Raw genomic sequence first — 144,179 nt, 5'->3', positions numbered from 1 at the left:
CTAGTGCAAACTGTGTTCCTCCTCTTCTTACTTTAAAAGCCAAAAAAATAAAATGGAAAAACTGCCAACCACTATGTCTCCGCAAAGCAGATAACATTTAAAAACTCGATCCTATTCCACAGCATTAAAAAAGTAAAGGACAGATTATAGGGCAGCGGTAATATGTTTTATATATTTCTCATGCTTCAGGTGGCACATACTTAAGAGTCCCCAATGAGATGGGAAATAGGGAGAAAGCACACTTTGCATACAAAAGGAGCTTTAGCACAAACCAACCTGGCTTCACAACACACATAAGAACTGGAGCATGATGCTGATATTTCTCTGACTAGCACTCCAAAGAAATCCTTGCCTCAGGGCATCAGAAAGCAACAGCTAGCATCACTCCACAAGCAGAGCAAAAAAAGCTGCACAGCGGTCAGGAGTGCTGAATTATTTCCTGCGATGCAAACTTATCCTCAGCTGTTTGTTTATATCCACCTAGATTAGCAACAAGGGCTGGCTTCTTCTCAGTGATGAGATCCTCACAGTTTAACAACCAGTTCAGTGATCGTGCGATTTGCGAATGCATGCGCAGTTTGAAGAAATCTTCATTTCTGGGTTCCTTCAGAGGAATAACATAGCTGATTTGCGCAGCAATCTGCTTTCCACGCAAATCAACTCAGAAAATAAAAGTAGGAAAATAGCGCGGGCGGGCAGGTGAGCGCATCTGATTGTTGGGGTAAACCGGTTCGCTCCCAGCTGATCGTCAGAACTACCAGTTTGCCTGAACTGGTCTGAACTGGTAGAATCCCACCCCTGCTTCTTCTGTGATCACATGATTCACAGACATTGTCTGGTGGCATTTTCAGGGATTTGTTGGCAGTTTTTAACACCATTAAAATTTGCTGCAGTGTATGCTCGTCCCCTCTCTTTCTGCACCTGGAATTTTCATATTGCTGTAGCTTAGCTCTAGGATTATCACAATATGTGTGTGTGTGTGTGTGTGTGTTTGTGTGTGTGTTGTATTTGTGCTGATAAATAAAGGGAGACTAGTATAGATCAATTTCAAGCTATTTAGCTCTCATCAGCTAGCCATACCCTTACTGGGATTTGAACCTGGGCTGTATTACATATTAGGCAGGAGTCTTAGCCGCTAAGCCACAGGCTCTCCTTATCAGCTGAGCCAGGGAAATAGGTATGTATTTGTGGGAAATAGGTATGTATTTGTGGGCATACCCTCCGGGGAGAGGGGGCGGTCTAGAAATTTAATAAATTAATTAAATTAAATTAAATACATACATACATACATACATACATACATACATACATACATACATACATACATACACCATTTAGCTCCCACCCCTTTTGTTTGATTCTTTATTTGTTTATAAGATTAAATCTTAGCAGACACTAGTCAACTTACAAAATTCACAAAAAATAACCCGATCAATCCTGTAATTAATTAAAATAGTAAAGGCCTAACTGTAATTCCCTGAGTTAGGTACTAAAATTAATAAGCTAAGATTTGTTTGCTATGTCATTACTGGTTATAATAATTAATCTCCAAAATAGCTGATGCAGATGGTAAACAGTGTTATCATTTTCATTTTTTAAAAAAAGGTTTGAAACTGAGAGAAGATTCAGGCTCTCTTTCCAATAGCTTTTCATTATCTCATCAAAATGAAATCATCATTGCTGTATATTAGCATTACATATTAAAACAATTAATTCTATTACAATAGTTTACATCTGTGTTTTTCAAACTTAGCAACTTGAAGAAGTGTGGACTTCAACACCCAGGTTCTTTGTCACCCTAGCCAGTTGGCTCACAGATTGCTTTGCTGTGCTCTTACAGATTACTTAAAAAATTAATTGATTTCTGATGTCTGACCGCAAAGAAAGAAGCAAGTTCTAACTGCAGTTAGCAGAGAATTGGCAAATTAATTTAACATTTTTACTATGAAGATTTTTGCCCTTAGTTGGTGGCGAAAAGAGCACATAGGAAGAAGGTAAACTTTTATTAATAAAATAGGTAACAAATAAGGATACACAGAACATCCCTCATAGGCTGTAAGGAATAAATCTGACAGATTAAGTGTATGGATATCAGCTGTTTGAGCCCCAGGATTTATCTGGAGCAAGATGTTGCTGTTGCTGTTGCTGTCTACACTTAGGCAGCTAATGACCTCTGTTGGAAGGAGATCAACTGAGTTCCCAGAGTTAAGAGACCAATGGCAGAATTCTCTGGGTGGTTCTACTCCACTCTGGGGGAGGAGTGTCCCTAATTCTTTCACCATGTGTAGCTCCACAAGCATCACTCACATGCAATAAGAAATGAACTCAACTGAACGTGGGTTAGATCCACTATTAATGCCCACTTTGTCACGGTAAGTGCAGCGAAGCACCACTGCTTCTCTGCCCTTATTGCATCTGCCTGCATGGGGTGATCTGAGCCCTCCTGGGTAAGAAGGCTTAAAGAACCTCTTACAAGGATATGCAGAGGAATGTGCACAAGATGTAAAGGTAAAGTATATAAAGGTAAAGTCAGGTAAAATAACTTGGATTCAGGTCCCACTCTCAGCCTCTATTGTATGGAGTATAACAGGGTTTGATGTTTCTCTCCTTTTTAACACCTATATGAGGCTGCCGGCTGAACTCATCCACCACTATGGGGTGAAGTGTAATCAGTATGCTGATTATACCCAAGATTGGACTACTGAGTCCTCTCTAATGGAGCCACCCTTAAAAAGTATCTGGAAGCTTCAACTGATACAGGATGCACTCCTAGAACAGCACATGTTACACCTCAGCTTCACAAACTCCACTGTGTGCTAATTTGCTTCTTGGTCTAACACAAAGTGCTGGTTTTAGCCTTTAAAGTCCTTCATGTCATGGGGCTGAGTTATTTGAAGGATCACGTCTCCCTGGTTACACAGCCTGTCCCACTGTATCTCAGAGAGTAGTCATGTTGCAAGTACCATTGGCTAGACACCTTCATTTGGTGAGACCTAGGAGACATTCCTTCTCTACCATGGAACCCATCTTCTGGAAAATTATTTCCTCCAAAATTAGATTAGCTTCATCCTCCCTGATATTCTGTAAAGTTCTAACAAGAGATTTGCTCAGCTGCATCCGTTGTTGAGCTAGTCTTTATTTATCCTTGTGGTTTTTATCTTTTGCTTTTGTATTTATTAATAAGGTACTTTATATTGTACCTTTTGTTTTGTTTATTCTTTTTATTTCACCACTTTGAGTCACTTTCAGTGAGATGGATGACTATAAAAATTTGATAAATAAATAAATAAATAAATAACAGAAAAGGGACTGCATCACTTGTGGTTGGTCCTCTTGTTTTTTTTTCTGCATATACAGTAATATATGATATATATATTTGTTTTCGTAGATTTTCACGGGTGTAGGAATGCTGGTTTTGTTGTAAAAGCCCACGCTTGAAGATGGCAAGTGAGATCTTGCCGAAACGTTGCAAAGACAATCTCAACCTTACACAGGAAAAGACCCTGGTATGCCTAAATATGGGAGGAAGGTCACTACTCCCTCTTTCTGTCCTTCGGCTTCATCACAGAAGACCATGCAGGCAGAAAACGATATTCTTATTTTTAATGTTGCCTTTTATATTTGTGTTGTATTTGTACTGATAAATAAATATATCTCAAGGCTCCTGCCTGAGATATATAACAGCACAGGTTCAAATCCCAGTAAGGGTATGGCTAGCTGATGAGAGCTAATTAGCTCGAAATAGATCTATACTAGTCTCCCTTTATTTATTTATCAGTACAAATACAACATATATATATATATATATATATATATATATATATATATATATATATATATATATATATATATATATATATATATATATATATATATATATATATACACATACATACATACATACAGTAGCTAGAAGAGAATAAATTTACTTTTCTTGAACGTCTTGGCTAATTGTATTTTAATTTAATTTAATTTAATTTTATATATATATATATATATATATATGTAATTTGTTTTCGTAGATTTTCACGGGTGTAGGTATGCTGGTTTTGTTGTATTCGGGTCTTTTCCCTTGTAAGGTTGAGATTGTCTTTGCAACGTTTCGGCAGGATCACACCTGCCATCTTCAAGCTGTGGGCTTAAAATGGGAACGGAGCTGCCGTCTTTTGATAAATAAATAAATAACAGAAAAGGGACTGCAGCTCCGTTCCCATTTTAAGCCCACAGCTTGAAGATGGCAGGTGTGATCCTGCCGAAACGTTGCAAAGACAATCTCAACCTTACACGGGAAAAGACCCGCTAGAAGAGAATAAATGTACTTTTCTTGAACGTCTTGGCTAATTGTATTTTAATTTCTACTGACATCCACTAAATTCATGGAAGACAACATACATGAGTGTATTTAACAAGATTGACAGGTTTCCCTGCAGCTACTTCTGCCTTCACCTATTCAAACCTAAAATTTCTGATGCTAACAGATTAAAGGCTAACATCTCTCTCTCTCTCTCTCTCTCTCTCTCTCTCTCTCTCTCTCTCTCTCTCCCTCCCTCCCTCCCTCCCTCCCTCTCTCTCTCTCTCTCTCTCTCTCTCTCTCTCCAACTTAAAAGTAACCACCATCAGGGAGGGAGGAACTGGCCTCTATAGTTTGGCAGAATATAAATGACTCTTTCTGAAAAGATTTTATACATTTATGTAGCAAGCATATATAGTCTGCTTCTTTTTATTCCTCCGGTTAATAACCTAAGCTGGAAAACTGAAGAAAGATTCAGGAAAAGTGCAGGATGGAATTCTGGGAGTTGGTCTGTTAGATATTAGCATATATCGTGGCAAGTCTCCCCTCTGGTCCGCTGCTACAGCGGGAAACAGGTATCGTTCTGATTGGTCGAGGGGCGTACCCGATCCCTATAAAAGGGGAACCCTTCGACCACAGAGCAAGCTGGATCACTACTACTATTAATAAAGAGCTGATAAGTCACATCGTGTCCGCAGTCTGTCCTCTCGCTGCCCAGATCTAACATTGGCGACGAAGGTGGGATCGAGAGGCAGATAGGACGAAGAACGCTACCTCCAGAATCTCCGGATTTGATCCAGCCCAGGAATTCGGCAGAAATTCTGGCAGCCATCTCAGATCACCGCAGCGCGGCAAATTCAAACAGAGAAGATGGCGATGCATGCTCCCCCCGCTCCTTTCGACCCAGCAAACGACGAATGGGAAGCCTTCATGATTCGTTTCGAGTGTTTCCTCAAAGCGAACGAATACACGGGGATCACCGACGCGAGGAAGAAAAACATCTTCCTCGGCTACTGCGGAAAGGAAGTCTTCAATACGGCCAGAGACCTCACCGCGCCTACTCCAATACAGGCAGTATCGTGGACGGCGTTGCAACAGGCCCTGCAAACTCATTACGCGCCAAAACTTTCCCGCCATGTCTGCCGCAAGGAATTCAACACGAGGAACCAGAAGGCGGGAGAATCCATAAATCAATATGTTGCAGCCCTACAAAAAGCAGCAACTCACTGCGAGTTCAGGGATCTGGACGAGCACATCTTAGCGCAGCTCATCTGTGGGTTAAGAGACATTTCACTACAAAAGAAGCTGTTGGCAAACCCAAATTTAACCCTACAGATAGCGCTAAACGAAGCAAGAGCGTCAGAGTCAGCGGAGAAATCATCGGTGACCATACAACGAGGGGCCAACGTAAACCAGCCAGCACCAAGACAAACCAGAGTACACTACGAGGACACAAGCTCCGACTACGAGAATCCCGAGTTCGAGGACAGTCACATGATGCAGAGCAGTCACTTGAGGCCTGGGGGGAGACCCGGATCCCGTTTGCCACCCTGCGCAAGTTGCGGAGGGAATCACCCCAGGTCTACGTGTAGGTTCAGGAACGTTGTTTGTTCGCACTGCAACAAACTTGGGCACATCGCACGAGTGTGCCGGAGCGGAGTCCCTGCCTCATGGCAGCCACCCATGTACCGCCAACAGAAGCCCAACCCAGGGGCTTGGCGAAATCAGAAAGGGCGCCCAGAGAGAAATCCACAAGTGTATACCCAGAGAGAAAATTCCCAAAGAGCTGAGCGAGCGTATCCCCAGAGAGATTACTCACAAGGAGCTGAGCGAGCGTATCCCCAGAGAGAATACACACAAAGAGCTGAAAGAGCGTTCTATCAAGACGCTCAACGAGAGTATTTTCAGGATGTAGACGGTGAGATAGAGTTGACCCAGAGAGAGGAGTTGCGAACGTATCTCACCACAATACATCAGGTCCGCCCTAAGCGGCCAAAAAGGCTGAGAGTCACAGTCCTCTTGGAGGGCTCACCTTGCGAGCTAGAAGTTGACACAGGATCGACCCTGACGATTATTTCATGGGCATCCATGAAACAGGCTATCCCTAGCCTCAGAAAGAGCCAACTACGCGCTCCAGACGTCCTGCTACGAGACTACCAGGGGAACCAAGTCCCTATCGTGGGCCAAGGCACATTCCAAATCCGTTTCAAGGACATCGAAGCCCAGCTGCCCGTGACCATCGCCAGCGCGCCATTACAGAACCTTCTGGGGCTTGATTGGTTTGAAGCCCTGGGGTTAGAAGTCACCGGAATCAACGCCGTGAGAAACAGCAGCGCTGAACAGATTTTTAAGGAGTTCGAGGATGTGTTCAGCCCCGGTCTTGGTAAGTATGTGGGTAAACCAATATCATTCAATTTAGACCCCAAAGTGGCGCCAATCCGACTTAAACCGAGACGAGTGCCTTTTGCACTCCGCCCAAAAATAGATAAGGAAATAGATAAGTTAGTGGAGCAAGGAATCCTTGAGCCGGTGGATCACGCGCGCTGGGAAACACCCATCGTGACCCCAGTCAAACCAGACGGATCAGTCCGCATCTGCGCGGACTATAAATGCACAATTAATGTCACGCTACAACAGAGCGCATATCCTGTGCCTGTAGTACAGCACTTATTGCACTCTTTGGGGCCAGGAAAGGTATTTGCTAAATTAGACATGGCACAAGCTTACCAGCAACTGCCAGTGGATAGCGCCACAGCGGATGCCCAAACTATAGTGACGCATAGAGGAGCATTCAAATGCAACCGGTTACAATTCGGCGTGAGCATTGCCCCAGGATTGTTCCAGAGCGTCATGGAACGACTTTTGCAAGGGATACCGGGAGTCGTCCCCTATTTTGACGACATCTTGGTGTCCGCTGCAAATGAGGAGCAATTAAATAAAAGAGTCAGAACTGTTTTGGCCAGAATCAGAGAAAAGGGTCTCCGCCTAAAAAAGGAAAAATGCCAAATTAACGTGCCTAGCGTAGAATTCCTGGGTTATAGAATCGATGGTCAGGGAATACACCCCACTTCAAAGAAAATTAAGGCGATCCAGGACGCCCCCACACCACGAAATCAGACCGAGTTGCAGGCCTTCCTCGGACTACTTAACTTCTACAGCGTTTTTCTGAGGCAGAAGGCGACCGTTGCTGAGCCACTACACCGTCTACTCCAGAGGAATGCACCATGGAAATGGGGATGATCCGAAGCTGCAGCTTTCGCCGGGGTAAAGCGCCTGCTCACCACTGACTCACTGCTTGTCCAATACAGCCAGACCCTACCGCTGGTATTGACCTGCGACGCATCACCCTTCGGAGTTGGAGCAGTCCTCAGCCACAGGATGCCCGACGGAAAAGAAGCGCCCATCGCCTTCTACTCCAGGACTCTTTCATCGGCCGAAAGGAATTACAGCCAAATGGACAGGGAAGCGCTGGCTGCTGTAGCTGGAGTAAAACGTTTCCACGAATACCTCTACGGCCGCGATTTTGAACTAATTACAGATCACAAACTGTTGTTGGGACTTTTGGCGGGAAACCGCCCCACTCCGGTCTCCCTTTCTCCACGCATGACCAGGTGGACTGTTTTCCTGGCTGCGTACTCATACAAATTGATTCATCGACCGGGCTCCACTCTCGGACACGCAGACGCACTCAGCCGTTGCCCATTACCTGACATTCTGCCAGACCCCACTCCAGAAGTACCGGTATTGCTCATTGACTGTTTGGACTCTGGACCGGTTTCTTCATACGACGTTGCAAGGTTCTCCTCTGAAGACAATTTAATAAAGCAAGTTCAAACTTGGGTTTGGAGGGGGTGGCCGAAGGGAAACGTGGGCCCGGAATTCAAAGTGTTTTGGTCAAAACGGGACGAACTCTCAGTGTTGCAAGGTTGTTTATTGTGGGGGGATCGAGTTGTTATTCCGTATGCGTTACGTAGGAATGTATTAGATGCTTTACATGTGGGTTATCCCGGGATTGTTAGGATGAAGGCGTTAGCAAGAAGTTACGTTTGGTGGCCAAACATGGACAAAGAAATAGAGGAGTGGGTGGCCACTTGCGACCCATGCCAGGAATCGAGACCAGCACCCCCGGAAGCGCCCGCCACAGAATGGGAGAAACCTAAAGCACCCTGGTCGCGAATACACATCGACTTCGCAGGGCCATTCCAAGGTCAGACTTTCCTTATAGTTGTGGATGCATACTCAAAATGGCTAGAAGTAGTCCTAATGACTTCAACCACGGCAGAGGCAGTCATTAAGGTTCTACAGCGACTTTTCGCCACCCATGGCCTGCCCGACCTCCTGGTCTCCGATAACGGGCCCCAGTTCACGGCCATGCAATTTGAGACATATCTAGCAGGTCAGGGAATTCGGCACGCCCTCGTCGCGCCATTCCATCCGGCATCAAATGGACAGGCGGAGAGAATGGTACGATTCGCAAAAGAGGCCCTCGCTAGGATGGGTCCAGGTGATTGGCAAACACGCATTGATCATTACCTTTTAATTCAGCATATCACCCCAAGTGCAACGACGGGTAGGAGCCCCGCTGAACTACTCATGGGCCGCCGTCTACGGTCTCACCTGGACCGTCTTCACCCAAATTACTCTGCCACAGCTCCCCCAGACTCCACAAGCAAAATTCGGTCTTTTAGCATAGGGGATTCAGTATACGCCCACAACTATGCAGGGGGAACATTGTGGATGCCGGCAAAGGTCATTGGCATCACGGGTCCACGATCGTATCTGCTGGAACTGGAAGATGGGCGGAACTGGAAAAGGCACATCGATCAACTTCGGGGTCGCCTAGCGCACTCAGACCTTCGAAACGAAGACGAGATTTTCCTGCCTACAGAAAGTCAGCCACGCGAGAGCCCCATCATAGAAAACTACGACACCTGCGAACCAAGCTCGGAACAAGAAAGCACGCACGAAGCAGAGCAACCCCCAGGCAACGCAACCGAGCAGACTCCGGAACGCCCTAGCAACGAGGGTACGACACCTCCCGAACGTGGAACGGGAAAAGCATCCGATCCGGAAACCATTTCTGACCAACCAGAACCACGACGTTCCTCCCGAGTAAGGCAACCCCCAACATACCTAAAAGACTATGTTACCTACCGCAACGTTCCGTCTAGGAGGGGAGGGGTGTTAGATATTAGCATATATCGTGGCAAGTCTCCCCTCTGGTCCGCTGCTACAGCGGGAAACAGGTATCGTTCTGATTGGTCGAGGGGCGTACCCGATCCCTATAAAAGGGGAACCCTTCGACCACAGAGCAAGCTGGATCACTACTACTATTAATAAAGAGCTGATAAGTCACATCGTGTCCGCAGTCTGTCCTCTCGCTGCCCAGATCTAACATGGTCCACATCTCTTAGGGTTCCAAGCCAGAAAAATACTGGTTTACATCCTGTCTCTCAGGATACAAATTCTACCATTTGTGAGCAATATCAAAAGTCAAAATACAGAAAAGGAGAAAGGGTTATATCTGTTTTGTGATCAGCCTCTAGAGTACCATCATAGTTCCTCTCTGGCTTGTACTAACTGTCAACAGTGATTTGATAGTAATATGTTTATTTAAAATTAGCATATAACTTCAGAGTAGTGTGTTTCCAGATCTCGAAGAAGGCCCCAAAACACAGTGGAGATGAAGGTACAATTGTAAGTTGTTGTACTCGCTAGTCTCTGTCTTCTAGTGGTTAGTAGCAAATATAACATTTTATGAAAAAAAGCTGTAACCCTTCCTCAAGTGGAGTGGTCTTGAGACCTCTAGTGTTTTGACTGAGACAACATTATCAACTATAAACTCTCTAGTTTGAGAGTATAAAAAAAGAAAAATAGGAAGGTGTATCTCTTTAGCATCTGAAAATAGGATTACCCTATCATTTACTGAGATAAGGGCTCTCACCAAGTTGTGCTGAGGCGGGGAATCCTCATTTAGTGACTGCCTCGTGCAGTTATCATAGAGATGGAAAAATAATTTTGAAACCAATCCTCGCATTTCCAACCTTTGCAGCAGAGGTGGTATTCAGCAGGTTCTGACTAGTTTTGGAGAACCTGTAATGGAAATTTTGAGTAGTTCGGAGAACCGGTAAATACCACCTCTGACTGGCCCTGCCCCATCTATTCTTTGCCTCCCGAGTCCCAGCTGATCGGAAGGGAATGGGGATTTTGCAGTACCCCTCCCCTGGAGTGGGGAGGGAATGAAGATTTTACAGTACCCTCCCCCTGGAATGGGATGGGAATGGAGATTTTACAGTATCCTTCCCCTGCCATGTACACCAAAGCCCTGCCACACCCACCAAGCCATGACCATAGAACCGGTAGTAAAAAAATTTGAATCCCACCACTGCTTTGCAGGTCCTTAAAGGAAAAACAAGCTGAAATAAGACTACAAGAACAGCTGCGGTTACACTTAATGAACACTTCACTTAATAACCAAGTTACTGCTCCCAATTGTGGTCACTAATTGAGGATTACCTGTAAAATAAAGAGCTGGATATATGAAGAATTGCAGGTCCAGATAGAACTTTCAGTTAGAGGGAAAGACCTGGTCTCAAATAATGGGAAAATCCAAAGAGTTGAAGTGTGTGATGTGACCAGGAGAATCACATTAATTAAATTAATAATAAGATGGAGGTAACTCATGATACCCCAAATTGTTCCACTCAAAAATGCTGCTTAATGTAGTATTAAAAGCCTACTGCCTTCTGCAAAGATTTAGCTGTCCTGATAAGCCCTACGCAAAGTGTTTTGATGAAAAAGCAGCACTGTTACTGAACTATTTTTCATGGAAGACTCTGGAAACTACAGAACAACTACAGAAGGTAGTCATCATCATCATCATCATCAGTTCCTGTGCAGAGCATATTGGGCAGCAAGTGTTTTCTAGCAGTTTCAATCATTCCCAGCATCGTCCTAAGGGACATTAATAATCTTAAGATCTTTCTTAAGTGTTTGGCACCAGGTTTTCTGAGGTTGGTCTTGTTTTCTCTTTCCATCAGGAAGTATCCAATGTAGTGCAATTTTTGGATGCCAGTCTTAAGGCATATGTAAGATATGGTCAACAAGCTGCATTCAACATTCATTTGCAATTCCCAAAGGGTGTTCTAAATATGATCTTTGTAGCATCTTTTTTTATTAGTGCTACTATTAGATAGGTATAATTAGATCCATAGAACTATCAATAGATTGTGAATAGATCCATTTCAATGTTACAAGCCCATCCTTAAATAACTCCTGAGCAATACTAAATAAATCACAGGAAGTGTATTTGTTTAGCTCACAGACTTTCTTTTGGCTTATAGAAATTCTTTATATTTGCTGGCCAATGAAATATCTATCAGTTAGTTATTTAGAGTGAACTTCATATCCCATTAAGGGATGTTGTTGTTTGTTGTTAAAATCTGACTCAGAGGGATGTGATTAACAAGCAAACTGGATTGAAAGTGAGACATCTTTTGTTAGTTCAGCATACAAATGGATTCAGGAAACAATCCTTATTAGAGTGTATCCTTAAAATACAAATGTAGAACTAGCTATGTATGTATTTATCTATCAAATTTAGATACGGCCCATCTCACTCTCGCCCATATACTGTAACTTGATATTGTAATTTTAATCAGATAGAAGAATTAATGTACTCAAAACTGGCAATGCCTCAATTAGCAACTCTAACCAATGAAGCTTATTGTTTAGCGAACACAAATTCTAAAGGAATTTAATTAGGTAAGAAATTATATCATTAACAGAAAGAGCAGTTGACATTTGAAATATCTTTTTGTTTTTGTTTGTGTCAGGAGGTTGTCTAAATCTGTAACTGACCAGAAAACCCATTGATGCAAAATGCGGCACTTTAATTATGAGTTCCATATTATTGCTGAACTCCTTAAACTAGCATAATAGTTTCTTCACAGCTGTGTCTGACCCTAGATCATGGATAGGACAACTAACATGACAGCCAGAGAGATTATTTTTCTTGAAGAGCAGCTGGTGAAAATGACTTATGGTGGAAGTCAGAGAAAAGAGTCCAGCTGAAGGGAGAGCAAAGAAGGTAAGTGGAGACCAATTCTAATGGTGTTGGTCTTTACCTACGGTACTTCAATTACCCTCCTTCCTCCTCATTTCATTCATTCAGAATAGAGCTGGAAGGGACCTTGGAGATCTTCTAGTCCAACCCCCTGCTTAAGCAGCAGACCCTATACCTGGGATGGTGAACCTATGGCATGCGTGCCACAGGTGGCACGCGGAGCCGTTTGTCAGGGCACGCAAAGCCTTGCCTTGTCAGCTAGCCAGTGGCATGCGCGCGCTGGCCAGATGACTTCAGCCTTTTTAAAGACATTTTTCGCCCTCCCCAGGCTCCAGAGGCTTTATAGAAGCCTGGGGAGGGCAAAAAGAGCCCCCCACCCCATAGGCCCTCTGGAGGCTTCCGGAGCGCGAAAAACCAGACCTATGGGCAAACCGGAAGTTCGGGAACGGACTTCCGGTTTGCTCATAGGGTCGGTTTAAGCCCTCAGGAGGCTTCAGGGACCTTCATGAGGCTTCCCTGAAGCCTCTGGAGGACTAAAAATCACCCTACGAGCAAACCGGAAGGCCTCCGAAGGGCCTCCTGGGGGGACGGGGAAGGCTGTTTTCATCCTCCCCAGGCTCCTATAAAGCCTCTGGAGCCTGGGGAGGGTGAAAAAAGCATGGAAAAATGGGGGGAGCAACTCTCATGCGGACATGTGCACTGGGGGGGTCACGCATTGCATTATGGGTGCGGCACGCCCACACACGAGCCAAAAAGGTTTCGCCATCTCTGCCCTATACCATTTCAGACAAATGGTTGTCCAGTCTCTTCTTAAAAACCTCCAGGGCTGGAGCACCCACAACTTATAGTGGCAAGCTGTTCCACTGCTTAATTATCCTCACTGTTAGGAACTTTCTCCTTAATTCCAGTTTTTCTCTCTCCTTGATTGGTTTCCCGTTTCTCTCTCTTCAGGGATCCTTCCCACAGAACAACTGCATTGCAAAAGCTCTGTGGGTACCTGAGTGTTTATGTATTGGAAAAAGGAGACATTCTAGATGAATAAATTTATGCGTTGATTCTGCCACCCACCCCTTTATCAGCATTTCTTTGTTCGATTTCATTAGGTTTTTCATGTATGAAAGGAGTGGAACATTTGTAATGGTTTTTATGAACATTATCCAGATGTGTCATTTTACAGGGAAAAATTGTTATCCTTCTGTAACTTCAGTCTGTCAGCAAAATCCTTCCTCCTCACACGCACCCCAAAAATGTCTCCTAAAGCAAGCATAGACAACCTTCAAATTACAGTAGCAACTTCGACAACCTTCAAATTACATTATCAACTTTTGACAGTAAAAATGCTCAAATTTTCACAGGATATTTTCTTGTTTTTCTGATGCAGAACTCTAAAACAAGTCCCAGATAGCTTTAACATCCTTTTAAAAGGACAAATACAAAGAAAAAAATAAACACCTCCTCCAAACTGTGCAAAATTAGAAAGAGGCCATCCTCTTTCCCACCCCTGAAGAAAACTTTTAGCATTGTCTCTAGCCTCCACCTTAACTTCATTAGATTTTCTGGCTTTTTCTAATTTCAAGTAAATATCCAAAATTCTTCCTTGCTATTTCAGCAAATAAAAATTGACTAAAAGATATGCTTTCATAGAGAAATAGATTTGCAGTCGAGCTTTTTGCTTTTGCAAAGTCAAGAAATCTTTCATCTAATACAACCCAGAACTATCAAGTTTCACCAAGAGATTTATGGAATTCTCATTAACTGAGATTTCCTGTAGGAATCCTGCTAGGATTACCTGTGCTTACCAGTAAATCACTTGCTCCATTTGGTAGATTGAATTCAAAGAATAAAGATCCTCCCAAGAGATAAAATTTTATCACAGTGTTTTATCATCAGGTATAGGTCTGAATAATAAATAGAATTTCTCTGTGAGTGAGATGAGCAGTCTCTAAATTTGACAAATAAATACACTTAATGCAGTCCATCAATCATAAATGACAGGCCTTAAAACAAAAAATAAACACCTCTGGTTTCTGAGATCTGTCTGTGATTGCAGAAATGGTTGAAATTGTATCAAAGAACTATCCTAACTCAGGTCTAGTCCTATACCATTAAATTTTGCAATTAGTCAGACCCTTCCTCAAGTTCTTACCAAATGCCTTGGTGAGGCCACACTTGGAATACTGCATTCAGTTTTTGTCGCCACAATGTAAAAAAGATATGCAGACTCTAGAAAGAGTGCAGAGAAGAGCAACAATGATGATGAGAGGACTGGAGGAGGAGCTTCCGGAGGGAATGGCGGCTGGTCTGTGAGCCCCGCATGATTGCGGAGGGGCCTCCCTGCTGGGAGGGGTGCTGCCGACCCTCGGTTCCACTCTGAGGGTCGGGAATTTGTCAACGACCACCCCGGCTCTGTCCTGGCTTTGGACTGGCCAGGCAGGGTGGTCGGCTGGTCGGCTGGTCGGGCGGAGAAGCGCGTGGAGATGTGGAGGCGTGCTAGCCAAGGCGCTGGCCGAGGAGCAGGTGAACCGCCGCGTTCTATGGAGTGGAGTGGAGCGAAATGAAGCGGCTAGTGGAGGGCGGAGCTGAGCGAAGCAGACCGGAGCAGAGCAGACCGGAGTGGCAAGCTTGAAGGAGGAAGGAACAATGTCGGAGGTGAGGATAACCCTGACAACCCACGCAGCTCAGGCGGCGAGGGTTTGGCGATGGCGGTGGTGGGGGAGGCAGTCGGAGACGCCGAGCGCCACACCCTCCGGTCGCCATGACCCCGGTCTTGCAGAGGAGTCGCAAGAAGAAGAACGAAGCCCGGGGCGCCAGAGAGCGCTGCCAACTGCAGGAGGCTTGGGAAGCCTCAGGGAGCCAAGGCGGCCTCGGATTTGAGAACAACAGCACCCGGGAGGATGAGCTCCTGGGTTGTCGAGGAGGCAGATGGCCATTCTCCTCTGGGACTGGACATGGAGGAGAGACACCGGGGAGATTGGTAGACATCTGCTGAAGGTTTGACTTTTTCCCTTCTATCCCTGTTGACAATTGCCTCCCTTGCTAAAACTTCGAATTCCATCAATTTTTTACTACCCTGACTATGGCTTTGCCCTTAACATCCTGCTTTAATCTGCTCCAATACCATCTTGAGATCCTCCTTAGATAAATCTGGCTAGTCGGCTAGCCCACCAACTTACCCTTCCCATCTCATGACAAACTATGATTCCATCTACAGCACTTGAAATAATCTTGCCCCTGTGATAATTGTATGACAATTGTATGAATTTCACGCACACGAGATCTGACCTACTGCTACTGCGAGAGTCCCCCCTCTCGCAGGTATGGCCTCCAGCCCTTTCAAGGGGCCACCTTGAGGACGGGTTTATTAACCCAGAGAGGTGGAGGAAGCGCAAACTAAGGGGCTTTTTAATTAATCGTTTTTTAATAATTTTAAGGGGTTCCAGGGTTAGGGGGGTGTGGATCAGGTCAGGAGTGATGGTAGAGCCAGGCGAATAGGTGTGGTCGAGAGAGGAGGGAGCGGAGTGGGGGAGGAGAGGGAAGATAGCATTCCAATACAGGGCTCCTTGATACCAACGGTCGTAGGGAGGGGTAGATGCGAGGACAGATTAAGAACTCGTAGTCGGTTGGGAGACCGTGGCTATTGGTCATACCCGGTCGCTTGTACCAACCCCCGCATGCTAGGTGGTCAGGATCTACAGACCCAGGGCCTGAGGCTGTTGTTATGCAATGCGAGGTCCGTTGTCAACAAGGCCCCTCTCATCAATGATTTGATCTTGGAGGGGGAGCCAGACCTCGCAGGAATAACAGAGACCTGGTTGGGCCACGAGGGAGGTCTACCCCTCGTGGAAATGTGCCCACCCGGTTATCGAGCATTCCACCAGCCACAGGCCAGGGAAGGGGCGGTGGGGTAGTGGTGATTATCCGGGAAGACTTAGAGCCGAGAGAGTTCACTGTGCCGCAGACACCCGGGTGTGAGTCCCTTGTCGTGAGATGGGGCCCAGGGAGACAGTTGGGCCTGCTGATAGTATACCTGGCTCCCCGCTATACATCAGCAGCCCTGCCTGAACTCCTCGATCTGATCGCATCGGTGGCGGTTGAGACCCCCAAACTTTTAGTGATGGGGGACTTCAACCTGCCGTCGATGGGAGAAGCGTCTGAGGTGGTTCGGGAGTTCATGGCTTCCATGACAGCCATGGACCTGACTCAATTAATTCAGGGCCCCACGCACGAGGGAGGCCACACGCTGGACCTCGTTTTTGTCTCTGGCCAGTGGATGAGTGATCTGGGAATATGGGATTTAGCTATCACTCCCCTGTCATGGTCAGATCACTCACTTCTCCGACTTGACTTCCCTGGTGCTACCCCCCGCTGCGGGGAGGCGGAACCGGAAGGCATTAGATGGTTCCGCCCCAGGCGCCTGATGGAACCGGATAAGTTCCAGATGGAGCTTGGGCCACCTCCTGTAGACCTGACCCGCCCCCGGATAGAGGACCTGGTAGCCGCATGGAATAGTGCGACTGCCGGGGCCCTAGACCGGGTGGCGCCTTTGCGGCCTCTCCTGCGGCAACGAACCACCCTGGCCCCTTGGTTTACCGAGGAGCTAAGGGTGATGAAACGCCACAACAGATGCCTAGAGAGTCGTTGGAGATCCTCCCGCTCCGAACTTGACCGAGCACAGGTACGAACCTACTTAAGGTCATACCTTGTGGCATTAAGAGTGGCCAAACGTTGACATTGTGCCGCTCTTATTGCGTCCACAGATAACCGCCCTGCCGCCCTGTTCCGGGTGACCCGCTCCCTTCTATCACAGAGGCCGCGGGAAGCCCCTCTACAGGGCAGGGCAGAGGAATTTGGGAAATATCTGCAGGATAAAATCGCTCAAATCAGGAGGGAATGGGTCCCTTTCAGTGGGCTAGGGGAGACGCCCGAGGCGAGTCTTGAGAGACCACTCTGGGAGGAGTTTGACTCGGTTGCCATCGAGGATTTGGACGGGTTACGTGGGCGTCTGCAACCTACCACATGTTTATTGGACCCGTGTCCCTCCTGGCTTGTACTGGCATCCTGGGAGGTTACACGCGACTGGCTCCTGGGACTAGTGAATGATTCGTTGGGCGAGGGGTCTCTTCCGGCCGCCTTGAAAGAGGCGGTTGTGAGACCCTTACTCAAGAAGCCTTCCCTGGAGGTACCATTTTGCGGTGGTTCGGCTCCTACCTCTCCGACCGGAGGCAATGTGTGTTGACAGGGGGACAGAGGTCGACCCCGAGGCCACTCACTTGTGGAGTGCCACAGGGGTCGGTCCTCTCGCCTCTCCTGTTCAACACATATGTGAAGCCGCTGGGTGAGATCATCCGTGGTTTTGGGGTTGAGTATCACCTCTACGCTGATGATACTCAGCTGTATATTTCAACCCCAAACCACCCCAACGAGGCTGTCGAAGTGATGTCCCGGTGCTTGGAAGCCGTCAGGGTCTGGATGGGGAACAACAGACTTAAACTCAACCCCTCCAAGACCGAGTGGCTGTGGCTACCGGCACCTCGGTTCAGCCAGCTGATTCCATCGCTGGCCATAGGGGGCGAACAATTGCCCCCTGTGGAACGGGCGCGCAAATTTGGGCGTCCTCCTTGATGCCCGGCTGTCAATGGATGACCATGTGGCAGCCGTGGCGAGGGGGGCGTTCCACCAGGTTCGCCTGGTGCGCCAATTGCGCCCCCTACTGGACCGGGATGCCCTACGCACGGTCACTCATGCGCTGGTGACGTCCCGCCTGGATTACTGCAACGCTCTCTACATGGGGCTGCCCTTGGGACGCGCCCGGAGACTGCAGTTAGTTCAGAACGCAGCCGCGCGGGCTGTGATGGGGAGTACGAGGTACTCCCACGTAACACCTCTCCTGCGCGAGCTGCACTGGCTACCTGTGGTTTTTCGGGTGCGTTTCAAGGTGCTGATTACCATCTTTAAAGCGCTCCATGGCACGGGACCTAGTTACTTGCGGGATCGCATCCTCCCACATACATCCCTGTGGCCAATTCGCTCACACAGGGAGGGACTTCTCCTGGTGCCGTCCACTAGGCAATGCCAACGGGCGACACCAAGGAGTAGGGCCTTCTCTGTGATGGGCCCAACCCTCTGGAATGACCTCCCCCCCGACATTAGAACCACCTCTGACCTCCGCTCCTTCCGGCAAAAATTGAAGACTCACCTGTTCCGATTAGCAGGCCTGGCATAATTACAACTGTCCCTCCTGGCAAATGTATTATTATCTGGTTATCTTAGGGGTTTTTTAATTTGTTGTGTCTGTTTTAGGGATTTAAAACTTATATTTATATTAGCTTTGTACAGTTCTTTTAATTGCATTTTAACCTCCTCCAAACTGTACATATTTAACTTTTTTATTGTATTTTGTGATATTCTCTATGGACTGTACACCGCCCCGAGTCCCTTCTGGGAGAGGGGGCGGTCTAGAAGCACCAAATATAAATAAAAAATAAATAAGGGCCAGAGATAGGGGCTGTTCCTCTATCCTGGTCCTATTAGATCTCTCAGCGGCTTTTGATACCATCGACCATGGTATCCTTTTGCACCGGCTGGAGGGCCTGGGGGTTAGGGGCACCGTTTTACGGTGGTTCGGCTCCTACCTCTCCGGCCGGACGCAACGTGTGTTGGCAGGGGAGCAGAGGTTGACCCTGAGCCCCCTCACTTGTGGGGTGCCACAGGGGTCGGTCCTCTCGCCTCTCCTGTTCAACACATATTTGAAGCCGCTGGGCGAGATCATTCATGGTTTTGGGGTGGGATATCATCTGTACGCTGATGATACCCAGCTGTACATTTCCACCCCGAACCACCCCAACGAGGCCGTCGAAATGATGTCCCGGTGTTTGGAAGCCGTACGGGTCTGGATGGGTGACAACAGACTCAAACTCAACCCCTCCAAGACGGAGTGGCTGTGGCTTCCGGCCCCCCGGTTCAACCAGTTGCTTCCATCTCTGGCCATCGGGGGCGAGCAACTGGCCCCCATGGAGCGGGCGCGCAATTTGGGCGTCCTCCTGGATGCCCGGCTGTCCATGGATGACCATGTAACAGCCATGGCAAGGGGGAGGTTCCACCAGGTCCGCCTGGTGCACCAATTGCACCCCCTATTGGACTGGGATGCCTTACGCACAGTCACCCATGCGCTGGTGATGTCTCGCCTAGACTACTGCAATGCTCTCTACATGGGGCTTCCCTTGAGATGCACTCGAAGACTACAGTTGGTCCAGAATGCGGCCGCATGGGTGATTATGGGGAGTACTAGATACTCCCATGTAACACCTCTCCTGCGCGAGCTGCATTGGCTTCCTGTGGTCTATCGGGTGCGTTTCAAGGTTTTGATTACCATCTTCAAAGCGCTCCATGGCACAGGACCTAGCTACCTGCAGGATCGCATCCTGCCCCATACATCCCTACGACCAATCCGCTCGCACAGAGAGGGACTTCTCCAGGTGCCGTCCACTAAACAGTGTCAGAGGGCGACACCCAGGAGTAGGGCCTTCTCTGTGATGGGCCCAGCCCTTTGGAATGACCTCCCCCTTGACATTAGGATTACCTCCGATCTCCGCTCCTTCCGTTCAAAACTCAAGACCCACCTTTTTCAATTATCCGGCCTGGCTCAACCATAGTTCCATCTTATTCCTCCTGACAGTCTTTTTAAATCCGTAATTTTAAACTGGGGTATTTTAATTGCTAATTTTATTATTATTATTTTATGTATTTAATGATTGTTACCTCCTTCGTGTATGTGTATGTGTATATATATATATATATATATATATATATATATATATATATATATATATATATATATATATATATATATATATATATATATATATATATATATATATATATATATATATATATATATATATATATATATATATATATATATATATATATATATGCTTTTTTATTGTACGCCGCCCCGAGTCCCTTGTGGAGAGGGAGCGGCTAACAAATCAAATAAATTGAATTGAATTGAAATTGAAAACATATGAAGAACGGTTGCAGGAACTGGGTATGTCTAGTTTAATGAAAAGAAGGACTAGGGGAGACATGATAGCAGTGTTCCAATATTTCCGGGGTTGCCACAAAGAAGAGGGAGTCAAACTAGGAGTCAAACTATTCTCCAAAGCAATTGAGGGTAGAACAAGAGGCAACGGGTGGAAACTAATCAAGGAGCGAAGCAATTTAGAACTGAGGAGAAATTTCCTGACAGTTAGAACAATTAATCAATGGAACAGCTTGCCTCCAGAAGTTGTGAATGCTCCAATACTGGAAGTTTTAAAGAAGATGTTGGTTAACCATTTGTCTAAAGTGGTATAGGGTTTCCTGCCTAAGCAGGGGGTTGTACTAGAAGACCTTCAAGCTCCCTTCCAACGCTGTTATTCTCTTCTATTCTTTCTATGATGACTCATCAGGATAGGAGGGGGATTCATGGAAGAGATGAATAAAGGATGCCAGGAGTATATAATTCTCAGCAGGGCCATCCAAGTCAGGAAGGTCATCTCAGCTGATCAGATAAAACAAGTCCTGGAAGTGCCTGATCACTGTAGTCACAATAGTAAAGGCATCATTTCATACTGTGCGGGAGAAGACAATGATACTTCCCTCCAGTATTTTACTACATAAATCTCATGGATGGAAAATATACAATAGCATTGGAAGACAGGCCCTTCAACTCGGGTGCACTCAACATGCTACTGAGGAAGAAGCGTTTTTCACCTGATTTAATTTAACAATAAAAGTACTGTATAAATTATAAAGAGAGGGAAATGATAGTAAGAGCAAAAAGAGAAAAGAAATATATAACTATTTTTAGTTGTAGGTATTTGAGTCCACAGTGATACTTAGAAGTTTGTGATACTTAGAACCCTTCTGAATATTCAATATCTCTACATAAATATGGGATTTAAAATGCTATCTGTCGTCCCCACCTGTTACATATTGAGGAAAATTATCCAAAGCTAAAATAAGTGAACAAGTAAAATGGCTTTGATTCATTTGTTTAACTGGATTCTCGATATTTAGTTTTAGGACTTGTGAGGAGGGTTTAGAACACCATTCTATATAAGTCTACTGAGGAGTAAATTTCGATCAGTTCTTAGGACTTACTCCAATGCACACACCTTAGTTCTGGAACCTTATAGCACAGCACAAAGCTTGGGAGTTGTGCTAAAGAATAACATTAACAGAGCTTCTGAATATATCTAATATGCCTAAAATAAATACAACCCCCTGCATGTTTTATGTTAATGGATATAATTCCCAGAACCAAAACAATAGTGGGGGTGATTTTGGGGGCCACACTAAAACCCTGATTTTATCTTCAAGGTTAGTTGTAATGACTATAGAGTACATTTGCTATCAGAAGCAGGCTACTGCTGGAGAACAATTGCTAGGAACACAAGGAAACACATGTGGTTGTATTCCTGTGCCACTTGTGGGCAACCTAAAGACATTTTGCTGGCCACCATGAAAAGAGAATGTAGAACATGTCTGATCCAATATGGATGTTCTTACATTCCTATAAAATATTTTCATTTATGTTTAGAAACATATTGTAATATTTTTTTTCAATGACAAAGTATGAGTCTTTTGCAACAGGCAATATAATTCATATTTGTTCCTGAAATGTGGCAACGGGAGTGCAAATCTCTCAGTAGCCATACAGATATTTCAGTGGCCATTAGCTAACTTGCCTGATGTTTTCAAGGAACCTAGCATTCCTTGAAAAAGAAATCATATTTATGAAGTCAGAAGTTCAAAATTAAGTTTAATAAGTGTATAGTCCAGTTTTAAGCCTGCATATCCTTCAAAAGCAGTTTGGAAGAAATACTTCAAAATGAAGAACATCACAAGAAGTGTATTTCTTTAAAGTGGTAATATTACATACTGACAGACAGTATGGTAGGTTCCACCAAGGTCCTCTGATCCGGCAGGAAAATACTGAATGGTGATTGGCTAAGACATTTGACAGCACCCTATAAAAGGAAATGCTGCCAAACAGAAGGCTGCTGGATTGTACATAGTTGTGACTAATAAAGAGCTGTGTTACTGTTAGCCTGAGTCTGTCTCATCCATTCACCCGATCTAACAGGTAATGTGAAAAAATGCCTTTTTAAAGACCTACTAAGCCAGGGGTGTCCAAACTTGGGAACTTTAAGACTTGTGGACTTCAACTCCCAGAATTCCCCAGCCAGCTATGCTGGCTGGGGAATTCTGGGAGTTGAAGTCCACAAGTCTTAAAGTTCCCAAGTTTGGACACCCCTGTACTAAGCAAACACTCTCACCACTTCCAAATAATTTTCAAAACTGTGCACAGTCCTACCCAGCATATTAATCTCAAGACAAAATCTATGTTCTCATGGTCAGACCACTCATCCCTCCGGCTGGACTTCCCTGGCGCTATCCCCCACCGCGAGGAGGCGGAACCAGACTCTATAAACTGGTACCGCCCCAGGCACCTGATGGAATCTGATAGATTCCTGACGGAGCTTGGGCCAATACCTGTAGCCTTGTCCCGCTCCCGTTCCGAGGACCTAGTGACTGCCTGGAATAGGGCGACGACTGGGGCCTTGGACCGGGTTGCGCCGTTGCGACCTCTCCTGCGGCATCGACCCACCCGGGCTCCTTGGTTCACTGAGGAGCTCAGGGTGATGAAGCGCCACAGGAGACGTCTAGAGAGCAGGTGGAGATCCTCGCGCTCCGAATCTGACCGAACACAGGTAAGAGCCTATTTGCGGACTTACCTTGTGGCAATAAGAGCGGCCAAACGTAGACATTGTGCTGCTCTTATTGCGTCCGCGGATAACCGCCCTGCCGCCCTGTTTAGGGTGACTCGCTCCCTCTTATCGCAGGGGGCGCGGGAGACACCCTTACAGGGTAGAGCAGAGGAGTTTGGGGAATATCTTCAGGACAAAATCGATCAGATCCGGAGCGGGTGGACCTCCGTCAGTGGACCAGACGAGCCGCCAACAGCTAGTCTTGAGGGACCATTCTGGGAGGAGTTTGACTCTGTTGCCCCCGAGGATTTGGACAGGCTGCGTGGACGGCTGCGACCCACCACTTGTTTAACGGACCCGTGCCCCTCCTGGCTGGTACTGGCAGCCTGGGAGGTGACACGAGGCTGGCTCCTGGGCCTGGTGAGCGCCTCACTGAGTGAGGGATACTTACCAACCGCCTTGAAAGAGGCGGTGGTGAGACCCTTGCTCAAGAGGCCTGCGCTCGACCCAATGGAGCTAGCTAACTATCGTCCAGTCTCCAACCTCCCCTTTCTGGCGAAGGTTGTCGAGAATGTGGTGGCGCAGCAGCTCCCGCGACACCTAGACGAATCCGACTATCTAGACCCACGCCAGTCCGGCTTCCGACCCGGGCACAGCACTGAGACAGCCTTGGTCGCGTTGGTCGATGATCTCTGGAGGGCCAGAGATAGGGGTTGCTCCTCTATCCTGGTCCTATTAGACCTCTCGGCGGCTTTTGATACCATCGACCATGGTATCCTATTGCGCCGGTTGGAGGGGATGGGAGTCGGAGGCACCGTTTTGCGGTGGTTCGGCTCCTACCTCTCCGACCGGAAGCAATTTGTGTTGACAGGGGGGCAGAGATCGTCCCTGAGGCCACTCACTTGTGGGGTGCCACAGGGGTCGGTCCTCTCGCCTCTCCTGTTCAACGCATATGTGAAGCCGCTGGGTGAGATCATCCGTGGTTTTGGGGTTGAGTACCATCTTTACGCTGATGATACTCAGCTGTATATTTCAACCCCAAACCACCCCAACGAGGCTGTCGAAGTGATGTCCCGGTGTTTGGAAGCCGTCGGGGTCTGGATGGGGGACAACAGACTTAAACTCAACCCCTCCAAGACCGAGTGGCTGTGGTTACCGGCGCCTCGGTTCAGCCAGCTGACTCCATCGCTGGCCATAGGGGGCGAACAATTGTCCCCTGTGGAGCGGGCGCGCAATTTGGGCGTCCTCCTTGATGCCCGGCTGTCAATGGAGGACCATGTGGCAGCCGTGGCAAGGGGGGCGTTCCACCAGGTTCGTCTGGTGCGCCAATTGCGCCCCCTACTGGACCGGAGTGCCCTGCGCACGGTCACTCATGCGCTGGTGACGTCTCGCCTGGACTACTGCAATGCTCTCTACATGGGGCTTCCCTTGGGACGCGTCCGGAGACTGCAGCTAGTTCAGAACGCAGCCGCGCGGGTTATTATGGGAAGTACACGTTACTCCCACGTAACACCTCTCCTGCGCGAGCTGCACTGGCTACCTGTGGCCTTTCGGGTGCGTTTCAAGGTATTGATCACCATCTTTAAAGCGCTCCATGGCAGTGGACCTAGTTACCTGCAGGATCGCATCCTACCACACACGTCCCTGCGACCTATCCGCTCACACAGAGAGGGGCTCCTCCTGGTGCCGTCTGCTAGTCAATGCCAGCGGGCGACACCTAGGAGTAGATCCTTCTCTGTGATGGGCCCAACCCTCTGGAATGACCTCCCCCCTGACATTCGAACTACCACCGACCTCCGTTCCTTCCGGCAAAAGTTAAAGACTCACCTATTTCAATCAGCTGGCCTGGCACTTTCTTAGTTCTACCTCCCGGGGATTTATTCATTTTAATTGGGTTTGGGGTTTTAAAAAGTTTTTAATACACTATATACTATATTTAATATTTATTATTCTATGTACAGTCTTGCAACCTCCTCCACCTACGTATTTAATTATTTAACTGTTTTGTATGTATTTTATAACGTATTTTAGTGACTGTACACCGCCCCGAGTCCCTTTCGGGAGAGGGGGCGGTCTATAAATATGAATAATAAATAAAAATAAATAAAATATTGCATTAAATCATGATATTGTGTTTATTAAGTTTTGTCACCGTATAACTTGTAACTGAGACACCACTGCTTGTATGTGCCGTTATGGAAGAAGCTGCTAAGAATTCCATCATGAGACATTAATTGTTTTGTTTTTATAATAAACACTTAATAATAAACAAATATAATTATGCTTTCACGTAGCAGCAATGAAACTATCCCAAATGTTACGTTATGAATTTTCAGTATCGACATAATCCTACATCATGGCTATACAGTAAGGGAGGATTTAGTCTCAAAATCCAAGCCAAGGTATTTTGCAAAAAATATCGCACCAGGTCGTCTGCAGAGAATGTTTTTGAACAATTTATTATTCAGAATGCGTTAGTGCTCATTTAATTATTCATTTTGTTTATTTATAGTGGAGCTATTACAGATAATATGGTGAAAATCCCCAGCAACCTCAAACACCAGATGTTAGTTTTCTATCTGTAGTCCCATAAGGCAAATCTAAGCACCAACAAGAGAACTTTAAAATAAGCCCAATTACTTTTGTGCTAGCATGTTAATTTGCCTAAAAGAAAATCAAGCAAAGAAGTAACAAGCCTGTAATCATTGCTCCTTCCTTCCTTCTTTCTTTCCCTCCTTCCTTCCTTTGCACATAAAAACACAGGAAAGGGTCTTATGCTAAGCAAAATGTTGGCCTCATAACTACCAATAGAAGGTGTCCATTTGATGCACTCCATATATTTTGGTGTCTTAACACTCATTGGCCTCTACCAGTAGTCTAATAGCAATGGCAGTTATCCAAAATATTGGAGGATTTCAAGTGGCTTACTACTAGTTTAGTAATAATTCACCAAAACGACTGGCAGAAATATTCCCCAGGGTTACCTGGGATTAGAGGGACTTCTTTTTTCTATACCTTATTAAATCTTATGAGAGACTTTGAACAGAAATCTTGAATGAATCTCTGAAATTCAGTTATAGATTTATTTTATTGAAGAGAAGAACGAGTCTGTCAGGGCAGCCTCCATCAGTAACAAAGAAAGAAACCACTCAACTCCATTTTTCAGAATTAAGAGTACTTTTACTGGTTATGAGTAGATAGCAGCTAGCAAAGCAAGATCTGAGGCAAAAGCGTGTGTAATCATAGATATCAATATGTGACCCAACTCCCTCCCCCTGGTAACCCCATCCCACAGTCCACTCCGCACACCTCACAGGTGTCTTGTGGGTTGCATCTTCAAAAACATCATCAGGTTGGTATGCCGGACAGTTGGCCTTGGCGGCAATTCCACTATCTGCAGCATGCGCAGTAGATGGTGAGAAAAACACTCCCTTCTTCATTCACTCCTGTGCCGAAAACTTCCCGTCCCAAATACCATGTCATCCCCCCTCCTCATTTCAATGGCAGCCGAAAGCAAGCAGCAAAGCAGGGGCTGACATCCGGCCCTCCGTAAGGAAACGAAGTCATCCCTGGAAGAAAAAAATGTAGAGAAAAAAACAGGAACAAGACAGTTTAGACATATATAAGTCAACATGAGTTAGGGTTTATCGGGATAGGTAGAGTATAATTTCCGCAAAGGTCTAGGAGCCCTAACATGGGATTTATCAACCCATTCAGCTTGGGAGGGGGGAAAATCTTTCCAGGAGACCAGATATTGAATCTGATTCCTATGTTTCCTGGAGTCCAAAATCTCTTTTATCTCAAAATGCTGCTCTCCCTCAATGAGAAGAGGGGCAGGAGATGGAGGTAGGGGTGTCCAGACAGAGGAAGTGTGCACTGGTTTCAAAAGGTTAACATGAAACACAGGGTAACGGTTGAGATACTTCGGTAGTTCCAACCGTACAGAAACAGGATTAATTACCTTCACAATAGGAAACAGACCAACATATATAGGCCCCAATTTCTTTGACTTCTGGGTGGTTTGGAGAAACTTGGTAGACAGAAACACTTGATCCCCAATCTTGTACTCTCTTTCCTTCACCCTCTTTTTGTCAGCTTGTTTCTTGTGTGCCCGATGAGCAGCTTCCAATGTTTTGTGGGCTATGGGACAGACTTGTTGGAGCTGGTCACTCCACTCGGAGGGACAAAACTTGTGGTCTTTCACGGGGTAATTCTGGAATGGGCACAAAGTCCTGTCCCAATACAATTCTAAAAGGGGTGAAACCGGTGCTGCTTTGCACAGAGTTGTTGTATGCTACTTCAGCATGTGGTAACAGTTCAGCCCAATTCTCCTGCTGATAATTGATGAAACACCGGAGGTACTGTTCCAAACAGAATTGGTCCTTTCACAAGCCTCATTAGTCTGAGGATGGTGGGCGGAGCTTAACCCCTGGGCGGAGCCAATCAACTTCAAAAACTCCTTCCAAAAGAGGGAGGTGAACTGGACCCCTCTATCTGAAATTATGCGTTCCGGCACCCCATGCAACCGGTATACATGTGTAATAAACAATTTAGCTAACGACTTAGCTGAAGGGATCTTGGGACAAGGCACCAAATAAACTTGTTTAGAAAACAGGTCTGTGACGACCCAAATCACGGTATTTCCTTGACTCTCTGGTAATTCAACACTGAAATCCATTGACATTTCCTTCCACGGGGATTCAGGATGGGCCACACCTTGAAGTAGGCCCTGGGGCTTTCCTGGTGGCCGCTTAGCAGCACATATGTCTTTTTTCAAAGAAGGCCACCAAAATGGTCTTTTAACAAGATGCAGAGTTTTCACAAACCCAAAATGGCTTGCCATACGGGAATCATGAGCTCGTTGTAGCACAAAAGACTTCATGCTTGCAGGAACATACAATTTAGTGTCTATCCAAGCCAGTCCATCTTTCATGATGCATTCATTTGAATGTTCCTTAAACCAGTCATCGGACTCAAGGCCTTCCTTGAGTTTGCAGATGAGGTCTGTTGTGACCTCCAAATTAGAGTTGCTTTGGCTTCTGGTAACCATTGGGGCAGCAAGACTCTTTGCTGGGATGACTGGATGAACCACGCTTAGCTTCAAATTGTTGTATTGTGGGAGTCTGGATAATGCATCAGCCATGAAGTTCTTCCCTCCAGGGATGTACTTTAGGGTGAAATTGAACCGGTTGACATGTTGCGCCCAACGCATTTGTTTAGGATTCAGCTTTCGAGGGGTCTTTAATGCCTCCAGATTTTTGTGATCAGTCCACACCTCAAAAGGGTATTTAGTCCCCTCAAGGAAATGTCGCCAGGTCATCAAAGCCCACCTGACAGCAAAAGCTTCTTTTTCCCATATAGCCCATAGTCTCTCCGTCTCTTGTCAGTTTTTGGAAGGTATAAGCGCAAGGCTGCAGGTTCCCATCAGTGTTCATTTGAAGTAACACTGCCCCCATCGCTACATCACTAGCGTCAGCTTGAATGACAAATGGTGCATCCATGTCCGGGTGTTTCAAAACGGGTTCAGCTGCAAAGAGTCGCTTCAGTTTTTCGAATGCGGCTTGACATTCCATAGTCCATTTTAATGGATTCCCCGATTTGGGCTTGGCTCCCCTTTAGACTTTAGGAGATTTGTAATTGGTAGTGCAATGCTGGCGAACGAGGGAATAAATTGACGATAAAAATTCACAAAAAACTTTGTAATTGTTTGTGGGTACAGGAGGGTGCCCATTCGGTGACGGCCTGGACTTTTGCTGGGTCCATTTCAATACCATTGTGGGAGATGCGATAACCAAGGTAGTCAATTTTTTCCTGATGAAATTCACATTTAGACAATTTGGCATAAAACTCAGCGGCACGGAGTTTTTTGAGAACTGACCGCACCAATGTCATGTGTTCTTCACGTGTTTCAGTGTAAATAAGGATGTCATCAAGATAGACCATCACGCCCTTGTATAGGTGGTCATGCAAAACTTCATTTATTGCATGAAAACCGCTGGTGCCCCCTGTAGGCCAAAAGGGAGTACTCGGAATTGAAAACAACCAAGTGGGCAATTGAAAGCAGTTTTCCATTTATCTCCCTTTTTAATCCTGACTCTGTAATAGGCCTCCCTTAGGTCCAATTTTGTGAAAATCTTCCTTTTACCCAATTGGGCCAACATATCCTTCATCAGAGGGAGGGGGTAAACATTTTGTACAGACACTGCATTTAGGTTCTTATAATTCATACAGAGATGAAAGGAGCCATCTTTCTTTTCTCTAAATAACACTGGAGCAGCCACTCAGGGTCTAGCAGGTTCAATAAACCCCCTTTGTAAATTTTTGTCAATAAACTTCCGTAATTCATCTCATGTCACGGGGGGTCATTGAGTAGATTTGGGTTTTGGGAAGTTTTACCCCCAGGAGGATATCAATACTGCAGTCTGTTGCATGGTGACAGGGTAATATCAGAGGACTTTTCACTGAAAATATCGTTTAGGTCCCAATATTCTTTTGGGATTTTCTCCTCCCACTCAATTTTTTCTTGCCCTGTACCTGCTAGGTTAGATTTAGCGTTAACAGGCTTTGGAGCCCCCCTTCTCCCTTAGGGGGTGTAGCGGATCGGATGCGCAATCACCCTTTTCTCCAATTGATGTGTGGGTTCCATTTCCGTAACCAGGGTAAACCTAGTATGAGAGGCTGATCCATTCCTGGCATGACAATAAAACTTATAATCTCTTGGTGAGTTCCCATCCACATGTCTATGGCAGAAAATGGCAGTGTTCCTAATATGTGGTTTCATGTTAAGAGTCAGTAACAAGCAGCACATAGACTTTTCATATATTCCTACAGGGTAAGCTTACCATTCTTATCCATTTAGAAAATATTTTCATAGATATGGTATTTAGGCATACTAAATAAGCCATATTAAGCAACTCAGAATTAGAAATATGGCAGAAATAAATAAAGATCTTATGATTTTTTAAATAAAACATTTACTGCATGATAACATTATTTATATAATAAAATATAATTTCTAGACACACATATCACAGTAGTAAGATGATAAACATAAAAAGCTTCCGAAGGATTCTGAAGTAGCATGTGATTCCTTTTCTTTTCAGCAAATTGGTGGGTTTTTCTCATGAAAAAAGAAATCAGTATGACAGCCAAATCTCTCCATATTGTCCCTCAAGTTATTTGCTACATTTTCATCCAATTGCAAGTAATGGGTAGCTTGAAAAAGCCTCTGATTATCTCTTCACGAGCAAAATACTATGAAGTTCAGCTTCTCCCTTTTTAGTCACTGTTTTAAAATGGTATATTTTTCCTAAATGCCACAACAAGATGTCTGAAACTAAGATTTTGAGTTTCCTTCCTTCTTCCCACCAATAAAATACCTAGTACCTAAAAAAATGTATAAATACTATATGACTAGATATACCGGTATTAAGTAATACAATTACATCAATTTTGTACATATTTTAACTGTAAGCATATATTATTTACATTAATTGACAATTTGTACTGGTGTATAATTTACACATGCTTAAAGTTAAATCAAGTGATTATACCTCATTACCTCATTCTTTTTATTAATCCAGACAACAAAAATAGACAATTTTACCAGTTTGTATTCCGTTCCAATATAAATAACATTTCTCAGAATCTCTTTGGCCATTGCCTTATTGGTGAGGTGTCTAATATTGTCACCCTCGTAACCAACTGCTTATGCTAGCAACTTTTAGCATATTAAAATCATTCCTTGAAAATCATTCCTGGGTTTTTATGAAACCTAAGCCAACAATTAATAGATCATCTAAAATACATCTCACTAATATTTTCTACCATTATTTTCTCATAGAACCTTAAAAACAATTTTCACTTAAATGTTTATTATATATATAAAATTAACCACTATTTTATCAAATTCTTTTAGTCAAATAGATTGGCTGTTGATACTATTTCATACTATAGTACTATTTTAAGGCAAAAATAAGTTGATAAAAATTGTTCTTTATTTTTTTTTATTGAAAAAGTTTTACACAAACAATTTCCCCCCTTTTTGCCCCCCCACCATATAATGTAAGTCACATACAAATACTGTACCCCCTCCCCTCCCCCATCTTAAAAAAATTTCTTTCAAATATTGTACCTAAACATATATAAATCCTAATATAGGTTTCTCTTAAAGTAGCAATATTTCATTAATCCCATCTTCTAGATTAGTTATGCATATATATTTCCCCACCCTCCACTCTAACCCTCCCCCACCTCCCAATCAAACCCACCCCCCTGACTTCCGCTATACACCACTCTAACAATGATAAAAATTGTTCTTTAAACGTCTGAATTATAAGGGAGCATACATGTACCTAGTGGAAAGCCAGTTTGGTATAGTGGCTAAGGCACCCGGCTAGGAAATACCATGTTTCCCCAAAAGTAAGACAAGGTCTAATTTTCTTTTGATCCTTGAAATAAGCACTTGGGTTTATTTTTGGGGAGGTCTTATTATTTTTGAGGTACAGGAGGTGGTGAGCTTGGTCACCTCATGGTTGCTGCTGTGTTGCGGGTCGCTGGGCCTGCTGCTTTTTTGCAGCAGCAGCCATTAGTGTGACAGAAGGGGCATGGTGGCTAGGGTTGTAGGAATGGCCGTTAGGTAAGGGTGTATGTGGTGTGTGGGGCATGTTCCCCCTCCCTTTCCCTCCCTCCGGCCTCGCCTCATCTCATGTTGTTTGTGTGGCAGACAACCAGAGAAAATGAAGGAGACCAGCTGTGCATGTGTTTAAATATTTTGGGGAGGGCTTATTTTCAGGGGAGGACTTATTTTAGTTCATGCAAAACCCCGATTGGGCTTATTATCCAGGGAGGTCTTATTTTAGGGGAAACAGGGTAGGAGACTATGAGTTCAATTCCCCACCTTAGATGTGAAACCAGCTAGATGACTTTGGGCCAGTTATTCTCTTTCAGCCTCAGGAAGAAGCCAATGGCAAACAATTCCAAAATTTTGTCAAGAAAACTTGACATTCTGGGAGTTGAAGTTCACAGATCGTAAAAGGACTATAGTTCCCCGCCCCTGCACTAATCTATGAGGTCCCCAAGAGTCCAGAAAACAACAAAATTCCTTTTTTCCAGTTGTATTTTTAAGACTTCACTGAAATCAACATAAATGAATTTCCCATTTTTGTTGATATGTTTGTAATGTTGGTTGTGTTCTTTAAATAATGTGTAAACTTTATCTAATAAATCTTATTTATGGGACACTTTCAAATAATTTCTTAAAATATTACTAATTAGCAACATGTCTGTGTTAAATAATAATTGCAATTTGCATCCATTTGTTATTTCCTGTGCTCAGTGGAAAAATAAAGTTTCCAACCTTTCACATTCACGCTCTTAAAACATGAGCATTTATGAAGACTCTGGATAACATTCCACACATCTAGAAGGCTGCCCCAGACTGGAGAAAGCTGGTCTGTGTTATAAAATTTTATACACATTGTTTTATTTGTTAAACAAATTTCAATGGCTGTTCTCACAGACATGGCTACTATAGATAACGTACAACATTAAAGGTTCACAATATAACTCCCCCACCAAGTTAATCCTGTGAACTAATTTCATTATTAGCTGTTTAGGATACTATTTATTTCCATGGTTGCTCCTTGCCACATTCTTTCCTGACTTCCTTCTGATATAATTCATTGTGGAGGGATTTTCCATTGTAAAAAGACCAGAGTGAAAAATGCAGGAATGGCAAAACCTAGTTTTCAATCAAGCTTATAGTAAGGATAGAGTAACAGTTTCATGTTTTCTCTTTCTTCTATGAAATGTAAATAATAATTCACTTAAATCCATATTTAGTAATAAGTATGACAACGGTTAACAATTGTAGGAATTTTACAATTAAAATTCTGCCCAAGTAGCAAAAGTAAGAATGCATTAAAACATGATATCCTTACAGAATGATATGGAAATAAAGGCAGACAAAAATAAGGATTTGTACAACTTTTCAACTTACAAGAAATTGGGGTGTCGTCCCCCCTGAAATTAGTGGAAGTAGCACCCAGAGGCATCAGCGTAGTATAGACACAAGAGCAACAGGGTATTTTCAATCTTGCAGGTGAAGCTACACTGTTTCCATCTATTCTAAGTCCCAGGTGAGCAGCAGGAATGACTCCTGGCATCTTTCAACCTTGGAAATGTTTAAACACTATTTCTGGCATCCTTCAGGTATCCTTCCCATCAGGGGAAGCACTAGGAAACTGGTATCTGCTCTCAAGCACAGCAAAATCCTTGTGCAGTTGTTAAATCAGTTGTCAGTCAGCAAGCAGCATGTGATCCAGAGGCATCAGACACAATCAGCACTATCATGCAGATGATGGCTTTGGAGTCATCTCATGGCGATATGAGCCACAAATAAATAAATAAATAAATAAATAAATAAATAAATAAATAAATAAATAAATAAATAAATAAATAAATGACTAGCTGAATTTTGAAACTTCCTCCACATAGTTTCCTTGATGATTATCTTCTGACGCATTACCTTCAGCAGAAGTAGTAAGAAGTGAGAATTACAGGTCCTGACATCACTGATCTTCACATCCCCTCAGACATTTGGTTCGGTCCAGGTAGAGAGTGTACTAATCTCCCTATCACTATCACTTCCCAAGATGCGGGACCCTGGCAGTTAAACTGCTAATTCATGCTGAGTCAAACAGGGTGTGCAGGCTCTGAAGTTACATGCACTCATATGACATATCTACATGCAGCATGAAGTCATCTATCCAACAGCAGTCCATATAGCCAGGAAGAGGGAACCAGCCTTCCATTGCCCAGTTGCCTGCTTGCTTGAGAAATAAGCTACTGCTGGAGAGGGTATGTGTGAATTCATGTGCAGAGACTGATTTTGGGTGGGAAGATTAATATGTGACCTTCAAAAGGAAAGCAAGTGCTGGAAGGAACATTAAATATGTTTCTGCTGATGCAGTTCTACCGTGCCTATATTCACACAAATGATGCAAATACAAAAAAGTTCTAGCGGTAGTTTCAGGTTGTTCAAAGTGCATAATGCACTCAGTATATGTGCATTGTTCAAAGTGCATAATATACAGTATGCATACCATTGATTTCTAATGTTGAGATTTAAACACAGCAAGTGTCCTCAAACAGTAACTGCCAAGAGCATCCACAGAGTGTACATGCACAGCTACATTCAGCAAGCAGTCACTACTATAATATCCAAGGTATTTCTTGCTGGTGGCTGTTTTGCATTCATTGATTCTTGGAGGTATTGCCTTCAGGGCTGTTGTTTATTCAACACACTTTGTGTGTTGTGTCCTTTTGTCTGTGGAAAATTCAGAGTATGTTTAAAGATACAAATATTTGCATTAGGTGGCCTGCTAAATGCAGGGTTATTCATGGACAGGGGATTTTTTTCATACTGTTATGCAATGTTGATTCAGCCCATAGTGCATTAGACTTATAGGCATGGTTGAGGTAGGTTCTTTTTTTCACTTGTTGCAGTTCTTTTAGCAATTCAAGTCAAATCCCCAGCCACAGAAAAGGTAATTATTGTATTATGATCGAAAGGGTTGTCTTGTGGAATATAAAAATCAACCAACCAACCAACCCATCCACCCACCCACATATTGATTGCCAAGCAGTTTCTCCTTATATTTCTTTCAATTAAAATAGCAATGGCCCAAATCAAACAGTTGCTTCTGAGAGGCTATTGCAGTGATGGCTAACCTTTTCGGTACTGAGTGCCGAAACTGGATCGCGCACGTCAGAACACCGGAACCCTTAAGACAGCAGCTGGTCCGGCATGCATACGCACCAGACTAGCTGTCTAGCACGCATGCGTGTAACAGAACCCAGAAGAGCAGCGCACATACCCACAGAGAAAGCTCTGCATGCCACCTCTGGCATGTGTGCCATAGGTTGCCATCATGGGGCTATAGCTAAGATTACCAAATCTGGACTGCAAAATCTGGATGACCAGTAGATAGCAAGTAGCTAAGAACTTTCTTATCTCTTTGCTATTATCCTACTGGTTGTCCAGATTTTGCAGGCAAGAACTCCGTTCTGAATCCCATTGTTTTCTTTTTACAAAACACCTAGAACCAATCCCACTTCCAGATTAACTGAACTCAGAATAGGAAAACTGGATTTAGTTTGTCCAAATTGTGGTCAGCCTATAAAGAAATAACTGAACTTTGGGAATGAAGTGTTCAAACAAAGTGGATTTTTCATTTAATTGTCATCTTTCACTGTTTTTTTTTCTTTTCCATGTTCATACAGTTCATCAGCTATATTAATTAATTTTGCATAAACATTGAGGAAGAGAAACCAAAATTTCAAAAATAATTAAAGAGCATCAATACATGTCATGGAAGTTTGAACAAGATTTCTTTGTTTCCTCAGATTCTGTGTAGATTTGCTAACGTGAAGAAAAAATGTTTGCAGCTTTTGGAAACGGTAGTTCTTTTGCAAATTTCTAACAAATTGCACTTCAGGTAAGGTGAGACAAATTTTCTTCTCCATACTTCATCGCTGATTCAAATTCATTGAAGCTAATAAAGCCATCAGAATCCTGATCAACCTCCCTATAAAAGAAAAACATTTGATACTTTAATTAATGAAATCATTCTATATTTTATAGCATGAAAGTATGTGATTCTGTAAGGTAAAAACTAATATCTAATTGACAAATATCTAAGGCCAGCACTACAAATTGTCAAAATGCTCAGGTAATGAATATATTATCTAAACTCAGAACAGTGCATACATTTGCAACTTTTAAATGTAGCTCTTCGTACAGTATATAGCTAGTTAATTATAGAGAAATATTAAAAAAAACTGGATATCTGAAAGTAAAGACTGTTCATGAAGCCTTTGGAAGCTCCTTTAGGGATTTTTAAAGATTTTTTTTTAAAAAACCTGCCATATATATAATATATGCTGGTATAATATATATCATATATATATATTCGTAGATTTTCACGGGTGTGTCTTGTTGTATTCGGGTCTTTTCCCATGTAAGATTGAGATTGTCTTGGCAATGTTTTGGCGAGGTCATCACGTTTATTCATGTTGTGGGGGTGTTCTGCGATGCGTGCATTTATTCTCCTATTAGTTTGTCCAATGTATGTGGCAGGGCAGATTTTGCATGGTATTTCGTAGACTCCTTGGTTTTCTAGCTGGATCTTGTCTTTGGGGTTTCTTAAGATGTTGGCTATTTTTTGGTCAGTGCTGAAGGCTGTCTTGATATTGTGCTTGTGGAGAATTTTGCTGATTTTATCTGTGGTGCCTTTGATGTAAGGGAGGAGGGCGATGCTGTTGTCCTGTTCTGTGTCTCAGTTCTTGGGGGGGGGGTCGTCTCCCTTTGGATTAGGTTGGTAATTGTTTTTCTTTGGAATCCGTGAAAGTTCTAAGCATTGTATTTATATGGTGCCTGGTTGTGTGTGGCTTTTAGTTGTTAATAAGGGTGTTGATGGCCAGCTATTAACTCATTAGTTGTTGTTTTCTTGTGCACCCTGCCCTCCACTCCTAAGTACCCAGGAAACTGGTGGTAAATCAGCACTCCTATTGACTGACAAGGGGCACATTTCCCAAGCTTCAATCATTTCTCTGGCTATTTTTGTTCCTGCTTGGCCAACAATCTTAGGCCAATCGGGGCCGTCGAAATGATGTCCCGGTGTTTGGAAGCCGTACGGGTCTGGATGGGTGACAACAGACTCAAGCTCAACCCCTCCAAGACGGAGTGGCTGTGGCTTCCGGCCCCCCGGTTCAACCAGATGATTCCATCTCTGGCCATTGGGGGCGAGCAACTGGCCCCCATGGAGCGGGCACGCAATTTGGGCGTCCTCCTGGATGCCCGGCTGTCCATGGATGACCATGTGGCAGCCGTGGCAAGGGGGGCATTCCACCAGGTTCGCCTGGTGCGCCAAATGTGCCCCCTATTGGACCGGGATGCCCTTCGCACAGTCACTCATGCGCTGGACTACTGCAATGCTCTCCCGCCTAGACTACTGCAATGCTCTCTACATGGGGCTCCCATTGAGATGCACCCGAAGACTACAGTTGGTCCAGAATGCGGCCACGCGGGTGATTATGGGGAGTACTAGATACTCCCATATAACACCTCTCCTGCGCGAGCTGCACTGGCTCCCTGTGGTCTATCGGGTGCGTTTCAAGGTGTTGATTACCATCTTCAAAGCGCTCCATGGCACAGGACCTAGCTACTTGCGGGATCGCATCCTGCCCCATACATCCCTACGACCAATTCGCTCTCACAGAGAGGGACTTCTCCGGATGCTGTCCAATAAGCAGTGCCAGAGGGCGGCACCCAGGAGCAGGGCCTTCTCTGTGATGGGCCCAGCCCTCTGGAATGACCTCCCCCCCGACATTAGGATTACTACCGACCTCCGCTCCTTCCGTTCAAAACTCAAGACCCACCTTTTTCAACTAGCCGGCCTGGCTCAATTATAGTTCCATCTTTATCCTCCTGGCAATCTTTTAAATTTGTAATTTTATATTGGGGTATTTTAATTTTAATTTTATTATGACTATTCCTATGTATTGTACTATGCGATTTTGACACCTCCTCCGTGAAATGTTTTAATTGTATAACATGTGTTTTTATTTATTGTACGCCGCCCCGAGTCCCTTCGTGGAGAGGGAGCGGCTAACAAATCTAATAAATTCAATTCAATTCAATTCAGTATCTGCGAAATCATACAGTTTGGGGGATGAGGTTTCTAAAGGATCACAAGAATGGAGCTCATTCTCATAGTGCTCTGGAAGCCTCATTCCCCAACCATTAGGTAAATTCACATAAGAGCAAACTACAAATAGCTATCTGTAGTTATGGTTTTTATATTATCTCTAACATGGCAAAGTGCTGCTAAGCCTATGTCTTGCTAATTATTAGAAACATAATGCAGGACTAGATGGAATTTTGCATTGATTTAGCACAGGTTACATAATACTGTTAAATGCAATAATGCATCATTAGAACGTATCTTCAAGAATTAACAATGACAACTGTTCACCTTGTAAGCTGCTCTACTTTGCTCATTGCTGACTGTTTGTGAAACCAATTATTTTGTTGTTTCTGTGTATCTTTATTTTTCATTCTGAATTATTATGCTGATGTTTGTAACTCTATTAATCAACCAGAGTATGTGCTTCAAACGAACAGCCAGATAAATTGAATAAAATATAAATAAATAAATAATCTGAATGTGTGAGTTTTCAAGTATTATCTAGTTCAAATGAATAACTATGATGAAAATGACATGTTTCATTTCAACGTATCCTTGAAGTAGGAAAAATATTTATCTCTTTGATTCAGTAAATACAAATCAATAGACTAGAATAACTGCTGTTTATTATTCATCAAATTTTCCTAATAATTTTTAAAACTATTTATTTTGTGGCATTCGGCACCTAAGGCTAATCTTTTACTAGAATGGTAGATGTAATTAGTACACAACTTAATTCAATGCAGAATATAAATTACTCTCTTATTATATTAGGTAATTAAAGCATCCCACCCTCCCTGGCTGCATAAAGCCACTGCTCCAACTGGAATTTTAAAATCTCACTGTATTGTCTAAACAGCATAAAGAATTCCTTTTGGTACGCTCTCCAGTTTCTTGATTAATTAAAATGCATATATTATAAATGTTGCAATTGTGCCCCCTCCAATTAATAACCCCCTTTCTAATGCAACACATTCTCTCACTCGGTTCTCAGTGCTCTATTTCCAGATAACATTTTGGATATTCAAGACATTTCTTCAGCTGCTGATCTACTGGATAATTCACTGATACCTGGGAATCTGAGTCAGGTGACAGGAATTGGCACAAACAGAACAAGAGTACTTATACATACAGATTGAATCACAGAATGTGTCTACCACCAAGTCAGATCATTGGTTACCAAGCCCAGTATTGTCAGATGAAAGCAATGTTAAGCATGAATCTTCCCCAGCCCTATTTGGAGAAACTGGAAAATTCAAACTATAATTTCCTCTCTGCACAGTTGCAGCTGGTCTGTATAGTAGGGAACATATTCAGCTTTCCACCATAATTTTGGTTGTCTTCATTCACTGGACAGAACAGACACCAGTGCATCTCAGGGTTGCTATGTGTTGGTGAAATTAGCCCTACTAGCAGTAGGATGCAGTGTCACATGACGTATCGAGATTTTTTTTCCCCTTTGCAAAACCGGGCATGGGTGTGGCCAGTGCATGATGCACCTGGCCCACAGGCCAAGAGTTTGACAGCCCTGCTCTATAGTGTAATATAATGATCATAAAACTTGTATTTCCTACTAATTGTGATTCCCATTCTATTTAACATTTGTACGAAGACACTGGATGTTAATACTGATGACAAATCATCACCGATTGTGCCAAGCTCCTCAGTTTATTCCTGCTTGGACTGAATAATGGGCTTGATATAAGAGGAGTGCAGAAATTAACTTGGGGAAAATATGTAGCTGTTAGTAGAATATGAGCCTAGCCTGGTAAAACAGGAAAGTTGAGAAAGAAATTCAAGATTGTGTTCACTGCTTTTACTCTCTTTGGTATAAAGAGGAAGGACAGAAAATGCTGTCAGGCTTTCAAGATTCTGTTATTATAATATATGTTGATAAAGTAGACATATTTCTTGCGACGTCTATTTCCTGACTTGGCCTGCCTTGAAGGGCTGACATTGGTGAAATTAAAGCTGAGGTTTAAAGAAAGAATTAAAGCTGAATTCCGACAGGTCAGAAGGTTTAGTGGTTGGGAGAATATTTCAGAGGAGAACATGTTTTCCCTAAAAAGATACGTTTCAAATTTGAGGGTGATTCTGATTTTGTCTGGTTCTGTTTTTGCATTGCTAGGCCAGCATAGTAGTAGGGGAATGGTTACTTTTAATGGTATAAAGGTTCCCCTCGCACATATGTGCTAGTTGTTCCCGACTCTAGGAGGCAGTGCTCATCTCCGTTTCAAAGCCGAAGAGACAGCGCTGTCCAAAGACGTCTCCATGGTCATGTGGCTGGCATGACTAAACACCCAAGGCGCACGGAACGCTGTTACCCTCCTACCAAAGGTTGTTCCTTTTTTTCTACTTGCATTTTTACATGCTTTTGAACTACTAGGTTGACAGAAGCTGAGACAAGTAATGGGTGCTCACTCCGTTAAGCGGCATTAGGGATTCGAGCCACTAAACTGCCAACCTTTCTGATCAACAAGCTCAGAGTCTCAGCCACTGATCTAGCAATTCTTTTAGAGAGGTCTCATTTGGCTTCCATTTCTCACATGTTGGTTTCTTCCTCTTTGATAATTATAATCTTACTATGGAGGCTCCTGAAGGAAATGCAAACATTAGAAAAGGTCCATATTACAATGATCAGGCCAGGTGCTTCCAGGAGAGAGCATCTGACACTCATCCTGGATTAGTCCCCAGTAGATTTCCAAGTTGAATTCAAAGCACTGCTGTGTGGGACATCCCTGAGGGAAGCTGCCAAGACAATGGATGCCCCAGATGGCTCTGGAATTTTCTCCCCAAAACAGTTTGATCTGCATCTTCATGGGCCTGTTTATCAAAGACTAAACTTTATTTATTTAAACTGCAGCCTTCTCTCTCTAATAATATTATGGTTCTTAATCTGTCTTATTAATGTATATAATGAAACATTTTATTTATACTTATTTGATAGCTTTTTAAAATCACGCTTTTTAAATTTTTGGTTGGGTTTTTTATTGTCTCGTTATTCTTTGGGTAGGAGAATAGCATAGACAATTATCAAAACAAACAAATAAGACGCATGAGTCAGCTCTTCCTTCATATCATGTTCTTAAGTCATACCTACAGGAAGCATCTTCTTCTCTTCAGAATCTCAATTATTAATTAAATAAGCCAAAATTATAAACCACAGTTTGAAATGGGATTGTTTGGATAAAACATGGCAAACATATCACAGTTTGACCTTATTTCCATATTTAAAAAATCATGGTTAGTTGAAAACAGAAGAAAATTACTTTCATCCCTTTTGTCAGTCATGCCATGATTGCAAGTATATCCATGAAGCAGCAGTCACATATTGTACTACATTCAGGCAGATTAAAATATTGCAAGAATTATGCTATTAGATCAGTGAAAAGATGGTCTAGACTAGAGATACCCACTGGCTATGACAAACCTCTGAGCCGAGACTGCCTTTTGACATGATACAGACAAATGGCTGATGTCATCTTATGCTACGCAACACGTTGACTTCTCTGGGATTTCTAACTAACAATATTAGTCCATGGGTAAAAATTAAAGTATTTCCTTTGTTTCTATAGGTAGCAGTATTGTGAAATTACATTGTGCCATTTGGCATTATAATACAACTTTTTCATGGAATGTTAGGGAAGAAGAGAATTTTAAAAGGTCATCTAATCTATTTCCACTGCTCTTTTCAACCAGATGAAAAGGCTGATAAATGTACAATCCTTTTTTTGCTTGATAAAGGTACATTTTGCTGGCTATTATTATTATATCATCAGCAAACATTGATTATCCCTTTGAACTATCAGCAAAGAATAAAATAAATATTACAATAGTGTTGATTAATGAGGGACACTCAACTAATGGCTTGCCATATTTCAATATTATTACTGTTTTCCATTCCTTGGTGGAGCTGTAGAGGTTCCTATAATTTTCAGGAAAACTCATGTTTTTCACATACACAGGAAAGATGGACCCTTTCTTCTGATCTACCCAGAAACCTGATAGATTTGCTTAACTTCTGAAGAGAGTTTTCCAAGGCATTAGCAGACAATTCTATCGAGAGTCTATTTGGCCTTTGGAACATGTAGTCAAGACAAACTGGTGGTCAGTGTAAATAATAGATGAAGTTCAATTGTACTCCCTGAAACTTGCAAGGATCTAGATGAATTAAAACAGATTTAGACTCAATGCCAGAAAAAGAAAGGGAGTATGGGTGCAGAAGCCAATATTTTCCATTAGATTTCACCATTAGTAAAACTGAACTTCATCATTAATGAAATTCAACCACTAGATATAATTAATTTTCACTACGCAAAGAAGGATTACAATCTGGGATCTCTCTTGGATTCAAGCTTCTGCTAGAAAAGCAAATCAAGATTATGGCCAGGAGAGCTCTTTTAGTTTTGTAGATATCTATTGTGGGCCATTTCTAATCCAACAGGCTCTTTTGACAGCCGCTCATGCCTTTGTCACTTTATGCTAACTCATTCTATATGGGGCTGCCCTTAAATTTCCTTCAGAAGATACAGCTGATCCTCAATGCAGTTGCGTGAGTACTAACAGACATATCACCCACATAACACTACTACTTTGGGAGTTATACTGGTTTCCAATTGGTTTCCCAGTACAATTTAAGGTGCTGATTGTCACATTTAAATGTCAGGACCTAGGTCAGTGATGGCGAACCTATGGCACGCGTGCCACCTGTGGCACGCGGAGCCATTTGTCAGGGCACACAAGGCACTGCCCTGTCAGCTGGCCAGCGCGCATGCGTGTGCTGGCCAGCTAAGTTCACCTTTTTAAAAGCCATTTTTTGCTCTCCCCAGGCTCCAGAGGCATTATAGGAGCCTGGAGAGGGCAAAAAGAGCCTCCCCCGCTCCCCCGGAGGCCCTCCGGAGGCTTCCCTGAAGCCTTCGGAATGCTTAAAACAACCCATTACGTGGAGGGCCTGGGGGGGGCGGGGGAGGCTCTTTTCGCCCTCCCCAGGCTCCTGTAAAGCCTCTGGAGCCTGGGGAGGGCGAAAAAAGCATTTAAAAATGGGTGGGTCACGCGTTGTGCACGCATGCGCACTGGGGGGGTCGTGCATTGCATTATGGGTGCGGCACGCCCGCACACGACCCCCCTGCGCTCCCCCCACTTGTGGCACGCGAGCCAAAAAAGGTTCGCCATCGCTGACCTAGGTAGTTTTGAGACCACTTTCTCTGAGGAGAGAGAAAGAAAGAGAGAAGAGAGAGGAGAGAGATGCTTTGGGCTAAAATCTTGATTAAAGAAAAAAAACCTTTTCACTCTGCTATTTAAAAGGCAAATACTTTGTTTAAATACGTAAGGCAAAAAGGAAGAACTTAGAACAGAATGCAATGCAAATAACTAAGAGTGCAAAGCCATTCTTGCTTACTTTAATATTCTCAATAAAAGTATAAACAAGAACTGAAGTGGTAATGAATTTATAACAAATCATAGGAACCCACAGGGCTCTCCGGTCATGTTTTGTTTTCTGCACACTTATTCCCACACTCTCCTGCCTCTTTTACTGACAATGCCTCCTATAGCTATGTATTATTTCTTTTATTATTTATTTAGAAAGCCCTGTACCAGTTATCCCGTTACATTGAAAAGCAGATCCCAAATGGGAACAATTAAAAGCAGTTTATGATAATCTTTAAAAACCATCAATTAATATTGAATTACATAAATAATTCAATAAAAGCTTCTAAAAATAAAATACACGGCTTAAAAGCTTTTGAGATAGGGGAAAATAATGCCAGATATGTAGGTGCACCACTTCAATGAGTGCCTACAAAGCAGGATAAATCTTAAACCACTGCCTGAAGGTTAAAAAGTTCAATGCCAACAATATCAGAATTCTTATTTGTTTGTTTGTTTTGTCAAGCGTGTATAAGATAATAGATATAAGTAAATACAAGATTATGGATACGAATAAATGTTAGGGCAGAGATGAGAGACACATTGGTGCGCTTATGCAGGCCCCTTACAGACCCCTTAGGAATGGGATGAGGTCAACAGTAGACAGTCTAAGGTTAAAATTGTGGGGGTTTGGGGAAGAAAGCACTGAGTCAGGTAAAGCATTCCAGGCATTGACCACTCTGTTGCTGAAGTCGTATTTTCTGCAATCGAGTTTGGTATGGTTTAGCTTAAATTTGTATCTATTGTGTGCTCGTGTATTGTTGTGTTTGAAGCTGAAATAGTCATTACAGGTAGAACATTGTAGTAAATAATTTTATGAACTACGCTTAGGTCAGACCAAAGGCGGTGTAGTTCTAAGGTGTCTAAGCTCAAAATTCCAAGTCTGGTGGTATAAGGTATTCTGTGCGAGCAGTGGAGTGGAGGACTCTTCTCCTTTGTGACTCTGGACTCACTCAATTGTGTTAATATCCGAATATACAGTGCGGGTTCCAGACATTGGATTCGGATGGCATGCCACAATAACTATTATATAATTTAAGTAGTAATGTTTCTTTTTGGAGAATGTATGTTGTCAGATATTTATTGTCATTCAGCAACCACCCTCATGCTTTATCCTTTGTTTAAGCCTTTTAAGCATGCCAGGAAGAGAATGAAAGCCAGGCAGAAGAGAAGAATGCCATAGAAGATGATTTTAATACCGGGATTATGGGAGTTGTTAGTATAACAATGTTTAACACTAAATAGAAGTTGGGGGAAATACCAGCTTGTAATTTTATAATAATATTTATGACAAGACATATAGTAATAGACTAATATATTACTCTACAATGCTTTACAATACTGAGAGGTTTCAATGTCATTGCCCCCAATAATCATGTCCTCGCTTTACTGACCTAAGAAGGATGGAAGGCTGAGTCAACCTTGTGATCTGTCAGGATCGAACTGTAGGCTGTGGATAGTTAGTGTGCAATACTTCATTAACCATATGCCAGCAGGGCCACTATGTGTGTGCGTGTGTGTGTTCTGTGTATACACATACACATATATATATAAGAAAGAGAAAGAGGAGAGAGAGGGAGGGAGGGGGAGAGAGAGTGGGGGAGGGAGGGAGAATAAAATGCATCTTTTTATAAGTTTAAAGTGGAAGCTAGTATTGCAGGACTGCTAAATTGTCAAACTGACTGTACACTTTGTACGAAGAGTGATGCCTGGGGATGAAATGACCCACCAACTGATGTCTCAAGGATTGACAGCTTTTTCAGTAATCTGTCTTTTTGCCTAATAAATTATCCACTGCTATTTATTTCTAATACTTGTACCTTTGTTGATGAGCTTCCTGCAGTGCTCTGCAATTTACTCAGATGCATGAGTATTAATTTCACTTTTAAAAATGCATGTAAAGAAAACTAAATAAATACTTAACAAACGTGGAACAGCTACAGAAAAGAGTGTTATGGTTTTTAGAATAATGTAGTACAGACATAATGACAATCAAACCAGTTATTTTGAGAAACGAAACTATCAAGGAAGCATTTTAGTTGCAATGGTATCATCAAGATCTGTAGATATGTACTCTCTAAAATTGTCTGAAGTGCTCTCCAGTTTTTCAATGGCAAACTAATTTAAAGTGATGGGATTAAATAAGAAAGGCAATATATTGTACTGAAGAAAAGGGTTCAAAGATTAAATAGAAGTGGCTACTTTTTATTGGAAATTCTTTATTTCTTTTATGTAATAGGATCCATATTGAAAAAATGTGATTAATGAAAGCAATAGTTTATTATTTGGGGGGCATCATTTTAAATAAAAACAAGGTAGTAAGAAAACTCGTCTCATTGACAGTTGGGATACTCATATAACAGTTGTGAATGGACTCATATACATATAAGTATATGCATATGCATATAAGTCTTCTATTAAATTACAGGTAGACTTCAACCTATGACATTAATGGAGCCTGCCCATAACAGTCATGTGTCATAAAGCCCAATCCAATTTTACAACTTTTGTGGTGGTCATAGGGTGGTTGTTAAGCGAATCCACAGTCATTGAACAAAGCAATGGTTTGCTTCATGTACATATCCAGCACTTTTTCATCCGATGTAATCAAAGACCTAGACCACTTAGCAATATGCATTTCTACATGTACTCTTCCCTTGTAAGAATGTACTGGAGGACCATCTTAACTCCAAAATGATAAGATGATATGGTTCTCTGATTATTGTAAAGGCAATCTTGCCATTACATCACAGGTGTCAAACTCAATTGTGTCACGTATTGCGACATTTTTTGACTTTGCGGACCTGAGATGGGATAGGCCTGCATTGACGCATCCAGCCCACAGGCTGCCAGTTTGAAATCTCTGCATTATATTATCTTGAAGATATTCAAAGCAGAACGGAATTACTATACTCAATTTTCTTGCATCCTGGTTTCCACGTCTTCCAATGTTAAAAATATTTATAAAATCAACTACTCTTGTGGAAGTGATACTATTTACACTAAATTATTGCTTTAAACCAGGGGTCCCCAAACTTGGCAACTTTAAGACTTGTGGACTTCAACTCCCATAATTCTCCAGTCAGCATAGCTGCAGCCTGTCCCTTTAAGATACTCCCCGAGAGGGAGGGACAACCATAAAGGGAGCAGTAGCTCTGCTATGAATGGACTCATATACATATTTTTTCCTACCGGGTTCTGTGGGCGTAGTTTGGTGGTGGGGGCATGTGACTGTGTGGGCGTGGCCATGCATGACATCAAGTTGGCCATGCCCACTCAGTCACAGGACCCACCACCAAGCCACGCCCACAAAACCAGTAGTAAAAAAATTGAATTTCACCACTGGACCATGACACATTTATAGTCATTAACAAAAACCAATACTTAGGACAGTATTGGCGAACCTTTTCAGCACCGAGTACCGAAACGGGAATGGGCCATGCACGCAGGGGAGCACCAGAAATTGGAAGAGCAGTTCCCTGGTGCGCATGTGCGCACTGGGAAGCTGAACTTCCAGTTTCTGGCATGCACATGTGCGCCGGTCACCTAGTCTTCCAGTTTCTGGTGCACATGCATACATGAAGACCAGATGAAGAAGAGCAACAGGCAATGGCTGGTGTGCCCAGAAAGATGGCTCTGCATACCACTTCCAGCATGCGTGCCATAGGTTCGTCATCACAGACTTAGGAGGTCAAACTAGATATGTTCACACCTAGAATATATTATTTCCTTCCCTCAATGAGTGATTCCCCCTTATCTGTTGAGGTATAAAAACTCATTTAAAAGATTTCAAACAGCTAGATAGATATAGATTGCTATCATAGCTGCCCTCTTAGTAAGAACAGATGGAGCAACAGAACTTTATATTCAGCATATGCAATTGCATAAAATATGCATAAAAACACTGATGTGCTCTAATGTTTATTAATAGAAAAATGTGCCACAAAGCTACAAATCAGAAAACAGAAATTGTACTATATTAATCTACACTTTCAACATCTGCTTAACTACTGATTAAATTATGTCAGCTTTGTTCTCAATACAGCACTAATAGAGACAAATACAAATTTATGGATGCTTTTGCTCTATTAAAAAAAAAAAGCATATACGCCCAAGCTTTTTCAAATTCCATTAATTTTATTAGAAAGGAATGGATATTCTGGGCACCCTCTCACAAAACTCTAAATCACTTAATAAGAGTTAGGATTTCTCTGGATACTTCTTTGTAGTTGTGCTCATTGAAATATTCAGCTTTACAAAACAGTCTTAGCAGACTACGGGCTGCATCAACCCAAGGATAATATCAAAATTAAGGTAAGTGATAGCAGTGCTCTATACTGCACTACTGAGTTTACATTTGGAATACTGTATCCAGTTCTGGTCACTATAATACAAAATGATGCTGATGACCTAGAACCCTGATGGCGAACCTATGGCATGTGTGCCACAGGTGGCATGTGGAGCCCTCGATGCTGGCATGCGAGCCATTGCCCAGCTCAGCTCCACCATGTATGAATGTCTGCCACCCATCGGCCATTTGATTTTTGGGTCTCTGCCGTGCATGCGCGGGATTCACATGCATGTGCGGGGGTTGGAGAGGGGAGCATGGGGGAGTTCCCCCCAGTGCCCTGTTTTTGGTCCCAATAGGCTTCAGGGAGGCCTGCTAGGCACAAAATGGGGTGCAGGGGTTCATACGCGTATGCACAGAGTGCAGAGAGGAGCAACTGAGGGAAGACATGATAGCAGTCTTCCAATATTTGAAGGGCTGTTCCAGAGAAGAAGGCATGGATTTATTCTCCATAATACCTGAGGGTAGAATAAGAAGCAATAACTGGAAGCTTATCTGAGGAAGGTCCAACTTGGAAATAAGGAGGAATTTCTTAACAGTGAGATTCCCAGAGTTCTGGGTGCTTTATTGCTGGAGGTTTTCAAGAAAAAAAAAATAGACAATTATTTTTTCTGAGATGATATGAGGACTCCTGCACAGGGCCCAGGATTGGACAATCCTTTCCAACCCTATGATTCTATGATTTTTGATAGTGTCTTTATCCTACATGAATTAGCTATTTGTGAATGTATAAGTTTATTTTTGCTTGGTTTCAGTTAAACCATTTGAAAGAACAAATTTCTTTCAGTGAAACTGGCCGGGATTTTATTATGAGAAACTAGAAAGTGTAAACCTTAACTAAGAATGTTTATGTATATACAATATATCCTATCTTTCATTCAACTGCTATTATTTAAAACAGTGTTTCTCAAACTTGGCGACTTTAAGTCCTGTGGACTTCAACTCCCAGAATCCCCCAGCCAGCATAGCTGGCTGGGGAATTCTGGGAGTTGAAGTCCACAGGACTTAAAGTCGCCAAGTTTGAGAAACACTGATTTAAAACAAATTTAGATTGTTTAAAAATACAACTTTTCAGGAAGATATTGGCAATGATTATCTTTTTTTCATCACAAACTGCCCCAATAGTTATGAATATCAGTTTAAAACCTGAATATCTTGCTCATTGCTAGATATTTACTCCCTGTGAAAATGCCTACTATTGATGCTGAGTAGAACACGCACATACACACAGAATTTATAAAGTGAAACATTAAATTTACAGCAATTTTATGCTAATATAAAACCATGTGAAATATTTTATAACTGTACAAACAAAACCTCCACAAATTCAATACATTTTAACATCAACGCAAGAATAAGTCAGTAATAATACAGACATACTTTCAATTTACAATATTTATATATTTCATAGTTTCTCATAATGTGAGAGAAATAGGTGGTTAATTATTATTGTCATTATCAGAGTATTTTATAAAATCATACCATACAGAAAAAAGTATTTTTCTCCCTTATTTTCTTCATCTTTCAATTTATATGTTAATTTTTCCATTATCACACTAGACCATACGTTATCATACCAATTTTTCTTATATGTCCCTTCTAGATATTTCCAATATTTTGCTATTACTAATCTAGCAGCCATTCATAAAAAATTAAGTCCTTTGCATTTCAGATTTGTGTGTGTGTGTGTGTGTGTGTGTTGTATTTGTGGTGATAAATAAATAAAGGGAGACACTAGTATAGATTTATTTCAAGCTATTTAGCTCTCATCAGCTAGCCATACCCTGATGAGAGCTAAATAGCTTGAAATAGATCTATACTAGTCTCCCTTTATTTATTTATCAGCAAAAATACAACATAAATATAAAAAGGCAACATTAAAAATATGGTTTTCTGCCTGGACGGTCTATTGCGTCATAGGGCAACAATTTTTGAACCAAGGTACTTTAAATGGGCTAACTTACAGAATGCATCCACAATCTGACAACCCAGACTCTCGTGGGATTCAAATTGGTCAAATTTGTGGTTGCTTCAGTGCTGCTGCACTACCACCAGGAGGGTTCAATACATTTGTCTCTCCTTGGCCATCAAGAGGGTGAGTAAACCAATCCCTCCTCTGACCACTGGAGAACAAGAAGAGTGGTCCCACCCTAGCTCTCTGGAGGTTGGGTAGATTGGTCCCACCATTAGCTGACAGACAATTAGCTGTAGTCAAGCCAGCAGGAAGTCAGAAGTTGGAAGCTGCTCCTGCTCCCACTGCTTTTTTATGGCCTTGGTCATTCTGTTTCTCTGTTTAAAAAGTGAAAGGTTCCCCTCGCACATATGTGCTACTCATTCCCAACTCTAGAGGGTGGTGCTCATCTCAATTTCAAAGCCGAAGAGCCAGCGCTGCTGAAGACATCTCCGTGGTAATGTGGCCAGCATGACTAAACACTGAAGGTGCACGGAACACTGTTTCCTTTCCACCAAAGATGGTTCTTATTTTTCTACTTGTATTTTTTATGTGCTTTCGAACTGCTAGGTTGGCAAAAGCTGGGACAAGTAACGGGAGCTCACTCCATTATGCATTACTAGCGATTCAAACCGCTGAACTGCCAACCTTTTTGATCGACAAACTCAGCGTCTTAGCCACTGAGCTACCACGTCCCTGTGTTTCTTTGTTTAGGCAAGGAAATATCTCTGAAATGATGATTCAGTTGGTTACAGATTCCCTATTTACAATGGTAAAAGACATAAATGATTTCTCTATTCTTTAATTAGCAATTAAAGCAATTTCCTGAAATATTATGTTCTAAAATTTACTAACTTTTGACTTGTAATGGAATGTATGAATGACCTTGGAGAAAGAGAGGAGATACTGCCTAAGAAATAATCAGTCAAGTGAGGCAATAGCATAATTGTCAGAGAAAGAGACTTAGAAAAGTTTCTTTGCCTTCAGACTTGCAAGGTCTGGTCAATGTAGCCTTACAATAATGTTCATCTTACTGTGTTTTCTATCTGTTTTATCTGAGAAATCTGATAACAATCTTACAAATCTGGAAGCACAAACTTCCTGCCTCTGTTTTTAACTACTTGATCCATTAGAACAGGTCTTTTTCTATGTGATTTTCCATTTAAATTTGCCTCAACTTTTCGGATGTGGGCCTTCATTCTTCACATTTTTTAATCTTGACTGGAGCAAGTTTGTTTTATTCAAATATACAAAATAGTAGTCAGTTTGTATCATCTACTGATGACAATAGTTTTTAACTCAGATGGTTCTCTAAATAGCTTTCCTTTTATACAAAGGAAGATATCCAATAAATAATATAATAAAATAAATAAAATACTCTCATGATATCACAAATACTAAAAAAATGCTTCGCTTTTGAATTTGACAATGACCACAATCTTTTCCCTAACAATATTTCCACAGAATGAAAACAAATGCCTGATGCACATCAGGATTTTAAAAAAGATACATTACAAACCAAACTAACTGTATGTGACTAAATGAAAACATAACCTTTCGGTCTATATTTTATTTATTCCATTACTGTTTCTTTTTACAATTTTACTTTCATCCATGATTGAAAACATTTTAAACCTCACAATCAAAGCCAAGTACCATTTCTGAATGAACAATGTAAACCAGATACAAAAATAAAAGCAGACAGCCAATCAATATTACCAACAAGGAGACTATATTCTTTGAAATAAAAATGTGAGGTAGCTGTTCACATTTGTTGAGTTTTCTTGCTTCTTTCATACATATACCTAGCAACAGACTTACAGAAAATTAACAAACAGTGATATTTTCATACTGTGAAATAAGTTGCAAAGCTGTACCAGATGCTTTCCCAAAAGGCGATTGGACTTTTTTTCTCTCCTTGAAAGTGTTTCGCTTCTCATCCAAGAAGCTTACTTCCCACCATTCAGTCAGAACTGTATAAGCAGCTTCTCAGACGGGAAGCGAAATGTTTTAAAGGGGGGGAAAAGTCCAGTTGCCTTTTGAAAAAAGACCTTTGGGACAACCATAACCTGGATGATTGAGAATCATCAAAGCTATTGTGTTTATTTTTAGTAGTGACTCGACTCAGATTAATTTCATTTACAGATTTCAATCCCTGGAACACTGAAGGGAGATAGAAGTATTAAAAGAAGCACCCTGAAATAAGAGCTAAAATAAACCAAGTTTGAATTAGAAATGAGGAGCCCATAGCCCAGTTTAGGCATTATCCAATTCTCCTTTTTAATGCTACATACAATGTAGTGGGCCAAGCATATTGCTGACTATTGCCAGGACAAGACTGAGAAGACGTCTTTCATTGTAGCTGCCAGCATATCCTGTTGTCAACAAAATGCATCTTCATGGATAGAATGGACGTGGGTTGGTGAGGGCCTATACCTACAGTCTTACAACAGGCATCATGATTGCCATCAATAGTTTAACATGGAAATTGGTGTAAGAACGCCTGACATTTCCAAAGTTCAATATTAATGTGGATGCTTGACTAGCATTATCAAACTTAGCCTATCTCAATGTTCCTCAACTTTAGCGACTTTAAGATGTGTGGACCAACTCATAAAATATATTGTGAATGGCAAATTCTGGGAACTGAAGTCTACATATCTTAAAGGAGCTAAGATTAAAAAACACTAGCCTACCCCAAAGAATTATCTGTTAGGATATCCCCACCTAGAGGAACTGCAGTTACCTCAGGGGTGTCCAAACTTGGGAACTTTAAGACTTGTGGACTTCAACTCCCAGAATTCCCCAGCCAGGCTGGCTGGGGAATTCTGGGAGTTGAAGTCCACAAGTCTTAAAGTTCCCAAGTTTGGACACCCCTGAGTTACCTATTTTCAAATGGTTGCTTGAAAAACAATTGGGCTTTTCAAGCAATCATTTAAATGCGCAAAATGGTAAAGCAATCAGATGCGTCTTTCCTACAACTTTCAGGAGAAAGACTCATGACCAAGGCTTGTTTTATGCTTAAATCACTTTTCTTTGTAACAATTTTCTTGAGCTTAGAGAAAGCGATGCAATGTCAAATTCTGATCATCGGGTTTTTTTTATTACATTTTTAAAACATTCAAAATGCATTTAAGGCATTTCTCATATGGTTCTATTTCTCAACAGTAATAAAATACTGCTTTGATTGAGATGGTAGGGAAAACTAAGGTGATCAAAATTTTAGGTTATTATTTCTACACTGAACTGAAAGGTTTAATGGCTGCATTTCATTCAGGATGCAACTGCATATTTTTGCATTATATTTTTATATATAGTCACTACAGATGAGGTTATTATGAAACACTACATAGTCATGCTTTTAAAAAGTAACCTATACACAATAGTTTTTATTAGTCAATTTCACAGAAGAAGAGTTTCTATTCTGACCTAGGCTTCACAAAATCACAAAACAGTCTCCTTGTCCCCATAAAACCCCTTTTTATTAAGCTAATGTGAATTCCTCTCATTCACATCCAGCCCGGCAAATAGTCTTTCAAGGATGAATTTACAACCACAGACATTATCAGGCTTGGAGAGCTGCCACGCCATTATCTTCCAAACATAACACTGTATAAGAAAATACTTGGCAAAGAGTCTCTGAGAGTCACAAACAAATCTTCACACTAATTAAGCGAACTAATTGTCTCCTACATAGGTGGGTTGCTACCAACATTACTGCTGGTTCGGTGTGCGTGCAATTTTGGTTCACACACAATTTTGCTCTGCACGCATGCGCAGTTGACTATAGATAGGTCTGCACATGCGCAAATTTTTTTAAAAGGGACAAAATTAACTTTGTGCAATTAAAATAGTTCTGCGCATGCGCAGAAGTGAAAAACAAGATGGCAACAGTGGCGGAGCCCAGGGAACCAGTTCGGGGGCATGGTAGCCCTGGGTTCCTGCCAGTTCCTGTGACCCAGGCCACCAAACCATTACCAGTTCAGCTGAACTGGTTCGAACTGGTAGGAACCCACCACTGATCTCTGGCAAACTCCACTCCCCTTTCATTCTTCTTTATTCCCTATGGGAGGGGCCATTCATTGTCTACCTGTGCCTTTACACCCAAGCCAGCCCTTCTTTCTTAACTGCTCCCTTCTCCTGACAGCTCTGCGCATCCACACGTAGGGAACAGGCTCCAGCTGTTATTCTGCCCCACTGATCTCCGACTCTGAAGGCAGCTGATAACTGTCAGACAGCCCTGGCCTCCTCTCTGCCTCCAACACAGGCCACTTATCCGAGCCTTCCCCAGACTCCAAGACTGGTCCATGTTCCTCCCCAACCTTCTCACTGTCTGAGTCTGCCACCAGCTCCGCTGGCTGCTGGCAGGCCACAATAGTTTCTTACACTTTCTAGAACATCAAAAACGCTACCAATATTTTCTATCTAAAACTTTCATATCTGTTACTCAGCAACAAGATCATAATTAACTAGGATAATGTTTTCACAGATAATGGTTTCTAGTAAGCAGTGAGAATTTTTATTCCCAACTGCAATCAGTGTTGTAGGATAGCAGTTTTTGAAAAGTTCTAAGAATACTTGTGTAAGTAATGTCCCCAATTGGTAACAGACAGTTATTAAATATTTCTTCCTGTGTGAACTTTCAAATTGCTGTGCATAGCAAAATGAATTCAGCCTTTTCTAAAAGGAAGAAGAAAAAAGTGTTGTTTCTGCCCTCATAAGGTCTATGATTATGAAATGACAGAAAAAAATTAAAGGTAGTACAGAGAGAAATTTCAAAGATTTCTCTATTACATACATGTTTATGGGAGATTAAATATATTAAAATGCACAAATGGAAGTGAGCTCCACTTTTAATCTTATTCATACTTTGACCAATTATTTGTATTGTTTCAACATACAAACAGTAATGTTTTTGTTATTAACCAACATAACCTCCAATTTAACCGTTTTTCAAATATTGTCTTAATTAAAGTGATAAAGGTTACAAAACCATTTCAGGGTGAGAAGGTGGGACTATTATGGCTGATTTTGTGTGCGCTGTTGTTCTTCATACTATGTCTTTGTTTTAAATTGTATAAGGGTGTTGTAAACCACCTAGTTATTTGAAGTGGGATGGCTATAAATAAATTTCTAAAGTTCAGGGACTGCAGAACATTTTGTTGTAATGAAAGAGGTTTAAGCCAAGAGTGAATCTTTTCGTGTGATTGTGCCACCAAAATACTCTAAAACATAGCTTGAAATCATCCAGGAAGTTAAATTAATTAATTAAAAATGAGGAACATCAGAGGATAGAGCCCTGTAACACTCAACTTGGTAGTGCTCTCCAGACTGATACACAGCATCTTTTTTTAGATGCTGAGAAGGTCTTTGATATGGTTCAAATTGAATTCATGAATTGCATTTTAAGAAGATATTAGTTTTCTAAAGGTGCCTTTCAAAAGGCAACTGAACTTTCTTGGCTTTTTCCTTGCAAATGTTTTGCTTCTCATCTAAGAAGCTTCTTGGGTGAGAACTGAAGACGCTTCGTGGATGAGAAGTGAAGCGTTGGAACAACCATGATTTGGATGATTGAGAATCTCCACAGACAAAATATAGGTTTCTACCAGGGACGTGCGGTCAGGGGAGGCAGGGGAGGCAGAGCCTCACCACTGTCAATCATGAAAAGGAAAAAATATATAAACGGGGAAAAGGCGAGTGCTGAAGTGAGGTTAGCTAGCTCACCGTGAATGACTGCCTCTTTAAAAAAGCCTCTAAAGCTCTGAGCTCTGCCGCTGACTAAAACGCTTCCTTTCGCCCGTGGAAGAGCTCATGCGGGCGAAAGGAAGCGTTTTTAGTCCGCGGGGTGCTTACGAGAGGAGGAGAGAATGCCTGAATATTCTCTCCTCTCGCACACATCCCGCGGACTAAAACGCTTCCTTTCGCCCGCATGAGCTCTTCCACGGGCGAAAGGAAGCATTTTAGAATGCCTGAGCTCCGGGCCAAGCTGTGTGCGAGAGGAGAGAATATTCAGGCATTCTCTCCTCCTTTCGTACGCACCCCGCGGACTAAAACGCTTCCTTTCGCCCGTGGAAGAGCTCATGCGGGCGAAAGGAAGCGTTTTAGTCCGCGGGATGTGTGCGAGAGGAGAGAATATTCAGACATTCTCTCCTCCTCTTGCACGCACCCCGCGGACTAAAAACGCTTCCTTTCGCCCGCATGAGCTCTTCCACGGGCGAAAGGAAGCGTTTTAGTCCGCGGGGTGCGTGCAAGAGGAGGAGAGAATGCCTGAATATTCTCTCCTCTCGCACGCACCCCGCGGACTAAAACGCTTCCTTTCGCCCGTGGAAGAGCTCATGCAGGCGAAAGGAAGCGTTTTAGTCCGCGGGGTGCGTACGAGAGGAGAGAATATTCAGGCATTCTCTCCTCCTCTCGTAAGCACCCCGCGGACTAAAAACGCCTCCTTTCGCCCGCATGAGCTCTTCCACGGGCGAAAGGAAGCGTTTTAGCCCGCGGGGTGCATGGAAGAGGAGAGAATGCCTGAATATTCTCTCCTCTCGCACGCACCCCGCGGACTAAAACGCTTCCTTTCGCCCGTGGAAGAGCTCATGCGGGCGAAAGGAAGCGTTTTAGTCCGCGGGGTGCGTACGAGAGGAGGAGAGAATGCCTGAATATTATCTCCTCTCGCACACATCCCGCGGACTAAAACGCTTCCTTTCGCCCGCATGAGCTCTTCCACGGGCGAAAGGAAGCGTTTTAGTCCGCGGGGTGCGTGCGAGAGGAGAGAATATTCAGGCATTCTCTCCTCCTCTTGCACGCACCCCGCGGAAAGGAAGCGTTTTTAGTCCGCGGGGTGCGTGCAAGAGGAGGAGAGAATGCCTGAATATTCTCTCCTCTCGCACACATCCCGCGGACTAAAACGCTTCCTTTCACCCGCATGAGCTCTTCCACGGGCGAAAGGAAGCGTTTTAGTCCGCGGGGTGCGTGCAAGAGGAGAGAATGCCTGAATATTCTCTCCTCTCGCACGCACCCCGCAGACTAAAACGCTTCCTTTCGCCCGTGGAAGAGCTCATGCGGGCGAAAGGAAGCGTTTTAGTCCGCGGGGTGCATACGAGAGGAGAGAATGCCTGAATATTCTCTCCTCTCGCACACATCCCGCGGACTAAAACGCTTCCTTTCGCCCGCATGAGCTCTTCCACGGGCGAAAGGAAGCGTTTTAGTCTGCGGGGTGCGTGCGAGAGGAGAGAATATTCAGGCATTCTCTCCTCCTCTTGCACGCACCCCGCGGAAAGGAAGCGTTTTTAGTCCGCGGGGTGCGTGCAAGAGGAGGAGAGAATGCCTGAATATTCTCTCCTCTCGCACGCACCCCGCGGACTAAAGCGCTTCCTTTCACCCGTGGAAGAGCTCATGCGGGCGAAAGGAAGCGTTTTAGTCCGCAGGATGTGGGCTTCCTTTCGCCCGCATGAGCTCTTCCACGGGCGAAAGGAAGCGTTTTAGTCCGCGGGGTGCGTGCGAGAGGAGAGAATATTCAGGCATTCTCTCCTCCTCTTGCACGCACCCCGCGGAAAGGAAGCGTTTTTAGTCCGCGGGGTGCGTGCAAGAGGAGGAGAGAATGCCTGAATATTCTCTCCTCTCGCACACATCCCGCGGACTAAAACGCTTCCTTTCACCCGCATGAGCTCTTCCACGGGCGAAAGGAAGCGTTTTAGTCCGCGGGGTGCGTGCAAGAGGAGAGAATGCCTGAATATTCTCTCCTCTCGCACGCACCCCGCAGACTAAAACGCTTCCTTTCGCCCGTGGAAGAGCTCATGCGGGCGAAAGGAAGCGTTTTAGTCCGCGGGGTGCATACGAGAGGAGAGAATGCCTGAATATTCTCTCCTCTCGCACACATCCCGCGGACTAAAACGCTTCCTTTCGCCCGCATGAGCTCTTCCACGGGCGAAAGGAAGCGTTTTAGTCTGCGGGGTGCGTGCGAGAGGAGAGAATATTCAGGCATTCTCTCCTCCTCTTGCACGCACCCCGCGGAAAGGAAGCGTTTTTAGTCCGCGGGGTGCGTGCAAGAGGAGGAGAGAATGCCTGAATATTCTCTCCTCTCGCACGCACCCCGCGGACTAAAGCGCTTCCTTTCACCCGTGGAAGAGCTCATGCGGGCGAAAGGAAGCGTTTTAGTCCGCAGGATGTGGGCTTCCTTTCGCCCGCATGAGCTCTTCCACGGGCGAAAGGAAGCGTTTTAGAATGCCTGAGCTCCGGGCCAAGCTGCAAATGATGTTGCAAAAGTTTGTTGCAATGCAAAAGTCTTTTGCCTTGCTGGGAAACGTCAGGGCAAAAGAAGCAGCTGGTGAGGTTGGCGGGAGAGAGCCCAGGAGGAAAGGTGCGCGCACAGAGGAGAGGAGAGGAATCTAAGGCGAAAACAGCACGCGGCTCTCCTCGCCCCTCGCTGCTTTTCTCCGGTTGTCCGGTTGGAGCTTCCTCGCTGCTTTTTGCTGCTTTTCTGTGGTTGCTGCGCGTTTTGTTGGAACTTCCCCCCACAAGAGCTCGGGGCGACAAGGGCTTCGCTGCCACAAGGGCTTCGCCTTGGAAGTGAGTCTCGCGGACGGAGCTTTGGGGCTGAGGAGAGAGGCAAGGGCGGAGGGAGTGGGGGGAGAGGAGCCGCCCCCCTCACCCCCCAGGCAATGGGGAAAGCTTTCCCGAAATGGGGGGGGTGTTGCGGGAAATAAAAAGGGCGTGCGCTGGGGGGGACGAAGGAGGCTTTGGCGCGCTTTAGAGGCGGGTGTGAAAGCAACGAAAGGGAGGGCGGGTGGGAAAGCAACGAAAGAGGCAGCGAGAGCGGGTGGGAAAGCAACGAAAGAGGCAGCAAGAGCGGGCACGGGAAAGCAACGAAAGGCAGCGAGGGTGGGTGGGAAAGCAACGAAAGAGGCAGCGAGAGGCAGCGAGAACGGGCACGGGAAAGCAACGAAAGGCAGCGAGGGTGGGTGTGAAAGCAACGAAAGGGAGGGCGGGTGGGAAAGCAACGAAAGAGGCAGCGAGAGCGGGTGGGAAAGCAACGAAAGAGGCAGCGAGAGTGGGTGGGAAAGCAACGAAAGGCAGCGAGGGCGGGTGGGAAAGCAACGAAAGGGGCAGCGAGAGCGGGCACGGGAAAGCAATGAAAGGCAGCGAGGGCGGGTGTGAAAGCAACGAAAGGGAGGGCGGGTGGGAAAGCAACGAAAGAGGCAGCGAGAGCGGGCGCGGGAAAGCAACGAAAGGGGCAGCGAGGGCGGGCGGTGGCTGCAGGCGGCAAGGCTTGAGCAGGGTGAAAGCGCAGCCCCTTTCGTTGCTTTCCCATTCACCCCGCTCAAGACTTGCCCGAGAGAGCTGGGGATCGGGCTTTGGGTTGGTAGGAGACCTTGAAGGAGGGGGGGGGAAGGGACTGGGGCCGGTGGAGGAAGCAATGCTACAGTGCACTCCGCGGTCCCCTTAATGTTCACTCAGGAAGGCGGGGAATGGGACCACGTGAGCAGGAGGCTGAGGCTCCGCCTTCCTGATGACGTCACCAGCCTCACCAGCCATAACCCTCACCGCACGTCACTGGTTTCTACTATCATTTTTTGCTGGATTTCAAGTATCATGGTACTTGTCAAGAATGCACTTATCTGAGCCCCTTTTTGGAAGGAGGACCGTCTAAGACCCTCATTGAAATGCCGATACTTAAACCTGTGGAATGACCATTGTCTTACCTGAAGGGTCCTTTTCAGGGCGCTGCAACGGAGAGTCCAAAGAAGGGTTAAACACAGCCAATCTGCCCAGAACTGAATTGAAACTTTAAGCCACGCCTCTGGTGCCGACTCTCCTCAGATTTATTCAATGAAGACGTGGAACAGTTGTGCGCTGAAACTTCAACTGGAAGTCTAATATGGAACAAGTCAAACATAGTCCAACAACAATAACAGAAACAACAAACAACACTGTGACTTCACAAACACCAGCGGAGAATAGACCCCAGGGCGGGGTGGACTCTCCGTTGCAGCGCCCTGAAAAGGACCCTTCAGGTAAGACAATGGTCATTTTCCAGGGCGCTGCTCTGGAGAGTCCAAAGAAGGGACATGCCCAAGCTAACTGTCACTAGGGCGGGAAGGCTCAGCCATCAGGGTCGCTCCGCTGGTATGGATGCCCTGAAGAACACGCCTCCCAAAGGCCCCTTCCGCCGATGCAAAACTGTCCAGTTTGTAATTTCGGACAAATGGAGACAGAGAAGTCCAGGGGGCCGCCTTGCAGATCTCTTCAATCGGTGCCTGTGTAGACCAGGCAGCTGTGGTGGCGGCGCTTCTAGTCGAATGTGCTGTGATATTGCGAGGCACAGGAACGGACTGTAAAACGTGGGCAAGAGCAATGCAGGCTCGCAGCCATCCGCCGATGGTAGATGAAGAGACCTTCTTGCCTTGAGAAGCTGGTTGAAAGGAGACGAATAGAGATTCGGATTTCCGAAAACTGGCCGTGCGCTTGATGTATCTGCGAATAGTCCTGCGCACATCCAGCATGTGCCAGCGCTTTTCCCTCGGGTGCCGAGGATGCGGACAAAAATCCGGAAGGACCACCTCCTGCGCCCGATGAAACCAGGAATTGACCTTCGGAATGAAGGAAGGGTCCAGCCTCAGGATTACTCTGTCGTTACGAATGAGACACAAGTCCTCTCTGACTGACAAGGCAGCCAGTTCCGATATGCGACGAGCAGACGTGATAGCGACCAGAAAAACCGTCTTGAATGTGAGGTGTCTGAGACTGGCCGTCTTAATGGGCTCAAACGGGGGCCCGATGAGGGACCGCAACACTACACTGAGATCCCAAGATGGGTATCTGTGGACCACTGGGGGTCTCAGGTTGGTCGCTCCCCTGAGGAAACTGCGGATGGTCGGATTCCGGCCAAGAGATGCGTAGCCCTCAACTGAGAGGATGGTTGACAGGGCTGCTGCCTGGCGCCTCAGGGTGTTAGGTGCCAGGCCCTTGTCCAAACCTTCCTGCAGGAAGTCCAGGATGACAGGAACCGAAGCAAGGGGCGCAGGCGTACCATGAGCCGTGCACCAGCTGGCGAAGGATTTCCAAGTGGCGTCGTAGATGCGCGTCGTGGACTGCCGTCGTGACGCTTGGATGGTGCCAATCACCTTGTCTGACAACTTGCCTCTGCTTAGGAGATCCCTCTCAAGTGCCAGACGGCCAGCTGCAGCCACTGGGGTTCTGGATGTTGAAGGGCCCCCTGGCTGAGAGAGATGTCCTGTGGAGGAATCCGCCACGGTGGTGTGATCGAAAGACTCACCAAGTCTGCAAACCAGGTTCTCCTGGGCCAGTACGGTGCTACCAGCAGCACCTCCGCCTCCTCTGCTAGGATCTTCCTGATGACTCTGGGAAGAAGAGGTAGCGGGGGAAAAGCGTAAAGCAGACCTTTCGGCCACGGGCCGTGCAGCGCGTTGACTCCTTCCGCCCTCGGGTCGTGGAACCTTGTGAAGAACCGCGGAAGATGCGCGTTGGCCGCGGTGGCGAACAGGTCCACCAGCGGGAGGCCGAACCTCTGGGACAGTTGCTGGAACAGCAGCGGATGTAGACGCCACTCCGAGTGGTCGACTGTGGATCTGCTCAGCCAGTCCGCCTGGGTGTTGCTCGTGCCCGAGATGTGCTCCACCTGAAGAGAAAGGAGATACCTCTCCGCCCATCGACCCAAGAGCTCCGCCTCCTTCATCAGGGATCTGGAGCGCGTTCCCCCCTGTCGATTGATGTGCGCCTTGGTGGCGACATTGTCTGTCATGATGCGCACGTGGTGGCCCTGAACGGTGCTCTGGAAGCGCTTCAGCGCAAGCCTGACTGCCCTCAGCTCCAGCCAGTTGATGCTGTGAGCGGCTTCGGAAGGGGATCACCTGCCCTGTGCGAGCTGGTTGTGGCAGTGGGCCCCCCAACCGAACAGGCTGGCATCCGTTGTGATGGTGAGCCTGACTGGCTCCTTGAATGGCGACCCCTTTAACAGGGCCGGAGACAACCACCACTTAGAGAGCGACGTACCTCTGCTGGAACTGGAATCAGTCTTGTTGAGCTGCTTTCGTTTGTTCTTTGATATGGAAGCAGGAGCCACTGAAGGAGACGGGAGTGAAGTCTCGCCCAAGGCACGATTGACAGGCACGAGATCATCTTGCCGAGGAGCTGTGAGAGCTGAACCACCTTGACTAGACGTGACTGCTGCACCTGAACGACCATCTCCCGAAGGCTGGCCACCCTTTCCGGGGACAGGGATACTGTGCCCGAGGTGGTGTCGATGACGGCCCCTAGATGCTTCAGTCTGGTCGTGGGAACGAGATGACTTTTTTCCAGGTTGATGGTGAACCCGTGGTCCCGGAGGTAATGGAGGCCCGCGTAAGAGAACCTCAGGAACTTGCGGTGGGCTTTGCGGATAGGGATGTGGAGGTAGGCCTCTTTGAGGTCTATGGACGTTAGTATATCGCCTGGCCTGATGCCCCCAAGATGGACTGGAGGGACTGCATCTTGAACCTGCGATATGTCACGTGGTGATTGAACCTCTTTAGATCTAATATCCCCCTCCACCCTCCTGAGTTTTTGGGGACCAGAAACAGGATGGAGTAAAACCCTCTTCATTCCTGGCCTGCTGGGACAGGTTCTATGGCCCTGATCTCCTTGAGGTGCCTTATCTCCTGTTCCATCAGGGATCTTTTGACTAACCCTGAGGGAACTGGACACCGGATGAAGTGGCGGGGAGGGGGGGACCAGAATTCTAAAGTGAGACCCATGCGGACCGTTTGAAGAACCCACTGGTCCGACGTGGTCTGCTCCCATTTGGCGTGGAACAACTGCAACCGCCCTCCTATGGGAGCTGACCTGTGATGGTCATTTATACCTCCTAAAGGTTCGGGAGCCGGAGCCCCCCCGAAATGGCCACTTGGAGAAGGGCTGCTGGCGACCTCTGTCTCGAAAGGACTGACGGTCCTGAGACCGCTCACCCTGCTGGGGATACGCCCGATGATAGGGGGTGGAGCTGGTGGAGGGCTCATTGTTCCGAAAGGCCTGCCTCCTGTAAGAGCCAGGACCTTTACGATCAGGCTTTTTGGTGACTGATGGCATCACTTTCTTTTTGTCCTTGTTTTCCACAAGGACTGGATCAAGGACCTCACCAAACAGCTTGTCCCCTTTAAAGGGGGCAGTAACAAGCTTCCATTTGGAGCGCATATCCACATTCCAGTGCCTAAGCCACAGGAGGCTTCTGGAAGTAACATTAGACGCTAGGGCACGCGAGGCAAACTTAGCAGCATTCAGAGTGGCATCAGCAGCGTACTCTGTGGCTGCCATGATTTTATTGATATCCTGCCTGACTTTAACGTCCTTGGCAGGTATCTTCCTCAACAACTGCCTCAGCCACAGGAGAGCCGCCCTGGAGAAAAAGGAGGCTGAAGCGGAGGACTTAATGGCCCATGCAGCTGCCTGATGGGTCTTGTGACAAGCAGTTTCGGTTCTCTTGTCCTCAGCCTTGAGCCCCTCCAACAGGTCAGGAGGGAGCACAGAAGAGGAGGTAACAGCCGCTACAGGGGGATCGATAGGAGGGAGCTTGAGCAGCTCCTCCAGGCTGGCATCCACCGTATATAGCTTCTTGTCATGGCTGCTGGGGGTAGCCATGGTAGCTGGCTGCGCCCACTGTCTTTGAACTAAATTGAGGAACATCTTGGGTACAGGAACTATTTCCTGGACCGAAATGGGTTCCTCAAAGAGATTCCCAGATAGATCATCAGGGTCTACAACCACCTGAGCTGGGGGGGTGGACCCCATGTGAGTTGAGATCTTAGCCTTATCTAAAATGGTTTTGAAATTATCCAAATTAAATAAGCCTGAAAAGGCCGGCTTTTTGGCGGGGCTTGCCTCATCCCCAGAGAATTCAGCTTCCTGCCTAGGAAGAAATTCCTCTTCTTCCTCCCAGTCTGACTCATCGGAGGTCACTGAAGAATGCAGGGACGGAGGTGGAAGGCTAGGAGTCATCTCTCTGGAATCCTCGTGGGGTTGCAAATGGTGGATCTTGCGAGTGCACTTGCCACCTTTTCGCATGCCTGCCTCAATGCCCTGGGAAATGGCCCTGTTAATTATTTCCTGCATTTCAGTGGATAGGTTAGGCCCTTGGTCCTCAATGGGGCGAACCCTTTGAGTGGGCCCGGGGATCGGCTGTTGAGGGGCTAAGGGCCCCATTGGAGCTGGTCCCTCCTCCATATCAGAGGGACAGGCAAAGAGATCAGCCTGATCAGCCATGGAATGGCCTGGAGAAGTTGCCATGGCCAAGGAATCCCCTTCTTCTTCACTATCAGAAATGGGGCCTCCCTAGGCTGGAGGAATTTCCCTGGAGGGCTCCCCAGGAGACACCGAAAGGGAAGATTGGGCCTGCTGTTGGGCTTTGGAAACCTGTTTTTCTAAGGCCTTCTGTTGCCTTAATGCATCTTTGTCTAGGCCTGAGCCCTGCTTGGGGCCATGCCTGGAGTAAGGCTTATTCCCTCTAATGGCCTCCCTGGCAGCTTTCCCGGCCTGTCTTACAGGGGCTCTGGAAGAGACACCCTCAGAAGTCTCAGGGACCTGATCTGCCATGGTAACAATCACTGGTTGGGGCAGTAGGGGGATGGGAAACCACCACTCACCACCTCCAGAAAGCCCACCGCAGCACGATGCTCCTGAGGAGACAGAGAAACTGCAAGGCCTGAAGTAGCTTGGAATCTTTTAGGCGCGAGCAGAATTCGCTCCCAGCGCCTGCAGGAGAGTAAGGGAGGCGACCCAGCAGGCCACGATCCCACGCCGCTATCACTTGCTTGGATTGGGGCCCAGGTCGCCGGTCACACCGGCCAAGTCTGACTCCACGCGGCTCCTGCAAAGAGCCAGGCACCAGGCAGCTGCGGCAAAAAACTTTTAAAAGTAAAGCCGGAAGATTGCGCAATCCAAAATGGCGGCCGGAACTCACCGGAGCTCTGCGCGCCAAATTTAAAGAGGGAAGAAGCCAAAATGGCTGCCCTGGAAGCCCACGCAGCAATTTGACTTGCTAGAAGCACAAATTGCAACGGAGGGCTTCCAGTGGGAATCGGCCCCCAGTAGGGGTGCCCCAACAGCGCTGGCGTCGGCACTCCGACCCACACGCTTCCCCCAACAGCTGCCTGTGGCTTCTAGGAGCCAGAGCAAAGCCCCGGACTCCAGGAGAGCCGAAAGGGTGAGAAAAACCCAATTAAAAAGGGAAAAAAACAAACTTAAATTTAAACTCACCAGCCTGCTCTAAAAATCCTTAAATATGCTGTTTTAAAAAATTATTCTTCCTCTGGAGAGTCCAAGGAATCAATCTTAGAACTGGAGAAAATCTTAAAGTGTCTACTGGGCTAGCTGAATTGAAAAAATCTGAGGAGAGTCGGCACCAGAGGCGTGGCTTAAAGTTTCAATTCAGTTCTGGGCAGATTGGCTGTGTTTAACCCTTCTTTGGACTCTCCAGAGCAGCGCCCTGGAAAACAACGCGTTACCAGATCCACGACTAGACAAATGCTAGAAACTCATAAGCAGGTGGACCTCCAAATACAATGTGCTAAGAAAGAAGTTAAGAAGCAAACTGGAGCCATGGGAAGAGCCGGGCCGAAGATTAGTCTTGTGGAGAGAGATCTTCAGCAAATGCTTTCAACGCTCCAGATTAGACCCAAAGATGCTTAAGCTATTATCTTGGAACGTGAATGGATTGAACTCTCCACAAAAAAGGAAAAAAATATTTTATTATTTGAAGCAATTTAATAATGATGTTGTTTGTCTTCAAGAGACCCATATTAGGCTACAAGACCAGAAGTATTTAGTGAACTCAAAATTGGGAACATTGTATGCTGCCTCTAACTTGGTAAAGAAAAATGGAGTGGTGATATATATAAATAAAAGATTTCCAACCAAGGTTATAGAGGCAGACGACAGTGGTAGATATATAGCAATTGAACTTGATACAGACTTTGGTGCTATTTTGGTTTTAGGAATTTATGCACCTAATCAATTACAAGAAAGTTTTTACAAGATGCTTCATTTAAAAATTTTAGATTGGAATTTTAAGAGTATTTTAATTATGGGAGACTGGAATGGAGTGATTTCGCCAAGAATAGATAAGAGAACAACAACCAAATTCATTACCAAATTACCAAAGGCCTTTTTTGACCTACAAGATGAAATTAAAAGATGTTTGGAGGACACAACACCTAAATGAGACGGATTTTTCTTTCTACTCAGATAGACATAAATCCTTTTCAAGGATTGATTTCTTTTTGTTAACACCGGATCTACTTCCTAAAGCTAAGAAATCCAAGATTTTCTCCAGGACACTTACCGATCATAGTCCGGTGTGGCTACAAATTGAGTTAGGGAAGAGGCCAAGAAGGTCTTGGAGAGTAGATGAAAATTTATTTAGATACGAAAAAAATGTTGATGAACTTAAAAAACACATGAAGGAATTTTTCAGTTTTAACATGAATAAGGGTACTCCCATTGAAACAGTTTGGGATGCAAGTAAAGCTTACATGCGTGGGGTCCTGATACATATGAATTTCAAACATAAACAAATTAGACAGAAAAGGAGAATGGAACTGGAAGATGAAATAAAAAGCAAGGAACAGCTGCTTATAACAAGCCCGAAAGACGAGGCGCTCCAGATGGCGCTAAAACTGTTGAAAGACCAATTTCAAATGCTTATAGCCGAACAAACGACAACTAACTTGCAATTTGCTAAACATAACACCTTTGCTAACGCTAATAAACCTGGTAGGTGGTTGGCTTATACTTTGAGAAGGAACACGAATGATAGAATTATTGATAGAATTGAGTATGGAGGGACGATGGTATATCAACAAGACTTGATTAAAAAATCATTTGTGGACTATTATGCTAAGTTATATGTACAGGATAATATACAGAACAAGTCAGTAGATGATTTTTTGGAAGGAAAAGGGGTTACTAAAATATCTGTGCTTCAAAAGGCAAATTTGGAACGTCTGATAACTGCTGATGAGATTACTTTAGCTATAAACCAACTTAAACTAGCTAAGGCCCCAGGGACTGATGGTTTGACTGCAATGTACTATAAAACTTTACAACTGGAAATGATTGAATATCTTACACAACTTTTTTGTAACATACAGCAAGGAGGTAAAACACCCTCCTCATGGAAAGCGGCTTTTATCTCATTAATACCCAAAGATAAAGAGGGCCCTAAGAAACCAGAAGATTACAGGCCAATATCTCTTCTGAATACAGATTATAAAATATTTGCTAAGGTACTAGCCAACAGATTGATGCCGGTTATTCAAGAGATTATTCATCATGATCAAGCAGGATTTATTGAAGGCAGACATATGAAGGAGAATGTAAGGCAACTCATAGATTTAATTGACTATCTTGATAAGAATAAGCAGATCTCTGCAGTGCTGGTCTTCTTGGATGCAGAGAAGGCCTTTGATCGAGTGAACTGGAACTTTCTAACCAAGACTTTGGAAAAGATGGATATGGGACCACGATTTCGGCAGGCGATTGGAGCAATTTATCAGCAACAAAATGCACAACTTATTATTAATGGAAATCTGTCAACAACTTTCGAGATACAAAAAGGTACAAGACAAGGTTGCCCATTATCTCCATTGTTATTTATTTTAACTTTGGAAGTCTTGTTGAACGCAATTCGGGACTCAGAATCCTTAGATGGCATAACTATTAGGCAAAAGGAATATAGAACTAGAGCATTTGCCGACGATCTGGTTGTTACCCTTTCACACCCTTTGAAATCAATAATCCAGATGAAAAATATTATAGTAGAATTTGGCATGGTGTCTGGGTTTAGACTAAATCAAAACAAAACGAAAATGATGGTTAAAAACATGACAGAGTCTCAAAGAAAGAGACTTGAAAGTTTAGCAGGCTTTGAAATAGTCTCCAAGGTCAAGTATTTAGGAATACAAATTGCAGAATCAAACACAAAACTTTTCTTAAATAATTATGAAGTGTTGTGGCAAAAGATCCAGAAAGACCTTGAAGTATGGAAAAAGCTACAATTGTCTTTGCTTGGAAGGATTTCAGCAATTAAAATGAACATTCTACCTAGATTTATCTTTTTATTCCAGATGATACCGGTGCTTAAAACAAATAAAACTTTGTTAAATTGGCAAGCAACATTAAATAAATTTGTTTGGAAGGAGAAAAAACCGAGAGTAAAGATGAAGATTATGCAAGATACTCGTGAAAGAGGCGGCCTTAGACTCCCAAACCTTCGATTGTACTATGAAGCTGCGGTACTAACGCATGTAGCAGATTGGTTTGGGAAAACAAAAATGGATTTGCTGAATATAGAAGGCCATGATCTTGTTCTGGGATGGCATGCATATCTTTTTTATGAAGATAGGGTGGACAAAGTGTTCAACAATCACGTTCTCCGAAGTGCCCTGATGAGAGTATGGAAGAAGCACCGGCCCAATTGGGATTATAAAATACCACTTTGGTTGGATTTTGCAGACACCATGGGGATTATGATTAAGTCACTCGGGGGTTGTTTATACAAAGATGTGCTTATCGCTGATGGGGACGAATGGAAGTTAAAAACTTTGGAACAACTGTTGGAAGAAGGAATTGTTTTAAATTGGTTACATTATATACAGCTACAGAAGAGATGGGAAGAAGATCGAAGGGTCGGTTTTATGGACAAAGAAGTGGATCTGATTAAGCAGATAAAAGAGACTGGCCCAAAACAAGTTAAAAGAATATATAATGTACTGTTAGAAAGAGATTCAGAAAGTGAATTGGTTAAGGATTGTATGATTAAATGGGCTCAGAATTTTGGTGAAGTGGTTATGTTGGAAACATGGGAAAGAATATGGGTTCAGAATGTTAAATTTACACAGTCACAGAATTTAAGGGAGAACTTTTATAAAATGTTTTACAGGTGGTATTTAGATCCTAAAAAATTATCATGCATGTACCCAAATATTCAACCAAAATGTTGGAGATGCGGGTGCCTAGATGCTACCTTTTTTCATGTATGGTGGACCTGCAATAAGGTTAAGGCTTTTTGGATAAAAATATGGTGGGTCATGCAAAATGTACTGAAAAAAAGAATACAATTTACTCCGCAAATGTTTTTATTGGGTATAGCTAAGGATCTTACTAAAGGGGAAACAAAATTGGTTCTGTATATGGTCACAGCAGCTAGGCTGCTGATTACGCAACATTGGAAGAAAGATTTTTTACCGACAATTGGTCAATGGACTCAGAAAGTGGCGGGGTTCGCCGAAATGGGAAAAATTTCAGCTTTTTTAAAAGATCAGAAGCAGGAGAATTATACACAGGAATGGGCAAAATGGAATGATTATATACAGAATAAATACCAGACTAGGAGGTATTATGTAGCCTTTAGGTAAGATTGTCTAGACCAGTGGTGGGCAACCTTTTTTTTCAACTGAGCCAAATCTCGCCAAAACCACGATTGAAATTTATTTGGAGAGCCGCATTTTTAAAACCGAAAATACATAGGATGGTACACTGTTTTTAGTTTCAATAAGTTTTTATTGAGAATATTCTGCATGCAAGTATCCACATAGGTCGGGAGGATACAAATAACACAACTAATAAAACAAAAACTTTAGAACGATATTATTTATCGATAACGTTAAATTCCGTAAAATTTGCCTTACAATGTAGAGAAAATTACATCCTGACAATGACTGACAAAGTCACAACCACTAATGTGAACATTGGCCTTGCATTTCCTTGGATAGTTTGAGTAAGTCAGGTTTGTATGTTGTTGATTTTAATTTCATCTCTCTCTCCCACTTTCTTTCTTTTTTTCTTTTTCTTTCTCTCTCTCTCTCTGACTCTTTGACTCTCTCTCCCTCCCTCCCTCTCTGTCTCCCTCTGTCATTTTCTCTGGGTGTCTATCTGTCTCTCTCTCTCTCTGTATCTCTCTCTCTCTCTCTCCTCCTTCCCCCATCTCTGTCACTCTATGTGTGTGTCTGTCTGTCTCTCACTCTGTTTGTGTGTGTGTGTGTCTGTCTCTCCCTCTGTCTCTCTCCCCTCCCTTCCTCTCTCTCTGTCACTCTGTGTATGTGGGTGTGTCTCTCTCTCACTCATTCACTTAATCACTCACTCTGTGTGTGTGTCTCTCTCTCTCTGTCTATCTTTCTTTCTCTCCCTCCCTCCCCCTCTGTCTGTGTGTGTGTGTGTGTCTGTCTGTCTGTCAGTCTCTCTCTGATTCCCTCCCTCACTCCCTCTCTCTGTTCCTCTCTGTCTGTCTGTCTCATTCACACACACACACACACACACACACACACACTGTGGTCACCTTGTTGAGTGTGTTTCAAATGTGATTGGAACATTCAACAAGGTGACCACAGTGTGTGTGTGTGTGTGTGTGTGTGAATGAGACAGACAGACAGAGAGAGGAACAGAGAGAGGGAGTGAGGGAGGGAATCAGAGAGAGACTGACAGAGACGAATCAGAGACGTACTTTTAACTACCTGGCAGCGGCGTTTTGCCTTGGGGGGCTCCTCAGAACTTCCCAAGACTTCGGAGGGAAGTTTACAGCCCTCCCTCGGAACGCTTCGGAGGGAAGCTTCTGCAAAAGCCCGGGCGATTGACAAGAAGTCTCCCAGGCTGTAATTTTCCGAGCTGTGCGCACGCGCCTGTTTTCCACGGCGTGGAGCAGCGGCGAGATTCTGCGTGGCGAGCGATGATTCCAGGGGCCATCCGGGAAGATGAGGAACGCGGGGGGGACCCTGCCCCCCCCACTGATGGCCCCCGGAATCATCGCTCGCCGCCCAGAATCTCGCCGCTGCTCCACGCCGTGGAAAACAGGCGCGCGCGTACAGCTCGGCAAATTACAGCCTGGGAGACTTGTCACTCGCAGAAGCTTCCCTCCGAAGCCCAAGAGGAGGGAGGGGTGCGGGCGCCCGGCACACAGAAGAGCCGCATTAAAATGTGTAAAGAGCCACATTTGGCTCGCGAGCCGCGGCTTGCCGACCACTGGTCTAGACTGATAGTTGATCAGAGTAAACAATACATGGGATGCTTGGAATCATTAGAGTGGTGTATAGTGGAAGTCAGGGGGGGGGGTTGAGTGGGAGGTGGGGGTGGATTAGGGTGGAGGGTGGGGCAATATATATGTATAAATATACTAGAAGATGGGATTAATGAAATATTATTTTAAGAGAAATTTATATTATGATTTATATATGTTAAATTAGTTTAGAAGAAGGGATTGATGGGCTATTATTATTCTAAGAGAAATTTATATTGTGATTGCTGGGAAGAGAGGGGGTACAATATGTGAATGAGTAATTACTTTTAGACAGGGGGAGGGGAGGGGGTAAAATAATTGGTATAATATTTGAATTTCCTTTTTTTAGGGGGGGCTGGGGGGAGGGGAGGGGGTATAGTATCTGTATGGGATTTATACTGTATGGTGGGGGGGGGGTTAAAAGGGGAAAATATGTTTGTATAAAACTTTTTCAATAAAAAAAAAAGAATGCACTTATCTCCTTCAATTTTCAATTTTGGTTTTTTAACCACTGGCTTCATCTTTCAGGCAGTGCCAAGGTTTTAAGATTGTGATGGTATTTAATATTGAAAGTAAATTGTTCTTATATGCTGATGACTATCCTTGAATGTAATGTCATTAGTAAAACTAATTTAAGTTGCATAATATGGTTTGAATTCTTGCTATTCCACTAACTAGAATAAGTCTAATTGGCTGCCTTTGGGATCCACTATATCTATAGACTACTGAAAGAAATTATGATTGCTAATGCTGCATGGATAGATTTGAGTTTATGTTATTCTTGAAGTAAATCACAGTATGTTAAGTTAAATATATCTAAATATATGCAGGCAATTTCAGTAGACATAAATGGATTGTTAAAATGTCCACTAAATCTCCAGGGCAAGATTAATATATATATTAAGGATTCTAGTGTTAATCCCTATTAGATATTCTACATGGATAGATAAATTAATGTGAGTTTTTTTTAATGGCAAGCTAAAGCCCCTCAAATATCTTTGGCCAAACTGAGACTTTTTTATGATGAAGATGATATAACCTACCCAATTTCAATTGTATCACTGGGCTTTTATTTTAACATCTATGTTTTTTCAAAACAAGACTTTATATGAGAATTCCACTCTCTTGGAGTTTAAATAGTGGGAAACATGTACTGAGTTGAAATGTTTTGGCGAAATAAGGGATGAATACTTTAAACAGCTAATTGGTTGTTTTAAAGACTTTGAGAGATTGTTATTTAAATATGATTTACCTATAACATTCACTTAACTGTGTGACAATTCAACAGGTGCATTGTTTGAAATGAAACAAATTCAATTTTATAAGGAATTAAAAAAATTAAATGAAACTTAGAATTAGTTATATAACTAAATTTTAGAATGTAGAATTGAAATATCTGGTTTTGGAGATCGATGAGTCAAAGGGTTAAAATTATAAAATACTCTTATGATTTAAATACAAAATTAATTCATCAGAAAATATTCATGTTTACTTTTAAAATGACTGCACTTTAGATTTTTTGTGCTGATGTTATAAGAAACATGAAAGCTCTTTAACTTATATAATGTAGTCTTATTTGGTTTTACAGTTCAGTTCAGGTTTTACAGCTGTAGCTCCCCAAAGCTTATGCCTTAATAGTGCTAGTCTTAAAAGATGCTACCTTCTGGATTATGGAAACCAGAATATCTAAAAATCCGTCCCATGGATAACAGGATCCAAAATAACAGGAAAATTTTGGTTTCCATTTTGGAAACTTTTTTATTCCATACCTCTACTTTTCACATCTGTTAGCTATGGACCTATTAATGCACAGGTCATTTTTTAAATTTCTTTTTAGTAATTAATTCATATTTTTACTGCTTGTTGCTAAGAAACATGCATAACATTAAGAAAAATGAATCAATATCTTGGATACTTAGACACATCTCAGAGACTTCCTATTTCCCATATGTACCATTTTATTTCAATTCCTTTTTACTTTCTTTTTTTAATGCTGTTTAAAGATATTTTGAGCAATATACCAATAATCAACCTACATGAACCACTGAATATAAAACTATTTGATACTATAAAAGAGTAGCTGAAGTGCTCCCTGAATATTTATATTCAAGTATTTTCACAAATAAGTGTTTTCTTATCTGGACAAAAGCTTAGCTTGCAGTGCAACACAGCCATACTTTTGACAACTGCTTGTTTAGCTTGACGTTTAAGGTGTTGTCCAAACTCTTTGTTCTTGTATATACTCCATACTTGTTGTATAATGTAGGTCAGGGGTGTCCAAACTTGGGAACTTTAAGACTTGTGGACTTCATGGCTGGCTGGGGAATTCTGGGAGTTGAAGTCCACAAGTCTTAAAGTTCCCAAGTTTGGACACCCCTGATGTAGGTCTTCTGGATTATACACTTTGTGAGGTAACTGCTGAGCATCTGTAATACCATCTCCCTGATTTTAGCAGTTGATTCCCTCAAAAAAGTCCTTTGGAAATAAATATGCAGTTTGCAACTTCATTGATCAAACTGATTTAAAGAAGACAGAACTTCTCCATTAAATTGGCCAGTCCAAAAATATCAATTTGTTCGTGAATTCTCATCCTTATAAACCAGTGAGCTAATGAAATTGCCTGTGATCCTTATAAACCAGTGAGCTAATGAAATTACCTGTGATCCTATAACAACAAAACACATCTACATAAATATCAAAAGCAATTTCTTGCACCTCAGCTCAACGCTGATCTTGACTTCATACCTTTACTTTTAGCATTAACATTTACCAATAAAACATTTTTTCTCTATTCTCCAAGTATTGATTTTGCAGTGAGAATAGCATTATTCCCACACAACAAAGAACATGGTTGGGATACTGCAATGATGAAACATTAGTAAAAATACAATAAAAATGAAAACCAAGGAGAGGAATGTCAAAAGCCAAGATTGCAAACTGTAACCAACCAAAATATGGCAATGAAGACGAATTATGAAATTATACAAACATCTAGCTCTTTAGAAAACCCTATAGTGATGGAAATGTGGAAGAAAAGTCAATCAGCAGCCAGATGGATTACTCCATTACAGTTGTGATATGTGAATAATTGCAAGACCTGAAGAACAATATCAGATGCAGAGTCATAGAGAAAATGTATCTATTGTGGTCAGAATCAACACTGATTTGGTAACACAGTCAACCAAACAACCAATCAACCAATCAATTCATTCAAAATATACAGGTAGTCCCTGACCATGTTTTTATCAATCTCAAGTTTCAATCTTGTCTTTCAGCCTGTTCTTTACATTTACCTGTAACAGTGCTTTCTGGTTACAACAAAATAGCATGAATGGGAGTTGAATGGTTCCAATTTTTATTTGTTATTGTTTACATTTTATCCTTTTCAAGGAACTTTTGATCTTTAAAATGCTCTTTTATTTTGATTAAAAGATATCTGGATAAATCCGGGGCAACTTGTAATACAAGGCTTTTATCTAGAATATTAGGCCACAATCGTTCTGATACAGAAGAGGACATGCAATTCAGTACCACTGTCTATTGAAAAACCAAGATGCATTTCAGTCACATAAACCAAAGTTCAAAAGATTCAATACCTAAATTTTGGGGTATGGGGGGAGGAGCCTATCTGTTTTTGACTGTTTATATAGAAATCAGTGAATCTACTTTTGACTCAAAAAAACTTTGGAAACGAACAACAAAATAAAGATTTGAAAATATCTAAAGGTAAATTCAATTAATACAATTGTTACATGACTAAAATCATATTTAATATTTTTAAAAGATATGAAACATTCGAATGATGTGAATAAATTGCACACATTGCATTTTGCACTGAACGCACAGAACATATTACAATAACAAAATGAACTAAAATCAATACATGGTTTGAAATTGACTGGATATGTTTAATTCTCCCTTTATATTGTTTTCCAGGAAAAAAGAAAAAGAAAAAGCTTCCCTATTTCCCAGCTTCTTCTCTGATGTACTTCCTTACAGAAATAGGGGAAGAGGGAGACTTTTTCCATGGAATTCTAAAAATTAATTCTGCAGCAACAAATAATTCTTTTCATAGTAAGGAATGAGAATATTTTATTTATTTGGGACATAAATGACCTTTGGCCTAGTAAAATACACTTCAATTCTACAGAATAAGTATAAAATGTAAGAATTATGAAATGCTTTAAAACAATACGGGATAAATCAGCACATAGGTAAAATATGTAAGCCATTAGAGATTATTTTGCAAAGATTAAGCTATGTGAATATTGCTTAAGAAAGATCATTGAAAAGCTACTGCAGAAATCACCAGAACTGAAATGACATTGCACTGTATAGCATGTTCCCATGGCAACTAGCCATAGGAAGATTAATGTTTCATATTCACTCTGCAGTATATGTCTAAATAAAAATTTCATAGACAGCATAAGATCTTCACTGAAGGTATCCCCACAAAATCTGATTATTTTCATATTTTTATATAATTTCAGGTAATTTTGAATGGGAACAGATAAAGACAATGTGCCTCCAGTGTCTGATCCTATTCATCTAAGCATAAGGGAACTTAAAATGAGAAACAAAATAGCTTCTGTTCAAATATTATCTTACATATCCTGATCAAAAATCCCCACAAAAACAGCCATAGCTAAGAGTCTGCATTTGCTTCATGCCATATGCAGCATACATAGGAGTGAAGCTTAGGGTGTTACAAAGTACCCAAATATATAGTTTTTAAAGAAAGAAATTCATTAATGAGGGGTCCTTGATGCTGTTTGAGGCTGATTGTTTTCTTGCAGATATTTCATTACCCAAACTAGGTAACATCATCAGTGCAAGTTCATTACTCATCATGACTGCCAAAACATAAGTTTATTTGAATGGATTAAAAAAAGGAGTAGTAATACAATCTCCAAAAATCTGCTTCTGGAAATGTTATTTACAGAACAGAGCCTGAATTTTAAAACTGATTAAATAAAAAGAACATTAAGATAGAATGTGTGTATATATTGTGTGTGTTTTCTTTTTTTTAAAGATAAGATAAAATAACCATTAATGTAATTTTTTTCTGGGAGCACACTGACACACAAAAAATGAAATTCTGATGCCTGCTCTCAAAGGAATATATATATATATATATATATATATATATATGTATATATATATGCATACATACATACATACACATACATACATACATACATACATACACATACATACATACATACATACATACATACATATATATATATATATATATATATATATATATAATGCTCAGTTTTCCTATTTTTGTCAATTTAGGATTGCCATCTTCCAGCTGAAATCAATCCTAGAGATTCCCCCCAACTGTCCCAATAAGTATCTACAAGAAATATACTCATACATAATCTGTCTGTCACCCAGCAGACTTGCAAGAGAGCTCTCTGAAAAAAAAGAAACACTGGGAAAATATTCAAGTAATGTTAATTTAAATATGTAAATTTTCTGTAAAATATTTACAGACAATATTTAAATTAATTGCGTATTATATGTAAAAATTGCTTCTTGCTCAGGAGCATATTCAAATATAAACTATTTCCCCTTACATATGTATGTATGTATGTATGTAGTACACATACATACACATGCACACATCCCATCTTTCATTAAAAGAAGAAGGTGCAGAAAAGACTGCAATGAGTTGTAACGAAAAGGAAGCTGAATTAGGAAAGATAAAGTAAAAAAAACAATACAGATGACCTGAAGGATGAAATAGCTGAACACAAGAGGATAGGATATTTTGCTAGGCTCATCAAGCATAAAACCATGGATGCTTACTCCATCCGAATTCCTATTGAGTGTTCCTTTTTGCAGGTAAGTATGCACACCTTGCTGCTATACTTAGGATGGAATTGCTTAAATCAGCTCATTCGATGTGATAACAGTAGAAAAAAATCTTTGATGTACAGGACAAAGAGCTCTTTCTAGTTTGCAAGGTATATATTTTTGTTGCGCTGTAAACCAAGCACTCTAGAACAATGATTCTCAGTTTGTAGGCTCCCCAAAGGCTTGAAGAAATGTTATGATTTAAATCTTGAGTTAAGTCTTGGTGGTCTGTGGCCATGGTTCATGGCCTCAAAAAGTACTTAAAGGAGATCTGTGGTGGAGAAAAGGTTGAGAACCACTACTTAGAAGGTGCATATACATATCTCACATTGAGCAGAAGAGGGGCAGAAGCCAGTGCCATTATATTTGCCTGAGAACAAGGACACAAAATGTGCTAAGTCCAGCCGCTCGTTTATCTGCAGCTTAATGACTCCTCATTTGCACTGTATGTTTGGCTTTATTTTGCAAATATTATTAGGAGTAAAATCTTGGTTCCTTTTACAGGAATCAAGATACTTATGATTACTAAAATAAAAAAAATCAAATATTTATATATTGCTGCTAATCCTCTTCACTTATGTCTTATGGCAAACAGTGGCGGATTAAGGCTCACTGGTGCCCTAAGCATTGACAAATCTTGGTGCCCCCCTCCTTTGTACACACTGTACAAATCTTCATTGTTTTTTTTTTTCTTTCTCAACTTTGTGGTGCCCCTTTTGGGCCTGGTACCTTAAGCACGTGCTTAGTCTGCTTCATTGTTAATACACCATCTTGGCATTTATTGTAAGCTAGCCAAGGGAAAGGCAGTAGCAATTGGGACAGCAAATTCTGTTACTAAATCACATGGTTGTAAAGTGAGACATCAAGTGACTTGCTTAAATTAAGGCATCAGTTCCAAGTACAGTTGTTAAATAGACAGCTGTTAAGTACAATGTCACAGGACAACGATTTACAACTTCCTGCCAGCTTCCTTACTGACTGTGTTTGCTGAATGTGAAGGTCCCAGATGGTGATCATGTGAGCACAACATGTTGTGAGCATTGTGCATACATGCTGGCTGCCAAACACCCAAATCATGATCACATGACCTCAGAGACACTCCAAGGGCCCCAAACTTGAGGACGAGCTTTCTTCAGTGCCACTGTAATTTCGAATGGTTACTGAATGAACAGTCATTAATAAGGACTATTTATAAATAACTTGGGAGAGATACAACTTCTTGCAGCCTATTTCCTATTGATGGCTGTGGTAGCAATTACCCTTATTCCATGGACCAGAGGTCAGGAAAGTACATCATGACCTCTTGGAAAGATACACAAATAAATTCCAATTTTGACAATGTAGCAGTTGAGGTGTGATCCAACCAGGAAATTCCATGTACTCAAGAGAGCTCAAGAACCATGGGCACAGATCAGAAGTACATTTGAGTTCAAACTCTATTTACAGTAAATTGAGTATATGACACAAACTTGAACAGAAATATAAATTGACACCTGTAGATTTTGATAGTACAATGCAAATTTTCCACACTTGTAAGACCTGCTGCAATGATTTCAGTTATTCCTGATGGAAAAAATAATGCACGAACAGATCACTAGATTCCTGCACAAATTTTGTTTGCAAAATCATTATGAGTATTTAAGGCCAGCAACCAGGTACTGAAACAACAAAGTATGTAATGGAGTCCTGTAAGTTAAAGAAAGTTAAAGAGTCTAGTATTTTTGTACCATTCCAGTGTTGTGATTTTTGCTTCATTTTATAGTGACAGTTTTGATATGTGTTTAGAACTTGTATCAAGAGGTAGACTAAATGACTTGAATGACTAAATCTGAAGTGAATTGACATTGTTATAATGATTTGATGATCTATGGCAAGTAAGATTCACTTCTCACAAGATATATTATTACCTTTATACTAAGTTGTTGTTAATGTCATTGTTAATATGAAAAAATTAAGAATTTAATTTTAAAAAGCAGCATCATACCCAAGAAAAAAATCTAAGATAAGCACCGCATTGTGAAATAATTTCGGGCCTGTGGGAGAGCTAACATTACATTTTTCACTGATTCTCTTTAAAAAGCTATTTAGCACCACCACATGGTTCAGAGGATATATTGTCAATTCAGGTCCATTTTTCTGTTTCACATGCACTGTTAAGATCAATGTACAGATTAAAACTTATGTTTACCTATACACATCATCTACAAGCCTGCTGTTCTTGAATGAAATTAAACAAATAATTGTTTATAGAAAGTTGTTTAAAGAAACACTGTGATTTGACAAAGCATGTTGCATATCACATAAAACTGAAACAGAATTTCAAATAGTAAGGTTGTGGAAAGGCGACTGAATAATTTTATAATTAAACCATTAGCTTCTAAGTAGCCAGCTCTGCTTTGTGTGAGTCTGGGGAACTGCCCAATTAATTTGAATTCTGAAGAATGAATTAAAAAAAGGAATCCCTCCCTCCTCACATACTATAAAGTATGGGAAAAACGGATGCACCCCAGTGGTAGGATTCAATTTTTTTTACTACCGGTTCTGTGGGCATGGCTTGGTGGGTGTGGCAGGGGAAGGATACTGTAAAATCTCCATTCCCACCCCACTCCAGGGGAAGGGTACTGCAAAATCTCCATTTCCTCCTGATCAGCTGGGACTCGGGAGGTAGAGAATAAATGGGGGTGGGACCAGTCAGAGGTGGTATTTACCGATTCTCCAAACTACTCAAAATTTCCACTACCGGTTCTCCAGAACTGGTCAGAATCAGAACCCGCTGAATACCACCTCTGATGCATCCGTAACTTATTTGTGTTTTTAAATCAGGATGGAATAAAATCTGAAAGAAAGTTATCTATCAGGAGGGAGGAACCATCTGAAATATTATTGAAAGTGTTGCATGGATTTTGAAGTTACTGCAGTGATAGTTTGTCAGACATCTTCCAGAGCATTCTCAAAGACCCCCATTATCTTTTGCCAAAGTAATTTCACTCCACAGTAATTGCACCCACCAGCATCTTGATCTCTTTGGAAACTGTTTGTAATAAGGTAATAGAGAAAATAAGAGAGGAGGACAAAGTACACACAAGTACAATTAATTAGTACATGTTGGGAAGAGAGCAGGGACAGAATACAGAGAAGTGATTATTTGGCAGGAAAGTACTATATAATGCCTGCAACGGGCCACTTTAACTTTAACTTTTAACTTTTATTTGATTTCTAGACCGCCCCTCTCCCAAAAGGGACTCGACCATGCAATTTTTCAGAGCATCTCAAATAATTCAATTCATCCTACCTGAATGCTTCAACGATGATCCTTTCTGGTAACTTTGGTGCAACAACACTGAAAGCTTTTTTGAAATCTTCAAAAGATAAAAATCCTTTACCTTGTTGAAAAATAAAACAAAAAAGGGGATACAGGTTGAAAGATGTTTAGATGTACATTCATAAACCAAGACTGAAAACTGCAATTGTTGATCCACAAGAAATGAAGAGCTTCACAATGTTTTGGAAAAAATAATGTAAGCTTATGCCTTTTTATAAAATTTGCTAATCAAAAAATGTGCTCTCACAGCCCTTCTGATTTTACATTTTAATTGGATAATATTATTTCTAACCTTGGTAAACTCTGAAGCATCTGGCTCATTAACTAAAGGCAACTACAGAGTTTGAAAAATCAGACTGGGGAGAACTATGTCCAATCTGTCCACAAGATAGAACAATTAGTCTTGCTTAATGGTTTGTTTGTTTGTTTGTTTTATTGGATTTATATGCCGCCCTTCTCCCAAAGGACTCAGGGCGGCGTACAACATTAAAAAACACATATTACAAAAGTTAAAAGGAAATTAGAAACAATCCAAAAAACAAACCCAATTAATATAACACTAACATTTAAAAAAATAGATAAAATTAACAGGCCAGGCTGGCTTGCTGGAAAAGCCAACTTTTTAGGGCGCGTCGGAAGGACCTGATGTCAGAGATTATGAGAAGCTCCGGGGGCAGTTCATTCCAGAGGGAAGGCACTCCCACAGAGAAGACTCTCCCCCTGGGGTCGCTAGCCGACACTGTTTGGCCGACGGCACCCTGAGGAGGCCAACTCTGTGGGATCGCACTGGACGGTGGGAGGCTACTGGTGGCAGTAGGTGGTCTCGCAGGTACCCTGGGCCTAAGCCATGGAGCGCTTTAAAGGTCATAATTAGTACCTTGAATCGCACCCGGAAAACAACCAGCAACCAGTGCAGGCCGGCTAAAAGGGATGTAACATGGGAGCACATAGGTACCCCCATGATAACCCACGCGGCCGCATTCTGGACTAGCTGAAGCCTCCGGCTGCTCTTCAAGGACAGCCCCATGTAGAGAGCGTTGCAGTAGTCCAGGCAAGACAGGACGAGGGCATGAGTGACTGTGCATAGAGCATCCCGATCCAGGAAGGGGCGCAGCTGACGTACCAGGCGAACCTGGTAAAAGGCCTCCCTGGTCACAGCCATCAGGTGATCTTCGAAACTAAGCCGTGTGTCTAGGACTCCCAGATTGCGGGCCCTCTCTGAGGGGGCTAAAATTTATCCCCCTATCATCAAAGATGGAACAAGATGCACAAATCGGGATGACGGAAACCACAGCCACTCAGTCTTGGAGGGATTGAGCTTGAGCCTGTTCCTCCCCATCCAGATCCGCACAGCCTCCAGGCATCGGGACATCACGTCGAGGGCATCATTTGGGTGGTTTGGGGTAGAGATGAAAAGTTGGGTATCATCAGCATATTGATGATACCGTACCCCAAAACCACGGATGATCTTGCCCAGCGGTTTCATATATATGTTGAACAGGAGGGATGAGAGAACCGACCCCTGGGGCACCCCACAAGTGATGCGCCTCGGGGTCGATCCCTGCCCTCCAGTCAACATGAACTGCAACCGATCCAACAGGTAGGAGGAGAACCACTGTAAAACGGTGCCCCCCACTCCCAACCCCCCGAGTCGTCGCAGTAGGATACCATGGTCGATGGTATCGAAAGCTGCCGAGAGGTCTAATAGGACCAGGACAGAGGAGCAGCCCCTGTCCCGGGCCCACCAGAGATCATCGACCAACGCGATCAATGCCGTCTCCGTGCTGTACCTGGGCCTGAAACCCGACTGAAACGGATCCCGGTAGACAGCTTCATCCAGGTACTGGAGAAGCTGACATGCTACCACACTCTCGACAACATTTGCTACAAAGCGAAGGTTGGAGACCGGATGATAGTTGTCTAAAGAAGCTGGGTCCAGAGACGGCTTCTTGAGGAGGGGCCTCACCACCGCCTCCTTCAAGGCGGTGGGAAAGAACCCCTCTCTCAATGAAGCGTTGGTAATCGCCTGGAGCCAGCCTTGTGTCACCTCCCGGGAATCCAAAACTAACCAAGAGGGACACGGGTCCAGCACACAAGTAGCAGCACTGAGTCTCCCCATAATCCTGTCCATGCCCTCGGGGGTCACAGGGTCAAACTCATCCCAGATTGTCTCCACAAGATTCATCCCCGTCGACTCGCCCGAATCTATCCAGACTCCAAGCCTGTCCGGATCTGAGTGATTTTATCCTGCAGATACTGAACAAATTCTTCAGCCCTACCCTGCAAGGGGTCTTTCCCAGTTCCTTGGTTAAGTAAGGAACTGGTCACCCTAAACAGGGCGGTTGGGCAGTTATCTGCGGACGCGATAAGAGCAGGAAAATGTTGCCATTTTGCCGCTTTTATCGCCACTAAGTAGGATTTAATATGAATTCTTACTAGTGTTCAATCAGATTCGGACCAGCTGGCCCTCCAACCACTCTCTAGGCTTCTTTTCCGGCGTTTCATCTCCCGGAGCTCCTCGGTAAACCAGGGAGCCACCCGGGATCGACACCGGGTCAGAGGCCACAAAGGCACAATGCGATCCAAGGCCCCAGTGGCCGCCCTATCCCAGGCTTCCACTAGGGCTTCAATTGAGTTGTGAGCAAGGGATTCAGGAAAAGTCCCAAGCTCCATCAGGAACCTTTCAGGGTCCATCAGGCACCTGGGGCGGAACCATCTAGTTAGTTCCGCCTCCCTGCGGAAGTGGTAGGTAATGGTGGTAATTGGGACAGGAAACCCAATGTCCCAGTGGTGGGGACAGGAAACTCTGTGGCTAAGCAATGTAGTTGTAAAATGCAATGGCATGTGACCATGCCAACATAACAGCACTTGCGGTAGTCCCATAGTGATCATTAGGTAAATCCTGCGTGGTCATGGCATCCTGTGGTCATATGATCACCATTTGCGACCTCTTACCGATTTTTCCATTGACTTTACATGTCAAAAGGCAGTGAAGTTTGCAAATGATGATCTTGTGACTGTGGTATGCTGTGATGTCGTAATTGTGAGCCACTTACTCAAGTGCCCAAATTACAATCAGGTGACCAAGAGGGTGTTGTGATTGCTGCAACTATGAGGACCTGTCATATATTGCCCTTGTGTCATGCCATTGTAACTTTGAATGGATTTCTTTTAAGTGCCTCAAACCCCACCCAAACAAGTCCTTTTCCTTAAATAATTGCCCTGCAATGATATTGATGACAGGAAGAGAAAGGTTTTTATGCTGCCCTAAACTGCACAGAAAAAAGGATATAATTAAAATATAATAGCAAAACATTTTATCAATCAGATATTCAAATAAAGTTATTCCACATTGTGGAAAACTTACATTGTCTGTCAAAAGACATGAATAACCGTCTTATTTCACTATGGTAAAAGTGTAAAACCTTCTTTGTAGTCATAAGATTTAAAAATTCTTCAAGTGATAAACCTAAAAAAATAGGGTTATGGTTAGGCATCAACAGAAGTAAATATTTATTCTTTCAACAAATAAACATGTTAGAAGAAATGCATGTTAAAAGAAAGGTGGGACCAAAAATCCTATAATAATCTGAAATTGAAAGTTAGTAGGAAGATTTAATTAAAAAATAAATAAAATGTAAAAATTAGCTTTCACTAAATAAAATGTGGATTAGTGGAACATTTTAATAAAATCAGTGTAAAAGTAGGAATTCATTTGCAGCACACAAGAAATATGAACTGAACTGATCCATCCATCCATTCATCCATCCATCCACCTAAAAATCTTGAACCAAAACCAGTAGTTTCATTTCCATATTATATTATTTCAGCCAATTAAAACCATCACATATGATTATTGTTTCACTAAACTGTTAGCAATGTTATTTCCACAATTAATTTATAGAAATGTCATATTTACAAATAGATTTCTGGTTTCCAGGATTTACAATATTAATGTGGATATTAAGCAAACTATTTTTCTTTTATGAAGTAACCAATGCTAAAGTGAATTGCAACTAATATTTCAGAATGACCCTTAGATAAAGAAAAATTATTTTGTTAGCTAAACTATATTTTAATCTCATGAATTTATTATACGGCAGAAATATATAAGTAAGAGTTTTTTGTGCTAATTACTATCATTAGACAATAATAACACATTATCAATCAAAAGAATAACACATTATCAAGGAAAAGATAATCAGGAGCATTTTTAAGGTTGAAGTATAGAAGATTTATTCAAGCCTATACACAAGAATCTAGTCAACTAACAGTCAGCAGTAATTTGACGTTAGATAAGGGTCAACAGGATTCAAGGGCGGGGGGAGGGGGGGCTGGACTTGGATCTCTTATGACAATGCAAGGATTCTAAACGAATGATGTGTTTAACTCCCCCCCCCAGCTCTGCCTGCTCTTTTCCTACACACATTACATTACATTACATTAATTTATTTGATTTTTAACCCAACTTTCTACTTATTTATTTTCTGCACTTAAATATTTGTAAATCAATTTAATAATTTATTGAAATCCGAAGAAAAGAACCACTGATGGAGCAGATTTACCCTTCACTATTGCAGGGCGTTCTTCCCAGTATAGCCAGGACACTAGGAAATAATCTTGAACAGATCTGGGAAATATAGAGGGAGCATAAAGACAGGAATTCCTGTTGCTTAACAATATTAGGTTTGGCTCAGAGTCTGGAGCAATAATTGTACTACGGTACCTATATGCAATTTTTCCATCTTCTATATTTTTAATGTAAACTATCACAACTAAACAAAATAATACTTGCAAGTTGATGTCCAAAATGAGTTTCCACTATTTAACAAAATAGGTATATCAACTTTTCAAGCTCTCTAGTTTTTGATTAAGCTCTTATCATCAGTGCATAATAATAGATTTTCATGTTTATAAAATACCAAATGGATTTTGTTTCACAGAGGCCATAACTGAATCCACTTCCACCTAAAATAGAAAAAAAGTATCATTAACAAAAACCAATTCTTCAGAATTATTAGAATACATAATTATCTAATTAAATTTTATTCTACTTTATTTTTGATCGACTTCTTGTTTTCCCCACTATCATCTTATGAGAACTCAACATTAGGAGCAAGATCAAAATTTAAAAACCTTAACATCTCTAGATTTTAACTGAAAAGTCAAACACATAAATTTATAAAACCAAAATTAACAAAGTTTGAAAGTACTTAACTGGGCAGTAACACTGGTAACAATGTCTCCAGTAACATATGCTAAAGAGTAGATTAAGAAGCCGTTGTATTAAACTCTTAAGAGAATCAATTTTTCAAATATCAAAATTAAAATTGCTTTTCTCAAGAGGTAATCTGATAATAATAACTTTATAATTAAAATGAAAAGTTAAAAACCTTTCCCGGCTTAATGCACCCATTGAAATGAAGTAAACAAGCTAGTTATGACCAAATAAATGCCAATAACATTAAATCAAGCTGTTTTAACTGTATTTGTTAAATGTGAATTTAAAAATCAGTGTTAATGTTTGAATTAGCATAATATGATAAATCAGGGATTCTCAACCTTTTTTTCATCACAGATCCTCTTTAAATATCTGTTGACCATGGCCATGGACCACCAAGACTTATCTCAAGATTTAAATAATAACATTTCTTCAAGCCTTCGCAGACTTCCTATGATGACATTGTGCCCCTCCCTCCCCCGGGGTCTGCGAACTATCGGTTGAGAATCACTATGCTAAACCAAAAATAACGTAAGAACCAAACTAAGTTAATTCAGATATAATCTGTAGTTCAAATTCCTCATATAATACTGAATTATTAGCAACATTACTAAATGTCATTGGACATAGCTTATAATTTTTGCTGGCAATCAACTATTTGCTATTACATCTATACAATAGCATACATTTTTCCTCTGGGTTCCATTACTTAGGTAGGACCTATGCAATATGTTTTCTCTGTTGCTGTTCCTGTCCTCTGGAACAACAACTTTGGATCTGTCGGGCCCCAACCCTGCTGATCTTTCCAAAGACACCAAAGACTGTTTTTTCCCCTCAAGAATTGGGTCTGGGGACCTGTTGGATGACATTTCGTGACACTTTACGCCTACGTACATTTCTGTTGGGGATTTTGTTTTCTTATGTGTTTTGCTGAGTTATTATTGTTCAATATATGTTGACCTGACTTGGGCAGCATGGGCATCTATATAAATTAAGTAAATAAATAACTCAGAAGTGACAATGGGCGTTCAAACTGTACAGTAGAACAACCTAAGCTCAAGAGTCGCAAAAATTCTATGTTTGAGCTGAAGTGAAACAATATGAATATTAAATAAATAAATATTAAATCAAAATTAAAATCTATTTGTCATTCTTTTCTAGCATCAAAGAAACAATAGTTTTGATAAAAATGAAAACTCCAATTACTACTCTTATTTTATTTGATTAATTATCGCTGTGGTTTATACTAATACACTGAGTCAAGGTTTGATTTCCTAAGATCTGTTACACCGAAAGCTTTTGGCAGTACCTCCTCAGAATTCTGATCCACCCTAACTTAGTCCCAAACCACAGTGCTTCACACTGATTTTTTGAATCTGGGAATTATTTCTGGTTTGTTTTTTCCTTCCATGAGTTGCGCTTTCAATACAACACAATACAATAGTAGAGTTGGAAGGGACCTTGGAGGTCTTCTAGTCCAACCCCCTGCCTAGGCAGGAAACCCTATACCGTTTCAGACAAATGGCTATCCAACATCTTCTTAAAGACTTCCAGTGTTGGGGCATTCACAACTTCTGGAGGCAAGCTGTTCCACTGATTAATTGTTCTAACCGTCAGGAAATTTCCCCTCAGTTCTAAGTTGCTTCTCTCCTTGATTAGTTTCCACCCATTGCTTCTTGTTCTACCCTCAGAGGCCTTGGAGAATAGTTTGACTCCCTCTTCTTTGTGGCAACCTCTGAGATATTGGAACACTGCTATTATGTCTCCCCTAGTCCTTCTTTCTCTTAAGCTAAACATACCCAGTTCCTGCAACCGTTCTTCATATGTTTTAGTCTCCAGTCCACTAATCATCTTTGTTGCTCTTCTCTGCACTCTTTCTAGAGTCTCCACATCTTTTTTACATCGTGGCGACCAGAACTGAATGCAGTATTATTTCAACCTCAATAGTTCTCCAAACCAGCCCTCAGCTCATGAATGACACAATATTAGGATTCAATTGGGAATCCCAATATTAGAATTTAATCAACTTTTGTCTAGTCAATGTAATTGAAAATAACCTAGCCTGAGATTGGACTTTAAGTCCAGTAAAAGACAAATGCTTACACAGTATTCTATGACATGTTCCCATTGGCTGAAACCATCAGATGTTCAGTCTTTACAATTTATATACCGGAGTGAATATAAATCACAAAGCAAGAACATTATTCTCTTAGCACAATTTGTCTCATGATAACTGATATTTGCACTCAACACTGTAACATATTTGTCAGCATAACTGTCTTTTAATTTAACACAGATGGAAAAATCATGTATAGTTATAGTGACAGCAGTGGAATAAAAGCCAAACAAAACTGAATTTACCACAGATGATATTGCACTAAAGCTAAATGGTATTTTAAGAAGCAATCTGTCTATGGAGATTTTAAGTCATCAGGTCATAGTTGTCTCAAAGGTGCTTTTCATAAGGCACCTGGACTGTTTTTCTTAAGGAAAAAGAAGACGTTTCACTTCTCATCCAAGAAGCTTCATCAGTTGTCGTCTTCTTTTTTGTTAAGAAAAAAACAGTCCAATTGCCTTTTGAAAAAAGTACCTTTGATATAGAAGCAGTCGTTTTGATCTGTAAACCAAATTGCTTCCACCACCTTTGAGAAGAAGGGAAGTGTCTCTTTTATTCTTTGTGGTGCCATATAGAGTTTGTGTTCGCCCTCTACTAAAAAGCTTACAATAAGGGTTACACTAGGTACACTTATTGAATTCTAGCTTTGGGAGGCTGAAGCTTAGAACAAGGGAAAGTGAAAAACAAGCTTAGAACAAGGGAAAGTGAACAATGGAAATCTGCAATACCTCAAAAAGATAGCAAGAACCAAATGTTTTATATTTTTAAATAATTCTGAAAAAAATGTTCTTTGAAAACTTCATATTAATAGAGATTATTTAATGTCTCGTGTTCAAGATATTGAAACAATAAGCCAATCCTCAATATAAGAAATAAATGGTACCTTTGAGGGCTTATAGCCAAATAGCATCACTATAGCAATTTTATAGTCTTCTCGGTTTAAGTATCCTTTGTTGTTTTCATCACATGCCTCAAAAGCCTAAATAAAAAATAAAGAGAATTAGGATTTTAAAAGCCCACCATTATTACTTATCTTGATGTATACCAGAGTTCTGAAAATCCTTCAAAATGACCTTCATACAAGAATACAACAACATGGTGTTAAAACTTTTAAAGCAACAAAGTCTTTTTAGTCTTAGTAACTGCTTCAGAAGCTGTTCCCAATTGTATGTTTATGCATGAAAGCAACATAGTTATTGCATCATAATTTTAAATTAATTTATTTGTAAAGGAAATGGTTAGTTTGCAAGATGGTTTTATGACTATCTTGCAAAGTTAAACCGCTCCAATTTGAAATTTTATCGTCTTCAATGTATAATGCTATGTATACATTAGATGACCCCTGTTCTGGGGGTCATTGTTTCATAGATATTTCATCATCCAAACAGAGAAACCAAATGACCAAGGGTGGGCAAAAAAGCAGTGCAAAAAAAAAAAGTTATAATCAGAAGCCAATATGGGTTTATCAGAAATAGAACATGCCTTTATCAGATAGACAATAATCTAGACATAGTAAAACAATTATGAATGTTTAACAAATGGCCCAACAGAGGATATACGTACGACGTAACTGGCCAGTCCAATGCCAAACTGTTTACCTCTTTTCCTGCTTCTTCCTACTCTCTTGAGCTTCCTTTCTAACTCTGTTGTCTTCTACACTTGAGACTATTTTTTTAAACAAAGCTAATGATGCCGTGAATTTGGCAGTCCCAACCATTTAAGACCAATAAAAAAGAGTTTATAATGAAGATTCACTATTTGAATATCTTTCCTCAAAAAATGGTACCTATTTTTTCAGCAGCTGCTAAAATAATCACAAAATAAGAAAAAGTCAAAGCAATATTTAATTGGATAATAGTACTAATGCAGTTCAGAAATACTTTGATATTCTTTGAATATATATGAAAGAGATTAGAAAAAATACACATGAATCTAATAATGCTATATTTCTCATCAAATAAAGATCTCAGCCTCTTTTAGTCACAGAATCATGCAGCAACATGCCTTTAAAATAACCCAAAGAGAAAAGAAAAGTGATAAATTGCCTACTGATGATCACTAGAAGCACTTTGTGAAGAAAACTGTTAATGAAATCCATGAACAAATTATCAGGTCCTGAAAACACACCAAAGCTACTTCAGAATCTTTGAATAATGATTAAAAGGAACAACCAATAAGCTCTGTTATTTTAAATTCTAGATATAGAGAATATAAGACTTTTGGAATTGAGCATTAAACAAATATCACATTCCAGACAATTAGGAAAAATGGATCTAATTCTAACTTTCACTGAAATTTTAATGCTAATATTAGTAAAACCCATAAACAAACTTCCTATCTGGCTAGAATAAAACTTTAAAAATCTCCATCTTCTAGACATAATTAATGTATACAAAAGTAACATCTGTACATTAATTCAGATTAAAGTTCATTCAATTTATGGTGTATGCCCATGGTATCACATAGTACAGAAACAGCACTTGTTGATGATCTTTGATGATGCATCTGTCCTGGTTGATCTCTCAATCATGATGTCCTTCTGGGTCAACTATGGACTTTGGGATTATGAGAAAGGGTGCTGCAGTGATATTAAACCCCTTGGTGAGGTTATCCATCAGTATAGGGTTAAGTAAAATCAGTAAACTGATGATGGTTCTATGTCTAAGCCCCTGTTTAACCAAGTAATGTCAAAATCTAGTCCTACTTCTTAGAATCTGTGATGCTCTGCATGGACCTTCTTTTCCTGGAAATTTTGTAATGTTAGTTTTAAGTGGAATAATATACCTCTGTATATAACCGATACACAATTCGGGGAACTTCTTGGATTCACTGTTCCTACTTAAGGAGCAGAGTAAAGCTATGGCCAAGATGGTCTCTACACAAATCCAACTTGTGTGCCAGTTGTACTCATTTCTGCACTGAGGGCCCTATTTACAGTTATTCATGTATTAGTCACCTCTCAGCTGGACTCTGGCAATCTGCTCTACTTGAGGTTGCCCTTAAAGTCCGTTTGGAAACTTTAACTGGTGCAGAAAAAGGCAGTTCAAGCAGATTATATGTCCATATAAAACTTCTCCACCTTCCAGGTGCAATTCAACATGCTTGTTGTCATATATAAAGCCTTTCAAGTCTTAGGCTCTATCATTTGAGGGACTATTTTTCCTACGGCTTCTGCCTATTTTTTCCCATACATTCCTCCTAATTGAAGGAATTGGGTATATCTAATTTAATGAAAAGGGCTAGGAATGACATGATAGCAGTGTTCCAATATCTAAGGGGCCCACCTCATGGAAGGGGTTAAGTTATTTTCCAAAGCACCCAAAGGCACAACAATAAGCAATGGATGCGAACTCATCAAGGAGAGAAACAATCTAAAAATAAGGAGAAATTGACTGACAGAACAATTAATCGGTGGAACAGCTTGCCTTTAGAAATTGTCATCACTGGAGGTTTTAAGAAGAGATTGGAGAAACACTTGTCTGAAATGCTAAGGTTTTGCTGCTTGAGCAGAGGGGTGAGACTAGAAACCCTCCAAGGTCCCTTCCAACTCTGTTATTGGCATAATCTGTTGATCTGACACAGTTGGCATACTTTATTTATTTATTTTTATTTCTTGGATTTCTAGACCGCCCCCTCTCCCGAAAAGGGAGTCACATCTTTCAAGCATGCCTCTCTTACTTGGTTTGATGGAGCAGGCAGAAATACATGTAACTGGGGAAAGGCAGTCCCACAATTTATCTACTCGTGCTCTATGTCAGGCTTTACAGGGGAGAACCAGCAGTCCGTATTACACTTGGAAACATACTGAGAGCTTAAGGACATGCTCAGCAGCACCCATAACTGCTTATCCTGCTGCATTCTGGACCAGCTGAAGTTTCTGGATATTCTTGTAAGGCAGCAGCCCCATTGGAACGTGCATTGCAGGATTCACTCCCACAGCGACTAAGACAATTCTTCCCAGTCCAGGAAAAGACACAACCAGCACACAAGACAAAGTTGTATTTTGGCATGTATTTGGGGAAAGCTTCCCTTCCCCCAGTGTTTCCTTGGAATGTATCCTTCGCAGGTTGCATTGGTAGGGAGGGGTTAGTTGGGGATCTTTAGCAGTTGGGGATCTTTAGACCAGGTGAGAAAATACAGGGACATCGACAATAATGATTGCAGAAAATACGACTTCAGCAACAGAGGGGTCAATGCCTGGAATGCACTACCTGACTCTGTTGTTACATCCCCAGACCCCCATAATTTTAACCTAAAATACTCTACTGTTGACCTCACCCCATTCCTAAGAGGTCTGTAAGAAGCGTGCATCAGCCCACCAGCTACCGTCCCTGTCCTACTGTCTCCATTTATTCTTACCCATTTACTGTGTTCATATTTATGTTTATACTTATTATACCTGTTATCTTTTACATGTTTTGACAAACAAACTAACTAACTAAAATGAATAAATAAATAAACAGACAAACAAATAAATAAACGCCCCATTTAAACTACCTACTTTATCCCATCGTTTCTTGCGGTACTTCTCGGCTGGGCAATCTTTTGATGTCGCCGCTTCTTTAGGAGCCGCGCACATTGCCAACAGCCGAAAGCACCGCCGCCTTGCAAGGAAGCTTCCCTTAGCAACGGAGCGACGCTCTCCCTCAACTACCTCTTCGCGATCAAAACGCGGGTTTGTCAGCAGCCGAAGGCAGGAGAAAGACCCATTGGAGGCATCGGGCGGGGAAAAGCTGGTGGTTCGTACTTTTCAATTCTTGATAAACGGCCCAATCATTGGTAGCGAAGGGATGTCAATCCTGGAGTCCAGGGGGACGGAGCTTTACCCGGAAGAGGAAGTTTGTCTCCATAGGGCGGCTTTTTCTCTTTTTAAGCCGTTTCGCTGGTGGGCTGTTCATTCGCAGAAGCCACCAGTGAGGAAGAAGTTCTGTCCTGGGGTGTTTTGGGGAATTATTCTTCTGTTTCTTTTCTTACACTTTCTTCCACTTATAGCTTGTTCAGGTTTGATTCCTAGCGCGCAGCGCTTCCCTTCCTTCTCTCTTATATGACCAAGTCCCCACGATTATTTTCTCGGTGCTCCGAAGTGTGCGACGTGGCTGGCGATGGATTGAAGACCTGTGTATAGAAGCGATTTAAAAACCACTAAATTCGGCACATTGAATTATCCTCGTGTACCGTTCTCCTGCCCAGCGTATTTTATTAATTTGTTTTATATCTATGGCTTGCCCTTGGTGAACTATAAGGATAGGAAAGGAGTTTGCCTGCTGCAGACTTACTGTTTTTAGGAACGGAGGGCAGGGAGTGTATAGCGAACCAAATAACAGTTGAATTCTTTTTTGGATGCCCCTGAATTGAAATGTGTGAAAGCTGAAAGCACAGCATGATAGGTAATTGGCCAAAGGGGCTTCTGCAGTGGGAGAAGTAGTCTTCTCATTCATTTAGACTTTCTTGGAGATCTGTTCCCTTTTTTCCTTGATATATAGGGTATCATGTCTCAGGAAAGTCAGCATGGGAAATGGACATTGTCCAGTAGTGAAGACAGTATGGATGAATTAGCTGATTCTGAGAAGCCTTCTACCTCTGTGATGCAGAGAGGCCAGGAAAGTAAAAAGAGCTGCCATTCTGTCTCAGAGGCAAGGAAAGCTGCTCACAAGAGAAAAATGTCTCCTCTAAAATATGTAGCTGGAAACTTTCCACAGGAGGAGGAGGCCTCAGATCAGAAATTTGCCCAGGAAGACTTTGGCTGGTGTCTTTCCAGTAGTGAAGATGAGGATCTTCAAATCTCGAGTGGAAATAGAGATGCAGTAACTACAGTTAGAAAAGCAGAGAGTGGTACACCCATGGAGCTACCAACAACTTGTAAGATTCCATCAAGTCACAAGTCTGCAGAGCCATCAGAAGTGCAGGACCCATGGGATCTGTTGAATGGGCAGGACCCTTTCAGATTCTTCCTCACTAAAGTCAAAGGAATTAAGTCAAAATACAATTCTCAAGCCCTTCATATAAAAGGTAAGCACTATCAAGGCAAAAATACTGTGGGGAAAAGGTGCCTAAACATGTTAGATGCTTTGTTTTTTTCTGAAACGATACTTCTTGTAGCTGGCATATAAGCAATGTAGTACAGTAACAACCTGAGGCCCTAACATTTGCTCAAGCTCCCTATTTGTTAATTTTTTTAATAAAAAAGATTAGTTTATAAAAAATGAATGGGAAATTAGCATGCTGTGGAATATCAATCTCTATAGTCTGCATTTTCAGTAGTGCCTTGGCTCCACATAGACCCCAAAAGGTATTCTTAAAAACTAAATTGTTGGATTCTGCAAAATGTGCCTACTGACCCAGAAAGACTGGAAGACCTTAAGAATTTATTACATAATTACCAAATTGGCTTCAACCAATCAATTATATTTATGGCCAAAAGGCCCAGAAGATTAATTTATTCTATGCTTTATGACTTTATGATTGCAAAATACAAGTGAACTCAGTAAAAAATAATAATAAATAATAGAATTACTATATCTTGCTTGATATTTGTGATGGCTTGTTTTTGTAAGTCATCCTTTTTAAAATGTATGTATCAAGATACTAAACATATATCTTAATCAATTTACTGCCTTCCTTGTTTTAGTCCCAACATATGCTGATTGGTAAATCTGCAGGCAGGTTCTGTTCCTACCCATATCTCAATTGAATATTTTTCTACAAACACTCAAAATAAGAAGGGACAACAGGTCCAAGTTCTAATATTGTTGAAATTAGGTCTGCAAAAACCATGCCAAAATGTACTGAAACACTCTTTTGAGCCTGTAATTTAAACTGTGACCATTCTAATATTCCTGGAAATTAATACTGAAGCTGAACATTGTAATTAGCTTTTTAGTTATGGGTTAAAGCAAACCAGGACCAGAAACTATCTTAATTTTATTTTGTTTAAATCATGAAATGTTAGCAAGCTGCATTTTATTCCTAATTTGGATAAACCAGAATATTGCAATTAGTTGAGAATAGATTTAGCTGCTTGGCTATAGTGAGGGAGGCTGTTTAGTAATAGCAATAGGACTTTGACATATATTCTGCTTCACAGTGCTTTACAGCCTTCTCTAGCGGTTTACAGCATCAGCATATTACCCTCAACAATCTTGGTCCTCATTTTATTGACCTCGGAAGGATGGTAGGCTGAGTCTACCTTGAGCCAGTGAGACTTGAACTGCCAAATTGCAGGCAGCGGGCAGTCAGCAGAAGTAGTCTGCAGTACTGCATTCTAATCATTGCGCCACCACAGCTCTTAAATTGTTTATGTTGCAATTTAATATATAATCTTCATATAACATGCAAATTGCTTTTATAAAATATATTAAATGATGGTTTGTTCCTGCATGTATGTATGTATATATGTATGTTACCACTTCAGTAGGTATGCTTGCTGTACTTACAACATATCTTTTTTTTCTTATAATAGATATTTTATCTCCTCTTTTTGGGACTCTTGTATCTTCTGCTCAGGTACATTTTATTTATTACCTTTTCAATATAAAATAGAGCATATCTTTTCTGTAGTAGTGTCAAAATTCAGAATAGTCTTTTGGAAATGTAGAATTAAAATACCTCTGTATTGTTGGAAGAAATGTCCATCTGGATTCAGTTCGAAATGGGGAAAAAGACACTGGAAACATGGAGGCTGTTTGGAAAAATGGTTTAATGCTGGACAGGACGACATGCCTTGGAGCTCCGGGATGAAAAGAGAAGAAATGCTGAAAGTCCCTGGGGTTTATGCCCTCTCTGGGCTTTGAACTTCCTGGGGCACAGGAAGAACATGCTGGTTGGTTGCTGTCAGAAGTCATAGCTAGCTTTGTCACAATGTTAAAAAGTTTGCTAGGCATGAACTGACATTCAAGAGTTAAACTAAGAAAGCTTTATTGCGCAGGTCATAAAACAAAATGTTATCTGAAAGTGATTTATTGCGCATGCGTTACACATTCCAGAATTCCTTTCTTCTTTGTTCGGCTGCCAACTTGGCAACCGAAGCTTTCATTATCAAAATGTAACCATTAGTTATTTTCTGTTTCATTTACTTTTATTATTTTCGTATTAAAGTTTGTTTATTAATTAGAATACTTATTAAAGACTTTTATTTTTCTTAATATCTCAAAAGATATGCGGAAGGGAATCAGCCCGATCCATTGATCTCAAATTTCTACAGGGCGTTTTTTCCCCTGACAAGCTTTGTAGGTTGTCTGTGTGCTAAGTTTGGTTGAAACTTGGTGGGTGGGGCAATGAAATGGGGTAGATCTTTGTTATGTAGAATAGACTGGTCTAGGCCTTAATGGCCCATTAACAAAGGTTGTGGGGGGGTAAGTTTTTGCCTCTCTGAGTTTCTACTTCTCTTTTTAGGGGAAATATTCTGCCCTTTTAATATTTCCTAAAATATTTCATTTTTCTAGGAGAGGGGTGGGTGCTAACTTCTTACAGTATATTAAAAAGGTCCAAAAGCCATGGTAGAATGATAGTTTTATTAAGACCAGTATCCCAAAATAGGTGGCAGTTCTAAAAAGACATGAAAAACTGTGCGTGCACGGTGTACTTTTTATTTTAATGGTATTAAAGAATAAGTATCAATTTATTTTAATACATTTATGAATTTAGTTACATATTCATTATACATCTATTATATGGAGTGGTAAGTCAATATTTGTAATGTTTTAACTTAAGAACTACTTTTGTAGTCCTTGATACTTCTCAGGAGCTCTGAGTGCAAAAGGCTAACTAACCAAACTACTGGTAATTAGATATTTTTCATGTGTTTTTAAAGTTTCTTAGGGGCCCTGATTTATTATTCTCCAGCAAATCAAGCCAGATTTGCAGCACGTCTTGTTAAGTAATATAAGTTGCGATCCACAGTTTGGAAAACTGTTTGTTTAATTAGCTGTTTATTCTTGAGAGAATATCCATGCATAAATTAATAGAATGTGGGCATTAATGGCTCAATTAGGAGAAACTAAGATCTCCCAAAAACCCGGCTTAAATTTTGCATCTGCTTTTGTACATTTCTATAGAATGTCATTCGTTAATTTTCTAATATATTAGAATGTTTCTGTTTTATGGATAAGGCAGCATACAAATCTGTATAAACATGGGTATAACTTCTAATGTGCTGTCATTCACTTAATATTGCATTCCCTTTCCTTTTGATTTCTAAAAACTATTTTCATATTTTCCCCATGGCAAAGTTTAATTATTGTATAGATGTGGAATGGCTGGTCCAACAATATCCAAAGGAATTCAGGTAAAGCTTCAGTATTTAATTTCAGCTTCCATTTTGTATTTCTAATTTGTGCATTCTAAATTTACTATTGTCAGTATTGTGAGATAAATGTGTTATTTGCTACATTGGGTAAGAAAAATGAGTTTAGGGCTACAGCAATAGTATCAGTCTTTCATTAGAAGATGTCACTCTTTGGAGAAAACAAAGAGAAAATGTATTTTTGCACTGAAGAACTTTAATTCTTAGCAGTAGAAATTTTGAGTATTTCAGAGAACCGGTAGATACTACCTCTGACTGGCTCCACCTCCAACTATTCTCTGCCTCCCAAGTCCCAGCTGATTGAGAAGAAATGGGAATTTTGCAGTAACCTTCCCCTGAAGTGGGGAGGGAATGGAGATTTTACAGTATCCTTCCCCTGCCATGCCCACCAAGCCATGCCACACCCACCAAGCCACACCCACAGAACTGGTAGTAAATTTTTTGGAATCCCACCACTGATTCTTAGCATAACTTTTATTTAATAATATAACATGTTTCAAATGCATTTAAAATAGTTTCCTGTTAAATAATATGTAGTCTTCATTGATAATACAAGGATAATATCCACTTGGTCAGAATTAATTTAAAATAGTCACATTGAAGCAATAGCTGTGTTCAATGTTTTCTGGTAGAAAGGTAGCATTTACATGTAGTCTCCACTCTGTGTAAGAGTTCTGTTCTAGAACTAGAGATTTTTAAGCTCCTTGGATTATGTCTTCTGCACAAAAGGGCAGGTGTTATTTTCATAACCCTATGTGTCATGTTCAAATTACGTTATTTAACTGCGATATAATCCAGAGATTGACTGTTACTTGCCTACCAGGTATTCAGATACAAGAAATCTTAGCAAGTATTGGCTGATAGATACGAGTGAAAATTCTGGAGCTGTAATCCCAGTGCATTGTGAAATATGTTTCTCCAGTCTATTTATACAATTGAGCAAAGCATGCAAATGGCAACCTCTTTTCCCTCCCCATCATTGGTGGGATTCAATTTTTTTTACTACTGGTTCTGTGGGCGTGGCTTTGTGGGCATGGCCGGGAAAGGATATGGCAAAATCCCCATTCCCTCCCCACTCCTGTGGGAAGATTACTGCAAAATCCTCATTCCCTCCCCACCCCACTAACCTGCGTTCCAGCTCCATTTTCCTGTTCAGGGCAACAAAAGAAGATCAGCTGGGAGGCAGCGGGGGCAGGGCCAACCTATTTGCTGGTTCTCCGAACTACTCAAAATTTCCACTACCGGTTCTCCAGAACCTGTCAGAACTGGCTGAATACCACCTCTGCTCCCCATGAATTCTCTAAGGAAATTCATCTCTTCATTTTTGTTCCCTTTAATGTTTCCTACCAATCTTCTTTAAATTGGGTGGTGCTGAATTGCGCTATCCTCCTTAAGTCATCACATTTATGAAGGGCGAGATGAAGACAAACGGAAGGGGAAACTCAAGTCTGGTTACAAATTTCTTTCAGAATCCTTGTGGGAATGGGAGGATACCCTACCTTATTTTGTGCTTGCGGTGCATAGGAGCTTTTTTCATTCTTGCATTTGCTTTCCAGGAATAACTATGTAATTATACAAAGTTAGAGGCTAGCATTTTTGGAAGTGGGAAGATAAGGTTGACCTTCCCATGCTGCTGTGAATGCAGATTAAATTTTTAAGGTGGAAGGGGAAAAAGTGTGAATAAAACATTTCACAATTATCCTTGAGAATGTTGCTCAAAATATTTTAAAGATAATTAAGCTGTTTCAAATAAATAATAATTAGAGGTTTATGCAAGTAATTTTTAATATATTTTTAAAAACTTAGGGACAAACCTTTATTAATAGTCCATGGAGAGAAGCGAGAATCCAAGGCTGACCTACATGAAGATGCTCACCCTTATAAAAATGTTCGTTTATGCCAGGTAATCACTTTTATTATCACTGCATTTACCAAAAGTATACGGAGGTAGCTCTCGAAGTATGACCTCAATTGAGCCCAAAATTTCAGTTGCTAAGTGAAACAATTGTTAAGTGAATTTTGCCCCATTTTATGACTTTTCTTGCCACCATTGTTAAGTGAATCACTACAGTTGTTAAGTTAGGAACACGGCTGTTAAGTGAATTTGGCTTCCCCATGACTTTGCTTGTCAGAAGGTCACAAAAGGGGATTACATGACCCCAGGACGCTGCAACCGTCATCAATACGAATCAATTGCTAAATGTCTGAATTTTGATCATGTGACCTTGGGGATGCTGCAATGATCATAACTGAAAAACAGAAGTCTCTTTTTTCAGTGCCATGGTAACTTTGAATGGTCACTAAATGAACTGTTGTAAATCGAGGCCACCTGTAGTGCTCTAACCTGATACTATAAATTCATCATCTAGCAAGCATGCTCACCCCTCACCCCAATTTTTTCATGTTCAACTTTTAAATTTTTCGCCTGTGTATTAAAGTGATCATGTAAAACTTTTATTGCTTCTGTTTCCTAAAAAATATTCTCTCTCTTTCTCTCTCTCTCTCTCTCTCTCACACACACACACACACACACATACATACACACACACACACACACCACACACACACAAACACACCACATACACACACAATATATATAATATAGAAAGGCACCAGTAAAGTGAAGGGGTTCTTTTTCCTAATCTTCCGTGCTCTCTCTCATGTTGTATCTCTTTTTTCCTGCATAATAAAGTTGCTTGGGCCAGTAACACTCTCAGCCCAAGTCACCTCATAGGGCGGCTGTTTGGGGAAAATAAGACCAGAAATGTATATTTTCTGCCTTAAAGGTAATGGTAAAGGTTCCCCTCATACATATGTGCTAGTCATTCACGACTCTAGGGGGTGGTGCTCATCTCCATTTCAAAGCCGAAGAGCCAGCTCTGTCCGAAGACGTCTCAGTGGTCATGTGGCCAGCATGACTAAATGCTGAAGGCACACGGAACGCTGTTGCCTTCCCACCAAAGTGGTTCCTATTTTTCTACTTGCATTTTTACATGCTTTCGAACTGCTAGGTTGGCAGAAGCTGGGTCAAGTAACGGGAGCTCACTCCGTTACGCGGCGCTAGGGATTTGAACCGCCAAACTTTCTGATCAACAAGCTTAGTATCTTAGCCACTTAGCCATTGCGTCCCTCGTTTTCTGCCTTGCACTATTTCTAAAAAAAATAAGGCAGGATATAGATAAAATAATGTTCTACTTAAACCTTCTCTAACTTGGCATTTTTTTGCCTATATTAGGACAGTAATTCTCAAAATTCCCAGGCATTATGACTATGTTTACTGGGAACATTGGAAATTGCAGCTTCAACTCATCTAGATGACAATGGCGCTGAGATACAATCTGAGAAATTTAAAATGAATGTGTGACAATTTATTGTACAAAATGATGTACATTTTGAATCGAAGATTGTATTGTGTAGTATTAGCTTTAAGAGGTCTATTGTGCAGTTTATGCAGCAGCCACCAGAGTGCATCAAAATAAAGTAAAGAAAAAGTATTTTTAGTATTATTTCCACATAATGAAGGTGCCCTATACTGAAAAGCATATTTTTAAATGATGTTCTTATTGTAGGCAAAATTGGATATTGCCTTTGGAACCCACCATACGTAAGTAATTTATCATAAATGCTGAATGTCTGCTATAGAAATATTTTACGGTAATTACTTTGATAAATGCCACTGTGTGTGTAGAAATAATTAGATTCATGTTGTTGTGTTTGGGTTCTGAGAAAATACAAATAAAATGCCAATTACCTTGGTATACCAATTACCTCTCCTCGCTATTTATTTTCTCCACCTCTTGCTTTACAAAATATTTGTTTTAGCGTAATCAGAGTGCTCTTTGAATTAATAAACCTAATTCATTTAGCATTCTCCTTCCAGAATTCTCAGAAGTAGCTACACTACTTCTGAAGGTTAGTTGAGAGCATTATCAATATATGGCAAGGTTTTTCAGCTGGAAAGGAAAATGCTTTACTATAAGGTGATGGGCTTATAATAAAATGTTCAATCCTATAAATCTCAACTCTTTTAGTGTTGAAAATACAGATGTCAGTTATACTAATGATTTATATAAAATGTTTCAGGCTTATATACATTGCCATCAGATGCATTTTAAGTTTGATGTCTTTTGTGTTAGATACACCCGGGCCCCAGTTACATTTGTGCATACAGTTACATACGTGGTCTTACAACCATGGATACTTTCAAAGTGTATCAGAAGAAGAACTTTAATGAGTAGGTTTCATTTTAAAAAATGGGTTTTCTTCTCAGGCGTTCACAAAAGCCTGAAAAAGACGGGTTTCTTTTAATGAATAGCAGAGAGGTGATCCACTTTTGCAAGATACAAAGCACTTTTTACAAATAGTTTGCAAAGTGTGTCAGACCTATTCTGTCGTTTTTATACATTGGTCCACAGACATTACTGACTAGGATTCACAATTTTATATTCTCTACATCCGTGATGGCAAACCTATGGCACACGTGCCAGAAGTGGCATGCAGAGCCATCTTTTCAGGCATGCGAGCTGTCGGCTATTGCTCTTTCAGGTTCCGGCACACCAGCCAGTTTTCTTAATGTACATGGGAGCACCAGAAACCAGAAGAGCAGCCGTCCGGTGTGCATGTACGCACCAGGAAGATGATCTTCCAGTTTCTGTGCACAGGCCAGCTGGTCTTCTCACGTGCATGCACACCAGAAACCAACTGGCTGGTGCACATGCACATGCCGGAAACCAGAAGACCATCTTCCTCATCTTGCACATCAGGTAGCTGCTCTTCTGGTTTCCGACATGTGCTTGCTCCCGTTTTCGCCAACACTGCTCTACATGGTACTATGACTTCTAACAATATTCTGACATCCAGGAATGTAGCAATAGTACTTAAACTTATATACCACTTCACAGTGCTTTATAGTCCTCTCTAAGTGGTTTACACTCTCTTGCTCTCAGCATCTTGCCCCCCAAACTCTGGATCCTCATTTTACCAACCTCGAAAGGATGGAAGGCCAAGTCAATCTTGAGCCAGTGAGACCTGAACTGCCAAACTGCTGGCAGCCAGTGATCAGGAGAAGTAGCCTATAGTACTGCATTCTAACCATGGTGCCACTGAGGCTCTTGTAGCACATTTTCCGCGCTATTCTAATATTGTAAATTCCCTGAATTATAGAGCATTATAATTCATATAAGACATAATTTCAGATTAAAGAAATAAAATATTAGAATATTAAAAATATATAAACAGTGGTGCTAGATAGTCTAGTTATTTGTTATCCATAATGGCCTGCACAATACTTTATATTGAAAGGCAAAGGTTCCTTGGAGTCCATAATGGCAGGTATGTATGTGTCTTTTTCTGGAATCATAGTTACTTGTAATTCTGTTTGCAAGACAGATTAAATCATGGATGGCAACAGCCACATTCTGCAAATGTATTCTTATTGTTCGGTTTACATACAATACTAGCCCATTCTGTGCCTTTTCAAATTATGTTATACCAAAAGAAAAAATCATTACATTAGCATTATGTGTGAATCAGGCCAATGTGTTTCTTTTTTGTTTAATGCTCTATAAAGCCATAAAACAGGATAGGACTGATTCTTTAAAAAATTCACCAGATAAAGAGTTTGTTATAACAAAATATGTTTTGAGGGATCAAACAAATTCCTTTTCATTAATTAAAGCCTAGTGATATTCATGTTTACTTTTTTATTTGCTTAAAATGTTTATACAGATAAGATAGTTCTTGACATACGACCACAGTTGAACCCAAAATTTCCATTGCTAAGTAAGGCAGTTGTTAAGTGAGTTTTGCTCCATTTTACAATATTTTTTTGCCACAGTTAAGCAACTCACTTCAGTTGTTAAGTGAATTCTGTGGTCATTAAATCCGGCTTACCCCATTGACTTTGCTTGTTGGATGCTCTTGGGAAGGTTACAAATAGTGATTACATAACCCTGGGAGAGTGCAACTGTCATAAATACATACCATAAATACATGCCAATTGCCAGGTTCTCAAATTTTGATCACAAGGCTATGGGGATGCAGTTAAAGCAAATCAAAACCTGGCACCATTGCTAAACTTTCACATGCATCCCACAATTTCATCTCATTAATCTCATCCTATCCCGAGTGGCATGGTGGCCTAGAGGTGGAGCTCTCACCTCACAATCAGGAACCTGGAGTTCAATCCTAGGTAGCGACAGATATTTCTCTGTCTGGGCGCAAAGACAAAATATCTAGTGTGAACTCCACGTAGACATAATGCAGGGCATCTGGCCAGTAAATGCTCAGCTCCATTCAGTTGCCCCAACTCCACCCCGATGCGAGGGATTACACGGTTGTTAAAAGAAAAAAGAAAAAAACCATTCTATCCCAGGGCTTAGGAGAAAAGCCAAGCCTTAAGCGCTCTTCAGAGCATTAAAAGGTTGAGGGCCTTCCAAATTTCAAGGGAAAAGGGTGTTCTATATGGCAGGGGCTGCTACAGGAAAGACATGTTTCCTAGGCCCCATAAAACGGCAACATTTAAAAGGGGGAGTTAAGTACATGCTCACTCCACCCAATCTCTCCTTATCTTTTATTTTATCTATTTGTATCTCACCTTTATTATTTTTACAAATAACTCAAAGCGGTCCTTAAGGAGACACAGTCCTGTAAATAACCTGGCGCCATGCAATGTAGGACTTTAATGGTAGTAATCAGCAGCTGGAATTGCACCCCAAAAAGTTTGATTTGTTTTCGCTAAATAGCACTAGTATATACTACCTTTATTCTGTTCTGTTCTACTCTACTCTACTCTACTCTGCTTCTACTACTCTATTCTACTCTATTTTTTCAAAGTCTAGGCTACCCATCTCACTATAAAGGGGCTCATTATAAGATAAAAGCAACAATATTAATCATTAAACAGTAATTAAAATGATAAATATTAAGATTAAAATGAGCAAAAATCAACAGATGGAAGCAGTATACAATGTGGTGGAGGTGGGATCTTCTTTAATACATCAACCACTTCCAATACCACCTCTTAGTTAACCTTCAAAAGTGGTCTTATAAACCATTAATCAAAGTACTGTTTCAAAAATGTAAATGCAAAGCTCCTTTTGAGTGGCATTGGGATAGAATTAAGTCTTGTTAAATTAAAATTTGTGCGGTTGCTGCATATTTGGTAACAAGTTGGTAATTAATATTTTCTAAAACAATTTCCCAGATAGTATTGTTTTATTATTATTTTAGGCTTTACTGTTCGTTGTATTTTGCAGCATACTGCAAAGCATACTCTAAAGATGTTTTTGCTTTAATTTCTAAACTATAAATATTTATAACACTATCAGAACCATGTGCAATTATAGAATGAGTCAGTTATATGACTAGGTATATTTTTATTTCAGTACATTTTGATTCTCAGGTGCCAGTTTCTAAGGCAACCTGTTTGGAAGAAAACATCAGGGCAATATTGGACATTTTCTATTTAGAATCTATGGTGATTTAATTACTTTTTTAAGTGTTCACAAAAACAAGCTTACAAAAGAGCATGTGACTATTATATTTATTTAGCCATTTTTTAAGTGGGTGGCCTTACAGGATCACATTTCAAATTGTGAAAACAATTGCATATCAGGTTACATTTTAAAATAAAATGTATTCAATGCACACCGTTGAAATTAGACTAGCTATTTAATATGACAAATGCTTTTATAAAATATCTTTTAAAATAAATAATGGAATTATATCAGTGGAGAATTCATAGACAATACAGTAGTCGATTATTTGAAAGCCCTGTTCTCCAGGAAGCTAAAATCTTTTAATGAAGAGATTAGAGACCCTGAAATTCAGTGGTGGGTTGCAGATGGTAGGCCCCGGTACGAGCGTACCAGAGCCAGCCCGGAGCACTGGATACCATTCCAGTAGGGTGCTCCAGAGGGCTCACCAGCCCACCCGAGCTCCTTACCGGTGTTTAAAGGCTTCCGCGCTTCCGCACAGGTGCATGGCGTGTACAATACCTGTGCGACGCTCCGCAGAGCAGCTGGAGCATCACGGAGGCGCTAAGACACATGCGTGTGCTGTGTGCATGTGCGCGTGTCCATCAGGACACCGCCGGCCCCGTTCCAATGGTTGGAACGGGATTTGCAAACCACCCCTGCTGAAATTTGTATATGTGTAATTGATTCCTCAAATAATCAATTCAAGTTTTAAAGCAAAACTAATGCTTTAGACAGGCCCCCACTATAGCCAGTAAACCCAAGCCTAATACTTGTCATTAACAAAGAATTACAAAATCCTAATTTTAGAGCCATTCAGAATACTGTAAGAGCACTAAAATGGTAATGTAACGTTGCATAAGCCTTCTATGCACCATGTAGCATACAATAATGATGAACATAATATAATATAACAGGACAAATGCACTAAAGGAAAGAGATTAGTAAACCATACATTATAGAAATATTAGGCACTTATCCTTTTGTTTAGATCTGTCATGATTTCCTGCCAATCTAATCTTTCTGATAGCAATATTATATAGTAGCATCTATAAAGGTGATGTCCCAAAAATATTAATGTAATATAGAGCAACAAAATAAAAAAGAATTCAAGCCCAAACAATATGAAGAAAGGAAGATACCTTCATAGTTTTGCAGGAGTATAAATGGGACGTTGGGACTTGCAAGATTCTGTTACAATAGTCTAATAAAAGTAATTTTCCTTTCCCTGTAGTCTACTTCTTGGTCTGGTCTACATATGGGGCTGATAAAAATGACATATAGTCCAGCCAATCAGTTGGATAATCAAGACTGGAATAGATCTGCATTTAGGAAATATCAATCTTGAAGGAAAATTTTAGCGACTCAAATGGATTTATGTAAATGTGCTCTTCATTTTTGGCCTTGGTCTTTTTTAATTTTTATAGTATTTGATATGTAATTATTTGGGGGATATTTAAATTATTTTTACAGGAAAATGATGTTGTTGAATTATGAAGAAGGCCTCCGAGTGGTGATACATACATCCAATCTTATTGATGATGATTGGTACCAGAAAACTCAAGGGTAAGAAAAATTATAATTTGATACTTTGGCCCATGACTTCATGCCACAGTTAATGCCTTCATAACAATTATTGAGTTGGTTATTCGTAGAGGACACATTCTTGTTTATATATTAGTTATTTCTTCCAGAGGTCAAGACGGTCTATGACTCAGCGATGGCAAACCTTTTTTGGCTCATGTGCCGTAGTGGGGGGAGCACAAGGGGGTCGTGTGCGGGTGTGGCATACCCATAATGCAATGCGCGCGCCCCTCAGTGCGCATGCACGCACTACATGTTACATTTTAAAATATAGCGGCAAATCTCCTGGTCATGCAGATTTAAAAAGCAGTATCTGTAATAAATCCTATTTTTTTATCAACTAAAGAACAATAAACAATAGTTAATACTGTTAACCAGAAAGAAGCATTTCAAAATAAATGGTCTTGCATCAAATGGATGACTTCTGAAATTATAGTGAATCTAATTAAATTACTGCATAATTTCCAGGGTGGGGGAGTTGCTGTGAATATGTTATAATTGATGTCTACAACTGAGAAGGTATTGCTTTGCTCTATTTCTCACACAACTCAGAAAGATAAAGAACCTTTTTGTACAGGATAAAGAGTATTTCCTGAATATAGAATGTTTGCTTTTAGAGAGGAAATTACAAAAAATATTTGGTTATTTTCTACACCATAGATATTTGGCCATCTACATGCCCCTTTCATTCATCCGTATAAATAATATGTCAGGATTGCTGCTTTAATATCCTAAGATTGACTTAAAGTTGCTTGGGTCAGACTGTCCTGAACCTCTATGTCTCTGCATGTCCGTCTTTCCTTGCTACAGAGATAAATTATGAATGAGGAAACTTAAAAAAATTATTATGTACCTTACTACTCTTGCCATGCTCTGTTTAGTGGCACTACGGGTTGGAGGAAACCTAGTTTTTTGTGAATCTTCATTCCCTCCTTATTCTACCTCATTAACACTTAAAGTACATGGGAGCAACACAGTTAGAGACTTCCTTTTTCCACGGAGTGATAGAATAGTCAACATGGTGAGGAAAGTTTTATAACAGGCCCAAATGTATTTGCAAATAGGTTGGGGATCCATTAACAGAAGCCATTTCCTTTTCATATAACTGAAGGAAATAAATAAATACTGACTAATATGTTAAAGTGTCTGAATATTTATACGCCCCCCCCCCCCCCCAATATATGCAGCCTTCACTTAACTATCACTGTCAGGGCTGGAATCTTGGTCGCTGAACAAAATGAGAGTTAAGCAGAATGTCACATGACTGCCCACATGACTGTTTTGCTCATTGAGTGCAATCCAGGCACTCCCAGTTGTGGTTGAGAGCAGACACACACAGATTGTTAAACAGATGGAGTCCCAAATAAGGAGCACAGGATGGGAGGGGAACTCCCTGGGAGATTCCACTCAGGAACTGAAAACCAATACAGGATTTTTAGCTCCTGGGTGAAGAGACAGGTTTCCCTCACCTACCTACCCTATCCTACACTCCTTACCTTACTGTGCTGCTACTCTACTCAGGAGCTGAAAATTGTGCTTGGATTTCAGTTCCCTCTTGTACCTAGAGGCTGGCTGAAAGAGCTGCCTCCCTAAGCATGTCAGCTCTCTTCTGTACATTGAAAGGAGCTCTTCCCGTGGGGTGCAGATTTGAGCTCTGTTTCTGCACTCTGTGGGACGACGTCAGTTTTTCTCTACATGTGGAAGGGAACAACCTTGGTGAGGTGGAGGAACAGAGCTTCAAACATCAGGATCTGAGCTCCATTTCTTTATCCCATTGACGGAGTTCAATTCCCCTCAGCAGGCAGCAATTTCAGCCAGCCCACAGAGATGAGAAGTCCTCTTGGTAGGTGGCAGCAGCTGGCAACCATCCGTACTGGCTTCCCCACAGACTTTCTGGGGAAGCCATCAGAGAAGATTGCAAATGGCAATCACCTGATGATGGGGCATTGGCAATTGTTCAAAAGTGCAAACGGATTGCTAATCACCCAGATTGTTATCACATGAGATGGGAGGGGGAATCACATGATGTGAGAGGGAGGCAGAAGGACTTTTTACAATGACCAGAAGGACTTTACAGGCCATAAAACACTTTCTGCAGCCATTGTAACTTCTGATGGACATTAAATGACTGGTTGTAAATCAAGGTCTAACTGTATGATTTCAAGACACAGTAAATGTTCATAACTCAAGTTTGATAGAATATGAAGGATGTCAGAACTGAGTTTAATTTTGCTTTGCAAACAACACAAAGTGAATGTGTTTCTTCTTTTTAAACTATATAATATGTGCTTGTTAATGCTATTTTACTGCTTTACCTTTTAATATTTTAGAATGTGGCTAAGTCCTTTGTATCCAAGATTGCCTCCTGGGAGTCCTGAGACTGATGGTGAATCTCATACGCATTTTAAATCAGATCTAATCAGCTATTTGATATCTTATAAATCTGCTAGTCTGATGGAGTGGGTTGAAATAATTAAGCAACATGATCTTTCAGAGACCAGGTATGTAATTCAATGTATCCTTACATTAAATAATTTCTCACAGTTCCAATGTTTATTATAGTTATAAAATGTGTTTCAATATAAGCAATTTTTAAACTATAAAATTCCTAGAAATGTGTTATGGCATTGAAGATGCATTTTTGTAAATTTGTTACTAAAAGTAATGTCACTGTTTCTTTAGAAAAGCATTTTGATTGTATGTTTAGCAATTTAAGTTAGACTCTGGGTAGAAGCTTTTTGTGAAAATGTGTCTAGGTTTTTTAATAAGCAGTAATGCATTTGGGAAAACAACTTTTAAAATTGTATTATATACTGTATAATTATGCTGTAATAACATGTACTATGACACAATTTGGGAAAACAACTTTGTGTGGTTATTTTTTATGCAGGGTATATCTTATTGGGTCAACTCCAGGTCGATACCAAGGTGATGCAAAAGAAAAATGGGGTCATCTTAAACTGAGAAAGGTAATAGATGTTTATGCTCTCATCTTTCTTGCATTTTTGATAAAAATTTGTAGAACTATGAAAGATTGGAATATTCCCAAGTAAATATTTGTAAAATTATTTATTTATATTTCATGTTTCTAAACTGCCCATCTAGAGGAGGGGATATGAGCGGTGAAGAGGTAATCTTGTGAAGAGGTACTCTTGTTACTCATTATTGTTGAAAAATCCGTTGCCATAGCAGCTTTTCTAATAGAATAATCTTCAGACTTTGAAAACTGTTAAGACAATTCATCATGTACAAATAAACCCAGTTTGTTTCAGTGTTAGGCATTTTGGACTCTCAATTTTCAAAAAAAATTAATAGATGTAAACAAAAATAAAAAGCAAAACAAAAGTGGAAAAGTATGGACACTTTAGGCATGTCACTTATATTTCAAGTTTTAAACATGAAAATTTCAAATTTAGAATAAAGCATATTCTGTAAAATGTGAATTCTGTGTCAAACTAAATGCATTGCATCATTTTTAGTGCAAAAATAATTTTCAAAAATGTATTAATTATACATCTTGAATTCAGTCCTTAATGTCCAGAACAACTGCTTTTCTAATTTTTCAAAATAATTTTGTGAGCAGTGAACAAATCCTCAAAAACAATCAAATTCTACATTTCTTGAACATAATTCAATATAATATTAACATGTTTAATTATCTATACAATTAGTATACAAATATTGTTCTAAAAATACCATTAATTTACAAGATCAAATCATATGTACTAATGTCGCCACATTTTTTTTACATTGCAGCAGAGAAAACATACATCCTTTCAAATATATTCTTCCCCAAATCCAATAAACTGGAAATGGAATCTCTTGATGATTGGTTTCATAAATGGACTCCATCAGAAGAGATAGCTTCTCCGATTTCTTTGAAGCAGTTAAAGTATTTGGCCTATGTTGAGATATTAAAACACCACTGAGTTGATTATTTTGCCACTGATAAGAATTAGGGTATACAGAACTTCCATCTGAAGTTGAGAAAAATCATAAAATAATCTTTACAGAGGAATTGCTCTAAAATAATTGTTCAAGATTATATCCATACTTTCCAATAGAACATCTCATCATTTATTTTCAGGCTTGAATTCTTTTATAAGGTTAATTTTTCATGAGCATGAGAATCTGATATACAACTAATATCAAGATGAATAATTGCCAAGACTTTAATGGAAATAAGTAACAATTTTTGGATGAATCACCAACTTATTGATATTTTATTAAACTCTTATCCCATATAAATTTGGATGATCAGGATTGATTGATTGATTGATTGATTGATTAAAAATCTGGTGAACTAAAATTCAAAAGATAAGTTTTACTTAGTCAGTGAAATCCTTGGTGACCTGCTTTCCAAAAATATTGAAAAGCTTCGGCTGGTACAAAATGCAGAGTTGCCAACAGTTATGTGCACCCCTAGAACAACACGTTACACTCCTACTCTGCAAACTGCATTGGTTTCCATTTTGCTTCCAAATGCAATTCAGGATGCTGGTTTTTAACCTTTAAAAACCTTCATGGCATGCTACAGATACATGAAACATGATTTCCCCTGAAATTGGATTACCGTATTTTTCGGAGTATAAGATGCAGCAAGGTTTTAAAGAGGAAAAAAAAAATTAAAAAGTTTTTGCACTCTGCAAACCTCCCAAAACCGGCCCGTTTTTCATGAAAATGGCCCTGTTTTGTTTTGTTTTTCAAAAAAAGGGCATGAATAGCCCTTAGGAAGCTCGTAGAGTGTTCCCGAGGGGGGGGCAAAAACAAGCAAAAAATGGCCCATTTTTTACAAAAAGGGGCTCGTTTTTTTGTCAAAAAAAGGGCATGGATAGCCTTTAGGAAGCTTATAGAGTGCTGCTGGGGGGGGGGCAAAAATGGGCCGTTTATAACTCATTTCTGCCCTCCCCAGCCCCCAGGAGCTCTCTGAAAGCCTCCTACAGGCTATGCATGGCCATTTTGGTGAAGAGGCGGAGTTTTAGGGGGCAAAAAATGCTGCATTCAGTGTATAAAACGCACCCAGATTTTCAGCCTCTTTTTAGGGAAAAAGGTATGTCTTATACTCCAAAAAAATACGGTAGCTGCTTCCTTTTTTATATTCCAGAAGGCCCTCAAGACCTGTTTACATTATCAAGCCTGGTGTTCCTAAGGAACCAGAAATATCTTTAGATGGCTCTATTTGCTGCAGTGACCAGTTTGCATTTTTGCACTTAGAGGTTTCTATATTTGTAGATTTTTATATGATTTATATTTGTAGTTCTTATTCCATTGTTGTACACCACCCAGAGTCACTTTTGAGTATACGAATTTGATAAATAAATAAATTGGATGCTCTGTCCCTTACCTGACCCTTTAGGTGTTCCAACAGTGAGCCCATTACCACTATAATTGGATCCATCCACTCTGCTGCTGTTTTTTTCTGTTCCTTTCATTTTCTCCAGCATTATTACGTATCCTACATTATACATTATTTAATTAGCAGATTCATAAGAGATTTAGGCTTACTTTTGCAGTCTCTGCAGGCAAGGTTAGAATTTGATAAAAAATAATGGTCAGTCAACCGTAGATGTTTTGTACACACTGCATATCATCTTGAATTGTTCCAATTAGGCAGCCCTATATTGTTGTTGTTATTGTTAGATAATTCAGAAATTTATGCCAAAAAGTGTATTTGGATTGCTGCAACAATTGGTGGTTTCAGTTCATTGTCCTTCAGTTTACAAAGCGACTGGAAACTTGATTGGTTTTATGTAGAAATTGGATGCTGGTTTTCCCACTAACAACAGTGGATATGTTAGCCTGTGTCTGCCATAATGCTGGCTCACTAATATAAGACTTAAAGCTAAACGTATCTGGAAAATATTCAGGGAAGTAAGATTTCAGCACAAATGCCTGCAATAATTTAAGTCTGCAGTGTTGGATAAAATATTGAACATATGCAACTAATTAAGGAGCAGTGTCTTCATAAATGATCATTTGTGTCTCATCTGCTACTTAATTGAATAATTGAAGGTGATAAAGTGTTATTGGTGTTTTTTCTGTTTTTTTCCCCAAACAGCTTCTGAAAGAACATGCAACACAAATACCTGATCAAGATTCTTGGTCTATCATAGGACAATTCTCAAGTATTGGATCAATGGGAGTTGATCAATCCAAATGGCTGTGTTCAGAATTTAGAGAAAGTTTGGGGAGTTTAGGAAAAAAATTGAAGACTACTCCAAATGAAATTCCTATCCATCTGGTAATTGACCGCTTGATACATACAATCGGGTCTGGACATGCGTGAGAGAGTGTCTGTGTGTATTTATAGTTTTAGAACAGCAGAGCATCTACTACTGGGACATTTATTTACAGAATATATTACTGTTAAAAATGCACCTGCCCACATATATATATATATATATATATATATATATATATATATATATATATATATATATATATATATATATATATATATATATATATATATATATATATATATATATATATATATATATATATATATATATATATATATATATATATATATATATATATATATATATAACTATATATATAAAGTTTGGGCGCTTCAATGCAAAAAAAGTTTTTTTTTTTAATGAATGAGTCAGAGGCCATGCTGCTACCATTTATTCCCCCTTAAGCCCTCACCCAGACCAGAAATTCCTGACTTTGAATTATTGTAGTGGGGTTGATGTCCTTAAGGGCAGGGATTCAAAATGGAGGTTCTTGTTCCCATTTCTACACTTAAAACTGGGAAGAAATCTTAACATATGAAACCAGCTTCTTGAATGGTTGCTATGGAGAGATAACTGTATAAAGAGCAAATAATGGCACTGCAAAAAGAAATCAGCTATTTCACCTTCAAAATTTAAGAAAATAGTCTGGGTTGGTTGCTCATCCTTACTGAAAATACATTGTTCATCTCCACAAAATCTGTACTTTGCTTTTTTAAGTATTCAGATTTCAAAATGTGTATCTGATTCAACAAATCTTTGTCAAAGCAGGCATTGTGATTTAGTCATGATTTGAATAAACATAAAAGTCTGTCCAGAAGCTAGTTTCTGTTAATGTAGCAAAAACTCAGAAAAACATAACATGAGTTTTCGACAAACCAATAGCAGCATCAAACTTGACTGCTTTATACTCATGCTCTGTTAGTTGGCAGTATTTTGATGATTGGTAATTGTATAATATGCACAACACATTTGTTATAAATTCCTGGTATTACATTTGCTTTTATTTGTTTAGATTTATCCAAGTGTCGAAAATGTGAGACGGAGTTTAGAAGGTTATCCAGGTAAGATATATATATTCCTGCCTTTGATAATACATTTGTAAGATCACCTGTCAAAATTAAATAATCTTTTCTTTCTTTTTCAGCTGGAGGTTCTCTGCCATATAGTATACAAACTGCACAAAAGCAGCTTTGGCTACACTCTTATTTCCAGTAAGTAAAAATGCTGTCTTTATGGTTAGTGTTTTAAAATAAAGATGTAATCAGACCTTAAAAACTAACACTTACTGTGTCTTGTCTTTCTAAAATATTTTAGAAAAATATTAGTATTAGATTTGTCTTAGAATGTTCATCATAAAAATCCAAACAGAGATTATATAAATTGAGTTTCAGGTGTATTGTAATTATTAGCCTTTTAAAAAGGCTTAGTTATATGCCAATCAATTGATTTTCCAAAAACAACACCTGACATCTCATATTTCAAACATAAGTACAATGTTTTCCGTGTTTCTATTTAATCCTTTCTATTAATATAACTACTGAAATTGTTGTAGATTAGATCTTTGCATGTGATTGGTAAGGATATCTAAATCATCCTTCCCCAAACTGCTCCTATTCCGTGCTGAGTGGAATAGTTCCGCTCAGAGTTTAGATCGCAATATACTTATGAGCCACAGTAGCGCAGTGGTTAGAATGCAGTACTGCAAGCTACTTCTGCTGGCTGCAGTTCGACAGGTCTATTCTCACTGGCTCAATGTTGACTCAGCCTTCCATCCTTCCCAGGTGAGTAAAATGAAGACCTAGATTGTTGGGGGCAATATGCTGACTCTGTAAACAGCTTAAAGAGGGCTGTAAAGCCCTGTGAAGTGTATATAAGTCTTAAGTGCTAGTGCTTGTGCTACTTGGAGCACTGGAGCATTGTCAGGTGGCAAGAAATTGATCCAAACTGTATCTTGTCTTTCCTATCAACTGTTGGGATTTTTATTTGTATTAATTTACTACAACTGTGTACCTGAAATCAACCAGATTCTTCAAATGTGTTCAGTTATGTTTCCCATCATCCCCTGCCATCAGGAGTGAACCTTTTTAGTTGGGGTGGATAGAAGCTATTAACCGTTACACCTTGAAGTCACCAAACTCGAATATTTCAAGTAATGTTCAGTTATTTAAAAAGGAGTAATGTTCAGTTATTTAAATGGTTATGGATTTCGCATCCTAGGGATTAGAATCTAAAAACGTATCTTGGGTTTAATCTGAAAGATTCCTTTCTTTTGTTTTAACCCAAGCAAATGGTCAGCTGAAACTTCAGGTCGTAGTCATGCAATGCCACATATTAAAACTTACATGAGAGCATCCCTGGATTTCCAGAAGATTGCATGGTTTCTAGTGACAAGGTAAGTCTTTTACAGATAATCCTCCGCTTATAATTGGGACTGGAATTTTCATCACTGAGCCATGCAGTCATAAAGCAAGATGTCATGTGACTTAGCAGCCACAATTTCCCTTGGCATCTGGCACAAGGATGTCCGACACAGTTTGGAGAGGCCTGGGGAGAAGAGCTGGCACAGCCAGCAACTGGGTGCATCTTGTCAGCAATGGGGAGAATATGGTGAAGATCAATTGGGCACAGCAGAGACTCCAGAATGTGGAGGGGGGCTGGGGATTTGCACTGAGGTGGCTGGGCATGATGTGGTTACTCAATAGAGGCTGCAGTGAGACTGAAATAGAGGTGGCAGCTGCTGAAGGTCCCGGCCTCTAGTTCTACCCCAGCACTGAGTCCATCATCAAGGAATGCCACTGTTATGGAGGGAGTTAAAGCACCCTTACGGTCGTAAACGCAAGTAGACTGCCAAGCACCCAAATTTTGATCACATGACTGCTACAATAGCCGTAATTTCAGACACAGGTTGTGACTCCCGTCGTTCAATTCTGAACGAATGGTCTTAAGTCAAGGACTGCCTATATGGTTTTTTTCCCCTATTTTTGTTCCTCTTCAAATTCTTGCATTCTGTGCACAAATAGAACTTTTTTCTTCCTTTTTTTGTTTATGCCTGCTTAGTGCCAATCTTTCCAAGGCTGCTTGGGGAGCTTTTGAGAAAAATGGCACCCAGCTGATGATCCGATCATATGAACTAGGAGTTCTGTTCCTGCCTTCAGAGTTTGTAAGTTCATTTTAATCCTACACCGGGTTGCAATGAATGCAAATAGAGCCAATTTGCTTTTTTTATCCACTGCTCAAGAATGTATTTGTGTAAGAAAGCAAAAAGAAAAGTATTTTGCTATGTGTAGCTCAGTTCCAAAGAAAACTATTAGTTATGTAGGCTCATTTAATGGGTGTATTAAATTGCAAAACTACATTATACTTTAATGCTAGAAAAGAAGACTTAGCTGAATCACCAATTTGTTCAATTCTCCCAGTCATCTAATCGCTCTTGATCCTTTATTCAGCAGGATACTTTTTTCTGGACAGTGACTATACTTCAATCTTAAAAATAAATTACGGGTGCTTTGAGGGCTGTAATCAAATGTCCAGTGGTGTCATTACAGACCCAAGCTTTCAGCCTTTTATTTGAAAAGACAAAGATGGATGAAGCAAAAATGATAAAATGAAGTGCTCCAGAAATTTGCTTGCAAATTGATTATACAGCAGGGGATGCTCCAGATGTGAAAATATTCCCAGCTGCATCTTCTTATCCAGTAGCAAATACTCCATCCAGTACTGTGCTGTCTCTATCTCTTCTCTTGGGAAATGTCATTAACTGTGATCATGGAAGTGAACCTTTATATTTATCTTATGGAAGCTTATACAATCCCAAGCAACAATTTGATGCTTACCAAAGATTTTGGTTATAATTCTCAGAATTCCTTGATACAGGCTATAATGTTGGTGAATATTACAAACTGTGTTAACATGTCCTAAACAAGGCAGGTTGCTTATTCCTTCTTCAACCTTTTCAGTTCCTGGATAGAATAAATGCATTCTTCAGCTGATGGCGCAGGAGGGTCCAGGAATGGATTGTTCAATCCAATTGAAGCCTGCTTCAATTCCAGCTTCCCCTGCTGATATCCAATTCCGACTCAGTCTTGCCCAAAAATAGATGTAAATTTTTTTGCTGTGAGTGAAAATTGGTTTCTTTCTCAGAATAGCTTTTCATTTATTTATTTCTTTTGCTTATCTTTAATGTTATTAGCGGAAGGAAGGTGTTTGAACTTGGCTCACAAGTTCTTTCCCACCTGCTTGTGTTAGGATAGTGAATTGTGTGGGTTGGATCCTCCTGGAGGTTCCCAGGTTCCTCGCAAGTTAGCAGCCAGCTGTGCTGGCCATCGGAGTCTATTGCGGCTCCGTTCGGCTTGATTCCGATTACTGGCTTGTAAGAAGCCAGGGAGGCTTCCCTGCATTGCTGCTGGTTTTCAGGGGCTGCAGCAGGCGGACATCAAGGCTGCTGGTGCGTGGAGCGTGTGGAGATAACAAGAGGGCACGCGGCGCTGACTGAACTTACAGGAGAGCTGCACAGCTGACCGGATGTTCTCGGGGCCGTTTGCTCACCAGCACTGCTGGTTTTCCCCAAAGGCTTCTCCCTCGTGAGTATGGGGCCCTGGGGCGGCCATTTTTTGGGGAGACCTTATTGGGCGGTGGCTATCTTGGGGAGGCTCTCGTGGTAGTGGCCATTTTGTTAGTGACCATGAGGCGGTGGCCATTTTGTTTGAGCATCCGGTGGATCACATGGTCGGTGGCCATTTTGTTTCCCTTTTTTCGCTACCACGAGGCTCATTGCGAGTGCTGGCTCCGGTGAGAACGGTTGCAGATTAGTGTGCTGGTTCCTGAACTGGGTAGAGTGAGGCCTTGGGGCACAGAGATCGCTACAGTGCCATGGCTGATTCCCTCGGTGAAAGTAGCTCTGGGGCGACTTCAGCAGCTCCCTCGAAGAGCTCCAAGAAGAAGAAGGGTCCCCCCCCATGATCCTCCTCCACTGGTGAAGCACGCTCCACCAAGGCATGGGGGTTCAAGGGATGGGGAGAAGTCCAGGCAGGTAGGCGGAGATAAGGATCCTCTGTCTTCGGTGAAGTGTCCCTCCCCCCATCCTCAGGGCGGCTCCACTTTCTCCATCCTCTTCTCCTTCAAGGATTTCTGGATCCCCAAGGGCCAGTTCCATCTCACCTCCACTTTCAGAGGTTGAGGACGAGGAAGGCGAGTACCATACGCTTCTGAATACATTATACATTATTCCATACATTATTCCTGCTTCTGAACCAGGACACAGGCACTCGCTGGCTCCCAGGCATGGGCCCAGTTATGACATTGGTGAATTTGCGGACTTGCCTGATAACATTCAATCTCTTATTCATCAAGCCATTGCACATGGCATAGCCCTCCAGGGTCGCCCACCTGACCAGGCGGACGCAGAGCTGTTGGAGGCCAAGCGCAGACGCATCCAGGATCCGGTTGCTTGCCCAGGCAAAACACAGAGAGACGTCTTTCCTTTGCTGAGGAGCGAGGTTTCATTCCAGGAAGAGGAGGAACAAAAGGAGACGGAGCTTTCTGATGATGAAGGTTTGGCACCGGATTCCCCTGCCTTTGCCGGTTTGTTTCCTCCTAATTGGTTCCGTTCCTTGCTATTTATAGCCAGGAGCACTGCAGCCGCTGAGACGGAGGAGGACAAACAGAAGGAGAAGGAGGCCGGGACTGAGGCTTCGACTTTAAGGCAGCACCAAAGAAAAAGTGTTTCTTTGTGGAACCCGTAGCGCGGAAAGAGATCCCTACACCAAAACTGTTTCTGGATGTCATCCAGACGCAGTGGGCCAAGCCAAGTACTTTCCCCACCCCAGGTGGGAATGACAGACAGTTCTATAATATGGAGCCTGATTTCTCCCAGGCATTACAGGCTCCAGAGGTGGACACTCCTGTAGCTGCCCTGGCTTCTCCAACTCCCATGGTGGCGAGTGATGTGGCCGACAACTTAAAGGCAGAAGATAAGAGGACTGAACTGGCGTTGTGTAAGACCTTCCTGGCGACAACATTTCTCGGGGGGGACGGATGCCCCTTCAGCTGGAATAAATGAGCGGGTCTGGACGGCTCTCATTGGTGGCCGATTGTCGTTGTTTGCCAACCGATGGGAGAATGTTACTTCGGATCTCTGGGTCCTCAATACGGTAAAGTTTGCCCTGCGACTGGAATTCCTTTCCATCCCCTCGAATTCCTTTCATATGTTTACGTCCTCCAAATGCACACTTAAGAGACAGCTCATGCGCCAGGCAATAGACCACCTGATGGAGATCCAGGTGGTGGAGGTGGTTCCCCAGGAGGACCGGGGCAGGGGGGTTTATTCCAACCACTTTATGGTTCCAAAGTCCTCTGGGGGTTGGAGGATGATCCTTGACTTTAAAAGGTTGAACCGCTACTTAGTTTACAAACGGTTTAAGATGGCCTCCCTTCGTTCCATTCTGGAAGGTATCAGGGAAGGTGACTACCTCACTTCCTTTGATTTGACGGAGGCTTACCTTCATGTATCTATCCTCCCTGAGCACAGGAAGTTCCTTAGGTTTTCCTACACTGGTAACCACTACCAGTATAGAACTCTTCCCTTCGGCCTTGCCTCGGCTCCCAGGACTTCCACTGAGGTCCTGGCAGCCCTGGCTGCTCACGTCAGAACGGTTCCCATCAGACTTCATTGTTATTTAGATGATATCCTTCTCCAGGCGGAGTCGCCGGAGCAGTCCCTTCAAGATCTAGGTCTGACAGTGGAGACCCTGCAGAGGTATGGGTTCTCCGTAAACTTCCAGAAGAGCCACATGCGACCTTCTACCAGACTGTTGCATTTGGGAGCGATCATAGATTCCTCCTCCGGCATGTGTTCCTGTCCCAGGATCACAGGGCCAGTCTAGTGAAACTGGTCAACCAGGTGCAGAGAGAACGGCGTGTGTCCATAGTCACCTTATCTCAGTGGTTGGGGAAGATGATTTCATGTATAGATCTTGTTCCCTGGGCGAGGCTCCATGCTAGAACTCTCCAGTGGTTCTTGCTCTGGCATCAAAGGAGCAAGCGCAGCACCTCGTCTTTTCAAGTTCGAGTACCCCCCCATGTGAGACTCTCCCTAAGGTGGTGGGTTTCCCCAGCGCTAGCCAAAGGGTGTGTGATCAGGGATCCAGAAAGACTTACTCTGACCACGGACGTGAGCCTTTATTGCTGGGGACACAGCTGGCCCAGGGTCGCTGGTCCCCTCTGGATCTTACACATAACATAAACTGGCTGGAGCTGTGTGCGGATCATCTGGCCCTTCGACACTTTCAGGCCCTTGTAGAGCAAAGACACGTCCTACTTCTGATGGACAATGTGGCCACGAAGGCGCATGTAAACAGGCAGGGAGGGACTCACTCCAGAGCCCTCTGGGTGGAATCTCAGCGTCTGGGCCATTGGGCAGAGAGGCACCTGTTGTCCATCAAGGCGGGGCACATATCTGGAGACGCCAATCACCAAGCGGACTGGCTCAGCAGGGCCACGGTGGACCAGACAGAGTGGCAGATGGAACAGGAACTGTTCGAAGAGATTTGCAGGAGATTTGGACGGCCAGTGGTGGACCTCTTCGCGTCCCCGGAAAATGCCCAGTTCCCCAGGCTTTTCATGTGGTTCTCGACTCGGGGAGCAGAGGGGAGCAGTGACCTACGCAGCAGGTGGCTCCCGAGTCTGCTTTATGCATTTCCCCCACTTCCACTGATTCCAGGGGTGTTGGGGAAGATAGTGAAGGAAGAGGCGGAGATAATCATGGTCGTCCCATACTGGCCATGCAGACCTTGGTTCGTGGACCTCTTAGGTCTGTACATTGTCAAACCCTGGAGAATTCCGCAGGAGAAGATCTCCCTACACCAGGGGGTCCTGGTCCATCTGGAGCCTTAATGGCTCCAGTTGACCTGGTATTTGAGAGTGAGATCTTAAGAGAGGCAAGGTTCTCCTTGCGGGTGATACGAACCATCATGGCTTCCAGACGCCCAGCCATGACCAGAGTTTATAATGCCATGTGGTCCACCTTTTGTACTTGGTGCCGTAAGGCACATGTGGACCTCAAACGTCCCTTGCTCCCTAATATCCTGGAATTCCTCCAGGATGGGCTCGATAGGGGGTTGCCCATAACACACTTCGGAGACACGTCTCAGCCCTGTCGACTGTCCTGGTCTTGGACAGCTGGAAGGGCCTGGGCCGTCATCCGGTGGTGAAGAGATTTCTACGGGGGACGGCTAACCTTCGGCCCCCGGTAGTTCACAGGTTCCCATCTTGGGATTTGTCCACGGTCCTCCTGGCCCTAGTGGATCCTCCCTTTGATCCGCTGAAGACCGTGTCCTTGCAGTTCCTCACTTTAAAGGTGGTCTTCCTAGTTGCCATCACGTCGGCTAGGAGGATTTCAGAGCTAGGTGCCCACTGTCAGGGAGGACCTTTGTATTTTCCATCCTAACACAGTTGTACTGAGGCTTGATCCCGCCTTTATCCCCAAGATAAATTCCTATTTTCATAGGGCCCAGGAGTTAATTCTACCGGATTTCTGCCCTAACCCCTCTCATAGAAAGGAGAAGTTGTGGCACAAGCTGGACAAGGAGAGCCCTCCATATGTACATAAAGAGAACGGTGCCCTCCAGGAAAACTGAGGTGTTTGTTTCTTTCTAGCCTTCTGCCATGGGGTCACGGGTGTCCTCTACCATTAGATGCTGATTGCGAGCTTGTATTGCCAGGGCTTATGAGGCGAGAGGCAAACCGGTACCACAGAGGATAACGGCTCATTCGACTAGGAGTGCAGCCACCACGGCTGCGTGTAACACTCAGGCCCCAATTGGAGATGTTTGTAGAGCTGCGACGTGGGTTTTCCCTTCACCTTTTATTAAGCATTATAGATTGGATGTGTTTGTGTCTGCAGAGGCATCATTTGGGCATAGGGTGCTGCAGGGAGTATCTGCTCCCTCGGGTGCCACGAACCAGTGAGTTCCCGCCCTAGGGACTGCCGCTTTGGTATGTCCCATTCCTGGACCCTCCTGCGCCATCAGCTGGAGAAGGAACGTTGGTCGTACCTGAACGTTCTTCTCAGTGTGGGCAGGACGGTCCAGGTCCCACCCTAGTTGTTGTTTTTTGTTAGGTCCGTGGCCCGGGGGGCTACTAATGCTGCGGGCAGGGCCTGTTCTTTTGTTTCTCTAGTTGGAGCTGCGCCTCATCGGAATTGGATATCAGCAGGGGAAGTTGGAGGCGTGGCTTCAATTCTGACTCAGTCTCTTGGGCAAATAAGGATTGAACAACCCATTCCTGGACCGTCCTGCGCCACGCTGAGAAGAACGTTCAGGTATGACCAACGTTCCATCTCAACAGAGATACGGTCGATACCCATGCTGGTCATATTTTAAAAAGCTTTTAAAATCTAGATATCTCTCCAAAGCTGGGATGATGGGACTTGCATGTTTGACTAGTTTTTACTGGTTGATTCTCTTCCAGATTTGGGTTTTTAAAAAAAACTATATTTTATGAGTTTCTTTTAATACATACTACCTTAAGTGGTTGTCTTATGCTTTTCTAAATAAATAACCAAGAGAGAATATTTAATATCCAATATTTTACTTGCATATAGTACTGTATATAGACCCTGTTACACCCCACAAATAATAGAAGTACATATTAAGAAAAACTATCAAGCAAAAAAGAAGCTTTATATTCTCCCAAGAATTCAGTGTTTCCTTAGTGGTATTTTAAATGTGAACATAATATACACAATTTTCAGTCTTGGAAACCATTCTATCTTCATTATTTCAGAATTAACCTACAGTATGATGTAGAACATTTCTTCATTTCAAATTAAGGTGGTTAAGTTGGTTTTTTGAGGTCTTGCTTAGTTTAAAGAAAATAATTACTGAGTAATAGATTATCTGCTTTTAATTGTGGCAGATTGCTTATACATTAATTATTTGATTATAGTTGCTATTTAGACAACCTATCTAAAAGACACACATTGGCAGCGTGTTACTGAACAGCACCATATTACTGTGTTTGTTTTTTTAATTTTGGTTGAATGCAATATTCTTTTTTTTAGAGCTTGAATACAGGGTATTTCCAAGTAAAGGAAAACATGTTTGCTAAAACATCAGTATTGTCATTTCCTGTTCCTTATGATCTGCCCCCTGAAAAGTATGAAAACAAAGGTAAGGCATTCTCCTATATAATTATTTTTTCTGCATATAAGTAAAATTAATCCACTTGAATGAATGAATGAATGAATGAAAACCATTTAAAATAATAAAGAACATGCAGTTGTAGATTACTGGGAAAAGTGGATTTAGAAAGGCCAAAACAGACAAGTAGGTAGAATTTTGTGAAGAAATTCCTGAACCACATTTCTTAACTTGATATCCTATATGACAGCTGCTTAAATTACAATTGTTAGAAGATTCTGTTTTCAAATCCAGTGTCAGAGTTCCAAATAACATCCAAAATCAGAGTCCAAGGCAAAGTATTGCTCACAGTTCCAATTTATTAAGAGAGTCATGTTGGCACATCTGGGAAAACCCGAATCTGAAAGCTTCCCGGTTTTCCCCACCCAGTTGAAAGTTCAAGATCCTGCCCCCACACCTACAAGCCCATCACATGGTCCAGTCTTCGATTGCCATGCTGGCAGTTCCACCCATCCAGTTCCGGTCAGGTGTAGAGACAAAGGATGATCTTGGATTCTAGAAAGAAATTTTATTTTGACAACATCACATTCTACTCCTTACTATTCCCCCTCCCAATTCCCCACTAATGAAACAGCAGAGTAGAATAGAATATTAGTGTGGCAGGCCAAAGATCCCAAAAGGAACCGGCTGCAGTCCTGACATCCAGCTGAACCCTGAAACTTTTGCACATCATTACCTCTTTTTCAGTGTCTTGTTACAAGCTTTTTGGAATAAGCGTCAGATACAGCTAAAATAAATACAGAATGCTGCTTCAAGTGATAGGATTATCAGTTGTTACGATTCATTTGTGTAATGATGCTGCAATTGAACATATCACATTTCACTTGCACTTGTACTATAATTCTCTTGCAAATCAACAATCAGCATTCTATTACTGCATTCAGTACACAAATATGCTCCTGTTATTGAACTGCAGCTCCTCCTTGGTCTAACAAACAATAGGCTTATTTTTTAGTTCCTTTCAAATTAAATGGGATTTTAAAATATCATTGTGTGCAATAGAATTGCTTTAAAAGCTAATAAATGGAAATGGAAGATCCTTTAGGATCTCTGGAACATTATTTTCAAAGGTTTTAATACAGGCATTCCTCTTATTATTCATCAAATTTCTGTTTTCTAAATAAACAAAGTCTCACACAGCGGTCAAAGGGTTATATTAATTTATCCTATGGCAGACATATTATCATTCTTTATAGATATATAACTATATACAATTTAGAGCCCCTCCAATCTCAACAGTTCTGATGGCTTACAGTTTAAAAATGAGAAAAGTGCAAAAATACAAGAAAAAAAAAATCATAAACATGCAAATGAACAAACCATCCAACAGATGCTCAAAACATCCTGCCCAAGAGGTGGGACAATGGTCATATATTTAATAGCTTTATGAAAATTATCACGGTAGGAGCCATTTGGATCTCTGGAAGAATATTGGTCCAAAGGGCAGGGGTTGCAGCTGAAAAGTCATACTTCCTGACTCTTACTGCTTAACCAATAAGATCCAAAATGTGCCCACTCTACCAGATCTCAGCAGATAGACACAACCAAAGAGAGGAAGTTCAAATAATCAGGATCGATGTCCTGAAGGTCTTCATAGGCGATGACCAGCATTTCAGATTCCACCTAGAAGCCAAACACTAACCACTGCTGCTCACAAAATAATGGAGTCACATAAATCTAATGAAGCATGCCCATCATTGCCTGCAACTCTGCATTTTGAACCAGTATAGACTCCCAGTCACCTTCAAGAATAGGCCTGTGTTGAGCACATTTGTTAATCTGTTTGTGATGTGACTAAAGGGCCTCCCAGTCCAGAAAAGGATGCAATTGTAATGCTAGATGTACCTATGCAAAGGCCCTCTTGGTCACAGCTGTCACCTGCTGCCTGTTATTTGAGTATGAGTTGTGAGCCCAGATGATCCTCAGATTGCATGCCACCTTTGAAGTGCAACTCTGTTTAAAACCAAATATAACCCAAGAACCTTTGATTCTGTAATTGCTTTTAGGATTATTGTATATAACGTTGCTCACTACTTAAAGATGGTTTTAAAGAATTGATTTTGTATTACGAAGCAGTAAATTTAAAAGCTAAATTTCAAAAAAAACTTATTCATAAACATTTCCATAGTTTCAAAGTGACAATATTGGATTATTTACGATTAACTGATTGGTTAGAAAATGGCTAGGTTTTAAATAGCTTTAATATAAAAAACTTTAGGAAGGGGGAATCTAATTTAATTTCAGTTCATCTTCATCTGTGCTATAAATCTGTCCTTTTCATTTGCTTTGCAGACCGCCCATGGATTTGGAATATTCCTTACACCAAAGCTCCTGATACACACGGCAATATGTGGGTTCCGAAATGAACGTTTAAAGTAATTCGGAATCTTTATTCGGAATCATTTGAATACCTGTCGGATTTTATGCTTTATATCTGTACATTTTATTATATATCTGTACACTTGGAAAAAATTGTTTGAATAAAATAAAAGACTTTGGGTTATTATTACTAACAGCATTTTTGAAAAAAATAATTGCTTTGAAGATTAGCAGCACTAAATCTCATGATAAATCATACTTTTGAAATTACATGTATGTAGACGGTCCTTGTTTAGTGACCTGTTCTGACCCCCCTCTCCATGCCTGTGAACAAGCCAAAACAGGCTTGGCTGTTTGCCACTGTTTAATTGCAAGATAACAAACCTTTTGGCCAAAGGCCCAGATAATTCAAAATACAACAAAACAAACCAGATATTCAAACACGGCTCTATCGACTTTCTTCACTGCTAATTTCAAACGGTTGTTTCCTGCAAATGTTCCCTTCCAACGCCTCACCTATAAGGTCTCTTGGGAGGGGCCAATCTATAACCACCTGTGCTAATTATCATCTGTGAGCCTGCCTACAAAGCTGCTGCTTTAGTTTCTCAGCCCTCCTTACTCTAGCATCAGGGACTGACTGCCTTTGATCCTCCCCACTGCTCCATGCCTTAGGCGCCTCCTGGTGGCCAACCAGCTCCTCTGGTCCCTGCTCTGAATCTGCAACCTGCACAGGGTCTTCCACATCATCCAGGGCAGACTGAAATAATCCCTCGCTATCTGAGTCCAGCAGCAGCTCAAACAGATCCTGCTGGGTTACAACACTAACCATAATTGGGATTAGCAACTCAGTCATCAAGCAAAGTGGTCACTAAATGAAATAGGTAATATTATGATCTTACTTCATCTTTCCTTTGCTTCACAGAGTCACAAATATAGGGATTGATCGTAAAGTTCTCTTTCATTACTAACAATATTTTTCATCACTGTCATAACTGGTCACTAAATGAGGCAATTGCTAAACAAGGAGTATCTGTAAATTAGAAAATTTTGAAATGGCCATGTCAGATAATTGTCTTTTTTAGCCAGAATAACTTTAATCTCTTTGGAGAGTTTTGTGAAATTCTGAACGTGATAAAAGAGAAAGTTTACAAAAAAATTGAAATAAACTACCTAGCTGTTAGCAATAAAAATGAACATTTAGTATATTTTAATATTAATGTATGTGTGAATTACTTAGGGAGGCAAGCCAATAATAGAGCAAGAAACATTCAAATCTGGGATTATTCATGAGTACATTACATAATTGAGTCAAGATATTCAGCTATACTTTGAGGAAAAAAAGCAGTACTTTCTTATGGCAGTACAGTATGTTGCTTTTATATCATTGAACATTATGGTAAATATTAATCAAATTTTGGAGATTCAGTAAATCTTCAGGTACTAATGTGGCATTTTTAAAAAAAAATGTTTCCATAACAACTTAGAATTCATAAAAATCTGGAATATGGAGACCTTCGAGTTTAGTGTGTTTACACTAAGGTAGAATAAGAGTTTATGAAGCTTGCAAATGCCATGATGTACTTGGAGAAAAAAAGAACTATAAAATACTCCCATTACTGTGTTTCCCCCAAAATAAGACAGGGTTCTTATTTTGACCCCCCCGAAATAAGCACTTGGCCTTATTTTCGGAGAAGTCTTACTATTTTTAAGGTGCAAGAGGCAGTGAGAGTGGTCACCTCATGGCTGCTGCTATGTTGCAATATTTTCGGGGAGGGCTTATTTTCAGGGGAGGGCTTATTTTAGTGCATGCGCTCAAAAGCCTGATTGGGCTTATCCAGACAGCAGAGGTGGGTTACTACCGGTTCGCACCAGTTCAGGAGCCTCACCCCTGAATCAGTTCCCCAGTCGCTGCAGCATGTTTTTTTTTTGGCATTTTTGTTGTTCTGTGCATGTGCAGACCTATTTACAGGCAACTGCGCATGCACGTGGAGCAAATCGTGCGCGCACCTAACCGGCAATAATGCCAGCAGAAACCCACCACTGCCAGGAGGTCTTATTTTTGGGGAAATGGTATATTTCAATAACTAATGTTTGGGAAAACACAATATAGGAAAACCATTTAAGTAGCAAATAACAGACTGAAAATGAGTTATAATATTATAAATGTATTTTATATGTGTATATTACTTTCCTTTTTGTTTGCTTTCCCTGTTTTTCTATGTAATAACTGATGTTTGAGCTGTTTGATACTGGGAAAAGTTGATCATTAAATGTACAAATCATTGTGATACATAAAAATAGGTAGGACTTCAGTCATGTGGTGACAACACCTTGATTTTTACTGCAAATACTCACTGCATAGATCTTCCAATCAAAACCCAAGATTTATTGAATATTTTGCTAATTATATTAATGCAGAAATTATTATTCTCATTACTATGTTCACAATTGTTAAAGCATTTTTATTTTAAGAATTTATATCCAAATGGGAAATAAAAATATCATTTACAATAGTGTCCAGTACTGCCCAGCAATAGAAAATTAAGCATTTTCTCAGCTATTTTCCTTGAATTTTATTCAGGTAGTGATTTATTTAAATAAATTATAACTTGGTCAGTTCTAACAAATCCCTCCTAACCTGTCTCTTTATGTACCTAAGGCGTTTCAATGGAGGCTTCCATGTATACAAAGGAAGACAGCTCTCATCTTTTTATTTCCAGTTTCCTTCAGATAAAAAAAGCAGAGCAGCTGCCTTCTTGTTTCTTCTTCCACTCATCAAGGTCGTCCCCAGCCTCATTCAGCAATTTCCTTCCAGGGTTACAGTAGTTCTGGTAGCCTTTTGAAGACTGGTTGACTTACTCTGGTTGTTCCCACTATATAATTCTACCTCACCAATTTCCTTTGGGCCCTGAATGTTTCAGAATCAAGCCCAGCAAGCCTTTGACAGAGAGGATTGACTCCAATAGTAGATAAATGGTCCCTGATGTGAGTCTTCAAGATATACCAGATTAGGAAACCAAAACACACATGCTCATACCAGTACTACTTTTTATTATAAGGTATAGTCACAGAACCTTGCAATGAATGCACTTTCCCCTCTCCCTTTGTCTTCATGAGAGGTTCTTGTCTGAGATCCTTACTCAGGGTACAGTTCTGGCCTGGACACATATTTCTTTTATCTGATTTTCCTTGGTTGCAGCTCTTCCTCCTGTTTCTCAAATTATTATTTCTATCCATTACACCTCGCAACATGGGATTTAGAATATGTGTGCATAAAGTATGCTTCATATTATCAATTTCTTTTTGATGACTGAAGAACAGAGATGAAAGCAATCTCACTTCCATTCCTTTGCCATGGAACTGGAACACATTAGATTAAAAAGGGAGGAGTGCGACCCACTCAAGCATCTGAATAGCAACTTTGGGTCCTCTCATTTCTAACTTTGGGTTATGGTGATTCTTTTCTTTTGCTCAACTCTGGGCATCATAAGAGAAATAATTTACAAAGCATCCAACTCTTTGACCACCATCTTTTTTTGCCAAAGAGAAAGCAGATGAAAACTTGTCACCTCATCATGTCCTCTTCCTCTGGGGAATGATCAGGATTATTTTCAAATAGTCACTCATGGCTATTACTGAAGCAAAAAGAATGGGAGGAGGGGACTGTGACAATTGGTCCTTCTGCCTTCTTCATTGCTACCTCTGTCCTTGATGCAGATACTCTGATGTCTCTTATGACTATTTAAAGTGGAAATTTAAATGAAGTAAAAGACTGAGAGCCTGAAATGTCTGATGTCTTAGATTGCTGTGATTAAGGATCCAGACCCTGTTTTCACCAACTCAATTCCTAAAGAGACAATACAGGTGAGCAGGTAATAAGATAGTGCCCCTTTAGAGATCAAACATTTATGTTACGTGGTACATTAGCAGAATTAGACTGGGAATTCCTAGCAACTGTTGAGAAAACTCAAGTTCAATATAAGAATAGTGTGTAGGATATTGCACAGAATGAGAAATCACTTTCTTGCAGATCAATCTCTTCTAAATTCAGTAAAACTGGAAAATTCAAGACTAAAACGAGACATTAGGTACATGGCACACTGTCTTTTGACTTTGGTTCCTTGCAAAGATAAAGGGTTAAGATAAAGCATGCCTAGCACTTCTGCAGAGATACAGGTAGTCCTCAACTTACAGCAGTTCATTTAGGGACCATTCAGTTACAACAGCACTGAGACTTAAGACCTTCACACTTATGCCTCTCCATGGTCACATGATCAAAATTCAGATGCTTGGCAACTAGTTCATATTTATGACAGCCGCAGTGTCCTGGGGTCATGTGTGATCTGCTTTTGTGACCTCCTGACAAGCAAAATCAATGGGAAATCCATTCACTTAACAATTAGATTACTAACAACAAATGCAATGATTCACTGAACAATTCTGGCAAGGAAAGTCGTACAATGGGGCAAACTCACTTAACAAATGATTCACTTAGCAACATAAATTTTGGGCTCCATTGTGGTAGTAACTCTACCTGTACTCTTCACAAAACAGGACTGTTGGCTTCTGAACAGTAACTATTATCTATTACACGGGGGTATACTGGACCTTGGGAATTCATTTCATGTGCTTGTAGCACATGAATTCCTAAATCCCTAAATTCCTTAGGGCAGCCCCACTTCCAGATTCTGTCGCCCAGTTTCCCCCGAAACCACAGCCCGATCAACCACAACATTTCCAGTAAAATTCGAATCCGCACTTTCGAAGCTCTTCACCAGCCAAGCGCCACAGCTCGGCTCGCCGCAAGTCTCTCAAAGCGTTCCCTTGAAGCAGCTTGTCGAGGCGGAGGCGTGGGCACAAACACGCACACTACGCAGGAAGCAAAAGACCCCGCGCTCTGACTCTCTTCGATAGGTTTGGGAAGAAATCGGGAGCATTTTAACGCTCTTCCCAGTCTTGATCTTCCCGTGCGGTTGTCCGAAGAAACAGAGAGGGGGGGGGGGGGGACGGCCCCTTGCGGACCGCATTGATTTCCTGGCCAACAGGAGTCACGCCGCACGTGGGAAAGGGCGCGTTTTGGGTGTTTTTAACGACCTGGCATTTGGGAAGGCTGGGGCCCTGACCCCGCGCCCGCCCGTTGTGAGACCTGACTGAAGGACTTGATTCAAACCCAGCCTCCGCCGGTGCTTCCGAGGAGCCCGAGTTTCGTCAACAGGTGGACGGCTCGGAGATCCAGCGAAGGAAGCTGCGATTCGGCGCGATTCTAAGGGACGCGCTGTGGGGACGGGCTGCCTCCTATGCTCTGTGGGGCTTGGCCACAGCGGGTGCGGCATTGTGGTCCGCGCTTTGCCCTCTGGCCCCTTCTTGAGCCTGGGAAGTCCTTTGAAGGGCGCCTGGGGCTTGGATCCGCCCCCTTCGAGGGCCGCGGAACCCTCCCCGCCGCCACGGACTCCGCGGCCGTCTGCCTCGAGGGGCGCGCGAGGAGAATGAGCCGTTGAGGGGGTCTGGGAATAGGGAGGAACTCCGGGGGCGCCCGGCGGGCAGTGAGGGATGGCTCGTCGCGGACTCTGCTCCTGTTCTTTGCCCAGCTTTGGCATCCTCACCGAAGACACCGCCCGGTTCCTGCTCCTGGCCGTTCTGACTGTTCTGTACATGGCTTGCGGAGCTGTCATCTTCTCCGCTCTAGAGCGGCCCTCCGAGCTGGAAACCTTTCAGAAGTGGCAGTTAAAGATTGAAAACTTCTCGCAGAAGCACAACCTGGCTTTGGCGGACCTGAAGGGTTTTCTGTTTGAATACGAGGCTGCCTACCGGATTGGTGTCCGGGTCAACGTGACGCGGCCCCAGTGGGACTTAATAGGGGCCTTTTATTTTGCAGGCACCGTGGTTTCTACTGTAGGTAAGTGAGGAGACCGTCCAAACACTTCTTCACTTTCTTTGCCTTACACTGTTTGGCTCTTGTACTTTTCCAGCTCAGAAAATAACTACCATTCACAAGAGAAGGACAATACATGAATATGTTTTCCCTGATCAACATCAGGGCTGGAAGGTAAAGTTTGGGTGGCTGGTATATTCGTATATGTCAGCGATGGCGAACCTTTTTTGGCTCGCGTGCCACAAGTGGGGGGAGTGCAGGGGTGTCGTGTGCGGGCGTGCCACACCCATAATGCAATGCAACACACCCCCCAGTGGGCATGCGCGCACAATGCACGACCCCCCCATTTTTACATGCTTTTTTCGCCCTCCCCAGGCTCCAGAGACTTTATAGGAGCATGGGGAGGGCGAAAAGAGCCTCCCCTGCCCCCCCCCGACGCCCTCCGAAGGCTTCAGGGACCGTCCGGAGGCTTCCCTGAAGCCTTCGGAGCGCTTAAAACGATCCTCTGAGCAAACTGGAAGTCACTTCCGGTTTGTTCGGAGGATCCTTTTGAGCACGCCTTCGGAGCACTCAAAACGACCTTCTGAGCAAACCGGAAGTCACTTCCGGTTTGCTCGGAGGGTCGTTTTAAGCATTCCGAAGGCTTCAGGGAAGCCTCCGGACGGTCCCTGAAGCCTCCGGAGGGCCTCTGGGGGGGCGGGGGGCTCTTTTTGCCCTCCCCAGGCTCCTATAAAGCCTCTGGAGCTGGGGGGGGGGCGAAAAATGGCTTTTAAAAAGGGTGAACTCAGCTGGCATGCGTGTGCATGCATGCTGGCCAGCTGACAGGGCAGCGCCTCGTGTGCCGTGACAAATGGCTCCGCGTGCTACCTGTGGCACGTGTGCCATAGGTTCGCCATCACTGGTATATGTAGTTTGTGAAATGGCTTTAGTCACTATCTGTGACTAAAATTCGCTTTTCCAAGTCACAGGTATTTAGAAACATGACAGATTCTTTCAATAGGGCACATTTGTGGGAACTTCACTGCGGAAAGCCAAATTTATTCCACACAGTACTGAGAGCAATAAGCAAGTTACCCTTCCTTCATGCTTTTCCCACTAGTTTGTTGTATTTTCATTTTATAACATGTCTTTAAGAATCTCGATGTTATGGCTCTTGTTCCTGTTAACACATATTGAAAGTCAGATTTCTTGAAAGTTCATACTGGCTTTTGCCCATTTTAATCTTGCATGTTTTTTAATATCTCAGTTTCTCTTCCTTCTAAATGGCAACACAGTTAGCAATGTTCTTTCTTACATAGACATGAGTTAAATACCCAAAGGTATCACTTTTATCAAAGAATTATCTCAGCAAGTGCTCATTTTCTCCCACACAATCATTTAGAAACATTTTTTAATGACAAATTATATCACAAAAAGAACAAGCAGTGATGTAATCTGTACTGATGAGTCTTTATACTAACTGCATTTAGCAGGTGTAATTGGCTTTTAAGACGACCCAATTGTACAGTTTTCTTTTGACAGTGATTGAGTGAATTAATATGTAGTAGGTTTTTTTGTTGTTTTTGCTGCTTCAAGGCACCAAATTAAATCATGGTGACTGCCTAGACGAATTCCTACAATTTTATTAGTAAGGTTTTACAAAGTTTTACTCATTACTTTCTTTGTAGGGCTAAGAGCTCCAGGTAATCCACTTGAGTGTGTACTTAAGACAGAACTAAAACTGACAGGTCTCCCCATTTGTAGCATGGTGCTTTAACAACTGACTCTGTAGTATGTTGTGTAAATTTCATGTTATATCTCAAATTATTTACAGTGGGACATGCTGAAGGAATGCTGCTAAACTATTGGGTTGCTTTTAACTACAAAAACAACAATGTATGCTTTTGCAGGACATAGATATAGCGTGTGGATATAAAAATATAACATCCCTCTATTGACCAGAATATAAACTCCATTTTGTAATTAAATTAGACACACTTACAAAAATAATTGCCCAGAGCTTATAATTAATAGATGACGGTATATATACATTGTGCCTGTTTGTGACAGCAGTCAGCTGTGATTTTTTTTCAATATATTCCAACTGGTTTTTACCCCCATCAACAGTTAGAGCCTCTTCAGTATTAATTGGTTAGATTGGGTTTCTCTCTTTCTACTTTTTCTTTTTGGAAAAACTTTGGAATTTTTATATCTCTGTGAAATTTTTGTATTTTAGTTACAAAGAATAAATGATCATTAATTACACAAACAATCTATGCTTAATTTGAACTTTGATGTTAGAGATGGAGTTGTCACTTCATTGCCGTAATTGGAAGCTTTCAGTATGGGTCTGTAGGTCCCTTCCAGACTCACCTGTGGCCTTCCTAAAAGCATTGAACTGGTTACTGGGGAAATAGAACTGGCTGTTCATTCCACTTTCCATTTCCATTTTTCCTTTTCCACCCATGTCATCCAAACCTTCACAGTGTAGATATACCATTCCAGAGCATAAGAAACCTATTGAGGAGAAAAGAGCTAGCTAAAGTGATGTTTTCCCAGGTTGGCATTTCCCATGGATCTCAGGGACTCCCTATTCTTCTTAGATATACTTTTGTGTGCAGACATTAGGATCTCATGCAGATGTTTCCATGTTACAAATTAAATTGTGCCCATGGTTTATTTGAAATTTCCAGTAAAAGCCTTTAGGAGGCACACATGGTAATATACCAATACTTAGTTCTTACAATGGATGTATTCCAGCACTTGCATTAATAAACAAGGGGAATAGCAAACTTACTTTGTATACAGTTGCTCCACTTCCATTTGTTTTCTCTATCGTTTATTCACCCTCCCTCCTTTTTATTTGATTCTGTCTAATACATAGATAGCACAAAACCAGAATAAATGTGAAGTTGAAACAGTTCTAGGACAACTTCCTAAGGCTCCACATATACTTTTGAAGTTTGATTCAGTACCTACAGTGATAATACAATACAATACAATACAATAGTAGAGTTGGAAGGGACCTTGGAGGTCTTCTAGTCCAACCCCCTGCCTAGGCAGGAAACCCTATACCGTTTCAGACAACCCTATACCGTTTCAGACAAATAGCTATCCAACATCTTCTTAAAGACTTCCAGTGATCAACTGGATCAATATACTATATTCATTCAAAATAGTAAAAACAGGAATAATTACAGTATTTTGAACTTCCCTATTTACTGTCTTGTGTTGTGCCATAAATTTCAGTGGGGGAAAATGGAGGAAACAAATGTGTTGGTTCTTAATAGGCTCTGTTGAAAATCTTAGTAGTTAAAAGAAATGCTATTTGATGCAAATATAATTGGCCAAGATGGATCCTGGCTTACTCAGACAGTTTTTCCCAAGTCAACATGCTGACTAGGACTGTTACTTTTAACTCATCTTTTAACATGGTTAATTTTAAAAACTAAAATTTGAAGGCAAAATCTAAAGCATACTTCTTAAATTTGTAATCTTCACCCTTGAGAATTCCAAGCAATAAACCACTGCTAAAAGTTATTGGTTTTGAAGTCCATAATATAAGGAATACCTAGATCAGAAAAGGACTTGTATGAGATCTTCTTTCTTTCTTTCGTGGAGCTACATATGAAGATTACATTCTTGGAAAAGAAATCACCAAGGTAATTTATTTAAGATAAGAAGTCACATAATTTTTCTTAATAAATAAATAAAACTAAAAATATCTTGCCTGTCACAAAGACCTATTACTCTTTCATAATATGTCTTATCCTACGAAAAAAAGTTGTTATATAAATCTCTTGAATAAATATGGAAGAAAAGAAAGCCATAATTTGTTATTTCAAGAAAATATTCTATTCTTCAGGTTGTAGTGAATACAGGTACAGTAGTGCTCATTTAACAACTGCTGTGTTTAGTAACCATTTGCAATTACAATTTGAAGGTTAGGGATCATGTCTGTACCTCCTTTGTCACAAGAAATACTAAAATCCTAATTTTGCATGTTCTCATCATCTAAATGTAATATCTATAATAACCACTATATGATACCGCTCATATATATGAATAAAAAATATAATGTTAAATTTCATAATTACTACAAATTATGAAATTATTACTACTCTGTGGAGGGCTCATATGACTAATCTTATTAATCATAAACCCTTTTTGACAAGATATATACTTTGAGGGCCATCCAATATTAGTACCCAGAGTACATCAGCTACTCTGTTGTCATGGTAGATGAATTCTGAATATCTGTTAAAAATTCTCTATTCACAGTAACTCTTTGGTATACTGTGAGGTAGTTATATAGATTCAAGATTACATCATATTGTATATAAAGGTTACATTACAAAACCATGTATAAATTGGGCATAACATTCTTAAAGTCACATTGAGTCCACAGTTTTACTCACTGACTACCACATAGCGGTATCTGAGAAATATTGCTTGCTTTTGTAGAGTGCGGGGTTGATGTTAAAGGAACTTAGCATTGTTGCTTTGCAGAACTATAGCATGGAACGAGTATCTCAAGAAAAGCATTTCAAAGTTATGTGTCTATTGTTTCTAAATTAGTTTTAGTGACTCCTACCATCATGTTTTTCAAAAGGGGGAGTGTAAAAAGAAATTATTTGCCTTATGAATTTTAGTGGTGCAGTGTGCAGATTGGGACACATCTAAAAAGGTTTGGGGAAACATGCCTTTTGGACTTCAGGCTATCCATCCCTTCTTTATGCATTGTAAAATATAATGCTGATAGTTGTTTGTCTTGTTTTGTGTGAGTCTTTACTGTGTCACCCAAACTGTTTTCATGCTTTGTGTTTGTGTATATAAAGCGAAATGATTTTTGTGTCTACTGTATCTAAGTAAAAGGCAGCTGACATGAGAAGAAAGAATAGGAAAAGGGATGGATCAGATAACACTATTGTAGGAAGTTTATATGTCTACATCAAATAAAAGCAATCTGGAGGGTCTATTTTCATACCCTTCTCCACAAAATATTTACAGAGACTGCAATGGCTCACTTGCAATACTACCTAAGCCCAGCTCAGTTCAAGCTGTAATTGAATGGATGGTTGATAGCACTTTACTTTTCCAAAGCAGATATAGTTGTTATGAAATGGTTGCCCATCCTAATCACCTAGTAATGGGAATCTTATTTACTTTAGTGAATCTCCTATTTCATCATAGCATGTAGCCAGGGTGCTTTTTTTTCTTTTCCTTTCAAATGACGTCTTATCCCCATATGCAGATCTCCAAGATGAATTTGGAGGGTTCAATGATTAAAGAATGTAGACAAGCAGCAACTCTAGCAAAAACTTTAATGAAAACTCAGAGGGATTCTAGCAACAATCAAAGATCTTCATACAGGGTTCAGCTTGGTTCTGAGTGTTGTAATCCTGGAAGAGTTTGATTGTCAGATTGTCATTTTCGGTGGCATCCTCCTCCAGTTATTGAAAAGAAGCCCAAATATTGCATTGGCACTATTTACTGGCTCCCTCTCTGTGGGACATCATCCCCATAGAAATAAGATTGGCCTCCACCTTTATACTCTTCAAAAGTCCCCGAAAATAATTTTGCCAGTGAGCATGTGGAGCCCAAATTGATATGGAGCCTATCAAGTGATTTGAATAAATATTGTTGTCAGGGAAGTGAGGTTGAATTGGATTTTGTATTAGGGTTTTTTTTCTTAAAGTTTTCACATAGATAAAAGTTAAACATGAAAGCATATTAAAAGTTAAAAAAATAAATTAAAGAAAAAGTACAAAAAGTAATACAATTAGAGAAAAAGTAAAAAAAAAAAGCAGAAGTAGCTTCCAGTCTTCTTTCTCTCCTCCCTCATTAAGCTTAAATTACAGATTCCTTCTGTCCTATAGTCAAACTTTTCAAATTAGAATATACAAAAATCACCATTTCACATTTTTCCATTTTAGCAAAAAGTCCATAAAATGTTTCCATAGAATCACCACTCTCAGGACTCATAGTGGGGATAGTAATAATTGCACTAGAAACTATAGTTTTTCTATACATGCTACCAAAAGTGTGGATAGGCCTCCGCCACTCTCCGATACATATTAAAATCATTTATGGTAAGTGGAATTAATGCAGTGTAGTAGATTAGGACTGAGAACATTTCAGTCCATTCTCAGCTTTTGAAGTTATCTGAGTAACTTTGGGCCAGCCAGCCCCCTCTCTTAACCCAATCTATTACACAAAGTTATTGTTGTGGAGTGAAATTAGAGGAGGCAATATTGTATATCATACCTTGAGCTCAGGGGTGGGATTCTACCAGTTCGGGCGAACCTATAGCTCTGAAGTGGGCCTGCCCGCCCGTCCTTCTACTTTACCTACCTTTATCTTCTCAGCTGAGTCGCATGGGAGAGTGGATTGCCACGTCTCAACTGTTTTCCTGCCCAAGCAGCAATCCTGGAAGGTAAGTCTTCTCTAAACTGTGCGCGTGCATGAGAGAAGTGTGCGCAAAGCGCGTGCTCAGCGAACCAGTTGGTAAACCGGTAGGATCCCACCCCTGCTTGAGCTCATGGTAGAAAAATGGGATCAAAAATAAAATAAACAGTGAAAGTAGAGGAAATATGTAGTCCTTTAAAACACATTATCTAATGTGTAATGAACGTGTTAATCTTTAAGTCAATCCAGTGCTCCCTCAGGATTTTAACATGGGCCACGCTTTGAAAGGACAAAGAATGTGGTCCAATTTTTTTTATTGGAGTCCCTCTAATCTATTCTTACTTCCTGACTGTGGAGCTAATGTTAAATGCCATAAATGTTTCCTACACATTTCTTTCTGATTTTCCTCTCCCCAGTCTTCACTTCTGAATGCTATTATCTTTGGACACCCAATCTGACTGGATTGTACTTCAGTTTTATTTGAGCCATGGCAATGCCATCACTCTCTCAAGCTTGCACACAATGGTATATTAATAGTGATCAGAAGCTTATAAGGAATAATAATAATATTGCGAAGCAATATGAAATTTTAGATAAATGCATATTATAACTATTCTAATATTACCACTGAAAGACAACTCTAATAATACACTGAATACATGTGCAATATCTTATTGCTGAGAAATCTTGTTTACATAACTTTTTTCTATTTCTCCAGGATTTGGCAGAACTACACCAACTACCAGAACAGGCAAACTTTTTCTGATACTTTATGGCCTTATTGGCTGTGCAGCGGCCATCTTGTTCTTCAACTTATTCCTGGAGCGTCTGATCACAGTCATAGCATATGTTTTGAAGAGTTACCATCAGAGGAAGTTAAAACGAAAACTTCGTAGAGATGTCCAACAGGCTGATATTGATGAAGCAGAAAACTTAGCTAGATGGAAGCCCTCTGTGTATCATGTCATGCTTACCTTGTGTTTGGCATCAATCATTGTTTCCTGTAGTGCCTCTGCTATGTTCTCGGCAACAGAAGGATGGAGTTATTCTGATTCCCTTTATTATTGCTTTGTGACCTTCAGTACTATTGGTTTTGGTGACATGGTGAGTGGTTGGAATCCACACTACAAAAATCAACACCTTTATCGGTTTGGCAACAGTGTTGTTATACTCACGGGGATATGTTTTATCTATTCCTTATTTAATGTGATCTCCATTGTCATCAAACAGTTCTTAAACTGGATATTAAGGAACATGGGCAGCACATGTCATAAGTGCCAAAGAAAACTCTTGAAGTTACAGTCAAATGTTGTGATGCCAGGGACTATGTTGAGACAGCGCAACGTATCAATTGAGTCAGATGGTGTCGACAGCGAGACAAGAGGACACAGTCTATCTGGTGAAATGTCCATGAAAGACCTCTTAGCCTCTACCAAAGTATCAATTGCTGTCTTGCAAAACCAATTGGCTGAAATTCCTCTTCAGAGACCACCAGTCTCATCTGCAAAAAATGGACTTGCAGGTGGAGTAGGTGCTTTGGGAATTATGAACAATAGGTTGGCAGAGACAAGAACTGATAAGTAAACATTAACACTGGAACAGGTCAGTAAGTATGGGAAGATAAAGCTCAAATCACAAAGACAGCTAACTGAACAAGATGGTTTTCAGAAAGGCAATCCCTAATTTTGTTGCTGGGATTTAATATGTGTTGGATTTTGCACACAACAGTCTGTTCTTGCTCAGTAGCCCTTGCTGAAGACTGGTATCATTTCATGTAGCCACACTTAAAAGTTTCAGCAATATGTGTCAAAAGCATGTAAAATATGTGTCAAAAGTAAGCAAAACACCCAACAGACTAAATTTGCTTTGTTGGAATTCAGTCTTAGAAACTGCTGTGTTATCAGCTTCAGCACAGAGTACAAGTGTTGGTGTGAAAAAGACGTCTCCTTCAACCTTCTCCATCCCATATCACTGAAATAGCTGCTGCCATTGACTCCTTACCCTATTTGTCATTCTTATTTTGATTAACTGCTAATCTATCCTCATTGTTCTAGCCCAAAGTTCTAGAATAGCAATCAAGAAGGTTGTAGAGCAGACTATAAGTCCCTATGTCAAATGTATTTTTACATTAGAAGGCATGTACAAACCAGTTTTCTCTGTATCAGTCAAGACTACTCAAGGGGTCAACTGACAGTGTGCAATTCATTTCAGCTAAAAAATAATTGTTCAAAAGGCTAAGCAATTATTCTTTTAATTTATGTCACAGGAAAACAGTTCTACATATACATATATACACACACATACATACATACATACATACATTTATATATGTATGTATGGACACACAAACACACACACACACACTAATCTAAACCAGAGATGCTGTACATCAAAAGTACACCACAAAAGAATACAGTAGTTGTGTCAGGAGGTAAAGTCAAGAATCAGATAAATCATAGAATGAGTTCTAATGAATACTCCGAAGCAAACATTTGCTTTTGAATTTATATGTGAAAAGTTCTTCACTGCTTATTCAGAGATTTGTTGCATCTTCATCTTCCAGGATTATTTGTCATTTCTGCACACATCAGAATTCTGCACTGTGTAATGTGTTTGCAAGAGTTAATCATTCGATTGATATGGCATGGCACGTTAGCGCATAAAACCTTTGTATTGCCCATATTATCAGGACCAACTGTATATTTCTAATGGCAAAGTTCTTCCACTAGAAATAGTGAAATAAAATTAGGTTAAACCCATTAGAACTATAAACATCTTAGCTTTCAAAATGTATCTTCTAATTTTCAGTTCCAAAGCCTTATCTATTATTATTCATGGGCTGAACTCTTTGAAAATGTTGCAACCCAACAGCAACTGTCTGCAATTAGGCACGTATGATTAGGCACTTTGTCTTATGGATGTTTTGTTGTAAGAAAATGTTTTATGACATTTTGTATTACTTCATAAACTGATAATGTTTATGTCATATTTTTTTTATAAACTTTGCTAAATTTCAATTCCATGAAAATCATGGTCCCCATATTTTTGATGCATTGTGAAATTTGAGGTATCCTAAGTGTATTTGAAAAGTAAATTATAAAGGGTAAGTAAATTCAGTACTGAATTAATTTAAGGAACAACATGTCGAGAACGTATCGTGTGAGTGTCCATGGACATGAAATGCTGGGCAAGTACCATTTTAACATGCAAGTAGTGATATCTATATTCTCCAGCCTTTTTCATACAGTAGTTCTTGATGATAATGACGGAGCTTTGATTAGGAAAGATGAAAATTCCTCATTCTGCTGAATAAAATCACTCAAGTGCTCAATGTGACATGGGCAACTAAATGAGAACTGTTTTAATGATTGATTAAACAAGGAAACCAGAAATCAAATGGATCAATAATGAGTGGACAGCATTTTACATTCAATTAATGAAATAAATAAATTAAATAGAAGAGGAAGAGGTTGTAAAAATGAGTCACATTGTAGCTTCATTTATTCCTGTTCAAAGTTGTTAAAATTGATAATGTTTCTACTTAGGCATAGATAAATATGCTAAAATCCAATATACAAAGAAGTAATAAAAGCCTTTGCTGTCATTTGCACTGAACAATGGCTTCTATGCTCGTCAAGCAAGACAAATTATCTTTAAAATGCACCAACATTTCTATAGAAAAAAAATCAGTAGAAAAGCAAATGAAACCCATTATTTTTGAGCATTGAAGCATAATGATTAAAATGGCACACTTCTGATGTGCCATCATAGCCGGCTATACTAACATGGATGTTAAAATTTAAGAAAGGAGAATAATGAACCCTCTTAACACAGGCTTGGAGATGTTAAAAAGACTTCATCTATCAAATTATTTCACAGCAGTCTATTCATGAAACATAGCTGTGCAGTGGCCTAGAGGGGGTGCTCTTGCCTCACAATCGAGGCTGTGACTTCCATCCTAGCTAGCAGCAAATTCTCTCTCTCTCTCTCTCTCTCTCTCTCTCTCTCTCTCTCTCTCTCTCTCCCTCCCTCCCTCCCTCCCTCCCTCCCTCCCTCCCTCCCTCCCTCTCTCTCTCTCTCTCTCTCTCTCTCTCTCAAAATATCTGCTGCAAACTCTGCATTGGTGACAGAAAGGGCAGCCGGCTAGTAAACACTCAGCTCCATTCAGTTACCCCGACTCCACCCCAATGCAAAGGATTATGGGGTTGTTAAAAGACAAAAAAAATATTCATGAAGCAACAAAAGCATGGGTTCATAATGCAACAAATAGTATCCAATCTTTCTACTTCCAACCACCTGAGTTTTACAGATCCTGTTTCATTTTTTTTGGCATAGTACAGGGGCTTTGTAGTAATTCCAGCTGCTCTCACCGATCTGTTTAGGTATAGCTTTATGTGACAACTTCCTTCATGACCCCAGGATGTGGGATATACAGGGATCCAGCCCCAGCGCTTATTAATGCTAATTATGTACTCTTACGTAGGCCTAAAATAATGAGAGTTATAATAATGACAAAAAAGTAAATTCTGTAGTATCACCTAGTCTTTATAACTTTATAGCTTTAACAAAAAAGCACTCCCTTTTTCATTAGTTGCAAGCCAAAGCAGGAAATATAGTTTAAGCATTTTAAAAAGAAAAATGTGACTACTTTTTAGGTAGTCAAATATTCAAGTCAATCAGCACAAGAAATTGCAAACAGGATCTTCAATATCAGTCTTCCATAAAATGTTGTGTGAAGACAACAGATCCACAATGGGCAGGACCTGAGGCTTACTGTTGTATAACTTCACACACATAATTATTTGCTATTAAAGATAATTGCTAGAAACAATCTAGCTCCCAGAAAATATAGCATAAGATTCAGATGGAGCATTCTATCTTTCTAAACCCTGTTTAGGACCATCTGGTTGAATATTACTTAGATAAGACTTGTTTCTTCCAGATTTTCACCTTTTAATTATATGCTTAAGAACAATTTAATGTTACTCCTTTGCTTTTTCTGAAGACTTTTGGATCCCAATTCCAGCATCCCCTCCCTCAGTTTCATTCCAGATAAATGAACTTCATTCTTCAGATTTAGGCAGTTTTCTTCTCCATTAACCTGAAGTCCTGTTGGCCCTGTTTTCAAACATTGCCTTTCTCTATTTTCACTAGGGACAAACTCACCATGGGCCTTTTCCCAGCCCCCGTATTAGCTTACATCTCATCGTTCTCACATCTAAAGACAAGACTTTTAAATGAGAAGGCAAGTGAGGCTGAAGAAACTACTTTGGGCTTTGTTTTTTAAAAATGTTGTGTCCCTCCCACTTTCCTCTATCCTAACCTTGAGGTTAGGATAACAAACTTGGTGAACTTTTGTTCTCTTTTGCCAAAGGGGTTATAACTTCAATATATTAGCATGTTTCAAAAAAGTGGTGATTTATCTAATAGTATGTAGGCCATTAAACAGGGATGAATTGGCTGAGTGTCCACCTTATATATGTGCAACAAATATTAGAATGAATGAGGATTGTCATTTCATGAAACAACCCAAAATAAGATTAACTCCAAACAATCGGATTATTATTATTATTTTGACATTTTGCTGTTGAGAATTAGGGCATGTGAGGGATCAGATTTTCATATTTTCCAACCTAATAGAATACTATAAAGAAATTATGAAAAAGGTCTTAGGATTCTGTCTCTGAGCAAGACAACTGAATTTGAAAATGGTCAAATCCAGCTTGGACTGTGGGGGAAAAAAATCGTAGGAAATAAAATTGTAATATAGCAATAGTTGGGGAGTGACACAGAATGCAGTTGGCCCTTCCCTCCTCAGAGCAGCAGAGGGGAGCACATGCAGATCACTCCAGTACATACCTGCATGAAGAAAGGATAAACATATGAAACACATGGACCAGGGGTGGGTTCCTATGTGAACCAGTACTGGTTTGCTCGCTCGCGTGCTTTGCAATTATCACTGCCGGTTCAGCTGAACTATGCCGAACCGGGAGCAACCCACCTCTGACATGGACCCATCTTGATAGACTTACATACATTCACAAAACACACCCAAACAAAACAAGGACCTATTTAGATTAGAAATCACACCACACAGACAAACATGTTTTCTTATTCGTCATCATTTTAGCCATTGCCTCTCTACTGCAGGATGAAGGCCTCTTCCTCATATTTCCAACCAATATGGTCCTGAGCTTTCTTTTGCCTGTAATATTTGCTGATGTCATTGATCCATCTTGTTTTAGGTCTCTTTCGTGGACGCTTTTTCTTAAATGGGATGCATTTGACTTTTGGTTCTGCCATCAGTTCTTCTTACTATGTGATCAGCATTTCCTTATTATATAGAAGAAAATATAGAGTTTCTGTCCTGCCAGTAAAAAGGGTTCAGGAAAATGCCAAAAGCCATGTTGTACAGGCTTTTCCTACTTGTTCAGCCTTAAGTTTCTACCAAGAAACTTAACTTACTGCTTGTTAATCTGAAACAAGTCCAAGGGTTGAGCATGTGCAAAGAACATGGCAGCGACGTCAGCAGCTGTTTTGCCAACTGGAGACTTTTGGGTGGCCTGTGGCCAGCGGCTGGCTGGCAAAAAAGCCTCCCAGCCACCAGCTCTCAAAGAGGCAGAGGCTGGGAGCTTCGTTGCCAGCCAGACGCTTCCCAGCAGCAGTAGCTGGCTGGGAGTTTCAGCTTGCCTTCCGGACTCTGCACCAGCTGCCGTGGAAGGTAAGATGCTGAAAGAGGCGGTGAGGGGGAAGATGTGGGGCTAGGGCTGGGGCCGTAGGGAGGATGGGGGGGACGAGAGAGCAAGGCCGTAGTCTGGGAATGGCGCATTCCCTGACCAGGCCGAGGCGGGCGATGTCAAGATGGTGGTTCCAGGGCAAGGCTGCAGCCGGGAAATGGTGCATTCCCCCACCTGGCTGAGGTGGGCAGCTAGAGGGTGGTGGCTCTGGAGCCTTGGAATGGTGCATGCCTGGGGCCCCGGCCCCCCACCCAGGGCGAGTGGGTGGCATGCTTACCTTTGGTGAGCTGAGCAAGCAAGGTGTGGAGGTGACTGATGAGCCGCGTACTGGGGCTGGGCCGTGTGGCGAATGCATATATAGGTCTCAGATGGGCGGGGCGAGCAAGCGTCGGGCGAGCAGGTGGGACGAGCGAGTGGTGACCGGGCGAGCGGGTTGAGTGAGCAGGGACAGGCCAGGGGGCCACTTCGGGAGCATGGCCAGCTGACCATCACTACCAGTTCTCCAACCTCGGGGAAATGGCTGCCACTGGTTCACACAAACCAGTGCCAACCAGCTGAATACCACCTCTGGCCTGTGATTTGACCACTGAAATCAATCCTGTTTGGAAGATATCAGATCGCCAGGCATTGGAAGTGAGGTCCCCTATAGAGTCGTTTACTTTTTCAATTACCTTTTGCTGGTTTTTTTCTCCAAAAACCAGGTATGTAAAATGGGATATTTATCTATGAGGTTTTTCTTCTTACAGTGGAGGGTTAGTTAAATAGGGTTAGTTCTCACCTCTAGGATTTTTTATCACTTTCAGCTATATTTGACTCCCATGTGGTTAATTGTTGAGGTTTGTTTGTTTAGCATATTTATGGAATCACTCATCCATCAAAGCACTCCGGATGGCAAACAAAAATCACAATCCATAACAGTAAAAAAAAA

The 144,179-nt window shown here is 41.5% G+C and overlaps 3 protein-coding genes across 3 annotated transcripts; 2 read left to right on the top strand and 1 right to left on the bottom strand.

Annotated features, from left to right (window-relative positions):
* Positions 1 to 35,330: 35,330 nt before the first annotated feature.
* EFCAB11 (EF-hand calcium binding domain 11) lies at positions 35,331 to 91,915 on the bottom strand. Its single transcript, XM_081936935.1, has 6 exons — positions 91,640 to 91,915; positions 88,022 to 88,117; positions 84,724 to 84,769; positions 83,169 to 83,270; positions 79,772 to 79,862; positions 35,331 to 35,700 (listed from the first exon to the last, which is right to left on the bottom strand). The coding sequence occupies exons 1-6, from the start codon at positions 91,715 to 91,717 to the stop codon at positions 35,607 to 35,609; spliced, it is 507 nt and encodes a 168-aa protein (XP_081793061.1). The 5' UTR covers positions 91,718 to 91,915; the 3' UTR covers positions 35,331 to 35,606.
* Positions 91,916 to 92,020: 105 nt separating this feature from the next.
* TDP1 (tyrosyl-DNA phosphodiesterase 1) lies at positions 92,021 to 124,442 on the top strand. Its single transcript, XM_081936929.1, has 16 exons — positions 92,021 to 92,525; positions 92,622 to 93,147; positions 94,598 to 94,641; positions 96,366 to 96,421; positions 98,246 to 98,342; positions 100,009 to 100,043; positions 105,388 to 105,480; positions 107,829 to 107,999; positions 108,389 to 108,467; positions 111,557 to 111,739; positions 112,753 to 112,801; positions 112,885 to 112,951; positions 114,025 to 114,132; positions 114,798 to 114,900; positions 121,798 to 121,906; positions 124,229 to 124,442. The coding sequence occupies exons 2-16, from the start codon at positions 92,628 to 92,630 to the stop codon at positions 124,300 to 124,302; spliced, it is 1,788 nt and encodes a 595-aa protein (XP_081793055.1). The 5' UTR covers positions 92,021 to 92,525; positions 92,622 to 92,627; the 3' UTR covers positions 124,303 to 124,442.
* Positions 124,443 to 129,677: 5,235 nt separating this feature from the next.
* KCNK13 (potassium two pore domain channel subfamily K member 13) lies at positions 129,678 to 139,573 on the top strand. The gene is made up of 2 exons (XM_081946682.1): positions 129,678 to 130,151; positions 137,233 to 139,573. The coding sequence occupies exons 1-2, from the start codon at positions 129,806 to 129,808 to the stop codon at positions 138,096 to 138,098; spliced, it is 1,212 nt and encodes a 403-aa protein (XP_081802808.1). The 5' UTR covers positions 129,678 to 129,805; the 3' UTR covers positions 138,099 to 139,573.
* Positions 139,574 to 144,179: the final 4,606 nt, after the last annotated feature.

Source organism: Natrix helvetica (genome assembly GCF_964273705.1).
Source record: "Natrix helvetica genome assembly, chromosome: 1".
Lineage (NCBI taxonomy): Eukaryota > Metazoa > Chordata > Lepidosauria > Squamata > Natricidae > Natrix > Natrix helvetica.
This window is presented reverse-complemented; position numbering and strand designations above follow the sequence as displayed.

Coding starts and splice junctions, on each gene's coding strand:
- EFCAB11 (XM_081936935.1), bottom strand. CDS start 91,717: ATGTGCGCGGCTCCTAAAGAAGCGGCGACATCAAAAGATTGCCCAGCC. Junction 88,118..91,639: donor GCAAGAAACGATGGGATAAA/GTAGGTAGTTTA, acceptor TTTTTTATTTAG/GCTTTTGAGGCATGTGATGA. Junction 35,701..79,771: donor ATCATCGTTGAAGCATTCAG/GTAGGATGAATT, acceptor TTTCTTTTATAG/GGAGGTTGATCAGGATTCTG.
- TDP1 (XM_081936929.1), top strand. CDS start 92,628: ATGTCTCAGGAAAGTCAGCATGGGAAATGGACATTGTCCAGTAGTGAA. Junction 96,422..98,245: donor CAATATCCAAAGGAATTCAG/GTAAAGCTTCAG, acceptor TTAAAAACTTAG/GGACAAACCTTTATTAATAG. Junction 108,468..111,556: donor GTCATCTTAAACTGAGAAAG/GTAATAGATGTT, acceptor TTCCCCAAACAG/CTTCTGAAAGAACATGCAAC.
- KCNK13 (XM_081946682.1), top strand. CDS start 129,806: ATGGCTCGTCGCGGACTCTGCTCCTGTTCTTTGCCCAGCTTTGGCATC. Junction 130,152..137,232: donor CACCGTGGTTTCTACTGTAG/GTAAGTGAGGAG, acceptor CTATTTCTCCAG/GATTTGGCAGAACTACACCA.